Below are 144,179 nucleotides of genomic sequence, written 5' to 3' on the forward strand. Positions count from 1 at the left end.
GGAGAGTGGAAGTAACCTTCCTGTAAAATAGTTTAAACCTTTCCAGGTTTTCCAAGATGCTACATTGTAAAGGAGCATGGTATCATTTAGTGGTTAGCAAGATCCTTCAATACAGAATGATATATACACAGAGAAACATCTCATTTCTTTCACAATATTGATGATAATAAAGATTTATGTATTTTATTTTGTTACTATCTTTTTAGATATTAATTGGTTATGGAGGTCATAAATTTATATAAATTATAAAACATACCACAGATAACACCAGTCCCTGAAATATATCACAGTTCAAAACAAAAATAATTTATTTTCAAATGTTAATTCTTTACTTTTACTATTCTGTGGCTTCACCAACAGACAATAGGGTATGCAAGGAAAAGTGCATTATTTGTTTGGAACAGCCAAAAATCATATCTAACTCAATCACTAAGTGAATTCATCAATTACAAAGCTTTCCCATGAAGTACAATATAGTCAGAACATTTTAAAGATTCTTCAACAAAGAAACTATATATTCGAGTATTTTGTTCTTAATGATAAAAAAATCAAATGACATTTCTCATCATTGAGAATTACCTTTAGGTATGTTTCCCTGAGCATCAGCATCACATATATACTCTTCTGTTACAGGTTCTGCATTATCAAGGCAATCATATATAGAATCTTCAGTTCCTAAACACATTATGCTAAAACAATAGTTTATATCTAATAGAAAAGAATTTGATATAACTTGGTATCTGATGGTTTTTAAATCCTATTCATGATGTAAGTTTATCCTGAAAGATCCAATAAACAGCTTGACTGGTCATTCCCTAATTTTCAGGTAGTTCCTAGTTTTCTAAAAAGGAACTTTTCTATCAGCTAACATTGATCTTGGTAATACCTCTAAACATCAATTTGTGGAATAATGTAAAAGAAAATTTGATGATCAATTTTGTTCAGGTTTTTTGTGACCCCTTGGAGAAAAACTGACCTGGACTTATTTTAAGTAATAAATAAATTTGAGATAAATATATGATTTACATGCATGTATGACACAAGCACATGTTACAATAGTGTTGTTGCTTGTAAAATAACCTACCGGTACAGCCAAGATACTGATATATTGGATAAAAAGTTGACCCATAGGCCCCATCTGTAGGATTTATTTTACCTAATGAAAATAAAAATCAACATTTATCAAAAAACATTATTTGAAAAAAATAAAAATAACAAATAAATATTATTTCAGTATAGCTGTAAATGTTATTTCTGATAGATGATAACCATACTATACCATCAGTATATCCAAGGGTTTTACAGGCCACCTTAGCATCATTGCTTAAATTTAATAAAATTAGTTTTATAATATATGTAAATGTTTTTTTTAAGATTATAGAATTATGTAGTAGAATGACAACATTGATTAGCATCAAAGCTCATGAAGTGTTTAAAAAAAAATACTATGGATGAAAGTGTACTTGCAAGACAGACAGATAGTCTAAAGTGAATTATGGATCATGGAGTATTACAGACAGATCAATAGATAAAAGGAGTTTGAGACAGGATTTCACTGCTAAAGAAAATCTAAACAAAAAATTCAGTTGTCTATCTTAAATAGAGGCATGTAAACCTCAGAGCATTACTGACTAATCCTTATACTAAAGTAACAGGATGTTTGTTTGTGTGTCTGTGTACCAAAGGATCTCGCTAACCGCTGAACCGATCGGGTTCTCCTTAACAGGGTAGCTTCTCATAGGTCCCGGGAAGGTTTATAACTATTTTCTTGGGAGGTGGGACACCCCTAACCCCCCACCCAAAAAAAAATGAAAAATACCCCCACCTAAAAAAAAAAATTTTTACTTCTTTTAAAATCTAAAATAAGAAAAAGGGTTATCATATTCGACTACCCCCTCCTCAAGTGCCCCTAGAGGCCTCTAGGGGCGTAGCCGCTAGTAGACAGATATAGTGATTGGGTTATAGAGTAGATTATCTAAATAATTCATATTAAAGTGATGACATTTGTAAAATAAAAATAATCTTATTTTAATCGATTAATTTGACCTTAGAAAAAAATTATTACTTGGTCATTGTACAGATTCCCTTAAATTGAAAATCATAATCAGTGTCTCTTATCATTACTAAGCCCTCATTATCTAATGTTCCTCTAAACAGTTTGATATCTAAAAATAAATTTTTTTCAAATTTCATTAGAAAGAATATTAAAATTGGCTATGTAATAAAATGTGTGTCTGATCAGAGAGAGAGAGAGGGGACAATGGACTGTTTATTACACTGGTCCCCAAAGTTTTGTAATGATGCTTAACAATTTTGGGAACTTTAATCAATTTTGATTGGTTGGTTCATTTAGTTGAGTGTCCAAATGGTCCAACAACTAATTGTAATCTACATAAGTGGCAATTTGGTGTACACCCATTGGGGACGTACATAATTTTATTTGCCATTGTATTATCCCTTTCGATCCCTAGTGTCTGATTCAAAACAATCTTTTTTATCAAAGAAGATTTTTACTATTCCTTTGGTAATATTAAGAAATTTTAGGGAAATGTAGGAAGAAACAATGTGGATTTTTTTTCACTAGCGCAAAGGCCAGACAAGCAGTTCTACAAGTATATTTGGAGGGAAGAAATTCTATCTCCTTGCAAGAAATTACATATTTAAACTTCTAATATTTGGGTGCTTTCCCATAAAGTGCCAGTTGAGCACTGATACCATTTCCCCCATGTATTTTTGAAATAAATTGAAAACAATTGAGGTAGCCTACCACAGCAGGGCCTGTACTTAAGGTGTCCTAAACCTTTTGGGCTACCCAGTACCCAATATATTCTAACCTAACCTGAAAAAGAAAGTAAGCAAATAAACCCCCCCCCCCCCCCACCTATTATTTTCTATTCATTTAGATACGGAGGGAAGTGGATTATCAGTGCTCAAGAGGGTACTTAAAACATAAAATTATTACCTTCATATTTATTAATAGTGACATGATCAACTGTATATGCTCCTGAATATTAAACCACTTATCAAACAATTATAAATAAATAATTGATTTTATAGACATGCCATCATATAAAAAAAAAAATAATGTGTTTTTCATTATTTCAAAATTTTGTTCATGTTATCTATGCCATCTTATCAGTAGCATGTTCTGTATTATCCTCTCAGAATTATTTTTTCAATTTTGAAAAAAAATTTACCCTCTCCCCCCTAGCCGCAGTGCTTTGCCCCTTAGCTCGACAAGCTGCAGTGCTTGGTTCTTTAGCCACGGCTGCTTGGCTTCCTAGCCTACAACCTAACCTAATTGTAAAAATATATAAAAATTTTCAAAATATTTCTAAGAGGATAATACCGCACATTCAAGAAGGCAGGAATATGGTATAGCCAACAAGCAAAATAATTTTAAAATAATATTTGGGGGGTGTCATCAATGACAGCCAAAATCATGTATAGGTTCTGTGATATTTTTTCAAATTAATTTTGTTGTTGGTATAAGCTGATAAGAAGGGTGTAGAAGTCTGTCAATATACCAAATGACCTATTTAATGAGTGAAACAATTGTATTTAATGATTAAAACTTAAACATTAAGTGATATTTCTATCTAAAAATTACAATAAATAAATGACGTTATACAATACAAATTACCAATGGCAGGCTAGAATACCTACAATTTTTAATTATGTGACCAAAGGTAGGCCAGTATGGCGTCATTTTTTATAGGTACTATGAAAAGCTTCGAGATTTTTACGTTCTTCTAAAATAATTTTCTATTCTCTAACTGTTAAATAACCTTTACAAAAGAGAAACAGGGCAATCAAACATCTGGCTTTCATGACCAATATTATATTCCTAAATATTAAAATTTATTAAAATCTCAACTATTTTACTTAAATTGCAATAAAAGTAACAGGATGTCTGTGTGTCAGTCTGTCTGTACCTAAGGATCTCGCTAACCGCACAACAAACATCATTCTCCTTTACAATTCTCAAAGGTGTCGGTAAGATTTATAAAATAATTCAAGAGAGGGTACTAACACCCTTTAAGGAGAAATAGCCCCATGATTTTTTTTTACTTTTTCTCTTATCTAGGGGCTCTGTATTCAAAGTGGTGGAAAAAACAGCCCCAAATCAACCTAATCATTTCAGTAGTTATTAAAATATTTACTCCTAGACAACAAAAACCTTTGTATAATTGAATTTAATTAAAGGGTTGTTTAATACACTAGTCCCAGAAGTTTTATATACCGTTTTCTTATTCATTTGCATAACAACTTTTGGGATTTTGGGACATTAATTGAATTTGGAGTGGTTGGTTCTTTAAGTTGAGTGTCCCAACGTTTCAAACACTAATTGTAATCTACAGAAGGGGTAATTTTGTGTATTATAATTTGAGATACACATCAATTTATCGGCCATTGTCTATCCTTTTAGAACCCTGATTTAACTATTTCTTAGAATTATTACCTGTATACTATTGTGTATGATTAGAAAAGTTTGAAAAACTAAGTAAAATAAAATTATTTAGAGCACTTTATAAACCTTACAACGTGCCACTACATAATATTGCATCATAATTAAACGTCTCTATAAAATATGGAAATTTACCTATTTTTTTCTTATAAATTTATTCTCATTTAAAATAATTTAAAAGTAAGATATACCCAAGGGCTTAAGAAATAATACAATGGACGATAATTTGATATATACCCTTATGATGATGAACAAAATTAGACCTTTTGTAGATTAAATTTGGAAACTGCTTGTTTGGAACCAACCAATCAAAATTCAACAAAGGAACCATAAGACTTGGAAACCTATTAATATCCGCTGGATTAGCACTTGTTCTCAGCCAAAATGCAAATCATGTATAGCATCGTATTACAAAATTTTCCACAAATATTAAAATAAAATCATTAAATTAATACCAGTTTTGTTAGCCTTGAGGATAGCAAAACTGTTTATCTTATATTTTTTTTATATCCGCGGAAAGCTGTCTATGATGCGATGCGATAAATAACTTATAAAGACTGTGTAGTAAGCCCGTCCAGAAAGATCCCTTCAACTGCTGGTTTATTATCTGTGATTCTTATATAAATGTAACAGGCTCTTTGTATGTCTCTGTGTGTGTATTGAAGGATCTTGATAACAGTTTAACAAATACTAGCGGCTTCGCCTTTAGCCTCTAGGGGCTTTGCCCCAAGAGGTATAATCACATCATCTATTACCTACTCAGAGGAAAAAAATGCGAATGAATTGCAAATTCTTGCGAATAAATAGCGAAAGTCGTAAAAAAATTTTTTTTTAAGTTTGGGGGAGGATTTTTTGTTTTTAGGGTGGTTTGGGGTGTCCCACCCCCCAAGTAAATAGCCTTAAACCACCTCAGGACCAGTAGGTATATTCCCTGAAAAGTAGAATTCGATCGGTTCAGTGGTTACCGAGATCCTAAAGGACGGACAGACATCAAGCTTCTTTGTATTATAGATGGTTATCCTTTGAAGGGTCCTAGGACAGACGCGGGAGTGACAAACGTCGGAATGGATACATAACCTAGCTAACCTATTTAAAACCATCTTACAGATTTTTTAAATGCCTAACCCATGCGGGGGGCTTATTTGTATATATTCATATTATTCCTAACCTGTATAGAATTACTTATTTAACTTAATATTTTGGACACTCCTGCGTTTGTCCATATCGACGTTGATCACTCCTGCGTTTGTCCTGGAACCCTTTAAAGTGAAATTTCTCATAAGTCTTGAGAAGGTTTATAACTATTTTTTGGGAGGGTACCCCTACTCTCCTATTAGAAATAACCCCTAGGAAAAAATCATCCCCCACTCTGCTAATATGTTTTATTGCTTGGACACTTTTTTTTCTAGACAATAAATAATACCCAACAATAGCCAAGAAAAACAAGGATGACAACATCCTTAAAGGCGTAATATAAATGGATATAAGTCTAAACAAAATTGTACATAAAGGCACCTTAGGCAGAATACGGTAAAGGTGTAAGTTTTCAGACTTTAAAATAAGAGTAGAACTCTAAATTTTGGTAGGGCAGTTGCTCTAATATGATACAATATAGAACTGTGAAGAAACGGCGGCAAAAACCGCCGTTGCCGCCGATAACCGGTATGTCCGGGCAAATTATTTTTGCTTTTTCTCGCTAAATTACACAAATTTAAATCATTTAAGATAAACTTATCATTTTCTAAAGTTAACCTTTTAATTTCTCGGGACACTTTTTTAGATTTTTTGGGATTTTAATCATAAAAACATGTCCTAACTCTAAAAAAAATCACAAGTGGCAGGAGAAAATAAAGGGGATATCTTTTAGAAAGAAAATTTGTCTTAAATGATTCAAAATTGTCTAATTTAGCGAGAAAACGCGAAAAAAAATCGGCGGGAAAGGCGGTTCGGCCGCCGTTTTTTTTTCACAAATCCACGTTATACCCCATTAAAGCAATTACCATCTAAATTTTAGAGTTCTACTCCTATTTTAAAGTCTTAAAACTCACACCCTTGCGGAATTCTGCGAAAGCTACGTCCCCCTTTGTTGCAAAATTGCGTAAATAAATGATACTGTAAAAGGACATGCTTTCATCTTTTGGGTTTGTACACATTTTCATCTAATGAAGTGTCAGGAATGTACCTTTACTGTACTTCCTTTTTCAAAATAAAAATCTGCCGTCTATCTTGCACAGCATCAGAGAAATACCCCTATGCCGTTTATATATGACAGAAGGACTGACTTTTTGAATCATAGAATAGCTTTGCTACTTATAAAAACAATATTCAGGGACAACAATATTAATTTTTGCGAACATACATAAGGGGGGGGGGGGCGTAATGACATAAGCTCTTAAACCGTGAGCAAAATGGTCTAAATATTGAGCTAGACACTTCAAACTTGGTATATAAGCCTAGTCCTATAGGTATTACATCTAAATGGCAAAAAAATCCAAAAATTTTTATTTTTAGGTTAGGTTAGGTAAGAAAAACCCTGCGGAAATGGGGTTTTTAGGCTTTTTTTGGTCTATTTTGATGTGGAAACTTGCCTTAAATTGTTTTTTTTCTTAGGGTTTTAACTTAAATACACTGTATCTATTCATATGGACATTATTTAAGATGATTCAGCAAGTCGGGGACCGACCCCAGGGGGCTAGGTGGGTGGCCCGCAGGGGTTAAGTTCATTTTTCCCAATATATTTGTTGTGATACATCAAATTATAGGTTTTTTAGGTCAAGGAACTCAAATTCAGAGCTAAAATAAGCATTAGACTAATCTGAAGCTAGCCCCAGCGGGCTAGGTTGGTGGCCCGCAGGGGTTAAGTGCATTTTTTCTAATATATATCTTGTTATATATCAAAATATAGGTTTTTTTGGTCAAGAAACTCAAATTCTGAGCGAAAATTAGCATTAGACTGACCTGAAGCTAACCCCCCCGGGCTAGGTTGGTTTTCTGCAGGGCTTAGGAGCATTTACCTAACCTAACCTAGAAACTTACTTATATTTTCACAGGTTTTTTTCTTGAATAAACTGTGTCTATTAATGAGGACTTTATTTAAGATGATCCAGCAAGTCGGGGACCGACCCCAGCGGGCTAGGTGGGTGGCCCGCAGGGGTTAAGTGCATTTTTTCCAATATATATGTTGCGATACATCAAATTATAAGTTTTTTAGGTCAGTTAATTCAAATTCAGAGCTAGAATTAGCATAAGACTAATCTGAAACTAGCCCCAGCGGGCTAGGTTGGTGGCCCACAGGGGTTAAATGCATTATTTCCAATATAGATCTTGTTATATATCAAAATAAAGGTTTTTAAGGTCAAGAAACTCAAATTCAGAGCTAAAATTGGCATATGACTTACCTAAAGCTAACCCCTGCGGGCTAGGTAGATTTTCCACAGGGCTTATGTGCATTTTACCTAACCTAACCTAGAAACTTACTTATTCTTTTTTGTTTTTTTCCTTGAATAAACTGTGTCTATTAATGAGGACATTATTTTAGATAATCCAGCAAGTTGGGGACCGACCCCAGCAGGCTAGGTGGGTGGCCCACAGGGGTGTAGTGCATTTTTTCTAAAGTGTCTGTTGTCATACATCAAATTATAGGTTTTTTATGTCAAGAAACTCAAATTCAGAGCTATTTTAAGACTGACCTAAGGCTAACCCCCGCGTATTAGGTGGGTGGCCTGCAGGGGTAAATTTTCCAAATTATGTGTTGTTATACATCAAACTATAGGTTTTTTAGGTCAATTAGGAGCTAAAAAAACACAATAGCAACCTGATGCTAGTTTTTTCGTGGTATGTGGTATACATTAAATTAAAAAATTGTATCCTATTAGCATATTAAATTCTTCCACCGCTAACATTGTACTATCAAAATTTAAATTCTTTCAAATATATGCCATATAAATGTAGTTTAACCAATCAACCAGGAAAAAATATGCAGTTCACTAAATTAAGTTCAAATGCATTTTGTGAAACTACCCCTTTGAATTTCTGGATCTAAAAAACCTATAATTTTATGTATGACAACTAAAAATGCACTTAACCCCTGCGGGCAACACACCTAGCCTGCTGGGGTCTTAAATCTTAAATAATGTTCTAATAAATAGACACAGTTTATTCCAGAAAAACCATAAAAAAAACAAGCAAGGTTCTAGGTTAGGTTAGGTAAAATGCACTTAAGACTTGCAGGCAACCCACCTAGCCCGCTGGGGCTAGCTTCAGATTAGTCTGATGCTTTTATTAGCTGTAAATTTGAGCTTCTTGACCTTAAAAACCTATAGTTGGATGTATGACAACACATACTTTTAAAAAAATGCATTTAACCCTTGAGGGACATCTGAAATAAGGTCCTCATGAATGGACAGTTTATTTGAAAAAAAATATTAAACGTAAGTTTCTATGTTAGGTTAGGTAAAATGCACTTAAGCCCTGTGGGCTACCTATCTAGCCCACTGGGGTTAGCTCCAGATTAGTCTAATGCTTATTTCAGCTCTGAATTTGAGTTCTTTGACCTAAAAAACCTATAATTGGATTTATCACAACATATATATTGGGGAAAATGCACTTAACCCCTGCGGGCCACCCACCTAGCCCGCTGGGGTCGGTCCCCGACTTGCTGGATCATCTTAAATAAAGTCTTCATTAATAGACACAGTTTATTCATAAGGTCCTCATGAATGGACAGTTTATTCTAGAAAAAAAACCTAAATAAATAATAAATGTAAGTTTCTAGCTTAGCTTAGGTAAAATGCACTTAAGCCCTGTGGGCAACCCAGCTAGCCCGCTGGGGTTAGCTTCAGATTATTCTAATGCTTATTTTAGCTCTGAATTTGAGTTCTTTGACCTTAAAAACATATCATTTGATGTATCATATCATATATATTGGGGAAAATGCACTTAACCCCTGCGGGCCACCCACCTAGCCCGCTGGGGTCGGTCCCCGACTTGCTGGATCATCTTAAATAAAGTCTTCATTAATAGACACAGTTTATTCAAGAAAGAAACCTGTAAAAATATAAGTAAGTTTCTAGGTTAGGTTAGGTAAATGCTCTTAAGCCCTGCAGAAAACCAACCTAGCCCGGGGGGTTAGCTTCAGGTCAGTCTAATGCTAATTTTCGCTCAGAATTTGAGTTTCTTGACCTAAAAAACCTATAGTTTGATATATAACAAGATATATATTAGAAAAAATGCACTTAACCCCTGCGGGCCACCAACCTAGCCCGCTGGGGCTAGCTTAAGATTAAACTAATGCTTATTTTAGCTCTGAATTTGAGTTCCTTGACCTAAAAAACCTATAATTTGATGTATCACAACAAATATATTGGGAAAAATTAACTTAACCCCTGCAGGCCACCCACCTAGCCCCCTGGGGTCGGTCCCCGACTTGCTGAATCATCTTAAATAATGTCCATATGAATAGATACAGTGTATTTAAGTTAAAACCCTAAGAAAAAACAATTTAAGGCAAGTTTCCACATCAAAATAGACCAAAAAAAGCCTAAAAACCCCATTTCCGCAGGGTTTTTCTTACCTAACCTAACCTAAAAATAAAATTTTTTGGATCTTTTTGCCATTTAGATGTAATACATATAGGACTAGGCTTATATACCAAGTTTGAAGGGTCTAGCTCAATATTTAGACCATTTTGCTCACGGTTTAAGAGCTTATGTCATTACGCCCCCCCCCCCCCCCCTTATGTTTGATCATGTATTTGGCCATAACTCTGCCAAAAATTCATTCAAAACAAACCTTTTTCGACCTAAGATACTAAAAGAGTTGCTTTATAAGCCCATATAATTAGTTTTGTAATATCTTTCTATTTCATGGAAAACTAAAAATCAATAGAAAAATCTCTATTTTTATTATTCTAAAAAGAGAGGTTTCCAAGAATTGACGGGGGTAATCTAAAATACTTTCCATGACAACATCCATAAGTAGGAAGCACAAAAAAATCGTGGATGGTAATATGTAGATTTCACAGGTATTTGTTAAATCAAGAATACAAAATAGTGAAAAATTAGCCAAAAACCTGCTAATCGGCAGTATGATTGCCATAGATGTTTACTTAAAACAACGGGAAATTTAATTCTAATATCCCAAACCACAAAAATTTTGAAAATCGGACCAATAACACCAAAAATATGGAAAAATACCCAAGTTAAAAATAACCTGGCCAAAACTTGCTAAATGACTGCTGTGGTTATTTTCTTTAAACGATGGAAAATCTAATTTAATTTGATATCTATATAATTTTTTTTGAAAATCGGACCATAAACACCGAAGATATGATCTGGTTTAAATAAAATTAATTTTAAAATAGCTTCGCTACTGTAAAGTTGTTTTCATGCATAATGTATTTTTTTTAAAGCAAAGCTTTTCTATAATTAGGGTCTGTCCGTCCGTCTTCCATCTGTCCGTCACAAACAGATAGCTTTTTTAGTTAATTTAGGCATGTTAGAATTGTCCTATCGATTTCAAACTTTGCAAGGTGATTCCTTTGACAGACTATCAACAGGTTAACAATTTAGGATGGTTTTTAGGCATTAAAAAATATTTTGTGAGTTCTATAATATTTCAGTCAATTTTGTCTTATCTATTATATCCTTTACCTTCCCTTAACCTTACTTCCCATTTATTAAACCCCGCATAAATTAATTTTATAACAGATACTTATAAAATCTTTTAAAATGTTGCTTTCCCTTAGAGTACCTGTCGAACACTGAACCCTATCTCCCAAATAAATTAAGACAGATTAAACTTTTTTCTCTTTATACTGAATCACTGCAGGTTACCCATTACCCTGAGTTGCATATAATTGCAATGCCCCAACCCTGCAGGAAAACCTTTACCAAATATAACCTAATTCTTCATTCGAAGTAGTTCTTGAATATGGATACCTATTGTAATCTTTTTATTGGCGAAGCTACTCTATAATTTGAAATGTCCGTCTGTCCGTATGTCTTAGTTTGGGGGAAACGTGATTTTCTCGGCTCCTATAAAAGATAAAAGGCTGAATTTTTTTGACAACATTCCCATTATTAAGGAGCACAATTAACTATAAAACATCAATGGCGGTAGGACCGCTTTTTGAGCAGGTTTTAGGCTATTTTTACATTTTTCACATTTTTCTCCATATCTTTGGTGTTTATGGTCAGATTTCCAATTTTTTTTCAGTTATAGTATCAAATTTAAATTTCCTGTCGTTTAAAGAAAACAACGGTCAGACTGCATTTAGGCAGGTTTTAGGCTATTTTTGTATTTTTCACATTTTTCTCAATATCTTTGGTGTTTATGGTCCGATTTCTAAAGGGGGGGATGGGCGTAATGACATTTATTCGTAATCCATGAGCAAAATGGTCTAAATATTTAACTAGACCCTTCAAACTTGGTATATAAGCTTAGTCCTATAGGTATTACATATAAATGGCAAAAAAATCCAAAAAATTTTATTTTAAGGTTAGGTTAGGTAAGAAAAACCCTGCGGAAATGGGGTTTTTAGGCTTTTTTTTGGTCTATTTTCATGTGGAAACTTACCTTAAATTGTTTTTTCTTAGGGTTTTAACTTAAATACACTGTATCTATTCATATGGACATTATTTAAGATGATTCAGCAAGTCGGGGACCGACCCCAAGGGGATAGGTGGGTGGCCCACAGGGTAAAGTGCATTTTTCCCAATACATGTGTTGTGATACATCTAATTATAGGTTTTTTAGGTCAAGGAACTCAAATTCAGAGCAAATATAAGCATTAGACTAATCTGAAGCTAGCCCCATCGGGCTAGGTTGGTGGCCCGCAGGGGTTAAGTTCATTTTTTCCAATATATATCTTGTTATATATCAAAATATAGGTTTTTTAGGTCAAGAAACTCAAATTCTGAGCGAAAATTAACATTAGACTAACCTGAAGCTAACTCCCCCGGGCTAGGTTGGTTTTCTGCAGGGCTTAAGAGCATTTACCTAACCTAACCTAGAAACTTACTTCTATTTTTACATGTTTTTTCTTAAATAAACTTTGTCTATTAATGAGGACTTTATTTAAGATAATCCAGCAAGTCGGGAACCGACCCCAGCGGGCTAGGTTGGTGGCCCGCAGGAGTTAAGTGCATTTTTCCCAATATACATGCTGTGATACATCTAATTATAAGTTTTTTAGGTCAGTTAACTCAAATTCAGAGCTAGAATTAGCATAAGACTAATCTGAAGCTAGCCCCAGCGGGCTAGGGCGGTGGCCCGTAGGGGTTAAATGCATTATTTTCCAATATACATCTTGTTATATATCAAAATATAGGTTTTTAAGGTCAGTTAACTCAAATTCAGAGCTAGAATTAGCATAAGACTAATCTGAAGCTAGCCCCAGCGGGCTAAGGCGGTGGCCCGTAGGGGTTAAATGCATTATTTTCCAATATACATCTTGTTATATATCAAAATATAGGTTTTTAAGGTCAAGAAACTCAAATTCAGAGCTAAAATTAGCATAAGACTTACCTGAAGCTAACCCCTGTGGGCAAGGTAGATCTTCTGCAGGGCTTAAGTGCATTTTACCTAACCTAACCTAGAAACTTACTTATTTTTGGTTTTTTCCTTGAATGAACTGTGTCTATGAATGAGGACATTATTTTAGATGATCCAGCAAGTTGGGGACCTCCTTGGGTCAGCCTCCTGTATGAAGAATCTTTTAAATGATGGCTTTAGGACTGAACACTGTGTATCTATGTAAAACCTAGCCCGCCTGGGTTAGTCCCCGACTTGCTGGATCCTCTTAAATAATGTTCTCATGAACAGTTTATTTAATTAAAAAACTTTCAAAAAAGTAAGATTCTAGGTTAGGTTTGGTAAATTGCATTTAAGCAGGCAACCCACCTAGCCCACAGGGGCTAGCTTCAGATTAGTCTGATTATATTATTAGCTCTAAATTTGAATTTCTGGACCTAAAAAACCTATAATTTTATGTATGACAGCACATACTTTTTGAAAATGCACTTGACCCTGGCGGGCCACCCACCTAGCCTGCTGGGGTCGGTCGCTGACTTGCTTGATCATCTTAAATAATAAATAGACACAGTTCATTCCAGAAAAAAAACCTAAAAAACGAGTAAGGTTCCAGGTTAGGTTAGGTAAAATGCACTTAAGACCTGCAGGCAACCCACCTAGCCCGCTGGGGCTAGCTTCAGATTAGTCTGATACTTTTATTAGCTGTAAATTTGAGTTTCTTGACCTAAAAAACCTATAATTTGATGTATGAGTGGTAAATTTTTAACTTGGGCCCCTCCAACCATAAAATTGAAAATACTTATCCCTAAATCCATCATGTGTTTACATCCTTCATTTGTGAATTTTTTTATGTAGATTTCAAATCCCCCAAACCCAAGAAAATAGCTTAAAACCACCACAGGACCAGTAGATATATTCCCTGAAGACTAAAGAGTAGAATCTGTTCAGTGGTTACCGAGATCTTAAGCTTCAGACGGACGGACAGACATCAAGCTACTTTGTATTATAGATATCCATAGTAGATTGCTCTTACCTTTCTGATTTGAGCTACTTGGAGACAAAACCTTTTTCATACTAGCTGGTAGTTTCTTCTTTACTGGCACAGAGGGCAGGTCACTTCCTATGAAATATCATATGGACATTTTCCAGTAGGTATTGCTTCGAAACCGATTGATATCCTCTGGATTGAAGGTTCAATATCAAGTGTTGCGTCGTATTACCAACAATTTTCAATGAATATTAAATAAAAATCATTAGATTAAAACTAGATTTTTAGTCCGAGCCTTCGGCCCCAGGGAGCTAACAAAATATGTTTAAATCCAGGGAGTAAGGGAGGGGACAATGGGCAATTAATTCAATTTAAGAGTATTTGCTGAAACGCAGTGTTGCGGATCCGCATTGATTGTATGCGGATCCGGATCCTACCGGTTCCGAATCCTTGACAATAAAAATAAAATCACCAATTTTTAAAAAAAATATCTATTCTTTAATCTCGAAGTCAAAAATACTTTTGATTTTCAAGTCTGAACCTTAAGAGTGTGGGAGTGAATCAGCTGATCTTAACAAGGTTACCAGATACTTCAAAATTAAAAAGTGACTATTTTATATAAATTTAGGTAGATTTTTCCATAAATTTATACCCCTGGATCCGGATCCGCATTTTTTGCGGATCCGGATCCTTGGACTCAAAATAATGCGGATCCGGATCCGCAACACTGGCTGAAAGACCTTGAAATCTAGATTAATCCAGAAAATATGGAGAAAATTTTAAAGGGAGTTAATATAGTACAGAGAACAATAAAATAAGAAGAAAGTTCCAAGAAAAAAAAACATTCATTTAAAAATTATATTACCAGCACATCATACTGACGTAACCATTATGTAATTAATAACTAGAAAAATCTCCCTGGAACCCATTAAACCCATAGCCCCATAACCCAAAATTTAATTAGATTCTTAAATTTTTTATTAAACAAATATCACAATAAAGTTTTTATCTATAAAATGATATTTTCTGGAGAGAAAAAAATTGTTAAACCAGCCACTTCATAACAAATTAGGTTTCTTGATACTTGTCTGCAATGTTCTAAACTAACAAATGAGTTAGCGGCATTCTGTGCGCTAGTACCCAAAGTCAGTCGGAAACTGCTAAATTCTTGCACATTCCCTTTAAGCCAGTTCCCAAAGTCTGAGACTCCTAAAAAAATGAATATTCGATCTATTGTCCCCTCTCTTACTTCCTGGTTTAAATCTTATAATTTTTTTCTTTAAATAACCGCGGCAAGTTGTCTATAATATGATGCGATAAAAAAAATTTAAAATTCTAGGTTCTACTCTTTCTTTGTAGGCCTACAGAGACAAAAGTTTAGACCACATAATTATTTCATAGAAATATTCCCCAATGCATTACAAATGGACGCACTGAAAACGTGAGTTGTAAGATAGATATTCATTGGCTCTAAGAATCTTCATAATAAAAATCAAATGAGAACCATTAAAAACGGGAAGAGAGAAAATAAAAGGAAGAATAAATCTGCTGAAAAGTTATACCTTGGTGTTTCACTTGTTATTGTAATCTATGGTTTCTGACCTCCTGAACCTTTGTCCACATCCTCTGGTGTGTCAATCATGGCCTCCAGGTTGCACAGCTTCCGTCTGGATGCCAAGCTTCCTTTCACACTTTTTAGCGGCAGAATATTTTTGTCGTCTTCCGTTTTCTTGTTCTGTTTCCTCGAACATATTTAGCTTTTCTAACTCCTGAAAATCAAACATTTTTTAATCATAAGCCCCCCTACAGGATCCCCTTCCGCTCTCATTTTAGTTTTAAAAAGAAAAAATGGGGGGGGGGGGGAGCATTTTTTAAGGGAGATTTCTGATTTAGATACTAAGCCCCTGGGCCTATATGCCGCTATTATCTTTAGAATGCATTAAAGGGGAATATGAACAAATGATAGAACATTAGGTCTTCTTAGGTTTTTAAAAATATCGATTAATATTACATGTAAGTTTTGGGTTTATATTAACATATTTTTAGGAGGGGTATTTTTTTCTATGGGCAATTTAATTCGAGAGGGTGGTATTACACTTTTCCAAAATGGTTATAATCCTTCCCAGGCCCCGTGTGAAGCTACAACATTGTAATTGAGAACCATATTGGTTCAGTGGTTAAAAAGATATTTTGGTACATTCACACAGACATTCTGTTATTTATATTAAAAAAAAAGGGGAATTAATTGCAGTTATTTACCTATGCAATAGTTAGACTAAAATATTTATATAATTGCTAGTAGTTATTTAATAATGATACTTAAGATATAATTGTAATGAACATTTAAATACACCTTAAACTCAACAAAACATTCGATATCATTTAGACAAAAATAGCCCAGCAATCATATTATTTCCAGTGTCGCTTTGAAACCAATTCATTAGTAACAGTTCTCAGCCATACTGGAAAATTATGTCTGGCATCGCATTATTTCCAATTTTTGCAAATGAAAAAATGTACATTCATAAGATTAATAACATTTTTTAAGCCCATGCCTTCAGCATATCGGGGCTTATAATTATGTCTCTAATATATTCGCGAAAAGCTCTTTATGATAAGTAATGTAAAGAAATAAAACAAGGCCGATAAATTAATGTACATCCTCAATGATGATTACAAAATTACCTCTTCTTTCAGTTAGTCGTTGAAACTTTGAACACTCAATTTGATGAATCAACCAATCAAAATTCCCTGGAGTCCCCAAAGTTAATAAGCCAAAGGATTAGGAAATGTAAGGTAGAACTTTGGGGACTGGTGTAATAAACAGCACATTGTCCCCTCTCTCTCTCTTTGGTTTAAAATACTACTAGGCTCGAATTATTCGACAGAGAGGACAGAAAAATATCTTATAACCATCTCGAGACTTAAATCTAAAAAATAGATTAAAACCATCCCAGGACCTATGTGAAGCTTACCCCAAATGGAGAACCAAATCGGTTAAGTAATTATGGAGTTCTTAAGCTTCAGACAATCGATATAATATAATATCTATACTCCTCAGACAAAAAAAATCATACTACTTTGTATAACAGAATGTGTTAAATAACTAATATCGAACAGCAAACATTATTTTTTAAAGTAAAACAAAGAAGTTATAGAAATCTTAAGTTATAGATTAAAAAAAAGCTTACTACTTTAAGTGAAGGGATGGGAAGTACATACTCAAGTAGCGGTATAAAAAAATTGTGTTTGAAGGAATTGAAAATTCGGACAGTGATGGATAATAATACTTATCAGCCTTGATTTAATGAAGGTAAAAAGTCCTACAACAATAATTTCGTTAGGGTATATATTTTCTACAAGAGGTCTCTGGCTAAAAAAAGGGGAGTTGGAGATAAAACATGCGAAAGCGAAAAAATTAAGAGTGCTGAAAACATCCCCCACCCCCCAAAAAAAAATCTTATGCAGAATATAATCATACAACCTCGCAATCTTGGGAACATATATTAATACAACCTGTCTCTAACACGGTTATAAAGTCGAAAAAGCTTCACTTTCACAAAAACATACAGCATGACCCTCAAAAAAGTATTTTTAAGCATCTGCAGCCCTTATTTCTCAATGAATTAAAAAAAAATGCATATGTCCTTGTTCTCCATAGTATTCCTCATAAGTAGATATAAAAATATTTTTTTTACCTCCATTAACACCGGAGATTTTTAGAGCTAAAGTTTTGAAAAAGTGACTGAGAAAAAGAATTTTTTTTTGTTTCTCTTATTTTTTGGATGGTTATATTATGTTTTTCTGGCAACTGAATAATGAGACACAAAGAAAAACAAGTTAACTAATTATTTCTTTATTATTCCACCAAAAAATATAAATTTTTAATGGCAAAAAATACTACTGAATGAATTGATAATTTGCAAATTTTAGGTTATTTATTAACCCTTATTTGAGAAAAGGATTAATTATGACAGTTGCTCCGCCTACTTTTCTGACATCTCAATAATTTAATAGGGGGTTAATTAAGCTTTTTAGACAAAAAAATCATTATGTTTTAATTTTATTTTCTTCATAACTTTTTTGTTATTAACGTTAGGATTGTGAAACAAAAACAATTTTCCTGCTATATTCATAAAGATTTATTTGGTTTTTTAATCTTAAAAAATTTTGCCTAATAAGTAAGTTTTTCAAAATATCATTAAACTAAAAAGACTAAAAAAATATGTGTAAAAAATGCTTTTTACTCAAAAACTAAATTTTTTATTTCATTTTTGTATAAAGTTTCTGCTAGTAACAAAAATAAAAGGATTTCTACCTTAATTTTGCTAAAAAAGTCGTTTCATGTTAAAAGTTACTTTTTCCTCAGTCACTTTTTCAAAACTTTAGCTCTAAAAATCTCCGGTGTTAATGGAGGTAAAAAAAATATTTTTATATCTACTTATGTGGAATACTATGGAGAACAAGGACATATGCATTTTTTTTTAATTCATTGAGAAATAAGGGCTGCAGATGCTTAAAAATACTTTTTTGAGGGTCATGCTGTATACTAAACATTAATATTTATAACGTGTAATAATGAACTTTTTTATTATAAAACATATAAAAAATCTTATATTTATATTTATTACATCAAAATATATAATATTCTGAAAATAAAACATTTTAGTTTAAGCGTATAGGTTGCATATAAAAGGGTAGTATAAAATGGCATAAAAATAATCACAATTTTAAGAAAATAAAATGCTTATGATATTTCATGATATTAAGCGTAATTTTATCACATGATTTTCTTTCAAATATATCATTAATGGATTACAATTGAATATTCTTTTAATCAATTAAAAAAATTACTAAATACTATTTGGTAACAATTCCATCTTCGATTTTTTCTGTTGATTTTCGACGATTTTTGCAGATTTTCGTAGATTTTTGTTAAATGTTGATATGACGATTAAACCTTCTGTTGGATAAGTTTTCTTGTAGCATCATAGGTGAAATTGTGGGCCTAAATAAAAAATTGTATTATAATGGATATAGTACTGTATTAGGTACTTCAATCTTACACTAGATTTTCATGTTCTTTAATAAAATGAATCTTGTAGCGGGCTAAAATAACATACTCCTTTCAATTCCACCCCCTCAGCACAGGGGTGTATATTCTGCACGGGATCCCCGGCTAACGAGGGGGAGGTGCCGTGGGGGAATAAGGATGTTGAGAAAAAGAACCAATCGCTTGTATTTTTTCAATATATTATAAAACATACAGATTTGACCAAAAACTAATAAATATGCTATGCTATACTGAAATAAATCTGAATCACGAAACCCATACGTGATTTTCAACACATATTAGAATTGACGACCTTTTTATCTGCCCCCCAAATATTATTTTACATTTTTTTGCTTGTTGGCTATACAATATTACCGTGAAAACACTATCTCTATAATCACCTTGAAAATACTGGAGTTGTAGAAAGGTTGTAGGTTGACCACATTGATCTCCTTGGCTTTGTCCAACAGATCCTTCTCAGTAATCTCCACCTGTCTAACCTCAGAACTGCCATATCTAAATAATGGATTTATTAGTACTTGGATATTACACCAGATTTCAGGCTCTCTTATTAAGTGCAACACGGAGCGGGATAAAATAACGATTCCCTCCTTCCACACTCTTTACTCTATCCCCCTCCCCTCCTACTGTTCATTTTATTACCTAACAAACCAGAGAGAGAGGGGACAATAGGCTGTTTATTACACTAGTCCCCATAGTTGTATAATAATAACGTTTTCCTATTGGTTGACTTGACAACTTTGGGGACTTCCATCGAATTATGATTTATTTATTTATGAAGTTGAGTGTCCAAACGTTTCAACCACTAACTTAAATCTACAGACGGTGTAATTTAGTAATTCATCATTATTGGGGATGTAAATCAATTTATCGGCCATTGTCTTATCCCTTTAGATCCCTGCTGTGTTGACAATGTTTCTAACCTGTTCCTCATGTAAAGAGCAGTCTCCATGGCGAGGTTCTTAAGCAGATACAGGAGCAGCTCGTTGTTGTCCTTCTTGTAGGACATGTACTTGCTGAATGTTCTCGCCATCTGTTTCTGTACACCCAGCTTCTGGGTGGAGATGAAGGCCTCCAACACAACTCTGATGGCCATATTGATATCGTCCTAAAAGAAATATGTAAAAAAAATTGTAGTAAAAAGTTAGCTTTTTTAAAATAAAAATATGTGGTTGGGGGGAAAAGATATAAAAATTAAGAGATTTTTTTCTCCCCTCCTTTTTGAAAAAAAACTAACAATATATGGGAGGGGGATAATTAGAATAAAGTAAAGAATATACACCCCTGATTACCTGTGAAACAAACTCTCTGAGATGCATCTTAGCGTTGGCCTCGGCCATCCTGAGGATGGACTCAATGTGTCTGACAGTGATGGGGACACTACCAGTGGTCATACTCTCTCTACGCAGCTCAGAGTACACTTTGGCAACCTAAATATTTATGTATTGATAAAAGATATATGGCAAAAATGATTGATTCGAATTTTAGGCGACTATTTAGAATAGTAGCGGATTCGCAAAGTGCACTTGAGGTAGGGCTGTGGTGTAGAACTACCCCCCCCCCACCCCACATTTTAAATTAGTTTAAAAGACGATTTTTTTTTTTTTTGGGGGGGGGGGGGGTTAATCTTATTACAAAATAGATATAAACCTTCGGGCGGATAATGAGGAGAAATTTTGTAAAGTTCAGAGGTTAGCGAGATCATTTAAAACAAACACTCAAGACATTGATCAGATAGACTTACAAATATGGATATTTTATGGATCAAGATCTGCGTGAAACGGCTTTTTAAATTGGACAGAATACTGTGTCTGATTAACCATCTATGGTAAAAAATCTATTGGCCTACCTTATCTTGATCCATCTGATTGATCATTTGGGGTAAATACTATTGTACTACCTTATCTTAATCTATCTGATTTGCCATCTAGTGCAGTAACTCTATTGGCCTACCTTATATTGATCTATCTGATTGGGCATCAAGGGTAATAAATCTATTGGCCTACCTTATCTTGATCCATTTGATTGAGCTTGGGGTGAACCTTCTCCCTGGCATAGATGAGATACTTCCTCAGAATGTCCTGGGGAATCTTCTCAACATAACTCAGACTCGATGTGTTAACCAAGTCAGCCTCAACCTAAAGGGATAGTTCTATGAAATTAATTTTACGTGTTAAGCAATAAAAGATATTTTTTAGTATATTTGAAAGAAAACGGAACATTTGCCACTCAGAGTTACGTAAAAAAAATGGCTAATTTGATAGTTATGGAAGGTATCAATTTTTACCCGCTGCGAGTTTCACTGTATTAGATAATAAAAATATCTGAATTAAAATCCAAGCAATAATATAAAATATCCTTATAATAAAGTAAAAGGTTCTCTGGGTGTATGTCTGTCTGTACCAAAGGATCACGCTAACCGGTAATCCGATATGGTTCTCCTTAACAGAGTAGCTTCTTATAGGTCCTGGGAAAGTTTAAAACTATTTGGGGTAAGGGTACAACCACCGTCCCAAGAGAAATTGAAATAAAAAAATAAGGTTGTCGAAATCTATCACCCCTCCCCCACAAGGTCACAGGGTCCTCTAGGAGGGTAGCCGCTATCGCATTAATAAAGACGTAGGATTGTTACCTTCTTAAAATGATCACAGTCAGCCTGATCAGCCAGAGGATGAGACTGAGAATGGTTGGCCACCACAAACTTGGCGAGAGCTTCGTCAGCTACTGGGTCAGCTGTGTCCTTCACCACACACAGAATATCGAACCTGATAACAAATTAAAAACTTGTTTAAAAGGATAACCTCTAATCCTGGTGCATCAAATAATGCTTCCTCCAACCCTTCAATTGAACGACCTAAGTACTATACGCCCAAAAGCAAGTATGATAATTTTAGGCATATTACGTTTAATCATTTAATAAAAAACAGTCTCATCCGCCTTCCCCCTTTAATGTATTTTGAACATCATCCTACCTGGACAAGATGGGTTCTGTCAGGTCCACATTCTCGCTAAAGGTGTAGCTGGTATCATACCTGCCACCAATAGGATTGGCAGCTGCCATAACCGCGCAGCGGGCCTGTAGAGTGGTGACAATACCAGCCTTGCTGATACTTATACTCTGCTGTTCCATGGCCTCGTGAATACTCACTCTGTCTCTGTCATTCATCTTGTCAAACTCGTCAATCAGACAAACACCTTTATCAGCAAGGACAAGTGCACCAGCCTCCAGGGTCCATTCTCCATTCATGGATCTGTTGACGTAGGCAGTCAAACCTACAGCGCTGGCTCCCTGACCTGCAAACATAATGGATTTATTATTACTTGGATCTTACACCAGATTTTCATGTAATCTACTAAAGTGAAACCTGTAACCAGCTAAAAAACGATGAACAAAATCCACCCTCTTTTCCCATTCCTTCCTATTAGATGAACGTACTGACCGATAAGTGATATCAATGTTATCAACATAAATTGAGGACAATTTTTCCCCCGTCATAATATCCACTTTTATTCTATATCCGTAGTATACATTCAACTTTTAATGGAAATTAAGATTTCAAAAATAAATGAAGGTAGGAAGAAATATAATGGGCTTTGACCCTTCGGAATCTCGGTGCTAAAAAAAATTGTTTTAATATTATAATTGTACATTTCCATAACCATGGAAAGCTATCTATAAAGCGATGCGATAAATAGATATTATACCTGTGGAGAAAATGGCTCTGGGAGCAATATTCTGGATATATTTCAAGAACTGGGACTTGGCGGTACCAGGATCTCCGCACAATAACACGTTGATGTCTCCTCTAACCTAAAAAAAAAGAATGGGGGTCATATGTTTCGCGTATTTTCCGTAAAGTTGTGTGTTTAGTTAAATGCGCTGATTAATTCAAACTGTCCATAATTAAGACCATTTCATATAAACATTTGTTCATAATTAATAACAGCTTGACCTAATAAAAAATTACCCTCTTGTTATTAGTAGCGAAGCTAGTCTTTCAGTCTGTCCGTCCGTTAATTTTTAGTACAATTATATAAAGTAATACGATTTTTGTAAAAGTAAAATCTTATTAGCTGTACTACTAATAAAAATATTGTCTTAATCTAAATTGATTGTTATTTTTGTTATATTATAGTAATGTTCATAGGAAGGTTTCAGGCTATTTAGAAAAATAAACCCCTTCCCCCCTCCCCTGAAAAAATAAATCCCAATTTTTCTTCTTGAAAACCCCACACACACAATTCCCTCTAATGCACTGGGGGGCGTAAGCGCAAGTTAAAGTAAAAAAAAGAAACCTTGTGTTTATCACCAGGATTCTTGGTAACACCACCAAACAGAGACAGTGCCAAGGCACGCTTGATGTTCTCGTGACCGTACACTAAACATAATAACATTAGTTTTCATGATCTAGTCTTTTTGACTTAAATTATACACCAATACAGAAAATTTAGGAGGACACTGTTTTAGAGGTCCCAAAGAACATACAAAGGATAAAGTGTTAAATAAAGATTTTTGCATTATGGAAAGAAAACGAAGCAGCGGGTTTTGTCGTATTTTTTTTACAATAGCCTGAGATACCAAGGTTATTTTAGGTTAGATAAATGTTATAATTGCCTCGCAGGGGCTAGAAATAGTAGAAAAGCTACTGTGAAAATATGAAGAAACCTGCTACTTCGTTTTTTTTCTACGATCAAAATTTTTAATTTGTGTAACTATAAAATATGACTTCACCAAAAATCAAATTTTTGAGATATCTCATTATTATAAAACGTAAGTTTAATATTTGCAAGGACGCAATTAAAGATTGGCTGCGCTTCTACTAACTTAATTATACCTGAAGGGGCAATACTGGCAATGATCCTCTCTCCAATAGTCTCGTCCTTGGCCAGCTGATGGATCAGCTTACGGTCCTCGTCTGTCATGCGGTCAGCCTCGGATCTTTCATCGTTCCTGCACAAAAATTAGTGTTAGGTCGGCTATAATAAATCCTCCATAATTCTTTATATAAAAGAATCATGATGTCTATGTCTATGCCGAAAGATCTCAGTAACATAAAGGGTTTATCACAGTAAAGCAGGCTATTCACAAAATAAATCCTTCTGTAGATAAAAATTCGTAGTTGAAGCGCGTGGGCACTCAATTAAATGATCCAACCAACCAAAATTTCCGACTAAAGTTCCAAAAGTCGACGATAGGAAAATGATATAAAACTTTGGGGACTAATCAGCCCAATGTCCCCTCCTCCCTCCCTGCGTAGCTACTCTTCAATGCATACCTGTACACATGGTTGGCAATGATAACTGTTGAAAAAACAGGGAAACCATTTGCCTTGTTCAGTGAACTATCATACTGGTTACTGTAGATACCTATGCATAGATATAAAGACATCAATAAGAGATAGCAAGAATCAAACGTACTGTTAATTCATAAATAGAAAGAAAACAACTGCCTTATCAATTAAAATCCCCGGTTTAAGATCATATTCGTACACCAATTTACGAAAGCTAGCTTTACTTCAAAATATTCAGTGCTTAATCTCAAAATACTCAAAGACTCGCGATTATTTAAAAAAAATTGAACTATGGGTGGGAGAACATTATTCCCAATGACTCACCTAACCCTGAGGTGGTACCCAGTACCAAATACAACCTAACTGAAAGTAACATATGAATAAAGTATTATCATACCCCCCTTTTTCATTTTATGAAAAAAGGGAAGGGAAGCATTGCTCAACATGGCTCTTAGAGGTAAACTGAAAAATATTGTGAAATCATTGTTAAGACAAAACTACCTGTAATTTCCACTTCATCTCCAGGCTTGCATGTGTCGCACAGGTCAGCCGTCAGAATAATATCCTTGGATCTGGGCAGGCGGCCAGCAGACACGCTACCTGGAGCTTCCTGTACATTGAGAGGACGTTAGTTTTTAATCCTAACTATCGGCTACTGCTATGTATTCGCAGGGGTAGATAGAATACATAAAATAGTCTAAAGCAATACCAAGTATTCAATTTAAAATTAAAATAGCCAAAACCCATTCTGTGGTTGGTTCAGTAAACTAAGTTTAAGAAAATAAACGATGGATTAGGTATCATCCTTTACTATCCCTCGGAACAAAACCGCTTGTAAATTATCCATCGAAAATCTTCATTCAGTGAAAATGGGGCCTGTTGCAATACCTGAAGTGTAATTCTTTGATAGTTCTTGTACAGAGTGAGTTCTTGGTTGATACTGAATCCAGAAGTTGCCTGACATTCGGGACAAGTTCCAGGATCAATTTCCTACAAAATCATGTCAATTGAGTCCCTATTTGTGTTTAGGTATCCAATCCATAGTTCATTTATGTTTGGATCTAATACTCATAGAGTAGTTCACAACCAGGGATCTAAAGGGATAAGACAAAGGGCGATAAATTGATGTACATCCCAAATGACAAAATTACCTCTAATGTAGATTACAATTAGAGGTTAAAAACATTTGAACACTCAACTAAACGAATTAACCAATCAAAATTCATTAAAGTCCCCAAAGTTGTTGAGCCAACAAATAAATAAACTATATTTTAAAACTTTGGGGACTAGTGTATTAAACAACCCAATAACCCCTCTCTCCTTGGGACAAGGCACATTTTTAAAGCTACTAGGGAGAGCTTAAGCTTCACGTTGAAGAATGTTAGCTACTTTCACTCACATTAGTCGAGAATGGCAGGTGTCCCATAATAAAACTATTACCTATAACCTACGACGCCCTTAAAGCCATTCGTAAAAGCATATTACAGTAGAATAATAAATTGCAATTAGAAGCACTTACCTCATATCTTTCATTAGAAGGGAATTAGCAAATAAAAAACAAACATATTTTAAGTCTTTAATTTTAGGGAAACCATATTAATGTTTCTAGATATACTTATAACTCCATTATATAATATTATTAAAAGCTTCCTAAAAACAGATAAAATACCAAAAACATTTTGTTTAAATGAAAGTTTCTTACCTTACTATTTTGTTGGAAGAATGGTCCCAGGGTGTAGCCACACTTGGAGCAGTCAAACTTGACCATGAACAGCTGGGGCATAATTCCTGAGGACGCAGCCACTACTCCACCAGTTTTTATCAACTACAAAATTATTCGTTTGAATGTTTGCACACTATTGAAAGTTTAGAACAAACCATTAAAAATTTAATATAAGTATCCAAAGTTTTTAAGTCTACAAATGAAATAACGTTACATTAAACTTTGGGTACAGTTCAATATCCACTCCACCCCCCCCCCCCCACTATCATGAAGGATCGAACCCATGCCATAATTAACGAACAGCAGATACGCTACAAGTTACGCTTAAATAGCAAGTAGTTACCTGGTTGAGATGGATTTGTCTGAGGGCCCTCAGCTCATCATGAACAGGCATGTTCTTGAGACGCACATGAATATCCTTTGTCACTCTCTCGTAGTGAGCGTACAGGCTCAAAACAACTTCCTTGGCGGCTTCATCAAGAATGGGGAGCATTTCAGCGGGGGCTTCCATCAGGAAACTTGTTACAATTTTCAATTCAGCAACCAACATACAGTAGTCAATCTTTAAGAAAATAAAATGAGTTTATTAAAGAGTAATCCTTGCATAAAAGTAGGACGTCTGTCTTTTCTTTAATTTAGACATGTTACAATTGTCCTTTCGCTTTGAAACTTTGAATACTGATTTCTACAACAGTTAAATTCAATTTATAAAGCGTAAAAACTATGTAATCATTACCAGAAACTATGTACGTCCATTAACAAGTAACAACATGCTGATTTATTTACTTTCTTGACAACAATTTGTCATGTGACATAATTATCCTATCATGGAATCCCAGCACAACATATTACAGGGTTATAAACGGAGCTTCTATATAATAAAGTCCTAAAAATGTAAGTATGTCCCTAAACAGTATTCTGTATTCAAGCATTTTGCAACAGAATAACTTAGTTTGTTGAACAAACAGTTTGAAACAGCTCGTAACGACAATAATTCTTAAAAGACTATGAAGCCAAGTTTGTCTCATTATAATTTGCAAAGCTCCTATACAACTTACCTCAAAACTTTGTCTGTTATGTGAGCACATGTCCTGAATCTTTCTGAAGAAAACATTCTCTCCTTTGCTGTCCACAAAAGTTCTGAGGAAATGTTTGAATCTATTCTTGATCTCGCGACGTGGAGCTGCCTTGGTGACCCATTCACAAGTGGGCAGGCCTCGAGTGTTCTCCAAGTTCTCCACACTTTCCTCTCCCTCTTCCATCATATCATCCTTACATATTAATAAGCAAAATTACCCTTTCTGTAGATTGAAATTATTGGTCGAAACGTTTAGTTACTTTAGTTCTAACTAACCAATAAAGATTTAATATGTCGTGTAGTCTTTTGTCAACGAATATTGTAGTGAATATATTTTCATTTACTCTGGTAAAGTGATGCTCGCAGCTTACAAAAATAACTTTACCCATAATCCACCCTCTTTACTCAATCCCCTCCCCCCTCCTACTGGACCTAATTGACGACGAATCCTTCCCTGCCATAAAATCCATATATATTTTACATTCATTCTCTTAAATGATGAATCTATATACTATCCATCTATTGCTTAGATTAATAAATAACCCAATGACCCCAATTATTACCTCCATGGCTGCCATCTCAGCTTGTCTCCTTCTCTTGGTCCTGCTGGGACCTGTGGTGCTCTCATCATCGTCACTGTCATACAAAAGACCTACAAAAATTAAATTTTAGAAGAATGCATGGCCTTGGATAGCCTATCGAGGACAAGATACACCCAGAGTGAGAGAGACAATTGGCTGTTTATTACACTGGTCCTCAAAGTTTCGAATCATGATAACGTTTTCTTATTTGTTGGCTTAACAATTTTGGGGACATTTGATTGATTGGTTTGTAAAGTTGAGTGTCCAACATTTTCAACCAGTAATTTTAATCTACAGAAGTGCTAATTTTGTCTATTATCATTGGGAATGTACATTAGGGTGCAGGGTGGGGAAAAACCCAGGGTTTTTTCAAAAAGCCCAGCCCAACCCAACCCAAAAACCCTTAAAAACTCGACCCAAAAACCCTTAAAAACCCAGGGTTTTAAGGGTTTTTATGGGGGTTTTATTGAAAACCCTGGGTGGGGTTTTTTTGGGTGGGTTTTTTGTATGCCCACCCTGTTAGGGTGGGTCGATTTTGGAATTTCACATTAGTAGACAATTGACATTGGCAAGGGTTACTGGGCCAATATAAAACCCTGAGAAACTTGAAAGAGGTTATTAATCCAAAAACAACGGGCGCGCGGGGGGTATAAATGTGCCCCCCGCCCACTTATAAAACCAAAAATTGAAATTCCTGCAAACACAGGCATGAAAATGTTGATTACAGATCTGAAAACAGTTTTGAAAATATTGATTCAGTCTGAAATGATTTTCAAATAACCTACCAAAATACACATTTTTTACTAAATTAGCTGTTTTTAGGTACTTAATGGGATCTTATTCGAACTAGGAGCAATATTTTTCAAAACGGTTTTCAGATTTGTAATCAGCTTTTTAATGCGGACATTTTGATATGCAACATGCCTGTGTTTGAAGGAATTTAAATTTTTAGTTTATAAGGGGGTGGGCACTTTTTATACCCCCCGCGCGCCGGCAGCCATAAGAGCCACGTCACTTTTGAAACTTTAATGGGGCTTATCATGACTTCCGCAACTTATGATAACAGTAAAATCTAAAAAAAAGGGGGAAATGGACCCACCCTAATGTACATCAATCTATTGGCCATTGTCTTATCCCTTGATATCCCTGGTACACGCCCCAAGAGATCTTTTCAAAATTAAACGGGATTAAACGCATTATTGGAAACGCATGGCAGTTGATGAGGTATAATATAGCAGGCTTTAGGCTATTAAATAAAATCGCTACCTCTAAGGCGAACCTCATTCCTGCCCTCCATCTTGTCTCTACTTTATCATTGCAGGTTTTAGGCTAAATTAATGAATCCTACCTCTCCTAAGGCGTCCCTCATCCCTGCCCTCCATCCTGTCTCTCTGCCTCATCATGGCCTCCGCCTCTTGACGCTCTCCTTCTGTCAGGGCTTCATACTCATCATCATCCAACAGCTCTGGATCAAATCTAAAATTCATTTATAATTAAACTTTATTTTTTTCTAATGGCTGCTTGCTTCCCCGTTATGTGCCTAGTTGAAAACAGAACCCTCTCCACTTTTATCAAAAAATTATCCCTCGTTTGATAAAATTATTGGTTGAAAAAAGTTTGAAACAACCAACCATTATTCAGAAAACTACCAAAACTTTAAAGTTAACGAATTTTTGGTTGGTTCATTTAAAAAAATGTTTAAACGTTTTAACCGCCAATTCTAATCTACAGAAGGGGTAATTTCGTGCGTCATCATTAGGGATGTACCTCAATTTATAAACCATTGTCTTATCCCCTAAGATCCCTGGTATACACCTACCTGTCTAAATGTGGCATCTCTCTGTAATCATTCAACATATCATCTCCAAACAAGTTCTCGCCCTCCTCCTCCTCATCATCGCCTCCAGGAAGCCCAGAAAGTCCGCCGCCGCCGCGACCCTCGTCCTCGAAGGCGGGCAGGTCGTCGCCGTCGACCTCTGGCGGCGAAGTGGCCATGTCAATGTCGCGTCGCCCATCCTGCGGTCCCTGAAAAATAAATATAGCCGGTTATCCTAGGATATTAAAGAAAATCAATTCTTAACATTAGCTTTTAACAATTTGCATCAGATATGAATATAAGATGGGCGATAAATAGACATACAACCTTATTTAATTAAACAAAATTATCCCTTTTAAAATTACGAGCTTTCTCTTATAGACAAATATTTCTTTTTTAAAAGTTAAAAAAAAATAATAAAGAATCGTGAGAATGTACCTACTAAAAACAAATAACGGACTGATTGAATTATAGAGTAGCTTCACTAACATTGAAAATTAAGTTCTTACCCCAACTCTGCTGCTGGGTGTTTCTGGTTCAGTGTCGGTCAAACGGGCAGAGGGAGAGGTCGGATGCTCAGACATTTTTCTTGTTTTATGGCCTGAAAACACAAAAAAAGGTTTTAAGGTCATCAAATTGAAATTACAAATGGGTTTTTAAATGCCCAGATTTTAGTTATAAACAAAAAAGATCATAATTTAAAGTTGCCGTTTATTGTCTTAAACGATTCCAATATAATACAGGGGTGTATATTAGGTAATTTCAAAAAAAAAAAATTTTGGGTCGCGGTTCAAATACCTGTTCTATACATAAAAATAACCAATACTATGAATTTTTTTGGTTCTATCTTGATTCTAAGTGGTAGAAGGTAAAATCAAGATTTTTCGAAAATACGCGAAGAATGAATCTTTAAACCTGAACATTAAGGTTATCGGTTACCGGTCTTTAGGCTGTCCTAAGGGCACCGGTTTGTCATTTTAGACTATAAGTTCAAACGGTAACTGCCTTTCATTTGCCTTGCCATTTCTAAAAAGATATAGAACACCTTTTTGGCCCATCTGTGGTCTGAGATCTGAAAAATTTGTCAAACGACAGATCCCTTTGTACTCTAAAGTCATGTATCGAGAACTGAAAAACATCAAAGTTTCAAACTATTTTTTAAGACAATTACTCTAGAATTGGCCACAGATGAGCTAGAAAAATGTTCTTTAGCATTTTAAAAATGGCATTGGATTCTACTAGGAGGTACCATTTGAACATGTATTCTGAAACGCCATGAAAGGTGGCATTAAAGTCGAGAACTGAAAATATTTTAAGATTCTTGGATTTTGGTAATTATTGGGTTAGTATATTGGCCATAGAATCAGTTATAGGTGTCCAAATCACTTCCAAATGAGTTTTTGTTGTCAGGGTAATATGATATGGTATGACCTCCCTGTAAGAGATAGAGTATGTCAGTTAGTATTTACTAAGACATTTATCCATAAGTATCTGTATTCCTTTTTTAAAGATATTTCAATTTTGAAGCGTTTTACAGCAATTCTTACAAAAAAACGAAATTGGCAAATTATTGCAAATTTTCATCAAACAAGGATGACAACAACCATAAAAGCGAAGCTCCAAACTGGTAGGACAAACGAACATAAACACTTATTGAGTGTCAGAATTGAATAAGCAGAATACAAATGTATAAGTTGAAAAAAATAGTACATTGTTGCAAAACTGCTTAAATACAGGATACTGTTTTAAGGACATACTTAAATTTTTAGAACTTGATTAGAGACATGTTTTACTTATATAATTGTACCTTGTTGTAATAGGAATCAGTATTCCAAAAATCAGATGAAAAGGATATTTACATCATATAAAAAGGATATACGGACATTTTGGTAACATTTATAGAGTTGCTAACTTGCTACGCTTCCAAAATCATACTTTACTGTTATATGAATCATTATGTCTAAATTAAATGTCTTGGAAAGATGGACAGTCGGACCGAGCCTAATTTTTGCAAGACTTTTGCCCTTCTGGTGTAAGTTGGGTGAGAAAAAGACTTTCAGCCCTTAAAGTTTTCTCTTTGTTATGATAATAGCTCTCTATAGACACATTAACAACAAAGATTGGTCTACTGTCTTTAGCTCTCCAGGCAGACCTGGCAAAGTCAAAACTTGGATTTTGAAGGCGAAGGTGAAACATTGAAATTTTTTTGGTTACCCGTCTTCAGGGTACGAATTTTATACTAGGCATCCTTAAATGTTATCTCCTACTCACAATATGACCATTCTTAAACACCTTAAACACCATTCTAGCCCAACTCTAGCGGGATAAGAGCACCTGTGCCAGCAGGCAGGTTGAAAGATGGACTTTTCGAGCTCCATGGTTTCAATCCTTCAATGGAGCCTTGGTAACACTTTTTTCAGATCTCAGCTCACAGAAGGGTCAGAAAGACGCTCTTTAGCTTTTTAGAAATGGCAAGAAGAATGAAAGGCAGTTGCTATTTGAACTTATAGTCTAAAATTACTTTAAGTTGCCTTTAGGGCAGCCCAAAGACGGGTAACCAAGAACCTCGATGATTTAGAAAATTCGCGTATTGGCAAAAAAATGCAAAATCACCTTCTACCACTAAGAATGCTTCTAGAAAGCTAAAATTGCATATATAAGCTTATATTTATGCATAGAACAGGTATTTGTACCGCGACCTTTGATTTTCTTCATTTGGTTACATTATGAAATTACCTAGTGTATATTCTGCATGGGATCCCCGGCTAAAGGTGGGAAAAAAAAATAAAAAATAAGTGGTTGGAGGGAAAAAAAATGTAAAAATTAAGAAAACTGAAAACATTTTTTCCATTTCCCCCCCTCCTTGGAGAAAAAAACTAAAAAAATGTGTGGTAGGAGGGATAAAATAAATAAAATATGGAGTTCTTTAAATATTTTTTCATTTTCCCCCCTACTTGGAGAGAAAAAACTAGGGGGGAAAAAAAAATAAAAAAAATTTGTAGCCGGGGAAAAAAAATAAATCTTGTGCAGAATATACACCCCTGATATAATATTTTACAAAACATAGCATATAGGTATAAGAAAACTGGATTTTCTTGAAAAATATAAAAATATATTATTATTAAGATGTAAATTAAAAATTTTCAGGTTACTTGAAAATTGAACACAGAAGCTTGATTTTCTACAAAAAGATTTATCTATACAATCAACGTCAACTTTTATGTTCAAGACATGAAGAATAGATTGATATAAGCTTGTTGAACGTATATATTTCAATTGTATAATAGTGCCGAAGCAATAACTGAGGTTTTGTTGTATATAATCTTCGCAGTTCCATTAATTACTACGACTGCGGCTACGATCTTTGGACCCTGATCGTCCGCGGTCTCTGGATCCAGTTCTTGACCGGTCACGGCGGTCATCGCGGTCACGGGATCTTGAACGGTCACGCCTTCGGTCACGGCTCCTACGATACGAATTTTCATAAAATCTATAAGAATAGGTCAAACACATATTTATTAAATTGTTCAAAAATAAGGAAATATTTATTTCTGATAACAACAAATAATGAATGACTGTTTGAAAATAGTCTTAGCTCACCTGCTTCTAGAGCGCCTATCCCGACTTCTTGACCTTGAGTAGCTGCGTCTTCTGCGGTCACGGGATCGAGAACGGTCACGGCCACGACCTCCACGATAGTCTTCACCTCTAGAAAAAATATAACAATAAAATATCTTACTAGTTCTACAAATAATCCTTCTCTTTTCTTAAATCCTAAAATGGCCAACAATCGTATTCGATGTTTCCATTAGATTTGAATTTTAATACCAAAGCTGCTCTATAATTTATTTCGTTCGTCAGTCCGTACGCTGATAATAATGCTATTTTTGTTATGAAGATACCTCTTTCCAAAGAGCATTAGTATACACTATACAACTAACTTTGTCGGACAAACGAAAATATTTTTTAATGAGGTTTTACTTTCTTTCCTTTATCTTCCAGTCTTTTTTATGCCCCCCTAATATTTGCTAAAAAAATATTTGATTTTGTCTGTTTTTGGTGCTTCGCAATTTATTGATGGATGATGTTAACATTTTTATTCCATTAAATATGGTCACTTGTCATTTTACGGTTTACATGGACATAGCAATCCTTGTGAATTCTTACCTGGTTGGTCTACCAGCATCCACAGTGATCCTAAGGTCTCTTCCATCATAGGTTCGGCCGTTTAGGGCGTCCATCGCGTCTTCAGCATCACGGCGGTCAAAATACCTAATAATAGGATAATTAATTTTGGTTCAATCATGCCAATATGTTTAAATAATATTTATAAATTACAGCATGTAGATGGAAAGGAAAAGCTCCATCAAGTACATTTAACTAGTTAATATTACAAAAAATAGGTTTAAAAACAGATTCAAATTATAATCAACAGAGTTTTTGAATAATACTGTTTAAATTGTTACGGCTAAAGTTATAGTTTTCGAAGAAAAAACAATTTATTTTAAATCTAAAAGATTAATATCTAATATTAGTTTACAATGATACAACAATCAATACATAAGATTATGCGGATTTCAAATGAATATCGTGTAATTAATTCTTAAAATTTCTTTTATATTATTGAAATAGCCTTATTTTTAGGTATCTTAGACATTTTTTGGTGTGTAATGCTTGTGTAATGTGTAATGTTTTAATCTTCTCTTTTAAAGTTTTAAACCCATTAAGCCCTCTAAAATAATAATTTTGTTTTTACCAAAGAAATGAGTCTGAGATATCCCATCTGTGTGATCAGCTGATTATCAGTACACCCGCATGCAAGTCAGCTGTTTCATATTTGGTAGATTTTATTCAAAATATTTCGGAAGATTTTTATTTGTTCAGCTCATAATATTAATCAGTACACCCACATGCATGTCAGCTATTTCATATTTGGTAGATTTTTTCCATCATATTTTTTTTAAAAAGATTTTTATGGGAATAACTTGACAAAAACCAATCGATTCTCAATCTCTCAAATAATATAGTGATTTTATTGAACGCACAGCTTAAGCAGATCTGAGTGATGAGCAAACTGATGTCTGACTGACAGTAGCGCAGCAGCTAGCAGCTGTCTGTCTCCGCCGCTCGCCTTCCGCAAATAAGATTTATTATTATCAGGAACACAAGATATTAGTGTCCTTGACTTACGGCACTTCATAAATAACATCAAACACACATAACTTAAAAAAAGATGCTTTACGTAAAACATTTAGTGTATATGTACTACATAAAATTTCCCTAAACAGTATTGAGTTCCCTACCACCCCTCTAAGATTTGTTACTTTCCTTATATCTTTATAAATCCTTGTTCTATACGAAAAAGTAATTCAATCTAATCTTAAATAACTCTGAATAAAATATATCCCAATGAAAAATATTAATGTTCAGAAAAAAATAATTTTTTACCTGACAAAACAAAATCCCCTGGACCTTCCAGAGCCTCTCTCCAGAGGAAAGTAAATATCTCCGATGTCTCCGTATTTCTCAAACAACGGAGCCATATCGTCTGCGTTGGCACTGAAAAAAATGTATTCAATAAGGTCATTAATATATGCAAAATAAAATTAGGTTTTTTAATAGCAGTCGTCGGGGAGTTCGAATCGCAGCCCAAACCCCGTAAAATTAATATCCGATGCTTTACTGCATGTGGGAATAAACTATAGTAGTCCAGTGCAGTTAGGGAGATCTTAATCTACAGACACAGCCACACACACACATTATTATTACTTTTTTTTAAGTCTCGAAAGACTGATAAACTTACTTGAATGGCAGGTTTCCCACTCTGAGAGAGGTCATTCTTTCAACATCACGCGGTGGCCTTCGGTAGGACATTCTAGCGGGTTAATCTTTTTTGTGTCGACAATTTTTCAAAATCTGTAAACAAACAATAATGTTAAATAGTTTGAAAGAATTAAAAAGTTTATAATAATGCAATTATTGATATTAAAGTTGATTAGCTCTTATTATTAAAGGCTGTTGATATCTGAATTTATGGTGAAATACAAGGCTTTCAATTCTGTATGAAGTGTACAATACAGATTTTATGTAGGTAGGTACTTAAAGAAATGACAAATAATGGAGTGAAAAAAATAAGTGTGATTTACATTATATGACATAATAATGCTTAATGTTAAGTACATTAAATGTACTAGGTATTAGTTTACAAATTTTGAAAATACAAAAAAAAAAGATATTTTAATTGTCAATTTTAAAAAAATAGGTAGGGTGTGTTTTTTTAACATTTAACGTTGAACATATTTAACAACTATTCATGATAAGCATGATACGTTTAACTCAAAAGATTTTCACGAATTTCGGTTCAAAGTTTTTTCTTCAGATTTTCTCCGCTTTATGACCGGCTACGGCTGCGGCTACGAGAGCCAGACCTTCCGCGGCCGCCAGAGCTACGTCTGCGGTCATCTCCGCTGTCGGATCTGCGTCTGCGATCACGGGACCTAAAAAAATATAAGAGTTGATATCAATTCGATTAGAGACGGTTATCCTCAGATAGTATGGTGAAAAATTATTTAGTTATATAAGTCCTTTGAATAAGATGATACTTCCAAATTTAATAAATCTCTGATTTCTTTTAACGGTAATCGGCTAACATGGGACAAGGATGAGAACATCAACAAGTGGCGAAGATTAAAGTTCTGCATAACTGATAGATCGAGTAAGTTGTGTGAAAAATATGTATCTTAACCAAAAAATCCAGTCTATTATAAATTTCGTTACGGACTGACAAAATGTATCATACACAGTAGCTACGCTACAAAAAAAATTAAACTGTCATACCTGGATCTGGAAGGAGACCTGCGCCTGCGGTCTCCCCTGGATCTAGATCTTGAGCGAGATGGGGAGCGACGACGGCTGCGTCCGCCTGAGCGGGAGCGAGAACGATCACGTCCACCGCGACCACCACGATCACCCCTAAAATAAACAGATGAAATAATTTAAGAAAGTTAAATGTATTTAACAAGATTGTTAGCATATGTTAAAGAAATATTTGTCCAATGGAATAAATAAATTTGATTTTCAACATTTTAAAAAACGTGGAAGAATTATCCATTAATGTATTGATTTACCAAAATATTTTTCTTTCTTTGCTAATCTCTGCCCTAGGGTGAGGTAAATTTTTAAAATAAATATATGTTCAATAACTATAAAGGGGGGGGGGGGCGAAAGTGACACTTTTTGAAACCAAAACTAAAAGTCCCCAAAGGAACTCAACTAAAAAAAGAGTTACAGGTCTGAGATTTTGCATGGCAGTTGCTTTATAGGGGTACAATATGGAACTGTGAAGAAACGGCGGTGCAACCGCCGAAAACCGCCGTTTATATCGTTTAAAAATGTCGGCGGGAAACGGCGGTTTTCGGCGGTTGCGCCGCCGTTTCTTCACAGTTCCATATTGTAACCCTATAAAGCAACTGCCATGCAAAATCTCAGACCTGTAACTCTTTTTTTAGTTGAGTTCCTTTGACTTTAAGTTTTGGTTTCAAAAAGTGTCACTTTCGCCCCCCCCCCCCTTTGGACGTTAATAACTACTTGAGCTCTTTGGAGCTAGGTGACGCTTCCACGCTACCTTAATAATTGAACTATTACGCGCTCGATCGCCCCTGCATATCAAGTAAGGTGGCACCGAACGGACAAACAACTCTTCGATGGTCCGACATTTGTCTAAGAGGTCCTTACTGTGCAATGTAATGAGTTGCGCCTGTTTTGGGCCAAGGGATTCCCCTTACTCTAGTATTTATGTCGCGCACCTGACATAGCAGCAATAGGAAAGTAGATGCACCACATTTTACTCCACAGTCGCTGGAGGTAACTGCTTAGTACTGACCTGGGATTGCTTGGACGGCCAGGATCAATGGAGATCTTGAGGTCACGTCCATCATAGGTGCGTCCGTTCAGTGCGTCGCACGCGTCCTCTGCATCTCGTTTGTCATAGAACCTGATATAGAAGCAGAATGTTATTTCAGTGCCAGATTAACTTGAAAGTTTTCAAGTTATTGATTGGTTTCACTCAAAGTGCCTCGTTGAAAACACAGTATCCCCCCCCCCCCTCATTGTAAAACTAATAAGCTGGGGGAGGGTTATATGTTCGTGTGTTTTACAGGTTAATTCTAATTTTTGGAACGATTTATAAATATTCCCACTATTTGGAATGTGTAAAAACACTGCCTTAGATGGGCACTTAACATGTTTTCTAAACATTTAAGAGGGGGGGAATTTTTGACACATTTGTGTAAACAGTGAGTATAGGCATTATCTTTGGACTGAGAGGATAGGTTATAAAAGAAGATTCATTCATATTTGATGAGTTTTCCCAAATTTTTTTTTTTTGGATATGCCTCCAGGTGCAAGAGCTGCAGGCCTCCAGTTGGTTTCTGGATAGGTAAAAATAAATTTTTTTTTAAAGAGATAAAGGTCAACTTATTAACAAAATATGCATCTTTTTTCTTCAAATATGTAAATAATATTTTAAAATATGCATATTTTGTTATATAAAATGACCTCTAACAACAAAAAATTTATTTTGATTTTTGCCTGTCCAGAGACCACCTGGAGGCCTGCTGCTCCTGAACCTGGAGGCCTATCCAAAAAATATTAAAACTTGGGAAAATTTATCATATAAGAATGATTTTATCCCTAATAACCCATCCTCTCAGTCCAAAGATAAAGCCTATACTCACTGTTTACGCAAATGTGTCAAAAATCCCCCCCGTTTAGTTAAGTTTGCAAAAAAAAAAACATATTTTGACAGGCAGTCTTAGTCCAAAATAAACGTAAAATAGTTGAACTAAAAACTTAGAAAAATGCAGAAAGAAAGGGAAAATTTATTTTTACATTTGATTTATTTGAAAAGAAAACGAAAACTTGCTTAGTTATCAAAAGAATGACAAATTTGCATTCAACCATCAAAGTTTATTTTATTTGCTTTTCCCTTTCTCCCTGTACGAGAAGAAAAAGTTTGTATTAAAATAATTACCAACAAATCAACCGACAGAAACTGACCGACTCTACCATTGGTTCAGCCTCTCAGTAGAGTTTTATATTATCTGACTGATCTTAATCCCTCTGTCCCTGCGCTGTCTCAGACTGACTGCTCTTATTCTGTCCCCACCATAAATGCTGCTCTGTAGTAGTAGCCGCTCTTAACTGCTTTTACACACAACTCTGAGATAATCCCTTATTTGGTCTGACTGACGCAGTGAGAAAAGCTGCTAGTTGTCCGGCACACAAACTGGCTGCTCTATTAAACTGCTGGTAAAATTGGCAGCTTTATTTATTGCTGATACTACTGTGTTTGGCCTCAAGCTGCTTTTTTTTCGACTGCTCTTAGTTGTCTCAAGCTGCTTTTTCTTTTTTTGTCATCCCAACTGCAATTAAGCTGCTGGCGGCCGGCGATAACAACTGGACAGACCATACTACTGTTATCTGTCAGTCACACAGAGATATTTACTGACATGACACACACTCATATCTCAAGCTCTCAGCTCAGAATTAGAGATATTCAAATCTATAAACAGAGATAAGATATCTTATTTCTTTGACTGGTAACATTGAAACTAAGAGTTAAACTTTATTTTTTTTATAAATGAAAATTTTGAGATTGGGTAAATAACTTACAACCCAATGTTTAAAGAACTTGATTTTAAAAAAAGAATAAACAAACATGTATTTTTAAAATATAAATAAAGTAAAGTGTTATACCTGACAAAAGCAAAGCCACGGCTTCTGCCTGTGCCCCTCTCCAGGGGAAAGTAAATATCTCCAACGTCTCCGTATTTCTCAAACAATGGCAGCAGGTCTTCAGCGACGGCACTAGAACAAAGTTATGGTTTTAAATACGTCTTTTCTAAGTAAGTAAAGAAGATACCAACTTAAAACTTATTTGAAAAACCATTTGGATTCATGCAGCGGTTGACGAACAACACTTGGGACATAATATTACTATCTTGAAAGGGAATTACGAAGTAAAAGTTGAAACATACAATAGATTTCTTAATTCTAAAAGAACTTGCACCAGATTAGTGTGTACTCGATCTAATGAAGTGAACCTGTAGCTAGCTAAAACACGACCCCCCCCCCCCCCCCCTCCTACTAGATAAACGAACTGACAAAAATATCAGAGTTCCATGTCAACAACCTGAATTTACGACAATTTCCCCCTGTCATAATATCCACGTATATTCTAATCCAATATAAACATACTTGAAAGGAAGATTTCCAACTCTGAGTGAATGCATGATATTCATATCTCTTGGGGGGCGACGAAACTCGCCACGCCCATCTCTATCACGTCTGTCAGACATTGTGTAGAATGTTTTATATGCTTGTTCTGAAATAAATATAAATTTTAATAATATTTTAATAGTACTACAAATCAATAAGAACAATTTTACGACGAAGTTAATATTACTAGCTGCTCGTGTCCGTATATACAAAGCTCAGAAAAATCAGATTTACTCACCTGCTTTTAACATAAATTTCTGTACGTTTATATGCTAAAAATACTCCTTGCTGATAATAAAAACTTTCGGCATAGTCTGTCAGTCTATCACGCACCAAAGACATAGATATTTATACACATATTCATTCGTAAAAAAGTGTATTTATTCAAGCAAGAACCCCTTTTTTATATGACCACTGAACATCTGCTCTGTGATTCAATTTCTCTGTTAATTCATCCACGATAATTTATTTCGCTACTTTCAGATGTTCTCATTCTAATTATACAAAATTAACAAAGAACGGGCTAAAACACAACAATCTCGCGCGAATTACATCTACGGTTAGATAATATAAATTAAGCAAAAAAAGAAACTGACATTCACCAAAATAACGAATTTACCTAAAATAGTTACAATACAATGAAAAAATAACCTACAAATTAAAATAAAGAACATCAAAACAAAAGAAATAAATTGACATGCCGCGCCTCTGCTGGACGTAAAACCACAACACACCACCTCGCACAAGAACAAGATGGCGACTGAACCAGAAAAGCGCGCGAAATCTTTATTTAGTTTCTATGCAAAAACTTCCTTTTCTAAAACGTTCATATTGAATTTTTTATGCCATAAAGGAAATCTAAAAGAGAAATTGCCTTTTCCTCCCAATTTTTTTGGCAAATTATCACATATTCGCTGAAAAACGATTATTTTTGCACAATTCCATGCCGCTTCAAATACGACATTTTCATTTCAAAGGGCTAAAACATTCTACTAAAAAATATAAAAAATTAAATTTCTATGGACTTTTATCTGGTGATGAAATTTTTTTTAGATATATTTGTTATTATTTTTAAAGGCAAGTATATTTAGCCCATGTTTGAAATATACTGCAACTTTTAGTTAAATTTTAAAATCATTTCTTTAGGTATATTATTTCTTTTAAGATTTGATTTTCAACATAAGTAGGCATCTCAAAAATGTTAAAAATAAAAGTTTTATTATAGATTTTTCTCTAAATTAAAAAAAATACTAAAAGTTGCAGTATGTCTAAGCTAGAGACATCTTGCGGATTTTCTCAACATCATAACAACAAACTAATTTAGGTTGCCAACTTTGAGAAACTTTGTTATACCAAGTCAAAATTATTTCATTTTTTTAAAATTGTGAATAGTTTTGAGTGTTCATTGTAAACGCATTGAAAAATTCAACTTTCGTGTTTTTTAATGATATATTGATTTGTTATTATCAGACCAAAATATAAAAAAATGGCATCAAAAAATTGCTTTGGTGGTAAAAATTTAAACTAGCGCAACAGCGCGGCCAAAACTGGAACTACAGAGCCAGTTTGAAATCAGCCATCAGCTAAACACAAGGCAAAGTAAGAGAGGGAGAGAGAGAAGGAAGGAGAGAGTTTTTAACGTTACAAGTTGTCTGTCTGTCTGTGTGCTTTAAACATACAACAAGTGAAAATAGATAAAATATTCAACTTCTAAAGTGAGTTTCTTTGATATATGATCTTTTTTTTGTATTTGGGTCCATTTAAAACATTGCCAAAAATCTTTCTTACAAAATGATCTTTTTTTCTAGGCTAAGATATATTACTCATTTTAAAATTCACTAGGTATATCAGTAAAAATTGATGGAAATATTCAAATCTAAATCCTTAAATTCATTCACATTCTCTTTCCAGTATGGCTTCGAAACCGATTAATATCCTTTGGATTAAAATTGTTTCACGATCAGACATACTGAAAAATCATGTAATTCATCGTATTATAGAGAATTTTTCACAAATAATAGAATTAATACCAGTTTTGTTAGCCTGTTAATATCTGCGGAAAGCTGTCCCTAAAACTATGCGATAATAATTATGATCTAACATATATCAAAGAAACGTACTTTGCAGAAAAAATACAAGTGTGAAAAAAATCCTTACTAAGTTAAGGTTGTTAAAAAGCAGAAAACATAATTTTTATTGTTGTGAAGTGAATAGATTGTTAATATAAATTCGATGGATAACAAATTTGTCGGCCCCGGGGGCGCTAAAGTTGGCGGAGGCGCGGACACGGACAAGCTCAATATTGATAGTATTATTGCCAGATTACTGGAAGGTAAATATGTTTTTTTTTAGTTTTAGTCTTAATTTCAGATGTAACCCTTGTATATAAGTATCAGGATCTGTTTTCTTTACAATGTAGCTTTGTACCCAGGTCCTTTGAAGGTTTATAACTATTTTTTGGGAGAAATCACCCCTAGAAAAATTACCCCTACCAAAGACTTTCCTACCCCCCCCCCCCCCCCCAATAAAAAAAACAAGAAACAAAGCTTTTATGATATATATTCTATAATCCTAGAACTCTACTGGTTTTTAAAACACAAGTATTTTTTATGGATATCTTTAATTATATTGGAACAGTTTTATATATTGTTTGTTGTAATTAACTGAAGTTTCAGTTTTTAAAAGCTAATTAGGTTTTCTAAAGGTCCAAAATGATTACTTAGGTCCAAACACTAAGAAACTATGGCTACACACACACACAGGTTTTCCATAGGTACCATATCATGTACACTTCTACAAAGTTATTCTGAGCCACTAAAAAATTAAATTTTTCATTAGGTATATGAATCCTTATTTTGATGGCCCCTTTAATATATATATATATGTATTAAAAGAATCGAAAAATATATATCTGTGATTTCTTTTAACAAACATATCTTTTGTTTCAGTTCGTGGTTCGAGGCCCGGCAAAAATGTTCAGCTTTCCGAGTATGAGATCCGCGGCCTGTGCCTCAAATCCAGAGAATTATTTTTGTCCCAGCCAATTTTGCTAGAATTGGAGGCACCTCTCAAAATATGTGGTAAGTTATATTTTAGTTGCCAGTGGCTTCGTCTCTAGCTTTTAGGGTATCTATATGTAAAGAAATATTAAGAGACCAAAAATGCCATAAAACTAAAATAATGTTGAGTTTCCTGATATGGTCAGTTATTTAGGGTTTTCGATTTAGGTATTTTACTTTTTTTTTTGGTGTGGGGGAGGGGGTTGTAATTTCTGCCTAATAGTCTAAAACATTAATTGTACCAATATTAGACTTTTCTGAAACTTGTGGAACGTCCACTCCGTTTACGTGATCTTATTGAGTAGACATTCAACTTACCACTTAATACATAGCAAAGGATTGAAAAGTAATATTTTTTATGCATAAAATTGAATACAAAAACAGTTTAAAAGGATATATTCAATTACAAGTTTTTATCATTAGATCAGCTAGGCCATAAAAAAATGTTATTTGATAACAGTTATTTACAGCTAGTTTTCCTACAAATAAAACAAAAATATTTAATTAATGCATTTTAGAAAACGCTTGAATGAAAATAAAATATGCAGTATTTTTTTTACTAAAGTGACAAAAATATTGGACATACAAATTCTTTTTGTATCAGTTAAGTGAAAGAATTGAGGGGGCACGAGCTATATAATATGTAACTCGGTTCACGGGTTGGGGACTCTGTGCCGATTTCCAGTTGGGTCTTTGAATATCAGTCAATAGCGTCAAAAAAATTAACACAGCCAAGTTGATACAACAGAGCAGAAAGCAATTTGTTAGCAGACGAAAAAAATTCTTTACTACTTGAACCAGTCAGTTATCTGGGTTTTATATTTATACTTAAGAAACACGACCTTTAATAGCACGACTTTAATCAGTTAGTTGGTTATATGTAGATCCTTTTTCAATTTGTTTTCAGACCTCATTGAAAGTTTTTGTTGTTGATAACAAAATGCATTGTCTAATTGGGTGAGGGAGGGGACATTGGGCAGTTTATTTCACTAGTACCCAAAGTTTTATAATAACGTTTTCTTATTCGTTGGCGTAACAACTTTGGGGACTTTTATTAATTTTAATTGGTTGGTTCATTCAGTTGAGTGTCCAAACATTTAAATTAATGATTCTAATCTACAAAGTGGGTAATGTAGTGTTTCAAATAAGTGACGTATATCAATTTATTGGTGCTTATGAACAATTTTTTACACACAATTGTTATCAGCTAGGTACCAAAATAGAAATTTCACAATGAAGATTAGTTTATCGTCCATTGTCATATCCCTATGGGCCTATATATCCCTGATTATGCACCAAATTAAAGAGAAATAAAGTAGCTCCCTGTTTAGTGCCATTGAAAAGTATGCACAACAGTGTAGGGATCTTAAGGGATAAGACAATAGACGATAAATTGATGTACATCACCAATGATGTTAATAACTACTTCTCTATAGCAAATTTACTGGTTGAAAAATTTGGACACTTCTAGTTTTTAAGACATGAATCAAATGAGATATGTTGTTTATTAATCTTTGGGTAACAGCATAATTTAAAACTAATGTTCCCTTTCTCCCTGGCATAACAGGGTCCATTCTGAGGTTCCATCAATGCCAGGTTTTGCCAGGTATCAAGGGTAAAACAAATGCGCGAAATTTTTAATTTTCGTAGATTTATTGAAATAATTTTCTATAATTATCAGAAAGTAATACAAACTACTAAATAAAAAAGTATTTTGCTTTTGTATAGGTAGTTCTTATTTTTATCAAGGAATTAAAAATATGTTTTTCTTTTATTGGTGGAATAGTAGGTTGGGAAAAGTAGTGACACGAAAAATAATGATTATTTTTGGTTTAATAACGTATGAATAAATTCGTGTGTTGAAAAAAAACTTTTCTAAACCACCTTCATTACATTAAACAATATTAAGAACAAGGGAAAATATGACCTTAAAAAGCTTGAGTTGGGAGAAACCGTGTTCAAGACTTTGCACTTGGTTGACAAATGCTGTCGCAATTTGTCAGATTATGATCACGCAACCTTCCCTAAGATGCCCTAGGGTTGTAAGGGGGGAGATTTGTAGGAAGTTAGGATTCTACAAATCAAGCAGCTCTAGTAATATATGTAAATGCTTTATATTTATAATTGTAGTTGAATAGACAGCGTATTATTGATTAATTAATGTGAAAGAGCTTTAAAAACATTTACATTTTACATATCAAATTCATACAATAAACAAGAATTACAAACATCCATAAAAGCGATGCTCTAAAATCAGAAGGAAGATATCATACAAGAATTTGTCCAAAAAGTAAAATATTAGAATGTTTAAAATGGACATACGGACTTTCTGGTAACTATTATAGAGTTGCTACGCTTTCTAAACAACTACAGGAATCATCATGCCAAGTCTAAAAAGGATGGGACAATTCTAACGTGCCTAAATTAACGAATAAAACTAACCGTTATAGACAACGGACTGACCATAATCATAGAAAAGCTTTGATCTTTAAAAAAGGTACATTCGACTATTAACTTAAATATTCATTAATAAAATATTAATGTTTTTTACTGTATATGATAGTTTTTTAATACGTTTTATTTGTGTATTTGCTAATAAAAAAGTTAAGTACGTAGGTACCTAGTTATGTGAATTATTTTAAGTAATTTACGCTTGATTAAAGCAGGTTCTGAGCCATACTAAAAAATCCTGTATCGTAAACTGAAAACTGTCTTGAATACAATGCAACAAATAACTAGGTATTTCTATTAGAAAACAAATATATTCTACCGCGTAGTTTAAAATTGTAATATTGTTTGTTTAGGTGATGTCCATGGTCAGTATTACGATCTGCTGCGTCTATTCGAATACGGAGGATTTCCACCAGAGGTATGTTAGATAGCAGCGTTGCGGAGCCGTTTGATTTTTATGCGGCTCCGGTCCCGGCTCCGCGGAGCCGTCTGAGTTGATGGTGGCTCCAGCTCCGGCTCCGACCTAAAATCAAGAAAAACTCGACATATTTTTTTTCCTACGTCTATTTTTGACTTTTGAAGGTTTTAAAAGTTAAATTTTTGATAAAAATGGACTTGAGAAACTTAAAAGGGGCGGTTGCACATGACAAAACAGAGTTACCAAATTATAATTTATAAAAATCTCTTTATTTATTAGTCCGGAGCCGTAGCCGTTTTTTAACGAAAATTACAGCTCCGGCTCCAGCAAAATATGGCGGCTCCCGGCTCCGCAACACTGTTAGATAGATGATTACAAATAGATAGATAGATAGATAGATAGATAGATAGATAAATAGACAGACAGACAGACAGACAGACAGACAGACAGACAGACAGACAGACAGACACACACACACACACACACACACACACACACACACACGCGCGCGCGCTCACACAGATAGACATTTCTTTATGGAAGACTAATAAGCTGCTTTGTAATTCTTTTTATTGGAATGGAAGATAGGTTAAAAGGCATACCTATAGTTTTAGTTTTTCCACCAATTAAGCTGTATTTAATGCTTTCTCGTTTCTTGTATGGATCCAAGGACTTCCAAAACACGAGTCTCAAAAAAGTCTGTTGTATATCTAAAACTTTTTATAAAACCATACATCAAAAGTATTACGGTGTATGTTTGTCAATCTACTGTCTGTATCTTAGCTATTTTCATCAGATTGTTTTGCTTAAAAAAGGTACTTTTAATATGTTTTTGAATTTAGACGAAAGAACACCAACCAATATATATATATTTTTAGAGCAATTATCTGTTTCTTGGAGACTATGTGGACAGAGGAAAGCAAAGTTTGGAGACCGTTTGTTTACTCCTTGCCTATAAGGTGAATATTTCATACTTCTATTAGCTACTTAGGATATTTCGAATGTTTGGAAAACCGTGTGGTTACTCCTTGCCTATAAGGTGAATATTTCATACTTCTATTAGCTACTAAGTGTATTTCTAAAGTTTGGAGACTGTTTGTTTACTCCTTGCCTATAAGGTGAATATTTCATACTTCTATTGGCTACTTTGGGTATTTTCAAGTTTGGAAAACAGTGTGTTTACTCCTGTAATAAGGTGATTATTTCATACTTCTATTGGCTACATAGGGTATTATCTAAGGTAAGGTTATAGTGTGTTTACTTCTTGCCTATAAGGTGAATATTTCATACGTCTATTGGCTACATAGGGTATTATCAAAGGCTACAGTGTGTTTACTTCTTGCCTATAAGGTAAATATTTCATACTTATGTTAGCTACTTTGGATATTTCCAAATTTTGGAAAACAGTGTGTTTACTCCTTCAATAAGGTGATTATTTCATACTTCTATTGGCTACATAGGGTATTTCCAAAGTTTTGAAAACAGTGTGTTTACTCCTATAATAAGGTGAATATTTCATACTTCTATTAGCTACTAAGTGTATTTCTAAAGTTTGGAGACTGTTTGTTTACTCCTTGCCTATAAGGTGAATATTTCATACTTCTATTGGCTACTTTGGGTATTTTCAAGTTTGGAAAACAGTGTGTTTACTCCTGTAATAAGGTGATTATTTCATACTTCTATTGGCTACATAGGGTATTATCTAAGGTAAGGTTATAGTGTGTTTACTTCTTGCCTATAAGGTGAATATTTCATACGTCTATTGGCTACATAGGGTATTATCAAAGGCTACAGTGTGTTTACTTCTTGCCTATAAGGTAAATATTTCATACTTATGTTAGCTACTTTGGATATTTCCAAATTTTGGAAAACAGTGTGTTTACTCCTTCAATAAGGTGATTATTTCATACTTCTATTGGCTACATAGGGTATTTCCAAAGTTTTGAAAACAGTGTGTTTACTCCTATAATAAGGTGATTATTTCATACTTCTATTGGCTACTTAGGATATTTCCAAAGTTTGGAAATAGTGTGTTTACTCCTTGTCTATAAGGTGATTATTTCATACTTCTATTGGCTACTTAGGATATTTCCAAAGTTTGGAAATAGTGTGTTTACTCCTTGTCTATAAGGTGAATATTTCATACTTCTATTGGCTACTTAGGATATTTCCAAAGTTTGGAAATAGTGTGTTTACTCCTTGTCTATAAGGTGAATATTTCATACTTCTATTGGCTACTTAGGATATTTCCAAAGTTTGGAAATAGTGTGTTTACTCCTTGTCTATAAGGTGAATATTTCATACTTCTATTGGCTACTTAAGGTATTTCCAAAGTTTAGAAATAGTGTGTTTACTCCTTGCCTTTAAGGTGAATATTTTATACTTATATTGGCTTCTTACAGGGTGGGCATACAAAAAACCCACCCAAAAAAACCCACCCAGGGTTTTTTAAAAAGCCCATTGAAAAAAAACCCAAGGTTTTTTGGGTTTTTGAAAAAACATTGAAATTTCACGTTAAAATTTACAAATTAAACCTCTATTTACTCAAAGACTAGGATCTAATAAAATTTTAAAGCAAATTTTACCTAAAAAACGTAAAAAATATGAAGTTATATAAATGATGCTCTACTTATTGTTCAAATGTTTATGAAATTACTTTTTCTCAAAACTTAATTTCAGAAAACGCTTTGCTACTAAATTGATGATATATAAATTGTGTAAATTACATAATCATAATTGATTTTTTAAACTAAAACATAACAATTTATGAAATGAAATAGTTAGAGTGTCGTGAAGAGGGTTTTATTAAGGGGATGTAAAAAGGGGAAGACCTTAATTTCTGGGAGGGGGGGGGGGGGTGTTGACAGCTTAGGAATAGAGGAGTAGGTTCCATGTTTTGAAGCTTTTAACCTCCCCTCTCCTTTAATAGAATATTTTGTGCACCATTGCTAATAAGGGTTTATAATTGATCGGAATGCCAGCTTTCTTCATTATCTATCTTGTTTATTGTGAAATCTTGCTTACCTTTTACCTACAACAACATAAACATTAATATTTCATCAATATATCAAATGTATTTGACTCCTAAATGAAAAAACCCAATAAAACCCTAAAAAACCCATAAAAACCCAGGGTTTTAAGGGTTTTTACGGGTTGGGTTGGGCTTTTTTAAAAAACCCTGGGTTTTTCCCCACCCTGGCTTCTTAGGATATTAGGAACTACTATAAGCTACATTGTAAAGGAGAACCATATCGGTTCAGCGGATAGCAAGATCCTTTGCTACAGACAGACACACAAAGACATCCAGTCATTTTTTTTATTCTTGACATATTTACCTATGAATAAAATATTTCTTTTTATTGATAAATATTAAGTGCGATAAATGGGTGAATAAATAGTAATTACTTTGATATAAAAAATAGGCTTTCTTTTATTTATAAATTAACCAACGTACTAATGTTTCTATGATAAAGCTAAGAAAAAAGACATTTACATTATATACTTTCATGTTTCTATCTATGGATAACTGTTTTTGTAATATTTAATGTCCTAACATATTTAACGCAATGTATTATAGACAGATTTCTGTGGATAGTTAAATTAAAATGTATATGATAAATTCCAGTTCTTTTTGCCCGGAAGGACCAATAAACTTGGTTATCATTATATGCTAATATTTTTTTCTTACCAAATTCTTTTAAACCCATGCGATACATGTTATTTCAGATTCGCTCAAAACCGGTTTTAATCCAGCAGAAATAAATCGGATTCGAGCCATAAATGAAAAAAAATAACTTGAGAATTATTTGATGAACATAAAAAATACCCGCGAAAAAATACATACGTCTAAGCCATTTGAATTGTCATAAATAATAAATCAATTTTGTCTATTTTCGAGGTAGGTTAGCTATTTTTATTTCAATATAAACTTTTTTTTCTAGAATTTTTGGTTCTTTAAAGGTTAATATATTTTACTTATCCAGTTTAATCCAATAAAAAGTTATTTTTTAATAATAGATAATAATGATTTTATGGATAATATAGTTTTATTAAACTGATATGACTACTAGGTACTTATTCTGCGTTACCACCTCCTTAGGTACTTTTTTTCTGTAACAAAAATATGTTTTAAATTTTTTAGGAAGGGGGTCATTTTTTTAGGAGCGATTTCTCTAAAGAGGGTTTTGGCAACATTCTCAAAAATAGTATAAATCTTCTCAGAACCTACATTGCAAAGGAGAAACATATCAGTTCAGTCGTTAGTGGGATTCTTCGGTAGAGACAGACAAACAGACACGTGACAAACATTATGTTACTTTTATATGAGGATATCCTTCTACATTTTCGATATAATTGTTCTTGTTCTCGGAATATTGTTTAAATAATGATAAGTGGAAAAATGACGTCAATTGAAAAAAGTAAATAAAATCCACATAATTATTGGGGATTAAATTAATGTTTACACGCTTTTTATCAGCCTTTTACAGGTATGGGTTATTGGACTATTTATTACACTAGTACCCAAAGTTTTATATTCACGTCCTCTTATTTGTTGGCTTGTAAAATTTTGGCAATTTATTAAATTTTGATCGGTTGGTCTAACCTAGCAAATTCAAAACTACAAAAGGGTACATTGTTTTTAAAGGGATTCATTTTTATTTATATTCCATTGTCTTATCCCTTAAGAACCTTATTTTTTCGTTTTTTGCGGATTTTTGTCTTATCAAAGAAACATACGTTCTATGAGAGAGGTTGTAAAACAAACTTTTCCTTTGAAGTAAGAAATATTGTTTTGGAATAAAGAATGCATAATGTTTTTGCTAGGTACCTAATAAATTATTCTTTTGCTTAATATTCCTTTCTTTCTCACGTTTTACAAGGGAGGGAGCGGACATTGGACTGTAAATTACATTTTTCATTATCTTGTACATTAACTCAAAGATTGTAAGTATTTAACATTTTCAACCTATCTTTTTTTTACCTACTAAAGGGGCAAATTAGTTCAATTGATTTATGATCCATTGTCTAAACCCGTAAGATTCCTTATTTACGATATGCCATAAAGAAATGGAGGGGACAATGGCATACAAATTAATATACAATCTTTGTTGATTTCCTAATTTTACCTTGCGGTTACAGAAATCATCCTTCGAAGTTTGAAATTTATAGGACAATTTTATCCTGCCTATATTAACTATAGAGGTATATGATACGAACGTAAGTTGATATTATAAGTACATTACTAAGCAATCAGGGAACTAAAGGGATAAGACGATGGTCGATAAAGTGATGTACATCCCCAATGATGATAAACAAAATTACTCTATGTAAATTACAATTGGTGGTTAAAACGTAAGGAAAAGTCTCTCAAGGTTGTTAAGCCAATGAATAAGAAATCGTCATCATAAGACTTTGGGAACTAGTTTAATTAACAGTTCAATGTTCCCTCCCTCCTTTCAAAGCAACGAACAAAAATTGGGTTAATTCTTTAAAAAAATTGTTGAATATTGACAGTTTTATTTATTTATTCTACTAATCATTATTTGTTTATTTTGTGGTGTTAAACTTGGGTAGTGACGTCAATAATGCACTGGAATGCGCAGGGATCTTTAGGGATAATACAATGGACGATAAATTGACAATACATTCCCAATGAAGATAAACAAAATCAAAGATAGCGTGATTACAAAAATTTTGGGTATTAGTGCAATTTGCCGTCAATTTCCCCCTCCCTCCTCGGGAGATCAAACTGCGATTTAAATTAGTTCAAATTATACCAGTATCCAAAGTTTTTTTAACCTCTCTCATTTGTGAGCTTTAATACTTTAGGTACTTGTACTATATCTTGATGGGTTGCAAACTAGCAATATCTTCAGATTTTGTTTATTACTAGTGGCTACGCCCCTAGCCTTTTTGGGCTTTATTCCTAGAGGCAGAGAGGGGTTAGGAAAATAGCTGAAAACCATTTCAAGACGTAATTTGGAAAATAGAATAATATTCACAGGAGCTATGTGAAGTTTACCTAAAAAAAGAGAACTTAATCGTTGAAGTCTTTATTAATATTTTAAGCTTGAGACAAAAAAACCTTACTTAGGATAACTTTAAATTTTTAAATTTAATAATGCAACAAATGTTTTAACAACGCAGATATATAAATAAGGCAAGTCCAATAAATATTTAATAAATATAAAAACGAACTGTCAGGGATTAACATTGACAGCCAAAATTTAACTTACATATGTTTATAGCAAAGCTAGGGTCAAGCGGGGCATTAACCGGTAAGGGGCATTACCGGTAATTTTTTACCCACCTTCAAAAAATGGCATTTTTCTCCATGTTCTAATCGACTGACAGAAAAAAAACATAAAAGCAAATTTGTTCCTTATTAAATTGCCTACAAAAAAGTATGAAATGAATTTTTTGTGAGATGAGTTTTAAGGGTAATTTTTGGGTCTCAAAGTCAGACGAAAATTTTTTTTTTTCAAAAATTTTTTCACCTAGGTGTATAAAGATCGACCTACACAAAAATTGGTAAGACCTAGAACTGATCCGTAAAAACATTTTGAACTAAGAATCGCCCGCTCTTTCCAAATCAGTTGAGAGCTTAAATGTAGAGTTAATATTTTTTTCAAAAATGACCAAAGTTCGCGCGGGGTATTTTTCGGTAACGTCAAAAAAAAAATTCAAATTCGATTTTTAAGATCAATTTTCAGGTTTTCTTTGTTAAATCTAAAATTCAATAGAGGCTTTTTAAAAATTAGGCCAAAAAGTGAATAGAACAGTTTTTTTTTGTATAAAAAAATTAAAATTTTATTTTTCAAGAAAATTTTTGTGAAAAAAAATCGAAATTTCTCGTCTTTAAAAAAAAATGATTTTTGACATAGAAAGAATAGTCCGATCTTTATGAAAAATTTTGTGGATAATCCCTATAATCTATACTAAATATGTTTATTTATGTTTGACTGGCCGTTTGGCCGTTTTTCATCGATTTTTTTTAGGTTGAAAAGACGTTACCAACAATGCCCCACCATGGGGCATTTATCGGTAATTTCTTTGAGTCTAATTATGACAAACTTCTAAAAGTCCTAGGATAACGTCCTATTAGGACCTGATAGTCCTTTCCGTAAGCTTTCTAATGGTCTTGGTCCCATTTAAAAATATTAATATTTACCCCATTTTATTTTCAAAAAACCAAAAAAATTACCGGTAATGCCCCTCCTCACCCTATGGACTTTTTTGATCTTGTTTTGTTTGCTATATTTTTTTTCTTGAAGATAAAATAGTAATAAAAACTTTGCTTTGATATTGGCGATATTTGCCAATACTATTTTATTATCAACTTTTTACAGTACTAGTTGCTTCGACCATAACTTCGAGTAATGTGCCAGAAAATAGACTAAAACCACCATAAGAGATTTATTACGCACCCTCTAAAAAAACACATCAAAAGTAGAAAAGCCTTTTTTTGAGATCTGTAGTTAAATAAAAATGAGAGTCGTTTTTCCCATTTAAAGTTATCACTGGACTTATAGGGTGCTTTATGTAAAGAAGAACCATAACGATTCAGCGGTTAGCGAGTTCCTTCGCTACAAAGAGATAGACAGACTTCGTATTACTTAAAATAAAATGATCTTTGTTTTCGAAAATGTCTAAAGAAAAAAAAACTTTTATTGTATAACGAAATACTTTTCAAAAAGTTTTTATGCCTTTATTATTGTCTATAAATAGAAAAGTTTCTATGAAAATAGATTAATTAAGTAGACTGCACCATTTGTAGCAGTGAAGATACTCCATAATTAACTGTCCGCCAGTGCAGTTTGAATGTAACGCTATGGGGGAAATATAAATTACTCGGCTGATATTTAAGATGTACTCCTTATTTTTGTATAGATAAAAAGAGCATACAGTATCAGAGATCTAAAGGGATAAGACAACAGTCTATAAATTTATGTGCATCCTCAATGATAATGATCAAATTACCCATTCAGTAGATTAGAATTGGTTGTTGAAACGTGTTAGGACACTCAACTTAATGTACAAACCAATCAAAATTCAATTTAAGTCCCCAAGGTTATTGGGCAAACGAATAAGAATTCTTATTATGAGATTTAAGACTAGTGTTATAACAGCCTATCTCCCCTACCTCCTTTGTCTGTATCATTGTTGTTTTACATCAGACTTTTCAGTGCTGATTCCCATAGGTTCTAATGGTTTTTCGTCTGTATATGAAGGGACAGTTGGTTCTTTTCGTTTATTTGGACAGTTTATAATTGTCCTATAATTTTAAAACTTTGCATGATGATTCCTAAAACATTTAGGTACGATTTTTTTTTTATTTTGACAACAATTTTTCATGTGATGTATTATCTTATTCATCTGATTTTTAGTAGCGAAGCTACTCTAAAATTCACTTTGTCCGTCCGTCATTCAGTCAGTCCGTAACGCTATGGGGGAAATGGGATTTACTCAGCTCCTATAAAAGATAGAATGCTGAAATTTTTTGACAACATTCCTATTAATAAGAAGCACAATTAACTATAAAACATCAATGGCGGTCGGACCGCTTTTTAGCAGGTTTTATGCTATTTTTGTATTTTTCACATTTTTCTCCATATCTTTGGTGTTTATGGTCCGATTTCCAAAATTTTTTCAGTTATAGAAATCAAAATTAAATTTCTTTTTTTAAAGAAAATAACTATGACGGTCAGACTACCATTAGACAGGCTTTAGGCTATTTTCGTATTTTCACATTTTTCTCCATATCTTTGGTGTTTATGGTCCGATTTCCAAAAAATTTTCAGTTATAGATATCAAAATTAAATTTCCTGTCGTTTAAAGAAAACAACCATGACAGTCAGACTGCCTTTTTGCAGGTTTTTGGCTATTTTTAATTTTTTCCTTATTTTTCCATTTCTCTTATGTACCTATATGTCCAATTTTCCAAATTTTTTAAGTTAAGGATATAAAAATTAAATTTCCTGTCGTTTTAAGAAAACAACCGTATTCACATCCATGAATTTTTGGGCTTCGCTACTTATGGATGTTGTCTTCCTTGTTTTGAATACTGATTCCTAGTATAGCAAAGTACAATGTTAAACGCAAAGCATCTCTAAAGAGATAATGTTCGTTTGTCCTTCATCTTCGCTTTTATGGACGTTGTTATCCTTGTTCATATAAAAAATGCACAAGTTTTTTTATGAAAACTAATCATGTCTTTTTTTTCAGATAAAGTACCCAGAAAACTTTTTCCTGCTACGCGGAAACCACGAGTGCGCCAGTATCAACAGAATTTACGGATTCTACGACGAATGTAAGTGTACAGTTTGGTTAACTCATTTTGCCTGTCTGTCGGTCTTTTAGTCCGTAGTAACGTTATGGAGATTTGGGTTTCTATTGAGAAAATATTATATATTGCTATATGAAATAATAGCAGCTGCACCCCTGGCATTTAGGTGCTCTGTAATTAAAGGGGGGTAACAAGAAGTAGCCTTAAACCATCCTTTAACACATTTGAAGCTTTCCCAAAAAAGGGCAACTTTTTCGCATTTGTTGGCTTAACATGTTTTGGGACTTATAAATGAATTTTGATTGGTTGATTCAATAGGTTGAGTGTCCAACCGTTTCAGAAGAGGGTGATGAATTTTATGTATCATCATTTGAGATAAACATAGATTTATCTCTAATTGTCTTATCCCTTTAGATCCCTGACCATAATTGTAGAGTAACTGTTTTACTAAAATAAAGATTTATTTAAAGCTTAAATCCTGTATGAAATTTAAACTTATCTGGTGTAAAAAGAAAAGAAATGTTTATAATTATTTAGGTCATACATATTCTTATTCCGTGTTGTTCACTCAATTTAACAGAAAATTATATTTTTATTGCAAAAAGTAACAGGATGGTGTCTGTATCTTTTTCTTTGGTCCTAAGATTTCGCTAACCGCTAGATCGATATAATTCTCCTTATCTTTATAGTAAAGCTTCTTATTGGTGGTCCAGGAAACTATTTGGGGTAGAAATCGCCCTGGAAAAAATACCCCCCCCCCCCCCCCCCCCAGGGGCAAACAAGCTTTTTTATTTGGGGGGGATAATCACCCCTCCCCCCCCCCTCGGACGTCCTTGCACCCCCCTTCGGTCCTCCCCATTTTTTACATAAACCAATGCAAACATTCGTAATTTATGCTGTTTCTTGGATCGTAATGAACAAATTTAAACTTTGGCTAATGTAAAATGTATATTTTTTTAATTTTAGTGTGTGAATTTGAATTTTTAAACACTTAGAAATGTGAGCGCGGTGTATGAACAATTTTTACTTCAAAAGTTACACACACACCCACACATACATACACAAATGAATATATGTAAATCTCTTTTCGTCTTTACCATTTTAAATGAAAAAAAAAATCTAACCAATAATACAGTCGGCTTGTTCCTTCATTGTTTGTCAATTGGTCCATTTAAGAGAATTGAAGATCTAGACTTCTATATTTATGAGTACCTCTAGCATGTAAAGGCTCTATATTTGAAGGGGTAAGAGGAGGGTAGAAAAATAGTCTGAAACCATCCCGGGACCTAAAGATAGTATGATTAATTCAACGGCCTGGTGGTTCTTAAATTATATATACAGATATTCAATTGATTATAGAGTAGCTGTACTATTAAAAATAATAGAGACACGCAAAAACACAATAAAAAGAATTTTCTGCTTCAATAACCTACGTTCAAATATATCCGGTATTTATATTTGCACTGCTATCTCAATCTGTTGTACTAGAACGCGTTTTTTAAATATTTGGGTTCCAGTATAACGTACATTCCAATATCCACTCCCCAACCCTATTCTTACTAAATAAATCTTTTTGATGCTCTACTTTTAATCGTATTTGTTGTATGATGAAGGGGTAATTTTATTCATTATCAATGGGGATTATCATCAATTTATCGTCTTATCCCCTAAGATCCATGCTGTTTTTAAAAACACATTTATGCAACTGCTTCGAGATGATTTAATCAAATGATAACTTGTTTTTTTTCTCTTGCAACATATTAAATTACCAGTACTGTTCAACAAGACCGAAAAAATCCATAAAAGCAAGGCTAGATAAATCACCTCCCTGCCTTGATGTACCAGTAATCATCATTCTTAGATTCTTAAATTAAATGGTTGATTAGCTTTCTTTATTGTATTTAAAAGTTAAAGGATTCATCATGAAAGGTTATAAAATGAATGGACAATTCTAATATGAATAACAAACGAACCATCCTTATTTGAAAATACCAGAATGTTTGTCTGTGTGTCTGTCCGTACTAATAAAATGATCTCGCTAACCACTGAACCGATATGGTTCTCCTTTACAATGTAGGTGGTAAGGTTTCTAACCATTTTGGTGGATGTTACCAACACCCTTTCAAGATAAATTGTACTTAGAAAAAATTACCCACCTATCTTTTTTTTACTTTTTCTTTATAAAACTAAAATTAAAAAATGCGGGGGGGGGGGTCTACTTCACCACCTTCCCTCTTAAGTGCCTCTAGAGGCTTACATATGAGCAGTCGCTTTAATGTACAGATTTTTAAAAGAAATTAAATATTCTGACGTAAAGATACTAGATGTATCTTGTACTTCAGAATTTCTAGATAGAAGATTAGATTAGATAAAAAAAACTTCCTTAAAGAGTTCAATTCAAAGAAACTGATAGATTTTTATAGACAAAAATTAGTTACTAAATTTGCGAAGCTACTCTATAATTCTGAATGTCCGTCCGTCTTAAACGGAAAGGGAATAGCGTGATTTCCTCGGTTGATTATTTGTTTGAGGATAGGTTTTTTCAAAGAGCGTCCAGTCTTCAACTGTCCGTCTGTCTCCGAATATTTATATATCTCTCCTTGGTAAATAGTTATTTAAAATAATGACAACATCCAAAAAATTAAAAATGCCATTTATGATAATATCAAATTAATAAAGATCCTAAGGGAAAAGACAATGAATGATGAATTAATTTAGTATAACGGCCCACATAATGAAAAACCAAATTAAACATTATTAAGATCAAAATTATTGGTTGACACGTTTGTACACTAACAAATCAAGGGTTAATAAACCTATGTAATATACAAAGTCCCTTACTTACCAACAGACCAAATATATAAGGCTTATATATAGTTTATCTTCGCTAACTAAAAATTAGCTTTTATACTAATATTAATAGAAAAAAAACTAAAGAATTTAAATTTGACGAAAAAGAAATTAAAATTGAAGAATGTTTTGTTCATATTAAAGCATCCATGAACAAAATAATTCAAAATTTATCAGGGAGGAAGGGAACATTAAATAGTTTAAAACTTTGGGTACTTTTATATTGGGCCAAACTAGCAGCGGCCAAACACCACTGATTTTTATCTACAAATGGATAATTTTGTTATAATCAGTGGGGATGTGCAGTGCACAAATTGTCTTAACCCTCAAGAGCCCTGAAATTAATACAGATTTTGCACAACCAAATTTTGGAAAGGAAAAAATATTGAAAAAATGATAATTTGCCAATTTTGTTTTTATGCTTGAATTTTCAGCCTATGCAGGGTTAAAGGAAGATGGGAAAAAAAACTATTTTTATATACATTCTATAATTACTTTTTAACCTTTTATTAAAACATTTATGTCTAGTCTAGTGTAGTCTAGGTATTGATGGGTTGATGGTCATAAAAAAAACATCTATCATCCTAAGGCCTTTCTCTTTCTCTTTTAAAACCTTAAGTAATTAAAAGTTCTTCCTGTTCTTTAGGATAGCTAGTTGAATCGAGTATATAATTTTTTTAGCAATCTATAATTATTGTCTAAAAATCTTTTTATTTTAATTTGCCTTTCAATTTTCTCCATTTTTTCAAGTTTCAATACAGTGAAGTATTTTTTAGTAGAGTAAAATTCATTGGAAGATTTTTTTACTTGAAGCTAGTTATTTTCTTTATAATAACCAAGTAATAGGTAATACTTTGGGTACCAGTATAATCTAATGTCCCCTTCCCACCCTGGGAATTAGGAACTTGACCTTGTGATTTCATTTAAGAATGAAGGAAGGGTGGGGGAATAATTAGAAGGAAAAATATTTTGGTATGCTTACTATTCATGCAAAATTATCTAGTATTGTAATTTAGAATAGTCAAAAGGCAGGGTTATATCACTGAAAGAGAAACTATTTTATGTCCAAACTATACCTATACCTTTATTTTTTTACTAGTGGTTACGCCTCCATGAGGCCTCTAACTTCAGGAAAGGGTGGGGTGTGTTGATTTCTCTAGAAAGGGTGGTAGTACCCTTCTCAAAATGTTTATATTTCTTTCATGGACATGCGAGAAGCTTTACTATAAAGGATAACCATATAGATCCAGCGGTTAGAGTGATCTTTAGATACATACAGAACAGACAGCTAGCCATCCTGTTACTTTTATATAAGGACAATTAAAACTAAAGCTTTATAATGCCCTAAAGGTATTTTCAGGCTTCAAAAATATCAACTTAATATTTAAACTTTGCTGTTAGAAATATGATTTAATTGTTGTTTTCTACTGTTTTGTTTTTGTATTCACTGGATAATAATATTATTTTCGCCAAGGTTTGATATTTTGTTCTATTGGGTGGTTTCCCTCAAATTGCCAAGTCTAGCATCAGCATAAAACCCCTCTTCCCTCCATTGCATTGTTTTGCAATAAATCCTTATACTAAAGTAACAGGATGTGTGTCTGTGTGTTTGTACCAAAGGTTCTCGCTAACCGCTGAACCGATCGGGTTCTCCTTAACAGGGTAGCTTCTCATAGGTTCTGGGAAGGTTTATAACTATTTTCTTGGGGAGTGGGACACCCCAAACCCCACCCCCCCCCCAAAAAAAATTCTTTTTAAAACTAAAAAATAAAATTGTGGGGTCGACTAACCCCCCCCAAAAAAAAAAATTTTTTTTTCTTTTTTATTTTAAATCTAAAATACGAAAATTGGTTTGATCAAACCTCTTGGGGCAAAGCCCCTAGAGGCTAGGGGCGAAGCCGCTAGTAGAAAATAAAGTGGTTGTAGTTTTTCTTGTTTTATTAGGTCAGGTTAAATTTTAAGTTAGGCTATTTTGGGTACATGGTAGCCCTGCAGGGTTGGTTTACCGCAGGTATATACCCCCCCCCCCCCGGCCCCCCATCGCCCCCACCCCCAAACTTATTATTATATTCAATTTATATTAAAATTTAGCGAGGGGTTAAGGGGAAGGCACTATTTATTGTCAAAAATGTATTTTCTGTCATAGAATAAAACCTATTATTTATATCAAATGCGCAATTAATAAACATATTTATGACAAATGTACATAAAAAAATACAAATTATTATTATTATTAATCAAAAATGTGGCATTTTTTTTGCGTGCAAGTGGTTATGCAGTCAATTTTATCCATGGATTCAAGGGATTAGGCTACAGAAGAAAAAAGTACACCCTTTTGCTTTTACCCCATCTACTAATGAAAATGTCTAAAAATATCATTTTTAGGTGCTTACACCCTGGGGGTGGGGAGTTACCCTGCGAAAATTATTACTATTACTTATACACCGACAAACAACCTACTAATTAATTATACTTTATATTCCGGACATTATTCATAAATGCTTGTGTTTATGTTCAAATAATAATAATAATATTTTTTTTAAAATAGCAATTTTTTGGTCGGACATTTGGAATATCTGTCTTATGTATATTTTTTTTTATATTTTACTGTTTTATTGTCAGGTATCTAAAAGGTCGATAAATTAATGTCCAACTCTAAGGATAATAAACAAAATTGACCCTTCTGTAGATTACAATAAGTGGTTAAAAACGTTTAAACACTAAACTATATGGACAAACTATTTTTAGTAGCGAAGCTACTCTATAATTCACAATGTCCGTCCGTCCGTCCGTCCGTCTGTCCGTCCGTAATTAATGAATTGGGGGAAACGTGATTTTCTCGGCTCCTATAAAAGATAGAGAGCTGAAATTTTTGACAACATTCCCATCATTAAGGAGCAAAATTAACTATAAAACATCAACGGCGATCGGACTGCTTTTTAGCAGGTTTTAGGCTATTTTTTTATATTTTCCAAATTTTCCCCATATCTTTGGTGTTTATAGTCCGATTTTCAAAAAAATTTCAGTTGAAGATATCAAAATTAAATTTCCCGTCATTTGAAGAAAACAACAATGACGGTCAGACTGCCTTTTTGCAGGTTTTTGGCCATTTTAATATTTTTCACATTTTCCCCATATCTTTGGTGTTTATGGTCCGATTTTCAAAATTTTTTCAGTTAAAGATATCAAAATTAAGTTTCCTGTCGTTTGAAGAAAACAACAATGACAGTCAGACCGCCTTTTTGCAGGTTTTGGGCTATTTTTCATATTTTTCACATTTTTACCCATATCTTTGGTGTTTAGGTATGGTCCAATTTTAAAAAAATTTCAGTTAAAGATACATATCTATTCTTGATTTTAATAAATACACTTTAAATCTACTTCTACGTATTCCCATCCACAATTTTTGTGCTTCGCTACTTATGGATGTTGTCATCCTTGTTTTTTAAAACAAATATTTCGCTGTTTTATCTTTGATTGATTGATTGATTGATTAGCCATAGTTTCTCAGGGTTTGGGCCTAAGTAGTCATGGAGTAGGCTGAGACACTTTTGTATAGCCACTAGGGCTATCAAGCTCCACGTTCAAGCACATTATGACTTGACCCGCTGTCTCATGAGAGCTACTCATTATTACCTCACCCTCGCCGAGTATGGCAGGTGTCCCAAATTAAGTCACCGTAATGAATGACGCTCTCCTCAGAGGAGCTTGGGATAAGGGTAGTACTGATATTATGTACGTGACTATTGAGTATCCAAACTTACCCAATAATCCCCTTCTAACACAACCAGGGGAAGTTGCGTGATTATTATTGCGAATGAGAAATTCGAGTCAACACACGGAGAATTGAACTCGAACTCTCACCACCGTAGTTCAGTGTGTTACCACTGAGCCACGGCGCCCCTCGCTGTTTTATCTTATGTCCTTTGCTGGTTATGAAAGCATTCAGCTATGTCAAACAAACATAGATTGTTAAAAATTTTTTTTTTGTAGTAGCGCAGCTACTTTGAAATTAAAGAGTGCTATGCTTTCTATAATAAATATAGAAAGACTAGATGTACAATGTTTTAATTGGACTAATAGGAACAATCCGACCAAATTATTGTTTAGAAAGTGTACTCATTTTGGTACTAAAGTGCAGTTTTTTTCTTCATATCATCCACATAATAAGTCAGTCACAAACAAATGAATTTGTATGAAGCTTTATTTAGGAGAAGATATATCGTCCTAAAATTTTGTCACTCTAGTAATTTTATTGAATTGAATCATATGTGAAGTTGAACTAAAACAGTTCTCTGCTAGAATTTCCTTCTCAAGGTAGTGGATTTTTTTGTTAGGATAATAAATCTATTCTTTCTTTGAAAATGAACGTTCTTGTTTTTGTTAAAAGTTCCGCATTATAGATTAAAACAAAATAACAAATTATTTGGTGGATTTTTAATATTTAAGAAAATATGTTTTTATTTTCTCGTGTCATAATAATTAAATATTTATGTCAGTCCGTCCGTAACGCTATTAGGGATTTTTTTGCACGATTGATTTATAAGACAGACTTCAAATTTTCTATTTTTTACTTTAATCTATGACAAATTTTGTAGTTTTTCCATCAGTGAGTTTTTTGTGCTTCGCTACTCATAGATGTTGTCATGATTGTTTATTTCATAGAAAACATTTACCTAACGTACGAAGTTTAAAGTAAAGTATCAAGACTTTAGTCTAATCAGACACATAAAAAAAAAAAAAAATGTACATAACACTATGGTCTATTTAAGGGGTTTAGTGGAAATTTGGTATAGCTTTAATCAAATTTAAATATTTACACTTCTACCAGTCCGAATTCATTAAAATAAAAAGTTATGAGTAATATATTACATTAGGCAACTTTTTAAAGTTGGTCATGTATAGGTGCGTGCACAGGAATGTGATTGGGGGGTAGCCAAAAAGGGGTGATTTTTAAAATATACTTTTCGTTACTACTACGTTATTTTTAAAGATAATTGAACCAAGTTTCTTCCCTGATTCAATTACTACCCTAGGTAAACGATTATTAATAAATAATAGGGATTTCCCGCCGAAACCGCCGTCTACCGCCGAATTCCGCCGTGTTATTTGCTACCTCATTTGGCTGTTTGGAGTCAATAGAAAAGTGTGATCTATCTGAATAAAAGTATTATAATACACCTTTTTCTATCCACTTACAACTGCTTTTTAATATTTATAATGTATTTAAGAGGGGTTAGGTCTTTTTAAACTTAAAGAAAATGAATATTGAGACTGAATAATTGAGCTTCCTATTAAAGATATTGATTATTTTTTTTTTGTAAAGTATTTTTCTACCTGTATAGTCTACTATTATAAGTACCTATTTAAATTTAGTACTGTCCTTCAATGGCCAACAGGGGCCAACACCGCCACCCACCGCCACCAGAAGTTAAAATTTTAATTTTGTTTTTAAAAGTATCAGACTGAGTTTTAAAGGAAAAAAGAATTCTCATAACTGAACTAAATATTTTTTTGTATCTATGCCCCCTCCCCCCCCCCCCCTATCTAACCAAAAATAAGATAACCATCATAGAATTGATATCAAACAAACTTTAATTCATTTTAGAACAGTAAAGAAAAACCGGTAGACCAAGTAATAGACTAAAACAGTATTTGCCAGCTAAATCATAACATAAAAATGCTTTGTATCTTTCAAAAAAAAGACAGAAGAAACAAACACATTTACTCTTTGAAATCTTAATGTTCTTAGAGTTTTACAGACAGAGGGGACCAAGTGAACTAAAGAGTAGATGCTTGTTGGTGAGTTAATCACCACAAAAAAATCAGCTTTCTTACAAAATAAAACTGCGTAGTAGATCAAATTTTCCCTATAGATATCTAATGTCTGTAAGAGAATTAACAACAGACCGACGGACCAAATAAATTTTACACTAGATGGTTGTTGACAGATAATGTTCATAAAAAGATTTTCTTTCAGCCGTCTTGAGTAGTAGCAAAGAAATTCACGATGTTTACATATCAGTTCATACAGACTGACGGACTTAGCGAATTTGAAAGTTGCTACGCTACTACAAAAAATTTTTTTTGCACACTCCTTCTAAGGACAAGAGTTGCAAAAACCTTCCCTAAACACTAAAATTAAAAAATTAGTTTTTTAAAATTTGCGGGCAGCGGCTTTTTTTGCGGGAACTGCGGGTAAGTCGCGGTTTTCTTTTAAAATTATTGTTCCTCAAGTAATTACTGATAAATTTTAAAAAGTTTTACTCAATTATCTTTAATAGTAATGGAATAACAGAGAAATTAAGATTGCTGTTATGATTTGTAATTCCCCCCCCCCCCTTCAAATTTAGGTTTTACAGGCAATTTTCAGATTAAAAATTTTTAAAGTTGCGCTACCGACCCCACTCTGGAAACTTGACTAAAAGTTGTATTATATTCTCAAAATTTAGAATCATATATGGTTTGGTATGGGGTCGGTAGCGCAACTAGGAGTAAAATGACGAAAACTAATTTTTTTTGCTAAATTTTTCACTAAAAAAATGACGAAAATTATTTCATAAATTTACTTTCAAAGCATAAAATTAACACTTATAAGGTAAAATATATAATAAAAATGTTTTTATTTATTGATTTGGTGTATGTATTTGTAAAGAATATGAACGAAATTAGTTTTTAATAGATATTTATGCAAAAAAAAATTATTTTTCATATCTAGGTAGAAAATAAAAAGTAGATTTTTGACTTTCAAAAAATATTGATTTGACCCAAATTTGAAGTAAAAATAAACTTAGTTCCAAACGTTATTTTTTCTTTTCCTTGTCCATTATGCATGCGCTGGGGCATTTAAATCAATAATATAAAGTTAAAATAAGAAAATTTGATCATGACTTTTTTGCCAAATTTCCACCCTTAGACCGTTGTGCATAAACATTTAAAGTTCTAGACACAATTGAAGAGGATTAAATTCAAGGCATTGTATGTTTTAACATTTTAACTTTATACAATGATCATTCAATAAAATTAATGGTTGATAAGTTTGAACATTATGAAACCAACCAATCAAAATTCAATAAAAGTACCTACCAAAGTTGTTTTCAGTTGCAAAATGAGATTTAACCCAAAGAAGTTTATATGCTTATGCTCCATTTAAAATGAAGAATTTTATTTATATTATTAACCTACATTTAAATGCACCCTCAAGTTGAACATAAGGCTGGGTCAATATGCATTTTGTCCAAATAGACTGGTTCAAATTTTCTTAAAGATTTTAAGGGATAAGGAAAAATTTATGTACACCCAGAGTTGGCATTAAAAAAACCACTTGGTTTAAACTAAAAAAAAACAAGGTGGGGATGGTTTTTAAGAAATATTTATACAAAGGCCTATCTTTCCAGTTATATCTTTTTATAATGTAAATAATACAGTAAATAAGTGTCAAAAACCTAAAATACTTTATCAGTCAGGGTTTTGGGCTGCCTTTTATCGGGTCCTTTTGGGCAGATTTGGGTACCCCCCGTTTTGGTGGGTGAAAAAGGGGGAGGGAGTGAAAAAAGAGGGGGGGGGGTAGGCCTGTAATTTGGATATTATTAAAAAAAACAAAAAAAACCTGGTTTTATTTTAAAAACCGGTTTAAACCAAAAAAACAGGTTTGTTCTTTTTTGTAAAAAAAAACAGGTTTTTTTACCATCTCTCTGTGTACACCTTCAGTTAAAATAATCAAAATTGCCTCTTATGTAAATAAAAAATAATTGTTTGAATAGTCTGTACAAATAAATCTATGGGAACCAGTCCAGTGTCCTCCTCACTGGATTTATTTAGTACCATCGGGGCCAACAAATCAGTAATTAATTTATTGTAGCAGTGGTTTCAATGTTAAAAAGAGCTTAAATCCACTCAGGACAATGTGTAGTTTCCTTCGATTGGAGAATTCAATCTGTTTAGTAGTCATCAAAAACCTTTCTACTTTATATTTTAAAATAAAGCATGCTATAAAAATTTCCAAATATTTTTTATGGATAATTGGATCCTTGTTAGTTTTACAACTATTTATTTACTAGTTGATGCATCACTCCCCCCCCCCCCCCCAGGGATTAGGGATTATGTCTTAAATTTTCTGCCATCCAAAAATAATAAATCTTATTTTTAAATTAAGACATTTCTTTTTCTTCTTAACTTCACATATTTTTTCATGTCCCTATTTTTTGCTAGCTTTTATTTTCTAGGACACTGAACTTAATGCAAATTTTTAAGTTTGATAGATAGAGTTATTATAGACTATTCTTGTGCCGACTTTTATTTTAACTTGATTGGTTGGTTCCAATTAGAATAGTCGATAGTTTTAAACAAATAATTATATTCTACAGAAGGGTTTTTTTTGTTTATTATTATTAAGCTATTATTGTCTTATCACTGGTAAAACAGGCAAGCCACTATGATCTAAAGAGTAGCTTCGCTTTAATCCTATATTAAAATATATGTAATCCTTCAGTGAAAAACTAAACAATTCAAAGATTACAAGCAAAAGCTACTAACAGCTTAACTGAGAGAGCAAAGTTTATTGAAATTCATTTCGTTCTGCTAGCTAAAGGGTTCTTTCATATTGGGGGAGGTATTATTTCTTTTATGGTTGATCTCCAATATTTTGTCTATTGTTAAATTGTTATGCATTTAGAATTGTTTAATTCGAGGAGCAAATAAACTTCAAATACACTTCAAATACAAATGCATGCACTCTTTTTGTAAAGACTTGGATATCAGGGATATAAAGGGATAAGACAATGGCCTATAAATTGATGTACATCCCCAATGATAGCATACAAAATTACTCCTTCTGTAGAAAGGGGGGGGTTTTTAATGCAACCATCTCGTAATCAGTGAGCAAATGCCACTTAGAATTCGAATTTCCATCTGATATTTTGCATGAATAATCCTTGGTAGGTCTATTTTCCCTAAATCAAACAAAAAGTTGGAAAAGTAACGGCTAACGGCTGGCGGCTCAGCAGTTTTGCCATTTTTTGGATATCTATAATACAAATTAGTCACGAAACCTCTCTCCACATAATACTCGTTGCCACTACAAAACACTATAAAACGGTTCTAGACTGTAGCTGTTGGTACTAGAAGTTTCAAAAATGGTTATTGCTATCATTTAACATGAATTAAACCAAAAATATGTTTTATAAAGTTGATTCCTACGTAATTGATGAAGGATTTACCCTAAAAATAGGCAAAAAACGGCTAAACGACTGAGCCGCCAGCCGTTACTTTTCCAACTTTTTGTTCGATTTAGGGAAAATAGACCTACCAAGGATTACTCATGCAAAAGATTAGATCGAAATTCGAATTCTAAGTGCCATTTGCTCACTGATTACGAGATGGTTGCATTAAAAAAAAACCCCTTAGTGATTGAAGAAACTAATCAAAATTGGTTAGTTCCTAACTAGTAGGTAGTGTCCAAACTTTTCAACAAATAATTTCAATCTACAGAAGTGGCTATCATCATTGTTTTTTCGTCCATTGTCTTATCCTATAAGATCCTTGATATTTTTTTCTTATTGCATATACCCAACCCTGAAACTGAGTTTTTGGGCCTGCTTGAAAACTGTTCAGAAAATGTCGAAATAGTATTTGGAGAGAAAAAATTGTAGTATTACAATAATGAGTCATTTTCTACTTATCATGGGATAGAAAAAATAATAACCTATTCCAGTATGGCTCCAAATCCGATTCAATTATCCGCTGGTTTTAAACCATACTTAATCATGTGTTGTACCTTATTGTAGAATTTTCCACGAAACATAAAATAATAATGATAGATAATCCATGTTTTGTTGGTTTGGGGCTTTGGTCCCTATGGGCAAACAAAACAGTAATAAATATTAATTTTGATTTTACTCTCCGCGGAAAACTGTTTATAATACAATACGATAAATAACTAATACTCATACTAGTAAGTAACTATTTCGTCATGTATAGATTTACCAGAAAGCGATTTAAACAGTCATTTTGTTAATAAGGGATAAGACAAAATTGTTTATTATGAAATGATCATTCCAGCTGTTAATGAGAAAACACATAGTACATACTAACATACAAACACCCTCACTGTTACTTTAGATTAAACAATTCTACTAAAGAAGCCAAGAAAATAAAGAGATTATACAAAATAAACACTGTTTCTTTGACCTTTTTAAACAAAATATTATGTAACAATGTCCATTACTAACAGGATATAATACTTATATATCGCATCATATTGTAAACAGTTTTCCGTTGATATTAAAATTACTTAAGTTATTCGTGGAAAATTGTCTGTAATACGATGCTATCCTTATAATAATGTAACATTATGTGTGTTTGTCTGTCTGATTGTCTGTTTTTTTGTACCGAAGGATCTCGCTAACTGCTGAACCGATCGGTTCTCCTTAACAGGGTACCTTCTCATAGGTCCCAGGAAGGTTTATAACTATTTTCAACCCCTTAAAAAATGAAAAATACCCCCCCCCCCAAAAAAAAAAATTAACTAAAATTAAAAAATGAGGGCACCCCCTCAAAAAAATTGTCAACCCCCCAAAAAATTTATTTTACTTTTTTAAAAAATCTAAAATAAGAAATTGGGTTATCAAATTCGACTTCCCCTTCCTCAAGTGCTCCTAGAGGCCTCTAGGGGCGTAGCCGCTTGTATATGATATTTCAGTATGGCTGAAAACCGGTTCAAATCCAGCGGATATAATTGGTTTCTAAGCCACACTGGAAAATATATTATTTCACCCTAGCAAAGATCCACGTTTGTAGCAACGCCCTGAAATCTAGCTTTATGATATTTTTTAATACATTGATAACAAAAAATGCGCTGAAAGTCGCTTTGATTGGCTACAATGTTAAAACCTATTATTTGGAAAATACAAAATGAAGCCAAATATCAGAGTTATGTAAAGGGTTTGTCATAGAACAGCAAAAACAACTATCCCCTCTGTAGACTAAAATTTTTTCATTGATGTAACTAAAAATTGCTAAAATGAAAGAACTTCCCACTGCAAAGTTATGTAAAATTGTTTTGTCCTTACTAACATTACTACTAAATACATTACATTCTTTCCAGGGGACAGACATTCAATTAATTAATTCCTTTTTAAATTGCAGACAATTTAGATCTTTTTGGGTAATATTTGGCTTATTTTTTAATGCAATTAAAGTAAAGTGGAGAAAAATAAAGGAAGTTGGTTTGGGGAAATTTTCACTTGAAAATTGTCAGGTTTGATACATGTTATCAGTGTTGTGGATCCGGATCCGCAAGGATTCGCACTTTTTGAGTCCAAATTTTGAGAATCAGACATTCTCGTGACAAGAGCCAATCTTTAAGGTTTAGGTTAGACTTGAAAATTAAAAGTATTTTTGACTTCGAGATTAAAGAATAAATATTTTTTGTAAAATTTGGTGATTTTATTTGTATTGTCAAGGATCCGGATCCGCATACAATCAATGCGGATCCGCAACACTGCATGTTATTAAACTCCTTTGATAGCTCAAAATTATTTGAGGAAAAGTTCTCTTTCTCTGTATAATGGCAGGAAAATCTCCTAAAATGATTCAACCGTCTTTCTTAAATAAAGGGGAAACTGGGACTTTTATAATTATAGAGTAGCTTCACAATAAAAAAAAAATAAGACGGGGTGATTAACAGTCCTTGAAACCTGGAGCTTTCCTAATGCATTAAAAATAAGGATAACAACACCAATAAAAGCAAAGAACTGAAACTGTAGGACAAACAAACATTAACACATGTAGGGTGCCAGGACTTGATTATAGAGATGCTTCGCTTATAACATTGTACCTTGTTGTAATAAGAATCATTATTTAAAAAATTAAATGAATAGGAAAATTCATCATACAAAAATAAGTTGTCAAAAAAGTATAAATCAGCATGTTTTAAATGGACGTACTGGTAACGATTTTATAGTCTCTAAATCGCATCTAATTGTTAAAATAAACGTAAAGAGCTAAACGTTCCGATTGGACAGAATTACCCTATGGTAGAAAAGCTTCGCTTTTAAAAACGAAAGATAAAAAGTCTAATATTGTATTTTATATTTGTAAAATATCAGAATTTTTTTTATCCAATATCCCATTTAGATATTTCATAATCAGATTTTGTTGTGTAATCTGCTGGGAGGGGACATTAAATTTGTAGACCCAATTGATAGCGTTTTGGAGTGGAAAAGAGTTTTATGTGGAGATAGGTTTTGTGACTAATTTGCAATATAGATATCAAAAAAAGGCAAAACGACTAAGCCGTCAGCCATTAGCCATTACTTTTCTAACTTTTTGTTCGATTTAGGGAAAATAGACCTACCAAGGATTACTCATGCAAAATTTCAGATGGAAATTCGAATTCTAAGTGCCATTTATTCATTGATTACGAGATGGTTGCATCATCCCCCCCCCCCCTTTATTAATTTATCTCTATTGTCTTATCCTAAGATCCCTGGTAACCTTTATTTTTACTTAAACATGTTAATTACTAAATTAGACAGTAGATCGCAAAAGGTCAAAAATCATACAGGTTAATTTTAAAGTAAATACTTATAAATAATATTTTTAAAAAAAACTAGTCATAACTTGTTGTTTAAAATATATAGGTAGGGAAAAATATGGATATTAGCCCTTTATAAGGTACCAGCGGTAACGTCCCTATCACATAGAGGCTTCAAATTTGTAGTGGGAGAGAGGGGTTAAGAAATAGTTTGAAACCATTCCAAGATTTAAATCTGAAATTATAATAGCTCTAAACCCTCACAGTACACATTAGAAGTTTACCTAAAATAAAAAACCGAAACAGTCCACCAGTTATTGAGATCTTGAGCTTCAAACAAACAAAAAACTTACTATTATATGTATATAACCTAATAAAATTTTTAATTAGTGTACTTTTGACTTTAAATAAGCATTTGATTGAATGCCATCTTATTATAAATAAAAAGAGAGGGGTAGATTTCTGGTAGAATCCGTAAAGGTGTGTGTTTTAAGGCTTAAAAATAGTAGTAGAACGATAATATTCACTAAATATGTGTATTTCTTATTAAAAAGAACTATAGACAAAAAATTTTTTTAGAAAGTTAACAAAATTTTTTTTCGTTTTACTACTGTTTTTAACTTATAACACATAACCTTTACGGATTTTACCAGAAACCTACCCCTCCCTTTATTTCAGTTTTGTGATTAAAATTTTGTGGATAGTGGAAAATTCTTCAAATTACGCTAAAATATATGATTTTTAGTTATGGCTCAAAACTAGTTTTAATCCAGCGGATTTAGTTTTGTACACGGAAAACAATGCATTTCGTTTAAAAAAGTGATTATGGAGATCTATTTTAGAGGCAGGTTTAGAATATTTCTCTTTGGTGTACATCGTATTTTCTTTGTAGCTTACTAAAAGGAATATTAGAATGAAAAGCAATAGTTTTTTTTGTCAGGGCTAAAGGGTGCAGAAAATATACAGGTACCCAAAGTTTTATAAACATTGAGTCTCATTGTTTATTTTAAAACCTTAGAAGTGACTAATCAAAATTCGATAAGTAAATGAGCCAACGAATAAGATAACATGGTACTAAAACTTTGGGTACCAGTGTAATTTACAGTCCAATGTCTCCTCCCTCCCTGGGGACATTCTTCCTTTTTATTCCTGATACACTTAGAAGATCTAGGTTAACATAATCATAAAAAAGAAACTATATTCCTTTAGTGTTTTTACAAAACAACAAAAAATCTACATTCCTTCTAATTTTTATTTATGAATACAAAAAATAGTTATCATATCGTATTATAGATAGCTTTCCACGGATATTAAATTTTAAAAAAAATTTAAGATTAAGACCAGTATTGTTGGCCTAGAAGGCCCGGGCTAACAAAACTTGAATTAATTTTATGATTTCATTTTTTATTTGTGGATAATTGTCTAATGCGATAGTATACATGATTTTTCATTAAATGATATTTTATTTTAAATGTACAGTGCATTTTGTACCAATAGCAATCATTTTAGAGACGAAATATATTTTTAGAAAATTAAGTATATATTTCATGAAATTTTTCTGTTGTATTAAATGATAACCCTCCATTTCCTAAATTTTCCAAGACAGCTTTTTACTCCATTTCTCGTTTCCTGGATCTTTTACAGTCTGGTAAAACAGTTTGATCTAACTTGTAATACAATGTGATTATACCTAATCTGTAAGACCATAATAATCACTGTAGATTAGTAAAAACCTGTTGACTAAGGACAAAAAAGCCAGGACAGGGAATATGGCACCAGAAAAATATTTTGTCCTCTTTTTTCCCATTCAATACTTATGTAAAGTATCTAGAATCTTGATAACCACTGCACTGTATCGATTTGATTCTCCTTTTCAGTAAGCATTATTGGTCCCAGGATGGTTTTTAACTATTTTTTTGGTAGGATATCTCTACACTTTGAAGCGAATTCGTCCTCTGAACCCCCTTCACCCTTCCATCTATTAAGCCACTTTTAAGATTTTAAGAAGGTAGTAAATATTTTTGCCTTAAATGAGCACTTTCCCCATGAAACAAATTGGGTTAGTAGAAAAAGTGCTTTAATTATGATGTTGGTTAAAAGTGTACTTTAGAAATAAACATTTGCATTTACTTGATTGTACAAATAGAAGGCTTCCCTGAAAGTTACACCCAATCTTAAATAAACTAATATAAGCACAGAGCTCATACTAAGTTTCCCTAAAAAAATTTAGTTCAACTCAGCTGCTAAAGATTAAAAGTATTATGATGTTTTAAGATTTCGATTACTTATTACAGGAGTCTATTGAGCAATAACAATAGCCAGTCTTGAGATTTTAATGTGCAGACATTTAGTGTATAAACTTAAAAGAAGCAATACTTTTAATTACTTTATTTTAGTTCAAACCAGCTAAAGCACCAAAAGATAATAAAGCTAAGTTATGTTATACCTATCTTCGCCCTTAGCCTCCAGCTTTCGAAGGGGCAGAAAAATAGCTTAGGAATATTTCATTGAAATAGCAAGATCTTAACGTCCAAATTAAATGATTATGCAAAAAAAAATAGGTACTGATTTGCAGTTTTATTTTTATTTCATTTAAAATCTTTTTAATATTGATATTGCTGAAAAAAATCTTTTTTTTTTAATAAATTAACTTTCTAGTCTAATTTTGAATATTTGCTTTTTGTATGATGTCCAATTTCTTGCAAGTTTTCCATAGTCTGGAACAAAGGCTGGGACAATTCTTATTCAAATTATAATTTATGTATTTTTGACAAAGATTAAGCATTTGATAAGTACTGTATTGTTTTTTTCAAACGATGTATTAACTTTGTAAATATTAAAACATATTACTTTTGTAAATGAGTAAGATTTGCACCTGTTATTTCAAAGCATACCCTATGCTTCAATGTAGCATAAAGGGGGGGGGGGGGGGTATGCAATCCTCTCGTAATCAGTGCGCAAATGACATGAGTAATTTTTTTTTCACGAAATAGAAAGAAAAAAAGTTGGAAAAATAATGGCTAAAGGCTCAGCCTTTTAGCCGTTTTTGGCTATTTTTGCTTTAATTCATAGTAATGTTACCAGGAACTATTTTTTAGATGTATTATAGGCCGCTTTCTTGCTAGAACCGGCTAATAACAGCTGGGAGCGGCTAAGTGTATGATGTGTGGGATTGTTGCGGATGTGCCCTCAAAATGGCCAAAAAAATTCTTTTAAAGTCCCCGAGGTTGACGTACAAATAGGGAGTCTAACCATAACTTTTTCGATCTAATCTTTATCCAAACTTCTTAGCTTGAGATGAAAAAGAATATTAGATCTTTTCTTACAGCACAAAGATTTAGATTTTCATATATTCACAATTTCATAAGTAGGTCAAATCTACTAAAGTTATTAATTAATTTGAACGTCCAATTATTTTAATTTCAAGTTAGTTCTTTCATGAAAATTACAGACTTAACTTCCTTAATTTCTTAAGCACTATAGTTTAAACCAATCCCGGGACCTATTTGAAAGATCCCTATAATGGAGAACTCGATTGGTTCAGTTGAATTCTAACAGATAAAATGTTTTCGCTTGTTATTGCTGCGCTACACCCTGACCTAATATTCAAAAGTTAAAATGATAGTGAAATTAATCAATTTAACTGCTTGATAAATATTCAATTTTGATTTTAAAAATTTCATTGATAAGGAATAAATTGAAAAAAATCATAAGTGTGACGAAATAGTATTTCTTTAAAGCAAAAGTAGTTATTAGCGAAAGTTACCCTAGCATAAAAGGGGTAAGAAGGAGGCAGAAAAATAGCCTAAAACCTGCAACCTATAGCTAGAATCTAAAATCAATAGCCTAAAACTGTCCAGGGACTTCTACGAAGCTTCCCTTAAAAGTAAAAAAGAAGAAAAAAATACTACTTTACTAATCTAATAGGATTGATTATTTCATAAAAGTAAACAAAACTGTACGAAATAATTTCAACAACTACCTAAAGGAAAATCGTCAAAAAATATTTTAATAGTAAAGAACAGCAGACAGTTGGAAAAAATATAAATTGGTTTTATAGATTTTCGCCTCTCCTAGTATTTTGACAATAGAAAAAAAAACAATTTTTCCTCTAAACTTTTAATGTAAAAAAACGAGTTTTAGCTTTGTGAATTAAAACATAATGTTATATACCTAGTTAAATGAAAGATAATTAAATCTTTCAATCGTTGGGAAAGGTAACAGTATGTCTGTTTGTAGCGTTGGATCTCGCTGACGGCTTTCTAAAGGTTGAGGAACGGTTAGGGAGAGAAAACCACAACCCTACCAAGTGAAATTGCCCATAGAACAATACCCCCCCCCCCCCCATGAAAAAAAGTCTTTTCATTTTAGAACTTGAATTGAAAGTAGAGATTTGACTTACTTCTCAGAGCCCCTCGGGGCGTTGCCGCTAACTTATTTAGACGTTTCATTTACGTTTAAACAGAACAACATCACATAAGAATATTCGAGTAGCTTCGCTACTAAAAATATCTAATTAACTAAAAAGTGACCAAATTAAGAGTAGGTAATTACAATAAGTGTTTGTGATGGTATTTTCAATATCTTAATTAGATTTATTCCAGGGGGAGGGAGGAGGGGATAATGGACTCTAAATTATACGAACACCTAAAGTTTTGAAATAATTCAGTCATTCGTTGGATTCGTATGGAAAAGGAGGGTTTGGATTGAATCTTGATAGGGTTAATTTTGAGCATTGGGTAATAAGCTTGATATATTGTTATTGTCCTATCCCTCTGTAACAACGACTCTTATCAGAATGTCAATATTGCCTTTAATATATATTTTACAACCCAACAAATATAACTCATACTTACGAAATATAGATAATACTTAAAATTAAGTAAAAAGATATCTATTTTGCTGAGGGTACCACCAACATCTGAAAGGAAATCACCTGAAATAAAAAAATATGACTAGCGCCGCCTAGCGAACGTTTAGATATTAGGCATCTAGGGGTGTAGCCGCTTTATCATGATGAAGTATATTCCCTGACAAGTAGAACCCAATAATTCTTGCAGTTAATGATATTTTAGGCCTCCGATCAGACAGACACACATATTTCTTATATTAATTTCTTATTTTTATTTTCAGGTAAGCGCAGATACAACATCAAGCTATGGAAAACCTTCACAGATTGTTTCAACTGTCTGCCTGTAGCTGCCATTGGTAAGTTAAAAATACAGGGTTTCGGATCCGCATTGATTTTATGCGGATCCGGATCCGGATCCTCAAAATTTGGTCAGTGCGGATCCGGATCCGGATCCTACTGGATCCGGATCCGGATCTTTGACAATAAAAATAAAATCACCAAATTTTTCAAAAAAATTTATTCTTCAATTCGAAGTCAAAAATACTTTTAATTTTCAAGTCTGAACCTAAACCTTAAAGATTGGCTCTCATCAAGAGAATGTCTGAGATTTTATATAAATTTAGGTAGATTTTTCCATTTTTTCCGCATTTTTTGGAGTCTAAGGATCCGGATCCGGATCCGCATTTTTTTTGCGGATCCGGATCCTTGGACTCAAAATATGCGGATCCTTGCGGATCCGGATCCGGATCCGAAACCCTGTAAAAATAGATAGATAGATTGTTTCAACTGTCTGCCTGTAGCTGCCATTGGTAAGTTAAAAATAGATAGATAGATTGTTTCAACTGTCTGCCTGTATCTGCCATTGGTAAGTTGATAGATAGATAAATAGAATGTTTCAACTGTCCGCCTGTAGCTGCCTAAGTTAACCTGGATAACCTCGAGAGGACGGGATACACCATTGCAGTGTTTCGGAGCCGGGAGCCGTGGAGCCGCCACACTTTGCTGGAGCCGGAGCTGGAGCCGTATTTTCGTTGAAAAACGGCTCCGGACTAGATAAATAAAGAGATTTTTTTATAAATTATAATTTTGTAACTCTGTTTTTTCATGTGCAAATGCCCCTTTTAAGTTTTTCAAGTCCATTTTTATCAAAAATTGAACTTTAAAACCTTCAAAAGTCAAAAATAGACTTGGGAGAAAAAAATATGTCGAGATTTTCTTGATTTTAGGTCGGAGCCGGAGCCGCACCAAAATCAAACGGCTCCGTTAGGTGTTATTTTGGTTATCTCCGAACCAAATCTTGCTAAGTGCATGATTGCAAGTCCCCTAACTGTGCATGCGTCTATTTATGGGCCAAGGCATAACCCTTACTCTAACTATATAAGTTGCGCACCTGACAAAGCAGCAGTAGGCACCATTTTTGAAGTTTTTAGTTATAACGCGGTGTCGGGCCGAGATTCGAACCTATTACCGCCCCGACAACAAGCGTATACCAAATTTTATTTACCAAATCAAAGCTTTATCCTAAGAATAACTAGCTGACTCATGCGAATAACTGCCCTTTAGTATTAAACTCTGTACACTTACTAACCAAGAATATGGCCAGATTGTTTCTCTATTATTTTCCTATGGGCTGACGTAGACAGTATCTATCTATTTCTTCTATATCTTTTCCCTTGAGTCTTATATTTTGCCTGTCTGTTATTTGAAAGGGGAGTATGCACGAACGAGAATATACAAGGTTTGTGTTTAATATAGTTAATAGTTATATAGACTAATAGAATTAAATTGCACCATGGTTTTATGTGAATAAAATACTTTTTCAGCTAATATCATCAAATGTTTTGTTGAGTGTCAAAGACTAAATAAAATAACACGGCAAAGAAAATCAAATGCTGTTTACAATATTACAAGTTACCACCCCTATTTCTAAATACACATTTTTCATCGAAATAATATACTTTTGTGTCAAAGCTTTTGAACTCCCAAAACATTTCTTAATATTTCATCAAAACATTCTTATAATTTCAATGTTTTTTCATATAAAACCATGGTTAATTTCTAACTAAACTAGGCATAAACCAAGTATATTCACTTAAAAATTACTCAGGTTCACTGCTGGAAGGTGCTTAAAATTATTTGCTTTCGTTCGTGCATAGTTCCCTTTTTATTGTGAAAAAAAAATATTCAATAGTTTTGCAATATTATTGTCTATCTATTACTGTCTCTTTCTGACTATATCTTAAAGGTGGCCACTAAAATAGTTTATCCTGAAAATAAAGTAACAGGATGTATATCTGTCTATTTGTTTGTACCGTAAGATCTGTTAGCCGCTGAACCGATATGGTTCTTCTTTACAGGGTAGCTTCACATAGGGCCTGGGAAGATTTGTAACTATTTTGGGGAAAGGTATCAACACCCTCCCTGGATAAATCGACACTAGGAAAAAAATAACCCCCCCCCAAAAAAAAAAAATTTCTGAACTAATATTGAAAAATAGGGTGGGGGTTTACTTTTCTGTAGGACATTGTATTCAGAGCTTTAAAGATTGAGGGGGTCGAAATATATAATTTTTTTGTGTCCTATCAAAAGAAAAAATAAAACTTTTTTCAAGGAAATAAAGGTTCTTGTAATTTTTCACTATTTCGCAGAAATTAGAAGGAAAAAAAATTGTCAGGAATCTAAGGGATAAGCTATGGATGATAAAATGTTGTAAATCCCCATTGAATTGATTATGAAGAAAATTTCCCCTTATTGGTTGGAAATATAAGACACTGCTAGGTTGAAGCCCACTAATCAAAATTTTGAGCCAACGTATAAAAGGGAAAAGGCATGTTTAAGAAAACTTTGGGTATCAGTGTAATTTACAGTGCAATGTCCCTTCCCTCCCTGGAAATTGTGGATGGATTTGTTTGTTTAAGTTTTATACTGTAGGTGTGAAATGTTGTCGGTATTTCTTTGAAAAATATTATTGGGAACGCAATAAATAGCTATACAGGGATATATCACTTGAAAAAAATACATTTTGCTGCTACTTTTCCACTGTGGGGGGTTATTTTATCCTGTCTGTAGCCTAAGTTTTCGATAACTATTGAACCGATTAGGTTCTCCATTTTATGAAGGCTTCTTTTAGGTCCCTTGGTGGTTTTTAAATGTTACCTACTGCTACCAAATCCGTCGCTAGACACTAACAGAGTAAAGCTACAACTTTCAGACAATAGTCGTGCAATTAAAGGATTGGTTGTCTGTTTGTTGTCATAATACCCAGAGTGTTTCGTCATCTGTAAGATTATTAACCTTTAATTAGAAGTCCCACCTGTAATGAATTTTGACTGCATTCCTTCAGCTTCTGTTCCTTTAATTTTTATGTAAACCTTTCATATTATTATTTTAGTCGACGAGAAGATCTTTTGTTGTCACGGAGGCCTGTCCCCCGACCTGCAGAGCATGGAGCAGATCCGCCGGATCATGAGACCAACAGATGTACCAGATCAAGGACTCCTATGTGACCTCCTCTGGTCAGATCCGGATAAGGTGATTGTTATTATTATTGTATTGCTTTCCTTCAAACAGAAAACCCCCTTTTCTTATTTTTTTATGAATTGAAAATAAGAGGTGGGTGTAGTACTTCTTACAACAATTGATAAAAAAAAACTAAAATGCTTTATCGTAATTTTATGGCCCTAGAGACCTCCGAAACACTGGTCTATGTGAAAGATAATTAGATCAACAGATATACTTGATAAAAATACTATTTTTTATAGTTAAGTTTCTCGTCATTTGTATTGATTTAGAGACCTCCTAAAGAGTGGTCTCCAAAAAGTAAGGACTTAACTAGCTTATGACTCCTATTTTGATAAGATCCAAATAAGTTGATGATCTGATATCTTTTAGAAATGGCACAACAATAAAACAATAAACAATTCCAAACATAAATAGTTTTATGAAAAGGATTCCAAAACAACTAAGCATTTTTAGGCTTTTTATGTTTACTTATTAATGTGTTCTAAAACTACCTCTTTTCTTGATAATGTAAAAAAAAAACTTTAAAATGAATAGGTAAGAATAGTTTTAATAGGATATTTCTGGATTTCATGATTAAATAGGTATTGAGTTGATAAAAAATTGTAAGAAAAAGTTATGAATAAGTTATCATAACAGAAAATCTAAATCCAATTTCTTTGACTTTCTGGATATTTTGGCTCGAGGTTATCATATTTTTTGTGTGCTCTCCATTCAGCCAATTTTAATATTTTATAAGGGGGGGGGGGCGTAATGACATAAGCTCTTAAACCGTGAGCAAAATGGTCTAAATATTGAGCTAGACCCTTCAAACTTGGTATATAAGCCTAGTCCTATAGGTATTACATCTAAATGGCAAAAAAATCCAAAAATTTTTATTTTTAGGTTAGGTTAGGTAAGAAAAACCCCGCGGAAATGGGGTTTTTAGGCTTTTTTTTGGTCTATTTTGATGTGGAAACTTGCCTTAAATTGTTTTATCTTGGGGTTTTAACTTAAATACACTGTATCTATTCATATGGACACTATTTAAGTTGATTCAGCAAGTCGGGGACCGACCCCAGGGGGCTAGGTGGGTGGCCCGCAGGGGTTAAAATCATTTTTCCCAATATATTTGTTGTGATACATCAAATTATAGGTTTTTTAGGTCAAGGAACTCAAATTCAGAGCTAAAATAAGCATTAGACTAATCTGAAGCTAGCCCCAGCGGGCTAGGTTGGTGGCCCGCAGGGGTTAAGTGCATTTTTTGTAATATATATCTTGTTATATATCAAACTATAGGTTTTTTAGGGCAAGAAACTCAAATTCTGAGCGAAAATTAGCATTAGACTGATCTGAAGCTAACCCCCCTGGGCTAGGTTGGTTTTCTGCAGGGCTTAAGAGCATTTACCTAACCTAACCTAGAAACTTACTTATATTTTTACAGGTTTCTTTCTTGAATAAACTGTGTCTATTAATAAAGACTTTATTTAAGATGATCCAGCAAGTCGGGAACCGACCCCAGCGGGCTAGCTGGGTTGCCCACAGGGCTTAAGTGCATTTTACCTAAGCTAACCTAGAAACTTACATTTATTATTTTTTTTAGGATTTTTTTCTAGAACAAACTGTCCATTCATGAGGACCTTATTTCAGATGATTCAGCAAGTCGAAGACCGACCCCAGCGGGCTAGGTGGGTGGCCTGCGGGGGTTAAGTGCATTTTCCCCAATATATATGTTGTGATAAATCCAATTATAGGTTTTTTAGGTCAAAGAACTCAAATTCAGAGCTGAAATAAGCATTAGACTAATCTGAAGCTAACCCCAGCGGGCTAGATAGGTAGCCCACAGGGCTTAAGTGCATTTTACCTAACCTAACCAAGAAACTTACGTTTTATATTTTTTTTTTCAAATAAACTGTCCATTAGGCCGACTCAAGATGCAAAAATTTTTGGCGCGCTATTTTAACCCATTCTATTCATAAATATAAGACTATTGATACCTTTAAAAGTGTTCTCAGACTATTTTTTCAGCAATATGTCAAATTCGAATTTCATAAAAAAGGGGAAGGTTCCCCCCTGGGGGTGAAATTTTTTTTTCTTTCAAACCATGGCTTTATACACCTTCCTGAATTCGTCTTGAAGAGTACATTAAGAATCAAAAAACGTTTTTAAAAAATATTGATCCCAGAAAAAGTTATCCTCAAATAACCGTCAAAATCACCTGATTTTGCTAAAATGGCCAAAATTGTTAGTTTTTTGAGAATAGCTCTTGCTATGATCAAAATATTTTAAAATCGTTTTTTGATCCTTAATGTACTCTTCAAGACGAATTCAGGAAGGTGTATAAAGCCATGGTTTGAAAGAAAAAAAAATTTCACCCCCAGGGGGGAACCTTCCCCTTTTTTATGAAAATCGAATTTGACATATTGCTGAAAAAAAGCTACTAGAACACTTTTTTTGGTATCATTGGTCTTGATATCATAAAAGGAATGGGTTGAAATAGAGCGCCCATTGAATTTCAAAAAAAGTGGTAATTCTGAGTCGGTCTACTGTCCATTCATGAGGACCTTATTTCAGATGATCCAGCAAGTCGAAGACCGACCCCAGTGGGCTAGGAGGTGTCCCTCAGGGGTTAAATGCATTTTTTTGAAAAGTATGTGTTGTCATACATCTAACTATAGGTTTTTAAGGTCAAGAAACTAAAATTTACAGCTAATAAAAGCATCAGACTAATCTGAAGCTAGCCCCAGCGGGCTAGGTGGGTTGCCTGCAAGTCTTAAGTGCATTTTACCTAACCTAACCTAGAACCTTACTTGTTTTTTTATGGTTTTTTTCTGGAATAAACTGTGTCTATTTATTAGAACATTATTTAAGATTTAAGACCCCAGGTGCGTGGCCCGCAGGGGTTAAGTGCATTTTTAGTTGTCATACATAAAATTATAGGTTTTTTAGGTCCAAAAATTCAAAGGGGTAGTTTCACGAAATGCATTTGAACTTAATTTAGTGAACTGCATATTTTTTCCTGGTTAATTGGTTAAACTACATTTATATGGCATATATTTGAAAGAATTTAAATTTTGATAATGTTAGCGGTGGAAGAATTTAATATGCTAATAGGATACAATTTTTTTATTTAATGTATACCACATACCACGAAAAAACTAGCATCAGGTTGCTATTGTGTTCTTTTTAGCTCCAAATTGACTTTAAAAACCTATAGTTTGATGTATAACAACACATAGTTTGGAAAATTTACCCCTGCAGGCCACCCACCTAATCCGTGGGGGTTAGCCTTAGGTCAGTCTAATGCTTAAAATAGCTCTGAATTTGAGTTTCTTGACATAAAAAACCTATAATTTGATGTATGACAACACATACTTTAGAAAAAATGCACTTCACCCCTGTGGGCCACCCACCTAGCCCGCTGGGGTCGGTCCCCAACTTGCTGGATTATCTAAAATAATGTCCTCATTAATAGACACAGTTTATTCAAGGAAAAAAACAAAAAAGAATAAGTAAGTTTCTAGGTTAGGTAAAATGCACATAAGCCCTGTGGAAAATCTACCTAGCCCGCAGGGGTTAGCTTCAGGTAAGTCTTATGCCAATTTTAGCTCTGAATTTGAGTTTCTTGACCTTAAAAACCTTTATTTTGATATATAACAAGATCTATATTGGAAATAATACATTTAACCCCTGTGGGCCACCAACCTAGCCCGCTGGGGCTAGTTTCAGATTAGTCTTATGCTAATTCTAGCTCTGAATTTGAGTTAACTGATCTAAAAAACTCATAATTTGATGTATCACAACATATATATTGAAAAAAATGCACTTAACCCCTGCAGGCCACCCACCTAGCCCGCTGGGGTCGGTCCCCGACTTGCTGGATCATATTAAATAAAGTCCTCATTAATAGACACAGTTTATTCAAGAAAAAAACCTGTGAAAATATAAGTAAGTTTCTAGGTTAGGTTAGGTAAATGCTCTTAAGCCCTGCAGAAAACCAACCTAGCCCGGGGGGGTTAGCTTCAGGTCAGTCTAATGCTAATTTTCGCTCAGAATTTGAGTTTCTTGACCTAAAAAACCTATAGTTTGATATACAACAAGATATATATTACAAAAAATGCACTTAACCCCTGCGGGCCACCAACCTAGCCCGCTGGGGCTAGCTTCAGATTAGTCTAATGCTTATTTTAGCTCTGAATTTGAGTTCCTTGACCTAAAAAACCTATAATTTGATGTATCACAACAAATATATTGGAAAAAATGAACTTAACCCCTGTGGGCCACCCACCTAGCCCCCTGGGGTCGGTCCCCGACTTGCTGAATCATCTTAAATAATGTCCATATGAATAGATACAGTGTATTTAAGTTAAAACCCTAAGAAAAAACAATTTAAGGCAAGTCTCCACATCAAAATAGACCAAAAAAAGCCTAAAAACCCCATTTCCGCAGGGTTTTTCTTACCTAACCTAACCTAAAAATAAAAAATTTTGGATTTTTTTGACATTTAGATGTAATACCTATAGGACTAAGCTTATATACCAAGTTTGAAGGGTCTAGCTCAATATTTAGACCATTTTGCTCACGGTTTAAGAGCTTATGTCATTACGCCCCCCCCCCCCCTTAGCTAAATAAGTTTTAAAATGGTTCTTATAATATGCTCAGGGAGGGAACATTGGACTGTAAATTATACTGGTACCCAAAGTTTTACGTGCACACTTTCTTATTAGTTGATTCAAAAACCTTTTAGTAAATGCTTGATTGTAGGGTTCAAACTAGAAGTGTCAAATCGTTTCTACAAATATTTTCAATCTACAGAGGGGATACTCAAGTTTATCATTATTGGGGATGAATATAAAAATCCTCCATTGGTATATCCCTTTTTTACCTTATAAATCTTAATCCATCTAGTCGTTTCAAGCTTTTAAGCAACACGTACTGAAATATTAGATTGATACAGAAAAAATCCGTTAAATTTTTTTACTGCGGTTTTGTTTGAATATCGAGGCTGTTACACTGCTATATAGTATCTGGATCATACCAGTTCTTTATCAGGGATCTCGAGGGTTAAGACAATGGACGATAAATTGATTTAATCCCCAATTGTGAAAAACAAAATTACCCCTTCTGTAGATTATAATAATTGGTAAAGTTTGTACAACCCAATCAAAATTGAATTAATATTCCTAACGTGGTATAAGTATTACGTAATATTTATATACAAAGTGTTCTTCCGGTAGATTTAGTAAATTGAAAGGTTTCTGTTAAGAAATAAAATAATAGATATTTCTTCAAAACGTAAAGGAGACTATGTACGAACAAATGTAAGTCATATTAAGGACATTCCAGCAGGCTCTTTTTTGGTTGATTTACTTGGTTTCTGCTAATAGGGATGGCTAAATGACTGACAAAAGTTTATGTTTACCCAACAAAACATTTGATGATATTTCTTCAAAAATCTCTTAACCACGTTTTTTTTAGAGAAAACCATGGTGAAACCTATTTTTCTTAGTTGATATAACCATATTTAACAGAAACCTAGTATAATTACTAGAAAAATACTCAAATTTATTACTGAAAGGTGCTTAAAATCACTTGCTCACGTTCATGCATAGTTCCCTTTGCCTTTGATTGCTTCAATTCATTACCTTTTTGCTTGGGACATTAATGAAAGGTTTGAATCTTTCTAATTACTGGGCTCTGGTATCTTTCTATTTCCAACTTTGATTATTGCGAATAAAGAAAAAGATTTTCATTCTCGGGTGTCCATTCAAAATAACATTGAAAATTCACACACAAACACAAACAAGGAGGACAACATTATAAGTTGTGTAGCACAAACATTTTTGATGGACGAACGGTCAAAGTGATTTACACAGCAAATGTTTACCGGTCATAAAACAAATAAAGAGAAAATGATATGATAGTAAATTAACTACATAAAATATTGTCATTTAAACCGATGGACCAAATAGATTTTTATTTTGGATTCTCCATCTTAGTACCAATAACTGTCAGCTGTCAATCTTTAAACGTAAATTTCTTGACTTCTATTCAAGATAGACAGCTTAATTCTTTTTTTAAAATTCCATGTACCTATTAGCAACTAGTTTACAATTTGCTTGGTCCGTCGGTCTGTCATGCTACCAAAGCGTATATGTACATATTTTTACTCTATACCGTCTTTGTCTGTTTGTCAAACGACAAATTTTTTGTGCTTCTAGCTTATTGATGTTGTGTTCCTTTTAGGTATATGCCGTTTTTTTAAATTTTTGTATGTCCATAAATCTCAGTCAGATTGGCCGAACACTATTGGGTAATTAAGACTCGTGCAAAAAAAATATATTGGAGTATTTTTGCAAGTGATTTTTTACAATTAATTCACATGACTTGATTAGTTAATATGCAGGGATAAGATAATGGCCGATAAATTCATGTACATACCCAATGATGATGCACAAAATCCACCCTTCTGTAGATTAAAATTAGTGGTTGAAACGTTCGGACACTCAACTAAATAAATCAACCAATCAAAATTCAATTAAAGTCCCAAAGATTAAGCCAAACGAATATAAAAACATTATTATAAGACTTTGGGTACTAGTGTAATAAACATCCCACATGTGTCCTCCCTTCCTGAATTAATATGTACTTAATTTTATTTCTAAAGGTGAGCTAATACTAAAATTCTTAGTTCGTGTTGACTAAATTTTTTCATGAGATGAAATCACATGGGAATGAAGGTAATAATTTATGCAAAATCTTGCTAACCACTGAACCTATATGGTTCTATACAATGAAGCTTCTCATGGGTCCTGGGAAGGTTTTAAACTTTTAAAGGTGAGGGTACCACCAACCCCCGTAAGAGAAATCGCCCTTAGATAAAAATTACCCTACTTCTAAAAGTTAATATTGAAAGTGTGGGGTTGTCTTCCTTTAAGTGCCCCTAGAGGCTCTTCTTCTCTTTAGGCGTGGCTGCTAGTAATATATATGAAGTTATCATAAATAATTTAATATTATATTTCATATCATATTTCCCAAAATTTGTCTACTTATATCCTTATCCTCTGTAGAGTATGGCTGAGGTCCTGCTTAAATCTTATAACAAATGGATAATAAATAAGTCATTAATTTAAATTATTTAAAATCTGCCTGTAATACGTTAAAAACTAAATATTAACTCCTTATCTTTCTGAACAAGGTGTGATTTTTTTTTTGTTCAGTACCTAGTTCAAATACATGTTTAATTAAATCCGCTGGATTAGAACTGAAAAATCATGTATTTTATCATATTTTTCACTAATATTAAATTATAGAATAACTCAGGGTGTCCTGGCCCAGGCCTTCGGCTCCTTGGGGTTAACAAAACTGAAATCAATGTAAAAATTTTTATTTTAATATCTTCGGAAAGCTGGTCATAAGAGGATGTGATAAATAACTTGTTAAATATTATCTTACAAATATTTTCAAAGTACATAATAAACATAAATATTACATATTATTTATGCAGAAACTATTATCTAATCTTTATACAGAGAATATACACTTGTTTCAGCAATAGACATAATATATCTTGATGGTCCATCTAACAACAAAATTCGTCATATCAGACAAACACATTTGTTTATTTTTTGCATTCAAGAGTTATACAAGCGACCAAATTTTGAAGGCAAAGATTATCATCATTATACATACATACAATCTTTTAAAATCTGGTTCGATTCTTGGAAGTGAATTATAGAGAACACCAAGAACATTAATTTTTAGGACATATGTAGCACTTAATTTTTTGAATTTTTTTAAAAAGCCTTTTAAAATATTGCTAGAATCCGAATCCGGAATCCGCCAAAAATAAGAATCCGGAATCCGCGGAAATCCGCCATTTTTTTATCCGAATCCGGTCCAAAAATTTGACGGATTGCCATCTAATTTATCCACAAGAAAAGCTTTATCTTTAGAAATGCGACTATTTTATAGCAGACTCATTATGCGAACGAAATGAAAAAAATATGCCCTATCCTACTAAAATCTGTATACAATTTCAACCAATGACATGTCTGGAATGTACCACTGTTCTCCTATTGGCTGATTTAGAGAGTATGTCTAGAGACTATACATACATTTGTTTTTGTGCATATTTTATACTTGTAAACATTGAGTGTTCATACATTTTGTAGTTTTGCCTTTATGGAATGAAAAAAGATTACGGTTTTAGCAAGATTTATTTATTTATAATATTTTTTACAAAATATAAAAGTTTAAAATCACGAAACCTTAATCATAAAAATCCACCAGAATCAAAAACCTCTCCCCTTAGGGACTCTCTTTTCAGATGTCCCAAATGCCAAACAAAGCATGGTTAAAAATCTTTTGAATTGGTAGAAAGGTGAAACTAGATGCCTTTTTCTTAGGCTCCTCAGGGCCAACTGGTTTTAATCATAATTTTTCTTTTTAATATGCGCGAAAAGCTGTCTATAATACGATACGATAAATAAGTAACATCAAAAGGCTTACTTATTTATATCAAACGCTAAATTGTATGCATTCTGAAACAAATGTTCATTGCAACGTACATTGTATCAGGAAGAAGGGGACAATGGGCTGTTTATAACACCAGTCCCCAAAGTTTTACAATAACGTTTTCTTATTAACAACTTTGGAGATTGTCATTGAATTTTGATTGGCATGTTCTTAAAGTTGAGTGCCATAACGTTTCTACCACTAATTGTAATCTACAGAATTGGTATTTTTTGTATCCATGAGATGCACATGAATTTATCCGTCATTGTCTAATCCCTATAGACCCCTGGCATTGTATATATGTATAGAGAGGGAAAGGCAATTAGAAATAAGTACATTCTACAATGCTGTTAGCGGATTTTTTCCTTATGACATTAAATTTTCCTTGTTTGTTACGAAGCAGCTCTTTAATTTGCATTAATTTTCTTCACGTTGTTCTGACTTAGTTTCTAATCAATGGATTTATTATTTATTGGATGTTACACCAGATTTTTATGTTCTCTAATAAAGTAAAACTTGCAGCCGGCTAAAATTACTAACTCATCCCTTTCTAACGAACTATTCAATTAATGAGTTGGCAACCTAAATTGACGACATTTTTCCCCTGTCATAATTACTCTTTAAAAAATAGATAAATTAAGTCTTTATGATGGCCAATCTGGCCTCATAATCTGTCAAAACTTTTAAAGGGATTCCAAGCAGACGAATCCTTTTAATTAATTGTGAAGCTATCTCACTAAATTGGCGCTAGTATAGCCTTGTAAAAACTGCGGTGATTTTATGAACTATATAAATATAATACATTATTTAGGACACAATGGGCTGGGGCGAGAACGATCGTGGCGTGAGTTTCACATTTGGCGTCGAGGTGGTCTCAAAATTTCTGCACAAACATGACTTTGACCTCATCTGTAGAGCGCATCAGGTAAAGTGTTGATTAGTAGAGCAGCTACACTAGAATTATGGAATGTAAGTACGTCCTGTTGTAAATAAATTGCTCTCATTTTTAGTAGCGAAGCTACTCTATAATTCACTTTGTCCGTCAGTCAGTCCGTAACGCTATGGGGGAAATGGGATTTACTCAGCTCCTATAAAAGATAGAATGCTGAAATTTTTTGACAACATTCCCATCATTAAGGAGCACAATTGACTATAAAACATCATTGGCGTTCGGACCGATTTTTAGCAGGTTTTAGGCTATTTTTATATTTTTCACATTTTTCTCCATATCTTCAGTGTTTATGGTCCGATTTTCAAAATTTTTTCAGTTACAGATATCAAAATTAAATTTCCCGTCGTTTAAAGGAACAACCATGAAGGCCAGACTGCCTTTTTAGCAGGTTTTAGGCTATTTTTATATTTTTCACATTTTTCTCCATATCTTCAGTGTTTATGGTCCGATTTTCAAATTTTTTTCAGTTATAGATATCAAAATTAAGTTTCCCGTCTTTTAAAGAAAACAATCATGACGGCCAGACTGCCTTTTTAGCAGGTTTTAGGCTGTTTTTTATATATTTAACATTTTTCTCCATATCTTCAGTGTTTATAGTCCGATTTTCAAAATTTTTCAGTTATAGATATCAAAATTAAATGACGGACAGACTGCCATTTTGGCAGGTTTTAGGCTATTTTTATATATTTAACACTTTTTTCCATATCTTCAGTGTATTGTTTTACATATTTCCCCATATCTTTGTTTATTTTGATGCAATTTTCAAACTTTTATCAAAATAATTTTTCCCATTGTTATGAGCATCTTTAATATAATTTACTTTGACCATCGTCATCATGCAAAATAAAACAAGGTTTCATGTTTATTTTATCCAATAAATCTATTCTTGATTTTAGTAAAAACCTTTTAAATCTACCTGTACGTATTCCCATCGACGATTTTTTGTGCTTCGCTACTTATGGATGTTGTCATCCTTGTTTAATTATTTCTGGAATCAATGCAAAAGTTTTTGTCGTTATCCTCTTCGAAATTTTAAATTTTTAAAAAATCCTAAAAGGATTATACCGATTTTTTTCGATAATATAAGATTGTCCGGCCTCGTATAGAAAAATATTCCTGTTTTATTGGATCAAAAGGACCAAAGGTTTTGTGCAACCAGAGTGGTATAAATCAGTTTTTATTACAGCATAAATTAATAGGATATTCTTAGCCATATAGTGATATATCTAAGCCACTCTATTTTGTCAGTCTGTACGTAATGCTATGAATGAAATAATATTTTCTCAGCTGCTATTCAAGATACAATTGAAAACCTTCTCTATAAATCACTTAATGTATTTGTCCATCCATAAAAATGTTGATATACTAGATTTTTAAAATATGTAATTTTATCAGGTTGTAGAAGATGGCTACGAATTCTTCGCCAAGCGTCAGCTGGTGACCCTGTTCAGTGCGCCCAACTATTGTGGAGAGTTTGACAACGCGGGGGCCATGATGTCAGTCGATGAAACACTCATGTGCTCTTTCCAGATCCTTAAGGTAGGACGGACAGACATATGGGATGGGCATATAAAGAGACATAAAATAACAGACTAAGAGATGGTTTTGTATGTAGACTTTAGAAGCCTGTAGGGGCACTTAAGGGTGGGGGGCTGGAAGTTGGCCCACCCCAATTTTCGATGAAAGTTTTAAAAAGAAAAAGTATTTTTTTAAAGGGTGATTTCTCTTTGGAAGTTGTAGATAACCTCCTCAACCCCCCCCCCCCCAAAAAAAAAAAAAAAAAAGTTAACCTTACCTGAACCTATAGGAAGCCTCAAAGTAAAGGAGAATTTATCGGTACATCAATCGCTAAAGACGAAAAAGCTTACTGCTTTATATAACAGGATAATGACAGTTGAAATGAAAACCTTACTAGTTAAACCACAAAAATAAACTCTTAATAAAGTTACCTAAGAAATAGTATAGAAATATGATCAGACAGTAAAAATGCAGTTAATAGACCGCTAAAATAATCTTTATTTTTCCAGCCGGCCGACAAGAAGAAGTTTCCGTACGGCGGCCTGAACTCTAGCCGACCTGTGACCCCACCAAGGGCGGCAACACAGCAGAAATCTAAGAAGAAATAAATAGGTAATTTTGTACCCAAAGTTGTACTACAAACATATTTAGTGGCATTAAAACTTTGGGTACTTACATTAAATCTTGGTTTTTTGGTACAAACTTTTAGTTTCCAAACTTTTTCACCAATAATTTTAATCCACAGCAGGGGTAATTACCGTTTTACCTGCATCAATGGGTTATGTTCGATTGATCATACTTTATTTATAAGGGGGTTATTTTTCTTTCTTAAAATCAATACACTATCTAAAGGGACAAGACAATGGCCGATAAATTGATAAACAATACATCCCTCCCTCATGTAATAATGATGATACACTAAATTACCCATTCTGTTGATAACAATTAGTGGTTGAAACGTTGTGACAATCAACTTAATGAACTAATAAAAAATGCAATAAAGTCCCCAAAGTTCAATCCAACGAATAAGAAAACGTTATTATAAAACTTATATTTGTACTTGACTCGCCAATATTTCATTTGTACTTTAAATACACAAAAATAATGGCAATAAAATAACAAGGATGATAACATCCATAAGTAGCGAAGCACAAAAAAATCATTGAATGAACCAACAGACAATGAAATTGAGTTATAGAGCAGATTTCAGTTTTTATAACAATAAAAAAAAATCACGAAACCTTAAAAAATATCTTTTACATCTGTTGAAGCATGACCGACAGACAGACGGACAAAACAAAATATAGATTAGATGCGCACATGCATAGGAATCTTCACTAAAAATTTCAGCTATCTATCTTGAATAGCAGCCGAGAAAATAACATTGCACGGAGTGACGGACGGACAAATTGAATTATAGAGTAGCTTCGCTACTAATAAAAACTAGGTCGTAAAAAGAGTACAATTTTATTTATTGATTTGCAAAGTTTATATAAGCTAAAAATTGCTTTTATGAAATATTTTTACACGTTTTCTTTATCGTACTCTCAGTATTATGAAATAACGTTAGGTACGGTCTTATTACTAACAGGGATCGTAAGGGATAAGTCAATAGACAAGAAAATAGATAAATTAATTTTGATAAACAAAAATATCCCTTAATATTAGATTTATTGGGGGGGGGGGAAGTTTGGACACTGCTAGTTTTTAACAGCCTATCAAGATAAAGATAAAATAAATTTTCTTAAGTTTCTAAGCCAACGAATAATTAAGTGTGTTTATAAACCTTTGTGTAACAGCATACCCTCCCTATGATACGCACAACAAATACAATCTAAAGACTTATAATTCAATTTGTCTGTCCGTCAGTCAGTCAGTTCATAAACGTTATGGGGGAAATGTGATTTTTCTCTGGAGCTTTTAAAGATTGAGAAAATTTTTGTGAAGATTTAACGCGCATCTATTCCATGCATTGTTTTGCTCGTCTGTATGTGTCGGTCATTTCCAAAGAGATAAACCTAATCTTTTAAAGGTTTCGCGATTTTCTCTTTCTTTTTGCTTTGTTAATGACAACTGAATAGTTGCTCTATTACTCACTTTATCCGTTTGTCAATTCCATGATTTTTATGTGTGCTTCGCTACTTATGAATTCTATTTATTTTTTTAGGTTAACCCAACCAATTCAACAGAAACCCGAAGAGATCAGATAAAACAAATACACAAAATGGGCCCAGCAATTCAATACAAACAAACTTGAGCCCCGCAACATCACTCATCGTCAATTAAAAGAAAAAAAATTACCAAGAATAAACTTTTTACCTAATTACAAATTGAATTAAATACTTAAAAATTTTCAATCTTTTTTAAAAATTAAAAATTAACCAACGTTTAAAAGTTCACCTATACGTAACATAAATATTCTAACATTTCAAGAATATTGTAAATTTCATATGATAAAATATTAGTTTTTTTTAGTTCCTTTGCAATTTTCACTAGATCTTATATCCATAATATGTATTGCCATAGTCGTCTTTTTATCCTTTCCTTTTCCTGCTTATAGAGATAGTTTTTTATATCTGATGCAGTTCACGGTAAAATTTTCCAGGGAACGATCATCTTCAAAAAATCTTTAAAGGCTGTTACCGGCCAAACGGTTAAACCAACATGTTAAGCCTGCACATTGTTATAGGCGGCATATAAAAAATCTCTAATAGCCAAGATCGAATAATGTGCACGAAGTGTGTACCTAAAGAAAATGCGCGAAAAATATGTCTTTATCGTGCATTTACGTGTGCTGCGAGATTATTGTTTGAGGATTGATTATTTCAGAATATTTTTAGGCCTTTTCCAACGGTTTCAATAATGTCCAAACATAATATATACGGTTACCAGGTTGGCCGTTTTTTAATGTTCGTATTTTTCAATACTCGATACCAGCAACTTTATAGCGTGAACTACACCAGATCCAGGGATTCTAATACTTATATAGATGCTATGCATAGTAAGAGATATAAGTTTTCCGGAATTTTAATGTAGGGAGTAGATTTGAAATCTGCATCAAATTTTAAGGATTTTTTATAAAATTCGTTTTTTGTATAATTCTTTATCTAAAAGCGGAAATACAAATTAAGTTAATTAATTTTGGCATCCGTGATTGGTGGATTTAAAAAATCTGCGCTCTGATTGGATGTCGTACATCATTCAACCAATTAGAGCGCAGGTAGTTTAAAATCCACCTATCCTATTGGTCAAAATTAATTAACTTAAAATGTATTTCCGCTTTTAGATAAAGAATTTTACAAAAAACGAATTTTATAAAAAATCCTTAAAATTTGATGCAGATTTCAAATCTACTCCCTACATTAAAATTCCGGAAAACTTATATCTCTTAATGCATAGCTTTAATAATGCGTGGCATCTCTATAAGTAAACACATCCCGCACTCAATTTTTATATGTAGAATTGCCTATCATAGTTTACATAGTAGATTAAAATTGCTTTCAATATTATTAAATGCCATATTTCTTCAGTTTCTTTTCTAAAGTTTTTTTTGTCCAGTATTACAGACAATTTTTCTCGACTATTTGAATAAAAATGATAAAATTAATACCAGTTTTGTTAGCCTGGGACTTATGTCCCTCGTTAATAGTTAACAAAACTGTTTTCAGTCTTTAATTTTTATTTCAATATTTGCGGAAAACTGTTTATAATACGAAGCGATGAATAACTTTTTTTTTTGTAAAATTAATAGCGATAAAATCATTCCGTTTCAAATAACTTGATTTTTCTTAAATGTCCTTTTTTTATTCTTTTAATCAGCTTTTAGCAATCAAATCTTTAATTAACAAAAAACGGCACTATTTCTTTTTAAAAGCGAAGCTTTTCTATAATTAGGGTCGGTCCGTCCGTCCGTACGTCCGTCCGTACGTCCGTAACGGATAGCTTTTTCCGTTAATTTAGGCATGTTAGAATTGTCCTATCGATTTCAAATTGTGCATGGTGATTCCTTTAGTAATTAGGTACGATTTAGAAAGCGTAGCAACTCTATAATCATTACCAAAATGTCCGTACGTCCATTTTAAACATGTTGATTTTTTTAATTTTTTAACAACAAATTTTTGTGTGATCTAATCATCGGATTGATCTGATTTTTGGTATATTGATTCCTGGGACAACAAATTATAATATATTAAGCGAAGCAACTCTATAATCAAGTCCTAAAAATGTAAGTATGTCCATAAAAATTTTCCTGTATCAAGCAGTTTTTCAACAAATTTACTTACAATTTTGATTTGACTCTTATAAATATATATTATGATAATTAAGTTCTAACACTATACAAGTGTTAATGTCCGTTTGTCCTACCGTTTCAGTGCTTCGCTTTTATGGATGTTGTCATCCTTGTTTAACAATGCTGTTAGTGTAAATTAAAGATACTAAAATCATTTTAGGAGTCCAATTTTTGTTTAGTTTTTAAGTTATTGTTAAAAATTAATAAATATTTTAAATGATTTAAGGAATCATTTTGTAGATTCCTGCTATAAAATGTATTTATATATCGTAATGATAATATATTAATATTCCAATTATTAAAAGTATTTCTATATTTTAAGGTTTCTTAATTTCTTAAAAGCCTTTTTTCATATTAAGCGAATATTATTTTCAAATAGAAGTGTTTTTTTACGAAGATCTTGTAAAGTTTCATAATTAGTGTAGATTTTTGCATTTCAATTGAAACTTTATATAAATCTTAGATATCCCAAATTGCACCATTTTAGAGAAACGTTAATGAAGCAGTTTATAGTGCCTGTAATATACAATATAATCATACAATATAAATGACCAATGATAGGCCAGTAAACATGTTTATTAATCAATGGTAAAATAAATACTGGCCTATCATTGGTTATTTGTTTTGTATGACGTCACTATAAGCTGCTTAAACATTATTATTGGGCTTTAATGCCTTTTCTATTAATATTTTATTGTAAATATAAGTTCTTAAAACCAATTAAATCGTCCTAAAATATGAATAAAACGAAAATTAATGTTTTAAAGTCTAACTAAAATTACTCGATGTAAAATAGCTTCATCTAACCCAAGAAAATTATTTAAAATGTTAATAATTTATATTTTAATTTAAAAATAATGTTTTCAATGTTTTGGATTTAGCTATTTTCATCATTTTTATAAGGTTTAAATTAATTTTTTTTTCAACTATATAAATCTTTAAAATATATTTTAATGAAATATCAATATTTGTTACTGTTAAAACCGAAGGTATTCTACATATGTGGTCGGATTATCCGTACGTCTAACAGTTAGCTCTTAATATATTAAGGAAATTGAAATCAGTAGGAAACTCGAATTGATCTTTAAATGCATTTTTTTATTCTTTATGTGTAATTAGTAGAACAATATCAAGATAAGTTATAACCAACAAGCGAAATAAATGTAAAATAGTTTTTGGTAATTAGATAAATAGGTCGTCTTTACTACGAAGCGTTGCCTCCCAAAATCATGAAAAAAATCTGCTGATTCCTTGAGTACTGAATCTTTAAATGCAGTTTATTTTTTATGTCTAAGGGGGGGTGGTTGTGGTCGATATTCTCACGTTTGCAGTTGAAAATGACTACATGGGATCCAAGAATGGATTTAGAATTTTCTTGGATATTAGACAGTTGGAAAATTGTCGTCAATTTAACTTGTTAACATGGATATTTATTGGTCAGTTCGTTCTTCTATTAGGAGGGGAGACGATGTAATCGTTATTTTAGCTCGCTGAGAGTATCACTACTAGAAAACCTGAAAGTCTGGTGAAATATCCAAGTAATAATATAACCATTAATACTAGTTTATGTTAACTAGCGGCTACGCCCCCTAGAAGCCTCTAGGCGCACTTAAGGTAGGAGGGGGAAAAGTCGTCCTCATCCCTTTTTAAATTTAAGTTTCAAAAGAGTAAAAAAATATTTATTTTTTTTTGTGGGGGGGGGGGGGTTGAATACACCCTCCCCAAAAATAGTTTAAAACATTTCCAGGACCTATAAGAAGTTTCACTGTAAAGGAGAACAATATCGGTTCAGCGGTTAGCGAGATCCTTTGGGACAAACAAAAAACGCTTACTACTTTATATGATAGGACTAGCGGCTACGCCCCTAGAGGCCTCTAGTGGCACTTTAAATGTTTTTGTTTGTTAAAGTTAATTTTTTATGTACGATACCACCTTATTTGACGTTGAAGTCTCTATGATTTTAAAGGGACTGTGAACGTAAATTTTTCTCATCTTAATATCAAATCTTAACATTATATCATTCATAATATCTCACAGAAAGAGCAAAACGCGCTTTTGTTTGCTTAAAAAACGGCTTTTTCCGAAGATTTTTATAAGGTAAAGGGAAAGGAAGAAATTTTCCGTATTATATAAAATGTGCATTCAATTGCTTTTTTCTTCCAGTATAGCTAAAATTAAACTTTTTCACATAGATTTTGACTTTTCCTAACTGTTAAGCTGACTTTTAACATAATCCTTGCTTTAAAGCAATGTATAGTTACTTAGAAATTGATAAAATAAGCAATATTTTTTATTGAAAACCAAATACAATAACAAAGCTAGGAACAGGTTTTTTATTAGTATCCAATTAACTTTAGATGGCCCATCTCTCGCCCACCTTTAATTACAAATTTGTAAATAATAAAGACGCAATATTTCTTTATAAACATTCTGATAAAAGTGTAAGCTAATTCTCCAAAGTGGGTTATTTATTGTCCAACACAATAAAGAAGGATATTATCATTTTAAATAACCTATGAGATTCAACCCTTTGTAGAAAGTGAAGTATTTTTTTGTCAATAATACGAATTTAGAATAGGTCTTTATTTACCTAATTACTACGTTATACAAAAACTAATTGGCAATTTTATATCATAAAATAAATCCTTAACAGTAAGTAAATTGTTTCAACTATACATGACAAGTTAAATATCCCTACAAACATTAAAAGAAACAAAAACGTTTAGATTTTCCATGTTTTTTCCTTTTTCCCTCCCAAAATACCATAAAATTAAGGCATTATTCTTGGATATTTTTGTTAATAGGACGTTTTTGGTTGATCAGTGTAGTGAAATGTGCTTAGAAAATGTTAAGATTTGATAATCAGATGAGAAATATTTACGTTCACACTCCCTTTAAGAAAATTTTCAATTTTTTTTGTCATTTCTTTTGGGAGGGTGGTAGTACCCTCCCAAAATAGTTAAAAAACTTCCCAGGACATATGAGAATCTACCCTGTTAAGGAGAACCCGATCGGTTCAGCGGTTAGCGAGATCCTTCGGTACACACAGACAGACAAACATCCTGTTACTGATAGGATTAGATTAGACATTAAACAAACTTGATGACTGGAAATCACCAAACCTACAAAATAATATGTAATATGTTGACAGTAATAAGATACGATACATAATTTTTTATTATGGCTAAGAACCGCCGGTTGTAATCCAGCGGAAATTAAACAGAAACTATACTGTGTTCCTAATAAAGCTAACCATTCGGGAATAGTCCCTTTCGTAACATCGCCCCATAAGGGGCGATTCGTCGTATTTTTAAAATGGCTGTTTATAGGTTATATTGGGTTAGGTGATGCAGGGTTAGAGCCCCCGCAGGGGCTAGAAATAGGAGAAAAGCTACTGTGAAAAATTCGAAGAATCGCCCCATAAGGTGCGATGTTACGAAAGGGACTATACCCAACCATTCTTAACAACCTCTTTTAAAATCTCCCTATTTTTTACTAAAATAATTGACGAGTTTTAAAGTCGTACTTTTTAGAATCAATATGTCAAAAATAATTTTTCTAGATTAATGAGGTTTTGTGAGTTATTGGTGTAGAACTATAAAATTTAACTAATTGTCACATCTTTATATATCACTGCTATTGAGCAAGGAGGGTGAGGGCAATGGGCTGGTTACTGGTCACCATTTTTTATAATAACGCTGGTTGGCTTAACATCTTTGCAGACTTTTATTAAATTTTGATTGGTGGGTTCTTAATTTAGTGTCAAAACGTTTCAACCTCTAACTATAAGCTACAGAAAGGGTAATTTTCCGCATCATAATTGGTGAATTAGATCTGTTATTGGGGATGTACATTTATTTGTCGGTCATTGTCTTATCCCTTAGATTCCTGACAGAGAATGACAAACCTACTTTGACCGGACACAACGACCGACAAAGACCAGATATCCTTATAAAATTAACTCTTACCGACGTATAATTACTAAACTTAAAAAGTCATGAAGTCACAGCTTTCTATCTTACCTACAACAAAAAGACATCGAAAAAACTAGAGGGGGTTCTCTTAAAGCTCCCCTCCCCCCGATTTGTAAGGGTTAAGAAAAACATTTGACTTTAAAAATGTTTTCACGATTTCAAGCTTAATGTGACTACCATTACAAGCTGTATCGTGAACAAGGATGACAACATCCATAAAAGCGAAGCTCTGAAACAATAGGACAAACTAGTTATATAGAGTTATAACAATAGAGTCATCACTGGAACTCTTTAATAGATTTTGTCCTTAGCCGTGGTCCTAAGCTTAGCACATACTATTATTGATATCTTATTCTACACCTACAAATTCTTATAAATTGTATGTGAGGTAACCAGTGGTGATTTAAATAAATATTATGTAATACAAACTATTGTTTATCATTGATCTTTTTTATGTCATTCAACTGAATATGGTTATGGGAGGTTGTTAATGAGAACTTCACATCAGGGATCTAAAGGGATAAGACGATGGCCGATAATTGGATGTACTCTCCCAATGATGACAAAATTACTCCTTCTAAAGATTACAATTATATGTCGAACGTTTCGACACTCAACCTCTTAAGTCAACAAATCAAAACTCAATTAAAGTCCCCAAATTTGATAAACCAAATAATAAGAAAACTTCATTATGTAACTTTGGAAACTAGTGTAATGGATAACCCCTCCTGCCCTTAATAACTATAATTTCAGGCATTTTCAACTTTAAAACTAACATTTATAAATCAAAGTATCAATTTTAATTATTTAGAAATTGTTAGACTCTAACGCTTTTCAATTAAAAAATCAAAGGTTGATAAATAAAAGGGCGAGGGAAGCAAAATATGATTTTATATGAACGAACAACAAACAACCCAACCGAATAAGGTGCCGATCCTATTTTAAAGGGTTGAAGAGTAGCTATCCAAAAAAAACAGTGTTTAATAATATTACTAAAGATTTATTTGAAAGAAGAAAATTACATAGATAAATTTTAAATTATTTGGAATTTTTTGCATAGAATCAAAATTACATTATATATATTGTTGGATCATATTATCTACAGATGTCCACAAAGAAAAAAAAATGTTTGGAATAAAAAAGATAATGTTTATTTGTTTTGGCAGTTGTCTATAATACGACCAAATTCTTATCCAGAAGAATTAAATCAATTAAGAATAGCATCGTATTATAGACAGCTTTCCGCAGACATTAAAATGAGAAATTGTAAGATAAAAACTAGTTTTGTTAACCCCGAGGGGCTGAAGGCCCGGGATAACAAAATTAGTTTTAATCTTATGCTTTTTATGTTAACATTCATGGAAAATTGTATGCTATACGATACTATACATGATGTTTTAATCTGACTGAGAACCGGTTCGAATCCAGCGGATATCAATCAATTTGGAAGCCATAGTGGAAAGAAACCTTAAATTCCCTTTCCACAGTACCTAAGGACACACTCTGGAGTCTCCTGCAACTGATAAACATAAAAGTCTCCACAGTTCTTAACATTGGCTGTCGTCTTCCATGTACACTTATCATAGTGATCGTTAGAATCTTCATAACTGAAGCACACCTGAAAAGCAAAAATTTTTATGAATTGAAAATACTAAAAAATACAGGCTTTCTTTATATAGAATACTAGCGGCCTCTGGGGGCAATCGAGGAGTAGGTAATTGATTAAATAACCCGATTTCTTAATTTAGATTTTAAAAGAAAAAGTAGGTAAAAATTTTTTTTTTGGGGGGGGGGTTGCTCCCCCATTTTTGATTCTGGTTAAAAAAACAAAATTGAAAAAAAAAAGCTACCCTGTTAAGGAGAACCTGATCGGTTCAGCGGTTAGCGAGATTCTTCGTTTCAAACAAACAGACAGACAGAAATTTGTATTACTAGCGGCTTCGCCCCTAGCCTCTAGGGGCTTTGCCCCAAGAGGTTTAATCAAACCAATTTTTCGTATTTTAGATTAAAAGACAAAATTTTTAAAAAAATTGGGGGGGGGGAAATGTTAAATTTTTTTTTTGGGGGGGGGGGTGGTAGTCGAACCCACTATTTTAATTTTAGTTTCAAAAAGAAATTTTTTTTGGGGGGGGGATGGGGTGTATATTTATATACCTTCCCGGGACCTATGAGAATCTACCTTGTAAAGGAGAACCCGATCGGTTCAGTGGTTAGCGAGATCCTTCGCTACAATCAAACAGACAGACATCGTTCTACTTTGTATTATAGATAGACTAGCGGCTTCGACCCTAGCCTCTAGGGGCTTTGCCCTAAGAGGTTTAATCAAACCAATTTTTCGTATTTTAGTTTGAAAGAGAAAGAAAAAAATTTTTTTTTGGGGGGGGTATTTTTCATTTTTGGGGGGGTTGAGGGTGTCACACCCCCTAAGAAAATAGTTATAAACCTTTCCGGGACCTATGAGAAGCTACCCTGTAAAGGGAAACCCGATCGGTTCAGCGGTTAGCGAGATCCTTCGCTACAAACAAACAGACAGACATCGTTCTACTTTGTATTATAGATATGAAACATGAAAATGTAAGCGTTGTTGGTACTAAATAAAAATAGTGTTAGTATTTTACCTGTCTCTCAACTATTCCATCAGGAACAGAGGGATGATCTCCATTGAGCCAGCCTGTTCCACCAGTTCCACAACACCAGTTGCAGGGGGCAGAGTCAGCCATTTGTTTTCCTTAAGAAGTTTCATAATTAATTTAATAAAAATATATCGAAAAATAACCTACATATTTAAATGAAAAAACTTGTAAGATTTATATGAAAACAGGTCTTTTGTAATATTTTATCAAAAGTAAACAAGTTATTTCAGATACACATAAATGCTAAAATATTCAATGCCTATCTTTGACTTTAACTTACCCGCTTTCCCAGTAAAACGATACCAGCCTTCACCATGCCAATCCTTACTGGTATGCTTATCAGAGCTGTCACAGAACCATCCTTCTTCACTTGAGTACTCATTTCTATCATCTTGGTCAAATGAGTGGTAGTTCTCACATTCAGAGGGAACTAAAAATAGATTTGATGAACAATATTAATATGAAAGGTAAAACTATACAATAAAATAGATGGATAAATAAAATAAATTTTCTTACCCTGAGTAACAGTTGTTGTAGGTTTTGGAGTGGTAGTTGTTGTAGGTTTTGGAGTGGTGGTTGTCTTAGGTTTTGCAATTTCTTTTAGTTCAGCTAACAATTTTTCATGAAAATCCTGAACAAGAGAAAGTTTTTCCATCAATAATTTATATTCCTCTGTAGCATAGGCTTTTCCCTTTTTCTCTAAATCTGTGCAGTACGGTGTATTACTATTGCCACAGCCATTGGTACAATCATGTTTTTCTTCTCCCACTTTTAAATTCCTGTATTTGTCTACAACGTTGCAGTTATTATCTCCTTCACAATAATAAAAAGGAATGTAATAAGGCTTATCTTGGCTTCTTACAATTTCCCCTGGCCAAAAATGAAATTCACTGTCGACAGCCATTATTTTGGAATGGAAAAGAAACCATCACCCTTTAACATAGAGTCTATCCGAGATTCTAATCTGATTGCCTGATCTGCAGCTAACTCTGAAGCTTTCTGATCATTGAACTCCTCAAGAACAATCTTGACAAAGATTATCCTAGCCAGACTTTCTGTAACAAGACCATCAACAACCATGTCAAAAAAAAATTTCATGCCTATAATCTGCTGAATCAGAAGTAAACTTCATCATAAGCTCATCAACAAAGTATTCCATGTCAGCAAGGTCTCTGTCAGCCATATCAATGGAAGCCTCAGTTAATGGTTTATTGATAAAAGTATCATCAAAACGTGCTAATTTTATACTTTGAAGTTTCAGTAGTTCTTTTGCCTCCTCTAGCTCCTGTGCTTCTATTCTTTGATTCATTTTCAATATACATTCATCCAGGTCTCTCATGTAAACATCTGGATTGCTAATATCTAACCATGGAATATTCTCAAATATAGATATAACAATATTTGCTCCTGGAACAGAACCTGCCATCTCTCCTACGACAGCAGATGCTATTCCAAACCAGACACTCAAAACATCATTGCCAATATGGTTATGATGTTCACAGCCAATACTCCTACCAAGGTTGCGCTTTGCATGCATGCCAACAAATCCTTAAAATAAAGTAACAGGATGTGTGTTTGTCTGTTAAAGAAGAATAGTATAGAATTAAAAACCTCAAATATATCTTGGAAAATTTAAGAAAAGTCACGCTTGCGCAATTAAAAAAACTTATAACCAACTTGAATTGAACAATTGTCCAGTTTGGACAACTGAAATAATACTTTTTAAAAAGAAATATATCGAATGTGCCAATATCATTTTTTTGTCCAAATATTTCTCCGTCATTTTTTACTAAATTAACGTTTAAATTCAATTTTGTACATGGTTTTGCACATTATATAAGTTTTAATTCATTGATTTTACTAAAAGCCATAATGACTTTTAGGACGTTCAAAAGTTCCAATTTTATTTCAGGCTAGCCAGGCAGAATTGTCTACCTGAGCTGGATCTTTAAATCATTTCAATGGTGCGCTAAATCATCCCGCGCAGAATTTCAGCCAATCACAGCGGCGCATATTAATATATATAATAATAGCTATTAAAAAAATTTTTAAGCATAACTTTTATCTTATTAGGATAACAATTAAATAAGAAAAATATGTTTACCATATGCAATTCGTGATCAAACACCAAAATGAAAAAAAAATGCAAGACATAGCTTTTATTTTAAGAAAGACTAGGGGCAACGCCTCTAGGCGTTCTTAAGGTGGGAGGGGGATAAGTCAACCGCCCTTCTACTTTTTTATTTGAGTATTAATAAGGAATATTTTTAAAAAAATTTGAGGGGGGATTTTTAATTGGGAGGGTGGAGATACGCTCTCCCAAAATAGTTAAAAACCTTCCCTGTACATAAAAAAGCTTAATTACACTAGAAAACCAAACAGATGTAATTTCTTTTTTTAAATTATTTAAAAAATTGGTGCATTTGTATAAACACCCATAAACTTACAATATTACGCAAATTAAGGGGGAATGAAAAAGAGAGGGGGGAGAACAAGTTTTAAGAATTCCAAAATATATAATAACCAAATCTTTTGTCATCGCAGAAAATTAGCTTTTGCAATAGTTGGGTTATATGTCGTACAACTTCAGAAATTAGGGAACTAATGGGTAATCTATTGTATGTTTATCGTTCAGAGTACAAACTAACTGGATTAAAATTAACAGAAGATTTTAAAAAATTAATAATTTTGTTATAGTTTTTTTTCAATCTTTAATGTTAAGGTTTCTTCCAAGCCCCTTTTTAGCAAGTCCCCGAAATGCGTGGATCAAGGATGACAACATCCATAAGTAGCGAAGCACAAAATCTATTATGAAAAAGTCAAATAAATAAAGTGAGTTATAAAGCAGATTATATGTTATCATAACAAAGAAAAGGAAGAGAGGGAATATGCAAAAAATACTTAAAATCACGAAACTTTATGTCTTTGAAAGTCTGTTTCTCAGAGCAAAAGAGGAGAGGTAGAGGCATTTGTCACCTTCCCAGCCCCAAATAAGCTCAAAATTAGATACTAGCAGCTACGCTCCTAGGGGCACTTGAGGTAGGGGAATTAGAATTCGATAACTCAATTTTTTCCATACCGGTTGAGCAGTTAGCGAGGGTAAAAAAACAAACAAAATTAATTAGAAAAAAATTACGAAACTTATACGTGATTTTCAGCTGTCGTTGGTGGGCAACACTTAGTAGAATTTTTATCTACTCCCCAATATTATTATTTTATATTTATTTCGCTTGTTGGCTATACCTTATTGCTGGTTAGCTTTATATGGTTTTAATTGTTAACTAAAGGTGGGTATTGGGCAGGGATCGGAAGCCTCACGTAAGCCGCGTGTAAGCCTCAGTGAAATCGTGATTTTATCACTATAAAATTCAGCTGGATGTATAAAACGGCTCTTTAGCAGACAATCCTTCTTTCTTATTTTTTTTTCCTGCTCACAAGCAGGTTTAAAACTGAGGCTTATGCGCGGCTTACGTGAGGCTTCCGATCCCTGGTATTGGGTAATATTCAAGGCTACAGGCATTCCTTGGTAATTTTTATCTATTTTATTGTGTGCTTAATTGTTAGTAATAGTATAGATATGAATAAAATTAATTAGTCGTTTTGTTTTTGAGACTATGATTTTCTGATTTTCAGATTTAAAGTCAATTTTTCTAAAATCTTAAGCTTAAGATTATAAATAACAAAATGAGGTATAAAACTCCCTAAGCTCTTATTATGAATAATTTTTGTCAAGGATCAAATAAGCGGTACTTTTGTTCCAGTAATCTATAATACAAGATAGCTTGTCTATAATACAAAGTAGAATGATGTCTCTCCGTCTGTCCGTCCGTCCGTCCGTCTGAAGCTTAAGATCTCGGTATACACTGAACCGATTGAATTCTACTCTTCAGGGTATATACCTATTGGTCCTGTGGTGGTTTTAAGCTATTTTCTTGGGGAGGGGACACCCACAACCCCCCCAAAAATAAGAATTTCCCCCCCCAAAAAATTTCATATTTTTTCAAATTTTAATATTTTTTATGTTTTTATAAATTTCTATATATTTTCATAAATTTTTATATATTTGTATACTTTTTTATATTTTCAATTATTTTTCTTCTTTTTAAATTTCTTTTCTTCTTTTAAACTTTGTTTAATCAAATTCAAAAAGATTGTGAAAACTTCCTTTTCCTGTAGGGGCGAAGCCCCATAAAGGCTAATGACAAAGAAATTTTAAAAAACAATAAAAAAAAGAAAAAAATCAAAGGTTTTAAATAATATAAATCAATATATTTAAATAAATATAAAAAGTTATAAAGAGTTATAAAATATTATAAAGAGTTATAATAGTTATTTCTCGCATCGTATTATAAACGGCTTTCCGCGGATATAGAATGTACAATTATGAGATTAAAACTAGTTTTTTTAGCCCCGAGGTGACGAAGTCACCGGCTAAAAAAACTAGTTTTAATCTTATGATTGTACATTTCTATATTCGTAGAAAGCTGGATATAATACGATGCTAGACATAGTTTTTTCGTATGGATGAGTACCGGTTCCTATCCACCGGATTCGAATGAATACGAGAAAATGATATAAAGAGTTATAAAATCTAGAAAATATTCTTTTAAAAATTTTCTCGTATTCATTCGAATCCGGCGGATAGGAACCGGTTCTCATCCATACGAAAAAACTATGTCTAGCATCGTATTATATCCAGCTTTCTACGAATATAGAAATGTACAATCATAAGATTAAAACTAGTTTTTTTAGCCGGTGACTTCGTCACCTCGGGGCTAAAAAAACTAGTTTTAATCTCATAATTGTACATTCTATATCCGCGGAAAGCCGTTTATAATACGATGCGAGAAATAACTATTCTCGTATTCATTCCAATCCGGTGGATAGGAACCGGTTCTCATCCATACGAAAAAACTATGTCTTGCATCGTATTATATCCAGTTTTCTACGAATATAGAAATGTACAATCATAAGATTAAACCCAGTTTTTTTAGCCCGTGCCTTCGGCATCTCGGGGCTAAAAACCGGTTTTAATCTTATAATTGTACATTCTATATCCGCGGAAAGCCGTTTATAATACGATGAAAGAAATAACTATTAAAATTCTCCCCTGAACCTTCAGAAAAAAAGCCCCTAGAGGCTAGGTAAGGTATAACCAACAAGCGAAATAAATCTAAAATAATATTTGGGGGGAAGATGTAGACTCGTAGAGGTCACCAATTCTACTATTTGTTGACCCCCAACGAAAAATAAAATTATGTTTCGTGAATTTTGTAATTAATTTCATTGTTGGTTTAAGCTGCTTTTCTTCTATTACAGATCCTTAAATAGTTCTTTGCTTTCCAACTTTAGATGCATTCGATTTATTCATCCGTCTTTCTGTTAGAGATGTTTAAGGGGAAACGTGATTTTCTCAACTATTTTTTCAAATTAGCGTGATTTTTTCACATTTATAATAATGAATATCTGCACTTTGTGTCGCGCTTCTTCTTTATATTTTATGCTTTGCCTCTTATAGATAATGTAAGGTTTTTTAAAAATTTGTTGGAATTGACATAATGACGAGTGTTATCATTATTATTTGCTTACCTGAGTAAACAAAAAAATATAAATCATAATAAATGATAGCCATGCATCTCTATAATGTTTCTATTGTATGATAACACCTGAGAACTTAATTCATGTAAACTGCTTAAAAACATTCAGATAATTTAGTGTATAATAATCTGTTAAAGCTTAAAGCAATTTGCTGATATACAATATCAATAGGTTTTGTTAACTACATGGTGCACAACGTAAATTGTTTTTGTTTTTAAACACTTTTTACTCCATTAATATTTGAGATATCTTTGTAAAAAAAAAGTATTTGCAACTTTCTACTGGCCATTTTTTGGGATTATGATGAAAAACCCGAAAAGCTAACAGATCTACATGACAAAAAATAATAAGTAGATCTGGTATTATTGAAAATTTGGGTACCCCCCCCCCCCCTTGACAGCGAACTATGAACTCTGGCCGCAGCGCTCGGCTCCCTAGCCGCTGCGCTCGGCCCCCTTGCCTGCCTAGCCGCAGCACTCGGCCCCCTTTCCTGCCTAGCCGCAGCGCTCGGCTCCCTAGCCTAAAACCTAACCTAACCTAAAATAGTTGTTCGTCGGTAGTCGGGGGGGAGGGGGTTACAAAATTGAAAAAAAAATTTCTAAGAGGATAACGCCGTAGATCTTATTAAATTTTGCTTTGGTGAACTTTCAGAGTAGCTGGTTTTGTGATTTTCTTGGCTCCTTTTCAAGATAGACACCTGAAATTTTCAGTTTTTAAAAAAGTTCACATTCTTCATATTTTCATATTATAAAGTTTTCTTAAGATTTGTAAATTAATTGGGGTTTGCTAGATAGATTTCTAAAAGTTTCATGATTTTTTCAACTCCTATTCCAGATAGACTGCTAAAATATTCAGGGATTGAAGAAGTTCAAATTTTGCTCACTTCTATCCAGTTTCATTAAAGGGCAAATATAGGTTGAATATGATATGGGCTCAAAATTTAGGTGCAATTCTATACTTTTAGAGTATATATGCCAAATTTAAAAATTCAAAAAAATCCTTAAGTAGATATTGCAATTTTAGTGTTCAACTCAACATATAATTGGTCCAATTGACAACAAAATTGGCTTTTTTATCCTTTTATAAGACTTTTTTTTGACTATTTTTAAAGTTTAATTGATTATTACATTTTAAATGTTTTTTAGAAGCAAAGCTACTTTATAATTCGAAATGTCCGGCCGTACCATATATTTTTCATGCTTACATGAAATAAAATTTCTCCTGTCAAGGTTTTAAAAAAAAATTCATATACCTTTTTTTATTGCTGGGGAATATGAAAAAAAAGATCCATTGGTAACTGGTTTCCACTTTACTACGGCGATCAATGAAAGAAAGCTTTTTAGATACAAAAACCTGCCTAAAAGTCTTGTGTGATGCTTGGGTGTTTGGAGTTCTTAGGGAACCACACTTTTTACATAAAATTATGTTCAGTTATACAGGTTTAAAGCTATAAACAGACTTATACAATTGAATATGTCAATATCTTTAAGTTATTTATAATCTACGGAATGGCACCTTTTCTTTGAGCTAATATCATATTCAACCTATATTCGCCCTTTAAGATTTGCTTATTGGTTGGGATGCTTCTAGACTTTTTAGTTTTCATAATTTTCTTGATTACCATGCAAGATAGACATCTGAAATTTTCAGAGATTTAATAATTTTACATTCTACATATTCACACAAAGTTTCATTAAGATTTGCTTATTGATTGGAGTGTTAGATTTTCACATTTATATTGAAAGGTTTTGTGATTTATTTTAGTTTAATGTTTTTTTTTGACACTTCTCTATGGTTCATTTTTTCTGGATGTCCATCAATAATTTTTGAGCTTTGCTACTTACGGATGTTGTCATCCTAGTTTTCAGGTCACGTTGCAACAAAGCATGAATTACAGACTCCAGGGATATTATGAAAAGTAACTAAGCTATAAATATCCTTTATTTAAGATTACTTAATAAGTTTCCAAAAGAGAATAGTAAATTGGCGTTGACCCAGTAAGACCCACACAAGGTTGACAACATTCATAAGTAGTAAAGCTAAAATATTATGAATAGATATTGGAAAAAAATTACTATAGAGCAGTGTCATACAATAAACATTAAACATGATAAAATAGGTAAAACATGAAACATTTTGAATATAGCAACCTTTAAAATCACAAAATCTTACAAATCTAGGAATCGATCTAGCACCTCAATTAAAAGGAAATCTTAATGAAACTTGATGGAAATATGTATAATATGAGCATATTAATTTAAGCCCTCTATCTTGAAAAGGAATAGAGAAAAACACGAAAACTTGAAAATCTAGAAATCAATCTAGCACCCTAAATAACAAACAGATGGACAAAACAATGTATAGACTAGATGGGCATATGTCATAGGAATCTTCACTAACCCAAAATTTCAGCTGTCTATCTTGTATAATGGCCGAGAAAATCATGTTTCTCCTATAGCGTCACGGACGGACGGACGGACTGATGGACAAAGTGAATTATAGAGTAGCTTCACTACTAAAACAAGAGCAATATGTAGAGTGTCAACTTATTCAATCCCTGAAAATTTCAGCCATCTATCTTAAACAAGGTTCGAAAAAAATCATGAAAACTTAAAAATCTATGAATCAATCTAACACCCCAATTGATAAACAAATCTTATTAAAAAAAAAAAATGTAGAATGTGAATTTATTTAATCCCTGAAAGTTTCAGTTGTCTGTCTTGAAAAGATTTTGAGAAAATTATGAAAATGTAAAAATCTAGAAATCGATTTAGCACCCCAATTAACAGACAGATGGACAAAACAATATGTAGATTAGATGAGCATATGTCATAAGAATCTTCCTTAAAAATTTCATCTTTCTATCTTTTATAGGAGCAGAGAAAATCATGTTTCCCCCATAGCGTTACAGACTGACAGACTGATGGACTTACGGACGGACAGACAACGTGAATTATAGAGTAGCTTTGTTACTAAAAAGGAGGCGGAGTAACTATCATAATTAATTCTTAATTAACAAGGGTGAGTAAAGAAGTTAATAACAACCTGAAATTTGCAAATATTCAAACCATTCAGTAGTAATTTTTGCCCAAAAATTTTGGATTTTTTGGCGGAATAAGAATAAATAACAAGAAAACTTATTTTGTACAACCTTCTTCAGTTAGCAGAAAGACATTATATATCAATCCAAAAATTTCAAAAACAAAAAAATATCTTTCTCAAACATGTTTTAGAAACCTTGGCCTTAAAAATCTCCATTGATACATACTTGAAATTAATTTCTGGTGTAAAATTTTATATTGAACATGAACATATGGTACAGTTGATGATACTGTGGTAGTGTGACAGACAAAGGGGGTATGCAAAGCATAGCTTCGCTCCTGAGTTGGAAAGGAATGTTTGGCCTTTGTTTGCAGTCTCAAAAATAGATATGCACCTGAGAGATTTGACTGGCTTATCAGATGTCTGCTAATCCGCCGCTGCAAGGAGGAGTTCCCTACTCCCCTTTTCATCAGCCTGACCTTCCCTCCTACCTTCGCCCCCCTGGCCACAGCCCTAGTGAGGTGACCCAAGTGAACCCCCCTTTTTCCAAGATTAACCCATCAGGACTCGCGATAAGATTTCACCTCCCTCCTACCTAACTATTGTAATATTTCTGTACATAAACCCATAATTTGTTCAGTTACTTTAGTACAATAAATGTTGTCTATGTATGGTGTTTAGTGCTCCTAATGGTCAATGACCCCAGCATGGACCCATTCCCTACCAGAGCTTTGGCGGCGGCTGCAGTTGCCAGACCTCTCCGCGCCATGCAATTAGCTGTCTCTGCCCAACCAGCCACAGGCAGGGAGTTTCCTAGATTTACTCAGATGACTCATTGATCAGTACCCAACTGTATGTAACCATTCCAGAACTCCACTCCATGCAGGTGAAGCTCCCCATGATGAGGACTGGGGAGATTAGGCAAGTAACAGCAAATATTGATCCAGACAACCTTGTACCAGGATCTACAGTAACGTCAGCAGATTCCATGGACACCCCAATGCCTAATCAACCATTCCTATCTGCCTGAGGAGCTGCGGACACCGCCAGCCAAGTACCCTGTGGCTGCTTTTAGAATTCCAGTTACAACAATTGCCCCACACGTTGTTCATCAACTACTTGGCCACCTGGCCCAACTGACCACCAACCTGTACAAGACAGGAGCCAACTGGACACCCATGCCAGAACTGAAAGAAGGAGAGAGCTCAGTAGACAAGGCCCTGGCAGGAAGCTTTAACAGGAGTGTTAAACCGGAGGATTGACAGCTGGTCCAGAAAGCGGATTTTTCACCCAGGAGCCAGTAGTATACCTAGGAGCAGAGGAGCCCCCAACCTCCTTAGAGCTTTGGAGCCCCCTGACGTGAGCCACTGTGGACCAGCCTAGAGATTGAAGGAAGCCACACTCTGCAGCAGGATGCCATGTACCAGGAAGGGAAGAGCAGAGTTGACCTACAGCTACAAGGCTACCTCCTCCAACGCCACACCTGGCCACAATGGAGTAGCTGAGCTTCAACCCAGGACCCTGCCTAGCCACCAAATGTCTAAGGAGCTGAAGCCTCACCAAGAGATAGAGACAGAGTCTCAGCTAGGGAATCTGAGAAGATGGCCAGGGGCAGCAGCAGCAGCAGCCATCTGAGCCAGGGGAGCAGAAGGCTTCAGCCCATGCCCAAGGAAGCTAGGATGGAGCCTGGAAGAACTGGAACCCCTGTTACATAGTCAGCCGCCGCCTGTCTACATACCACCAATTTGCTACTTCAGAGAGGGTGGGCCTGTCTCTCACCACTATTGACAGCCGCCACGTGTCTACATACTACAAATTTGCCACTTGGGTTGGCCTGTCTCTCATCACTACACACCCTAGAAGTTTCGGAAATGTTCAGCTGGATTAAACATGCACTATTCCTAGTTGTCAGATGCAAATCTGTTGGCATATGGCTATGATGTATGGTAAGCAAAGCACTGTATCCTATTCCACTCCAGATGATTGAGGTACCAGACATCTTCCACCAGACAGATGGCGGCCCAGAAACTAGTCCAAGATGCCCCCAGTAAGGCACCCCCTGGGCCTGACTGGCCTACCTAGATGTATCTGTTCAAGGACTGGCCAGGGATACAAACCCATGGCCGAATCTTGAACTCGAACCCGTGCCAAGGAAGTTCCCGCTTGTGGGCGGGGATCCGACCTCCAGGCTGTCCCAGTGGCCATTAGAGGTTGCCCCAGTTGGCAACCAGACCAGACCTAGTTAGCTGCCAGCACCTTCATTGCTTCAGCTTGCCCTGGCAGTTGTTACAAGGAGAACTGAAACCTGTCCTTGGGAGCACCATCCAGAGAACCAACACAGGATGCTGCGAGGAAATGAGTCAAAAGAAAGCTACTACCTGCAGGCAGCACTGGGATCCAAGTCTGCAGACGCCACTGGGATGAGAAGCACTCCCATGGGTGTGGTTCAGCCTGGAAGAGGGTGTTGGAGAGACTGCAGACCAACCAGAGCCAGCCCTCGGCTAGCAGCTGGCACCAGCAACAGCCTCTGCTGCCAACCATCTGAAGTGAGTGGAGGCAGGATCCCCCTTGTGGAGAAGTGTTTGTGGCAGATAATCTTTAAGCGCTAAGCCACCCAGGACAGGAGAATGTCTGTTGTGTTGGCAGGACCTGTAGGTTTGGAGAGCATGATGGATGAAACCAAGGAGTTACCACCAGACACCAATCCTCTTTCTGTCACCTCACCTCAAGTCACCTAACCTGCTCCAAGGCCAATCAGGGTAATCACCCCTCTGGCTCTAGTGCTGGAGACCCTAATGCTGCAGGTCACGCCCTCTCCAAAATATGGCACCTTCCTGGGAAGAACCCTGACTGGAAGGGGAGAGTGCCCCTGTCAGTTAGCAGATAATTGACACTGCCCAGCTGGAAGCACAACTCAGTAACCGCAAGTGCCCAAAAAACACTGGCCAGCAGCCAAGCCGTAAGTTGTAACCCAGATTGCCAGCCTGCTGCAGAACTAGGTCAGGGCTGCCAGAGATCCCCCAGAAGCAGAGTCAACATCAAGATAGGAGCAGTTGCTAACACAGCCGCCAGACCAGGCCTGGATCCAGCCTCCAGACATGTCATCAGAGCTGCCAGCAAGGAATCGGGAGTTGCCCCTTGGAGGTGTTTGAGACATTCGACAGGGGTGACACCCTCCCTGGTCTTACTCAGAAAGAGGCTACACTGCCGACGGACATGGTGCTGCCACAGCCCAGCCAGGGGAGTGATTCAGAGGTTATTAATGTATGTAAGAAGTGGTTAGAAGGAACACATCCAAGCACAAGAAAAAGGACAAGCTTGCAGTTGGAGCCCCTGTCTAGCATCTGGCGCCCCACCTGGTTGATGAGAAGCCTGGCAAGCTTAACCAGCAGTGGGCTGGATCCCAACTGGTGGTTTCCAGCATGACAGAGGTACACCAATTCATTCAGCAAGCTATGCCAACTGCCAGCCTGAAGAGAGTCACAGCCCATGTATGAGAATGGTGTTAGTATACTGCAGAGCTGACCACTAGCTGGGTAAAAATACAGATGTGACGGAGCCACAGCTCCAGCCCAAATCAGGGATGGCAAAATAAAAACCACCTGGTTTTAATCAAGTGGTTTAAACCAAAAAAAAAAAGCTAAAAAAAACAAAAAAAAACAAGGTGGGATGGTTTAAATGGTTTTTTTAATACAAAGGCCTATCTTTCCAGTTATATCCTTATAATAAAGTAACAGGATGTTTGTATGTGTGTTTGTATGTTTGTACCAAAGGATCTCGCTAACCGCTGAACCGATTGGGTTCTCCTTAGCAAGGTAGCTTCTCATAGGTCCCGGGAAGGTTTATAACTATTTTCTTTGGGGGTGAGACACCCCCAACCCCCCCTTCCGAAATTTAAAAAAAAAAACTTTTTAACTAAATTTAAAAATGAGGGGGGGGGGCAACCCCCCCCCCCCCAAAAAAAAAAAAAAAATGTTCGCCCCCCCCAAAAAATTTTTTTTTTACTTTTTCTTACAAAATATAAAATAAAAAATTCAATTATTAAATTCGACTCTCTCCTCCTCAAGTGCCCCTAGAGGCCTCTAGGGGCCTAGTCGCTAGTCTTTTTATAATGTAAAAAATACAGTCAAAAACATAAATACCTAATTCAAAATTCTTTTAACAGTTTTAATCTTTATACTAAAGGGGTAGTTTCACGAAATGCATTTGAACTTAATTTAGTGTACCGCATATTTTTACTTAGTTAATGGGGTAAACTACATTTAAATAGCATATATTTGAAATAAATTCAATTTTCTACCACGTAGTTTTTAAAATATCAAGACCTGAAAATTGTCTTTTTGTGATATATGCAATTTAAAAAGACGATTTTCAAGTCTTGATATTTCAAAAACTATGTGGTAGAAAATTGAAATTTTTTCAAATATATGCCATATAAATGTAGTTTAACCATTTAACCAGGATAAAATCTGCGGTTCACTAAATCAAGTTCAAATGCATTTCATGAAACTACCCCTTTATACTAAATTAGAATACTTTAATTTGGATATTGTAAAAAAAAACAAAAAAATTATTTTAAAAAACCAAAAAAACCTGGTTTTTATGAATAAAAACCAATAAAAACCGGTTTAAACCAAATAAACCACACTGGTTTGATCTTTTTTAAAAAAACATGGTTTTTTCCCATCTCTGGCCCAACTACCCCTTAATTGCAAAAAAATATCAAAATTGCAACCTTTTTGTGCACGACTGGTTAAATCAAGTTTTTAAACCTTTTTTTATAATATAAATTTTGCAAAAAATATCAATAATTACTTAAAATTATACCTTAAAGAAACAAATCTTATTACATAGGTTAATTTTCTTGTTCTAGGTCTTTTTTTGAGGAAAGTATATTTTTTCCTTTTTTGGCATTAATATGTTTTCTTTTAACAATTGAAAATTAAAAATATTAAAGTTTAAATGGTTTTTGAAGGAAATCATTGTGCTAGACATTTTGTTTTATGGGGGATTTTCTTAATAATATTTCACTCAACTGAGCACAGTAAGTTTCTAGACTAAGAAACTTTGACTTTCCACAATCAATAAACAAAAACTTGAGTCCTATGTAATTTTGGGTGTATAATCATAATCTGTTAAAACTAAAATCTAAACTACACCTTTTTTGCAATAGAATAGCAAAATTGCAACCTTTTTTTGCACTACTGGTTAAGTCGAGTTTTCAAACATTTTTTTAAAAATAAAATTTTGCAAAATATATCAATAATTACTTAAAATTAATTCTTAAAGAAAAAAATCTTATTACATAGGTTAATTTTTTTGTTCTAGGTCTTTTTTTGAGGAAAGTATATTTTTTCCTTTTTTGGCATTAATATGTTTTTTTAACAATTCAAAATTAAAAATATTAAAATTAAACAATTTTTCTTGAATAATAAGTTGAAAATTTCATCCACCATGCTAAATTGATGAAAATTTTAAAAAATCATATTTAAATGTTTAAAATACCAATTTTCTACATTTAAACCAAAATGTTAATAAAAATGCATTTGAAATGACTTAAAACTTAAACAAGAACTTCTTTTTACACTTTATTCTGTATAATACATTTTGTTGGAATAAGCCCTGATAGGCTCTATGACAAAACATCACTTGATCCATAAAGTTATTACTTTATTGTTGAAAGCATGAAACTTTAAAATAGTCAGCTACAAAAAATAAAATAATCAAAAAACATATTATACATTCAATAAGAAATTTACATGAGAAAAAAAGTTATGAAATTTTAACTTTATAGAGAGGCAACGCTCTTTTCCATGTAATAAAATAAGCGTATTTATGCTATATTGTATATGTCTACTCAACACAAAAATAAACTTAAATTATCACTATGATCAAAATATTTATTTCACAAATGTATATAAATAAAACAAGTAAGATAATATCTAAAAAAGACTACGTTTTTTATACATTTAAACACCAATACTTTCAGTTAATAAAAAGAATAAAGGAAAATCAAATTTTTCTGCTTAAAGGGAGTGTGCACGTAAAAATTTCTCATCTGATTATCAAATCAAAAATCAAAAACTATGTGAAAAAGTTTAATTTTAGCTATAATGGGAGAAAAAAGCAATTTAATGCACATTTTATATAATACGGAAAATTTCTTCCTTTCCCTTTACCTTATAAAATTCGTCGGAAAAAGCCGTTTTTTAAGCAAACAAAAGCGCGTTTTGCTCTATCTCTGAGATATTATGAATGAGATAATGTTAAGATTTTATATTAAGATGAGAAAAAATTCACGTTCACAGTCCCTTTAAAGTATTAAAATCTCTATGTAATGAAAAAGAAATTATACCTTGTTTTGGTTCTGTCACTAGAATATTAACAATAGATGTATGTAGCCTCAAGATCAAAATACAAGTGACTCTTTCGAATTTACAGTTTAGAACAATTAGACAAAGAAATGAAAATTAAAGGCCCGCCATACTCAAAGACAGATGCTTAAAATTTCGCGGCTTTACTTTGGGGAAATTCAACTGCGGGGGAAGAAAAGGGAAGGAACAAAATCCACATAAGAGGCGGATAAACATATGTGAAATGATGCTATTTTGTGATTGGGTGAAAAGTTGACCAGCGTCATACGTGTGAATGACCTACATGGCTTGGGTTATTAGATAGCATCATGCATAAACAAAATATATGCGATTTGATATTGTTTTTTTCTATTATGAGCAATGAAAATCTTTCAAAAGTTTCATTGTACATAAAATGTCATTTTGAAATGCCTAGAACTTTTTTTGTTATTGAAGCTGAAGGCTTCAAATTTGTTGTATTGGGTCTACTTGTTTCAGTCTTTAAGCAGTTAAAGCTTGGTATTTATTGCGGGCTTCCTTTAAAGCCCTTTTGGTTGTCAAAACACAGTTAATCATCATTTGATGAAAATGAAACTTTTGAAAAACTCATTGAATCTTTTTGTGGCTATATTTAAACTGTTTAATTTTTACACTGAGGTGTTTTTTAATTAAAATCTTTGTTAATTTCTCTTCTGCGACAAAAAATAAAGGGAATTTTTTACTATTTCTAGGTTCTTTTCTGTAATTTAAACTATATAACATGAAATAAGTTTTGATTGTCTTTCTTTTGAGTCATCAAACACAGTACAAAGTAACATATTATTGATGAGTAATAAGTAACATATTAAAAAAATAACAATTGTTTTAATGAATATTAAAATTTCCTTATATGACATGACATCAGAGCTAGTCTGTAAATCATGTGTTCACTAAAGGTAGCCATTACTTTTTTTCCTTTCTTTTTATAAAGTTACAGGATCTCTGTGTGTATGTCTGTCTTTAAAAAAAATCTTGCTAACCACTGAACTAATCTGGTTCTCCTTTACTATGTAACTACTAATTGTTCCTAGGAAGGTTTATGACTATTTTAGAGGAGAGTACCACCACATTCCTAGGATAAAATGACCCCTAAAAAAAATAAAACTCACACTCAAAATTTTTTTTCCCAACTTTTCGAAATTAAAATTTAAAATAGGGGGGTGGGGTGTCAACCACCCCACCCCCCGAAAAAAATTGGGTTATCAAGTTCAACCTCCCCCTCCTCAAGTGCCCCTAGAGGCCTCAAGGGCCATAGTTGCTAGTTGTAAGTATGTTATGTAGACATGTTAGAAATGCTCATAAAATTAAAGGAGCCCAAACCATGCAGGGCTACTCAATATGACCTATACTAAACTTACCTAACCTGACCTCTGTGGGGGTGCCCTAACCCTGCAGGGCTGATCAATATTACTTAAACTAACATAACTTCACTTAACCTAATCTAACCCCTGCAGAAGGCTACAATCCTGCGGGGCTACTCAATATTACCTAAGCAAACTTAGATTAACCTAACCCCTGTAAGGGGCTATAACCCTGCAGGGCTACTAAATATTATTTAAACTAACCTAATTTAATTCATCCTAACCACCCCCGCATTGATAACCCTGTGGTACAACTCAATATTATCTAACTATACCTTTAACCTAACCTAACTTAACCTAACATAACTTAACACCTGCAGGGGGAACTAACCCAGAACCCTGTGGGACTACTTAATATTACCTAACTTAACCTAACCTATGTGGAATTAAAATTAAATCATTGTGCTGAATTTTTATTTAAACCTTCAAAATACTTTATTCCATTTAATTGACATTTTAAACGTAAATAAAAAATATTTGTTTAATTTAAAAAATAAATAGTTCTATGTACATTGTACATTTCAATTTTTCTTTTAAGGTTAATCCTCCCACCCTCTCATCATGTGAAAAAAATTTTAATATTTGAGCAGAATCCAAGCAAACCCAATGAGGACTCAATGCCAGAAAATAATTTACTTAAAAGTGTTTTAAACTGTATATAAGACATTTGCGAATACATTGGTACCATTAATTTGCCTCTGAGATGAAAAGAAGTATACTTTTTAAATTTTTTTCTCTTGCTACAAATCAAATTTCAAAATTGAGTCACCAAAAATGCAAAACTAATTTTTGCTCTAGAAGCATCATTTTTTGGAGCTAGATAGTGCTTAATATCTCATTTTATTTGCCTGTCATTGCTTTATAATATACATATTAGAACTTGGTTGTCTTTAGAACAGCTGACTGAAAAATGGAGGTTTAGTGATAAACACACTTTTATTGTAGCTCCAAAACTACCATTTTTTTCCCCAAAATTTTTGGCTGTAAAGAAGTGTTATATAATCATATAACATCCACTAAAGTTTGAATTTTCAGAAATCATTCATAAGGTCACCAGAAGGAATTGAATATTTGGAAAAAAAATTAAATTTATTTTTTGCACTGCTATGCATTGTTATCCTTTTATATAACTAAAAAGAGAATTATTTAATGTTTCTATAGATATGTTTATCATTTTACTAGGCTAAATATAACTATAATTACAGTATTTTTAAACATCAAAAGTGATTTTTTTGATAGGTATTTTGGGTATTACACTAGATATCCAAAATACACTTTTTGTTGGACACCCTGTAAAATTAGAGTTTTATGCATTATGTACGCTTTTTACATGAATACATATTTTGGTGTATAAAATCTATAGGTTGGATGTAAGATTGATGAAAAAATTTATTTTTAAAATAATGAACTTTTTTTTGCCATCCAGCATCCTTGAATCACCCAATGGACCAAAATATAGAGTATTAACAAAATCGGAGAGGTAGTGCAGAAAAGTGGTACACTTGGCAAATAATGCACCATACCAGGGGCGTCCAAGCTTTTTATTTTGGGGGGGTTTAAATGGCGCGCTAATTTTTTTAACCCCCCCCCCAAAATTTTTACCCTGGGGGTAAAATTTGCTTGGGGGGGGGGGTAATTACCCCACCCTGAAATCTGTTGGCAGGGGTAAAATTTGTTTACCCCCCCCAAAATTTACCCCCGGGTAAAATTTTTGGGGGGGGTAATTTAAATTTTATCAAAAATTTAGTATTAAAAATGCGCGCGAAGTGCGCAAAAATTTTTTTTGTTAGAGATTTTCTATTTTTGGGGGGGGGGTATATACCCCCCCAAAATTGTTTGGGGGGGGGGGGTAAATACCCCCTCCTAAATGGTTGGGGGTGCCTACGGCACCTCCAGGGTAGGTGTAAATTTTAAATGGGGGGAGTAATCGCCCCATTACCCCCCCCTTGGACGTCTATGCACCATACATATTAATTTACTTCGAAATTGTCTTCTTAGATCTTGTCTCTACAAAACAAATTTTTATGTTTTCTTGTAAATGAACTAGGGATCAAAAATAACAGATAGGGAAATTGTAAATTAAATAGTAAAATATTTTGATTTGTTATTTGCAAACAAATAAACAATTGATAAGCAAATTGTATAAAAACCTTGATAGAACAATTATTTTCAGTTGTACACCATGAACAACTTAACATTGTTCACCCTGTTATCCATCTTGGCTCTGGTAGCTAATTCTCAAGCAGGTAAGAATATTTCAATAAGAATAATTGAAAATGTCAGTCCGTCCCTTACCAACGGAATGGGGGGAAACATGATTATTCAGCTCCTATTTTCTTAATTAAAACTTATAGATCAATTAGTTTCAATAGATTAAAAATTTGGTCAAGATTGAAATTTGAGACACTTATAAAATAACTTATTAAAAAAGAATAAGAAAACACTATCTTCCATCCACTTATTGATTGTGCAATTCTGATTTCGAAATCAAATGTAATGATATAATTTTTTCTTTATTAAATTTAGTGACTTAGATCTAAGCATTTTGTGTATTTGCTAAAAAGGTAGATCAAGTAACCCCATCAGTAATGATTAAAAACAATTTTTTTTAAAATTTTATCGGTGCTTGCTTACATGTGGTAGACTGGAGCACCAAAAACCCCGCTTAATTTAAAAAAAAATTAAAATAAGGGGGGTACAAAACGCCAGAATGTTTAGTGAGGTAAATCAAGTAAATCCAGTATACCAGAGGGGAAAGGAATGAGAGAGAGAGAGATGTATCTTTGCACAAGTAATCTTAAGGGGAATACATAAGAAGTGTTTTCATGGGGAAGGGGGGGTTTGAGAGTTGGTGAGAGTGGGGTAATGAGATAATGTTAAGATTTGATATTAAGATGAGAAAAATTTACGTTCACAGTCCCTTTAAGGGGAAATTTGTCCAAATTTAGTGATTGATGTATTTTTGGACAAGTAATCTCTAGGGAAACACATCAGAAGTCTTTTTATATGGAAGTGGGATAGGGGAAAGGGGAAAAAATGAAGGAAGGGGACAATTTCACCACAGACTTCACATTTATGGCCTAAATTTAGTGATTGATGTATCTATTGGCAGGTAATTTGAATACCTGAGAAGTGTTTTCATAGGGGAGAGGAGTTTGAAATCCTTAGGGAAAAGTGGTTGTTATTTAATCTTCAGGGGAAGACATCAAAGGTATTTACATGGTGGAAAAATGTAAATAAAAGTTGTCAGGCTTATTGAGACTAACTCAGGAATAGTTCAAAATTTTTTGTAGGTCCATTGTAACCATTTTTGTAGCTGTTATTATTAGTAGCCAATCTACTCTATAATTTGAAATGTCCGTCCGTCTGTCTGTCTGTCCATCAGTCATGAAGTAGGGGAAACGTGATTCTCTCAGCTCCTTTAAAAGATAAAAGGCTGAAACTTTTTGACAACATTTCCATAATTAAGGAGCACAATTAACTAAAAAACATCAATGGCAGTTGGACTGCTTTTTAGCAAGTTTTAAGCTATTTTTGTATTTTTCACATTTTTCTCCATATCTTTGGTGTTTATGGTCCGATTTCCAAATTTTTTTCAGTTATAGATATCAAAATTAAATTTCCTGTTGTTTAAAGAAAACAACTATGACTGTCAGACTGCCTTTAAGCAGGATTTAGGCTATTTTTGTATTTTTCACATTTTTCTCTATATATCTTTGGTGTTTATGGTCCAATTTCCAAAATTTTTGCCAAAAAACAACCATGACGGTCACACTGCCTTTTTGCAGGTTTTTGGCTATTTTTATATTTTTCTTTTACTTTTTCATATCTCTGATGTATATAGTCCGATTTTCTAAATTTTTAAGTTAAGGATATAAAACTTTAATTTCCTGTCATTTTAAGAAAACAACCAAGGCGGTCAGACTGCCTTTTAGAATGTTTTTGCTATTTTTATATGTTTTACATATTTCCCCATACCTTTGGTGTTTTTGGTCCAAATTGGGATATCAGTATCAAAATAATTTTTTTCGATTGTTATCAGCATCTTTTATGTTATTTACTTTGACCGTCATTATTATACAAAATATGTGTTTATTTTCTCCAATAAATCTATTCTTGATTTTAATAAATACACTTAAAATCTACTTGTACATACTCCCATCCATGATTTTTTGTGCTTTGCTACTTATGAATGTTGTCATCCTTGTAATGTTTATAGATGTTTAGGATTTCTTACATAAATGTATTTTTTTATTTATATGCTAATTGTAGCCATTTTTGTAGCCGTTATTATAATGTTTATAGATGTATAAGATTTCTTGCATAATTGTACTTTTTTTTCAAACAGTAGATGTGTCAAACGATAGACAGACAAACAATAGATATGACAAACCCTAAACTACAACAAACAGTAGAATTTTCAGTTTTGCAACAAACAGTAGAATTTTGAAAGTGTGACAAACACTAGAAGCGACATATGATAGAATTTAAACTTATAAAGTATTCAACGATGGTTATAAATACTAATTAATATTATTATCAATGCAAGGATCTAAAGTGATAAGAAAATAACCAAAAAATCTATGTATATCCCCTATTGCCTAAAATTTGTGGCTGAAACAAATGAACATTCTACTCATAAAAACCAACAAATCAAAATTCATTAAAGTAGGTTCTTATAAAACTTTGGGGACTAGTGTAACAAACATCCCATCGTCCCCTCTCATAGTCATAAAACACTTCATTGACCAACATTAAGATTAACTGTAAAGAAGAACCATATTGGTTCAGCAGTTGGTGAGATCCTTTGCTACACACAAAAAAGCTTATTTCATTTTCATTTTTAAGTTTTAAAAAGAAAAATATTTTTTGAGGGGTGGGGGGTTATTTTTACTGGGAGGGTGATCACCCTTCAAAAGTTAAAAATCATCCCTGGACATATATGAAGCTTCACTGTAAAGAAGAGCCTTATCATTCAGTGGTTAGTGAGATTCTTTACTACAGACAAAAAAGCTTATTACTTTATACTAGCGGCTGCGCCCCTATCATCTAGGGGCCCTATATTCGATGGGATATAGAAAAGCAGAAAAATTGCTTAAAACCATACCAAGACTTACTTATTTATGAAATAAAACAGCCTTAAACCATCTCAGGGCCTATACAAAGCTTCCCTCTACAGGAGAACCAAATCGGTTCATTGGTTAGCGAGATCCCTCGCTACAAACAAAAAATCTTAGCACTTTATATAATAGGATAATAGGATTTTTTCTTTCACTTGCCATATCTATTGTTTGTCACCTTTAGAAAAATCTAGTGTATGTCATATTTTATCGTTTGTCATATCCTTTGTATGTTGTGTCTAGGGTTTGTCTGTCTACTGTTTGTCTAGGGTTTGACATAATACCCCAAAAATATATTGATCACTAAATTTGGACAATAAATAACAAGTCTATGGTGAAAAGTAAAGAAATTGTCCCCTATCCCCCTTCCCTAAAAAAAGACTTCATATATATTCCCCTAAAGATTACCTGTCCAAAAATACATCAATCACTAAATTTGGACAATAAATAAGAAGTCTATGGTGAAAAGTAAAGGAATTGTCCCCTTCCTTCCCTTTTTTTTCCCTTTCCCCCTGAGTCCCCATGAAAACACTTCTGATATATTCCCCTTAAGACTACTGATTAGAGATACATCAATCACTAAAATCAGTCAATAAACAAGTAAATTATGCCCCAAAACAAGTAATAAGGTTAGGTTAGGTTAAGATAACTGATCATACTTCTGATGTATCCCCCTAAAGATTACCTGTCCAAAGATACACCAATCACAAAATTCAGACAATAAATAAGAAAACTAAAGAAAGTGTCCCCTTCCCCCCCCCTTCCTAACCCCCCTTTCCCATGTAATCATTTCTGATGTATCCCCCTAAAGATTACCTGTCCATAGATACATCAATCCATAAATTTGGACCCTACTTAGAAGGCTATGTTAAAAAGTAAAGAAATTGTCCCCTTCCCCCCTTTTTACCCTACTATTACTAACTCTCAAACCCCCCTTCCCCATGAAAACAAATTCTGATGTATTCCCCTTAAGATTACCTGTGCAGAGATACACCTCTCTCTTTCTTATGCATTTCTCCTCTGGTATACTGGATTTACTTGAATTTCCTCACTCAACTTTCTGGCGTTTTGTACAGTGTAAAATCTATCCCCCCCTTATTTTTGATTTTCTTCAAAATTAAGGGAGGGGGGGTTAAAAACTACACCTCCCTTATTTTTGCTCCGGTCTTCACATGTAAGCAAGCGCCATTTTATCTTTTCTTTGAGGGAGGAAGGGAGGGGACAATGGGCAATTAATTCAATTTAAGAGTTTTTGCTGAAAGGCAAAGAAAACCAGATTTATCCAAAAAATTTGAAGAAAATTGTTTATCTATTTTTGTATAATCATTATTAGAACATCTTCATCCCATCTACTATATTATTAAATTCCACCAAAATTCAAGTTTATATGAAAGGTTCTTAGATTGTTTATTACACAAATATCACAGTAGAGTTTCTAGACATGAAATGACATTTTCTTTGAAAAAATTCAAGTTTCATTAAGATTTGCTTATTAATTCCTAGATTTTAAGATTCATGATTTTTGTGACTTCTATTTAAAGGACGCCTGCAAGAAAAAACACGCTTTAACTGCTGAAAGACTGCCACAAGAAGACTCAATCCCTCAAATTTAAAGCCTTCAGCTTCAATAACAAAAAAGTTCTAGGCATTTCAAAATATCATTTTATGTACAATGGAATTTTTGAAAGATTTCCAATGCTCATAAAAGAAAAAACAATATTTAATTACGTCGCCTAGACACAAAATTATAACCTTATCTTTGTCAGAAACTTAGATTACCTGTAACTGATTACATTTTTACAATAAAAACACCACATTTTATAGTCAAAATCTATGAAAAAAATTCGATTTAAATTGCATTTTCAAACTAAAATCATAGCGGAAACAAAGGGGTAAACTAATACAAGCTTAGCTGTGATTGGTTGTTAAGCTGATTCAGCCTTCTGATTGGCTACAGTACATTCGGTACAACGCAAGTAAAACTTAATTTTCTTTAATGATTTTGACTATAAAAATGGGTATTTTTATTGTAAAAATATAATTAGTTACTGGAAACCTAAATTTATGACAAAAATAAGCTTATAATTTTGTTTCTAGGCCACGTAGTTTAATTTCAAAGTTTTCAACATGAGCATTGCAATTCTTTCAAAATTTTCATTGTACATAAAATGTCATTTTAAAATGGCTAGAACTTTTTTGTTATAGAAGCCAAAGGCTTCAAATTTGGAATATTTGGTCTACTTGTGGCAGTCTTTCAGCAGTTAAAGCGTGGTATTTCTTGCAGGCTTCCTTTAAGATTAGACGGGTGAAATTTTCAGAGTTTAAATAAGTTCATATTTTACATATTCCCACAAAGTTTCATTAAACTGTTTTTAACCTATTTTTAAAAGATATATCAAAAATATATTATGACACCAGTAGAATCATAATGCAGAGCTAAAAATACATATAGGTTCTTAAATAACCCTTTTCAGTTATGGAATCTCGATCATAAAGTTATTTTTATTCAATCTTCATAAGAGAGGTATTTTTGTTAAAAGGAATATATATACAGTGTGTTTTTTTTATAGGAACTATTTTGAAAGCAATTTTACCCCACTTATAGTTATCAGAATTTAATGATTAATGGCTTATTTTCTTCGTTTTTTTAAGGCAATTAATAGAACACCAAAAAAATATTTCAGTTTTTATCTAAAAAGTACAGTAAAATTTAAAATTCAAAACTTAGGTGTCAACGTCTAAAATTGGTTTTAGCGCATTTTTTTTATGCTCAAATATTCAACCTTTTGCAAGAATGGCTGCTAAACACTTGAAATATGGAGCTAAAAATGTATACAGATACTATTAGGGACATGTACTAGAACATATCAAAGTTTGAAGGTCATATCTCAACCAGGGATGGAGTACTGGCGCCCCAAAGTCGACTACAGAAAATCCATTTTTTTTTCTTGCAAAGGGTAGAAGATTTAGGCATAAGAAAAATGCGCTAAAACCATTTTTAGATGTTGACACCTAAGTTTTGAATTTTAGAATTTACTGTACTTTTTAGATAAAAACTGAAATATTTTTTTGGTGTTCTATTAATTGCCTTTAAAAACGAAGAAAATAAGCCATTAATCATTAAATTCTGATAACTATAAGTGGGGTAAAATTGCTTTCAAAAAAGTTCTCATAAAAAAAACACACTGTAGAAAGCATCTTTATAAATTAGAAAATCCGCAGAATTCGCAGTTATTTTTTAAAAAGTCAACAAAATAATTGGCATAAAATCTCTCATCATAAATGTAAAATCAGATATAGAATCCTTTTTAAAGCAAATATAGTGCAAAAAGTAACCAAGACATTTTTGAAGTATGAAAATCTAAAGAATAGAGTTCTTTTTGATTTTGATATAAATATCAGATAAATATAAATAAAATTAGTGATTAAAAACTATAAAACAAGTTATAAGTTTTTTTTAACCCCATCATTGATTGAAATAAACTTTTAGGTTTGCTTATTATCAAAGTAGCATGTACTACTTTGGTAATGCTTAAACCTAAAACTGCAATTTAATCAATGACAGGGTTGAAAAAACTTTTAAATAGTTTTATAGTTTTTGATCACTATTTATATAAATTTATCTGATATTTATATCAAAAGCAATCTTTAGATTTTAATACTTTGCACTATATTTGCTCTAAAAAAAATTCTATATCTGATTTTCACATTTATGATGATAGATTTTATGCCAATTATTGTGTTGAGTTAAAAGATCATCTATTTTGTTTCTCTGCCTTTTTTATCATAAAATGTGAGAGACAGCTTTTTTCCTATATAAGGCGAAAAAAGTAACACTTAAGATATTTTTTGTCTTGAGCATGTTCTAAACTTATAGATGAACAACTTTCATAAAATATTTTTTAAAAACTGTCATTTAAGGCGGCAAATAAGTTTTGCAAATTTTTACAAATATGATTTAGGCGGATTTTCAAATTTATATAGACGTTTTCTATATATATTCCTCTTTCCAAAAAAAGATTGGATAAAAATAAATTTATGATTGAGATTCTATAACCGTGCCTTTACAGCAAAATGGGTAATAGATCATAAACATGTTTATGTTAATTCATTGATATATTGTAAAGAATTAACTTTTTAATGAACTTTAACTTAATTTTTCTCTATACTAGAATACAATAGAGCTAATCACAAACGGTTTATTAGGGACCCCTTAAAAATAAGGGTATCTTTAGCCTTACTTTAGTTTAGGGGAGATAGTCTACCCTTAAATTTAGTAATGTCAAGCTTAGGTAAAGATTTTGATAGGAATACTTTAGCCTTACATAAACCTATCATATCACTATAAGGTACTCTAAGTTGTCTTCCTTTGCCAGCCCCCCCCCCCTCCACATCTACCCTTTTCAAACGATTCCCCCCCAATGAATAGCCGCCATAACACTCACCATTCCCCTCCTCCCCCCGTTTCTTAGTGTTCTTTCAATTGGGGTTATATAAGAAAATTTTCAATAGCAAAGTTTCATTAGACTTAGAGGCGTTAAAAATTATCATGAATGAGGCTGTATATTCTATTTTAAGTTTTCTACATTTTTTCCCTTAATCTTAATCTTGTTTTTACTAATTAAGAGATTTTTTAGCTGATTAATAAAAACTCTTCCTATCTTTTAAGTAAAAGATTTAGGAATCCCTATCATAAACCCCTCTCCCTTTATGATGCCCCAGCCTTATAAATCCTCCCTTTTCATATAATTCTCCACCTTGGGTTACCTAAGGGTGTCGTTAATTAATTAAAAAAAAATAATGAATAAAATTGTTTCTTAGCTTAATAATTTGATATATTTTTTTTAACAAAAAATTTTGTGGATTAAAATAAACTTTAATACAATAGAAAAAAATCTTATAGAATCATATAGAACTAAAAGCATACTCTTTGTAATAAGTTTTAAATATAACTCTTTGTAGAATCTAATTTTCACATCGCCATAAATGTTCATTCAATTTAACAAAAAAGGATCAAAGATTCAGCACTTTTTCCATTTCAAATATTTGATTATGAGTCATGTGATTTATCTATATTTCATGTAGTGCCTGTATACCAAGCAAAGAAATCACTCAGTACAAAAAAAATTTAAATCTTTCTTTATAAATCTTACACCTTTAAAGTTTAGAGAAGTAGCCGCAATTATGTATAACAAATATAGGATGTATTTCTGTGTGTGCATGGGAATTAAATAGAAACTTCATTTGAAACTAATTAAGGCCATAATATTTTTTTTTTAATTCAAGCTAAAAGAACGATTTGCTGTTTTAAAAAATAACCAAAAAAATAATAAGGAAGTACAGCAGTACTACAGTATAATTAACCAATAGATATAATAGAACTAGATGGTCAATCGGGATCCATAATTTGTGAGACTTAACCCTTAACAGTTGGGCCCCTTGCCACACCTTTATCAGTAGTTCAATGCCCCCCCCCCCCCCCCCATTATCTCAGCTCCTATTAAAGCTAGAGGGCTAAAAAAAATTGAGCATGTCCCCTGTTTGATAATGAATTTTCGCTTCCTCCACACTTTTATTCAACAACCTTTGTTTTTACATCCTTTTTTACTTAGGGGGGGGGGGGGGGGATCACCAAAAAAACATAAAAAAGAACTTGGGACAAAATACAACTTTTTGGGAGATATATTTTTCATCCCCTCCATTTTATTTTATTTGGGGGAGGGTTTCCTGAACCCCATAAAACATCCCCCCAAACCTGTAGTAGTACATCCTCATCCTTATACTAAAGTAACAGGAAGTTTGTGTGTCTGTCTGTGTGTCTGTACCAAAGGATCTCGCTAACCGCTGAACCGATTGGGTTCTCCTTAACAAGGTTGCTTCTCATAAGTCCCGGGAAGGTTTATAACTATTTTCTTGGGGGTGGGATACCCCCAACGCCCCAAATATACCCCCCCCCAATTTTTTTTTAAATTTTTTAACTAAAATTATAAATGATGATTGGGGGGCACGCCCCCCCCCCCAAAAAAAAAAAATTTTCTACCCAACAAAATTTTTTTTTTACTTTTTCTTATAAAATCTAAAATAAGATATTGGGTAAAAAAATTTGACTCCCCCTCCTCAAGTGCCCCTAGAGGCCTCTGGGGGCATAGCCGCTAGTAAGAAATATAGGTATACAAGTCAATTTCAGGTTCCATGTATAATTCTGAAGGTCCTGATCCTCCAGGCATAGATGTCCAAGGGGGGGTGAAGTGGGGATTAACCTCCTCAAACAATTTGAGGAGGGATAAATACCCCCCCCCCAAAAAAATAAAAAATCTCTAACAAAAAAATTTTTGGGCGCGCTTCCAGTGCATTTTTAGTACTAAATATTTAATAAAATTTAAATTACCCCCCAAAAAATTTTACCCCAGGAGTAAATTTGGGGGGGGGGGTTAAACAAAATTTACCCCTGCAAACAGATTTCAGTGGGGGTAATTACCCCCCCAAGCAAATTTTACCCCCAGGGTAAAAATTTTAAGGAGGTTAAAAAAAGTTTGCGGCACGCTTCACATGCCATTTTTTCCCCCTTAAAAAAATTTCCCCCCCCCCACAAAAAAAGCTTGGCCGCCCCGCTCCAGGTATCCAGAAATTTTTTTAAAACTCCTTTTTTGAAATGAAAGAAACAGAATTTTAAAAAAAATTTGTAGAGTGTTGTGCGAGGTAACCCCAACCCCCAAAAAATTGAAAATTGAAGAAAAAAACATTTTTTAAGAGGGTCACCCCATCCCCAGAAAAATTAAAAGTGGAAGAAAAAAATATTTGTACCGGGGGTTTGGGAAGTCACCCCATTTCATGGAAGAAAAATTTTAAAATGGAAGCTAAAAAAATTTTAGATAAAATTTTTTTACGGGGGTGTGAGAGGTCACCTCACCCCCCAAAAAATTCAAAAATAAAAGAAAAAAAATTAAAAAATTGAAAATTGAAGATAATTTTTTTTTAATTTAAGGGGGTTTGGGAGGGTACTCAACCCCTCAAAAATATAAAATAAAAGAAAAGTATTTAAAAAAAAAATTAAGGTGGTGTTGGAGATTACCCACCCATGAAATAAAAAAGTTGAAAAATTAACAAAGGGGTTTGTCTTATAGGAACCCCTTTATATGTATAACAGAATTTGATGCCAGATAGACCATCTAGATCTTAAATATCTATTCATTGGTTGTCAAAGGTGTTTTAAAACAAGTTAGAGAAGAAAGAAAAATTACCTGCTTTCTCATACATTTAAGAATACCTTAATTTATTTAGGTGTCCCTAACTTTTAATGTAAGCCTACCTTAAAGTTTTACTAAAAACCTTACATAAGTTTCCTAAGTAACCCTTATCAACCCCCCCCCCCTTCCCCTCTCTTCTCTCCTCTACCTGCTTTCTTTCCAATTAAGTACCCTTTAGCTATACCTAACTCTTTATGTAAAGCTAGTCTAATCCCCTCCCCCTTTTCAATGCCCCTAACTCATATATCAACCCTTTTGATCCACTTCTCCAAGCATTACTTATAAAAAATAAAGGTTACCTTAATTAATTTTAAAAATAATAAGAATTAAAATTCTTTCATATGCAGACAATTTGATGTCGACTTTGTGTGGATTATTTTTAATTTTACTACAATAGAAAAAAATTATAAGGCAAGATCTTATAGAAATAAAAGCTACTCTTTGTAATAAACATATCAAATTTGATAATATGTGACTCTTTGTAGATTTTAATTTTAACATCTATATAGATGTTCATTCATTTTAACAAAAAAGTACATAGATTCAACACTTGCTTATTTCTAATATTCGATTATGTGTCATGTGTTTTACCTATATTTTACATGGTGCCTATTCCAAGGTAAGAAATCACTATATAACAAGGATGACAACATCCATAAAAGCGAAGCTCTGAAATGGAAGGACAAACAAACTTTAACACTTGTAGATTGTCAGAACTTAATTAGCAGAATATTAATGCATCAGTACAAAGAATATTGTAAGTAAATTTGTTGCAAAACTGCCTAAATGGATGATACTGTTTAAGGACATACTAACATTTTTGGGACTTGTTTATAGAGATGCTTTACTTATAACATTTTACCTTGTTGCATAAGAAATCAGTTTTCAAAAAAATCTGAAGAATCGGATAATTTTAATATACAAAAATTTGTTGTCAAAAAAGTTAAAAATCGACATGTTTCAAATGGACGTAAGGACATTCTGGTATTGATTATAGAGTTTCTAAATTGTACTTAACTACTACAGGAATCATTATGCAAAGTTTGGAATCGATAGGACAATTCTAACCTGTTTAAATTAACGAAAAGAGCTAACTCTCTGTGACGAACGTAATGACCGACGTACGGACGGACCAACCCTAATTATAGAAAAGCTTCGCTTTTAAAAAACGTTTTTTAACCTAACTTAAAAATCTAACATCTTTAAATATTAGAGGGGTTGTAGCTATCATGTATAACAAAAACAGGATGTGTGTCTGTGTGTGTGGGACTTCTTAAAAACTAATGAAGGCTATAATACTTTTTTTTAATTTTTAAGCTAAAAGAACAATTAGCTGTTTTAAATAATAACCTTTAAAAAAATATTCTACAAAGAAAGTACAAAAGTATAGTATAATGAACCAATAGATATAGTAGATCTAGATGGTAAATCGGGCCCAACTTAATAAGGAATTTCCAAAGAGTTATCTTTATCCCAAAAAAAGTTAACTATTTAAAGATGATTTCTTATATATGTTATGTTGTATGCTTTACATCATGCGAGGGAAGAAATTTTTTAACCATATGATTAACCTAAGCAAAGGCTTATCCTATGAAAGACTATTTATAGCTGATTCATTTTGCGAATGATATGAAAGGATGATTGCTCTTTCTAACACAATTCTGTTTACTTTCTAACCAATATATGGCAGATTGATCCTCCCCTGTATTCCTATTGGCTGAATTTGGGAGTATGTATCTATATTATACATTTTGATAATTCTTACTTGATATTTTCTTTATTGGTGTTCCTTTATTTCTTCAAAACTTGAATGACAGCTTTAAATGACTTATTTTTGATTAAATTTTTTTACGACAATTCTTCGCCTATCTTTTATGAGATGAACTGAATTTAGTTTCCGAAAGTGTGCGTAGCGTCCGCGTCCTATCTCAATATTTGCTACTAGCTAAAAAAGCTTCAAACTTCAAAAAAATCAAAATTTGAAAAATTAAAATTTTTGAATGTATAATGTATAAATCGTTTATACATTAAATCGATTTTCCATTTGACCGGAGTCGCTGAAAATAGGGTCTGCAATAATTGGGTTATCTGCTGTACACTTTAGGAAACTAGGGCTCGAATAGGAAATTTATTTTAGCTGATCTTTTATGAAGTGTTGATTTAGGGATGAAGAGAACACTGAAAACATTTTTTACTGTGCTAAGAAAATTGCTAATAAAACATCACATGTTTTATTTTAATAAAGCTTTATTACATTTGTCCCTAACATTTCAAAATAATGGTTTCTTATTTTTTGGAATAACAACATTTTGGACTAGTAAAATTAGTTGTTTCATTAAGTTGAGTGTTCAACGTTTTAATTTACAGTTGGCGTATTTTTGTGTATCATCATTAGGGCTATACATTAATTTATTGGCCTTTGTCTTATCCCTTCTAACCTTATACCTGATTTATTACATTTATCCCCAACATTTCAAAATAATGTTTTCTTATTCGTTGGCTTAATAACTTTTGGGACTAGTAAAATTTGATTGATTGTTTCATTAAGTTGATTTTTCAAACGTTTCAACTAGGGTTGGGCCGGATATCCGGCCAACGCCGGATATCCGGCAAACTACCAGTTATCCGGCCGGATAAACGGCCAAATTACTGGCGCCTTATTATATAAAACTGGCGGCTACGCCCTTAGAGGCCTCTAGGGGCACTTGAGAGGGGGGGGAAATGAATTTGATAACCATTTTTTAAATTTAGGGGGGACTCAATCTGTAATATTAACCCCTGTTGGAGGATGGGCGAAAAGGTGGCATTGAACGCATGCCTCTCCCCCCCCCCTGTGCATTTTCTCCTGGCCGCTCCTTATCCGCTTTTTAGCGGCCAGCCGCTAAATATTAAAACAGCTGTAGAGCAGCCAATTTTGCAGCTAGGATGACCAAATTTTAGGACGAACTTTTATTTTTCATAACAAAAAAATTACTTTTTCTGATCATCGCCAAAAAACGGCAAATAACGGAAACCGCCATTTTCGGCGGTTACGGCGGTAAAAAAATAGTAAAAAAAAACTTTAAAATCCCCCAAATAAATTAGTTATTTGGGGGCCTATTCGTATTTTTAGCTCTGCAGTATGATTATACTGTTGTCATAGTATATTTTTGATATACCTTTTAAAAATATGTTAAAAACAGTTTAAGATTTGTTGGGTTGCTAGATCAATTCCTAGATTTTCACATTATAAAGGGGGGGGGGGGGGGGGTTAATGCAACCATCTCGTAATCAGTGAGCAAATGACACTTAGAATTCGAATTTCGATCTGAACTTTTGCATGAGTAATCCTTGGTAGGTCTATTTTCCCTAAATCGAACAAAAAGTTGGAAAGTAACGGCTAGCGGCTCAGCCGTTCAGCCGTTTTTAGCCTATTTCAGGGTAAATCCAACATCAATTACGTAGGAATCAACTTTTTAAAACATATTTTTGGTTTAATTCATGTTAAATGATAGCAATAACCATTTTTAAAACTTCTAGCACCAACAGCTACCGTGTAGAACCGTTTGATAGCGTTTTGGAGTAGAAAAGAGTATTATGTTGAGAGAGGTTTCGTGAATAATTTGCAATATAGATATCAAAAAAATGACAAAACAGCTGAGCCGCCAGCCGTTAGCCGTTACTTTTCCAACTTTTTGTTCAATTTAGGGAAAATAGACCTACCAAGGATTACTCATGCAAAATTTCAGATGGAAATTCGAATTCTAAGTGCCATTTGCTCACTGATTACGAGATGGTTGCATTAAACCCCCCCCCCCCCCCTTTTTAAAATATTTGTGATTTATTTTAGTTTAATGTTTTTTTTTGTATTCCATAGTTCATTTTTTCCAGATGTCTATCCATAATTTTTTTAGCTTCGCTACTTATGGATGTTGTTATCCTTGTTAATGTATATTTCAATTTAAAAAATATGTTTTGAGGAAGTAAATTACATTTTTGATTTTTTAGATACACCTTTCCTGTTTGGCAATGGATCCAATCAAGATCCAGGTATTAGTATTACAATAATTTAGCCAATAATGTAAAAGCATGAAAAAGTAATTCTTGCTTAGAGGAAAAGATGAATGCTCACTATTATTTTTTTTCTGAAAATATTTCCCATTGAACAATAATCTACTAACTACATTTCAAACTTTGTTTTAATATATATTTTAGCATAAAGCTTTAGTCATTATGCATTAATAATCTTATAACCTAAAGTAGTAAGTTGTGTGTATGCAATAGACCTGTTACTCAAAATAAACCTTTTCGAATTTAATTCTTCTGCGGACCTAAAAAGTTACTTATGGCCTAGAAATAAATGTATAAAATTTCATCTCTCTATCTCTACTGGCTACCTAGCGCCAGGCCTCTGAAAAATCAACAGATAACGATAGCATGGCGGTTTTAACAATTTCTCAGCAATGTGCAGGTTTGTAGCTCTTCTGCATATTTCAACTTAAACATATAAGGCCAAAGATATGATATCCAAAAAATCTTTTGTCAAAGTCTGCTCTACAAATAGCGCAAATCAGTTTTCTAAAAAAATGCTGAGAAATGTTAAAAAACAGACATCGCCAGCGCAAGGTACGACTCAAAGATAGCACAGAATACTTTTGACACAACAATCTTTTTAATAGTTAATTAAAAAATATGCAGAACACCTAAATTAATCTCCAAGCCATACTCGTATGCATTTGAAATTGTTGTATAAATAAACGGGATCTCAAATATGGCCTTTTTTAGAGGCCTGGCGCTAGGTAGCCAGTAGAGATAGATGGATAAGATTTTGTACATGTATTTCTAGGCCCCTAAAGTAACTTTTTAGGTCAGCAGAAGAATTCAATTCGAAAAAGTGTATTTTGAGTAACAAGTCTAGTATGCATATAAAGCTATTAAATGTTATAACGTTTGTAAGGAAGTTTTGATACAGCTTATACCAACAATGAAATTAATTCGAAAAAAATCACGAAACCTATACAGGGGGGGGGGGGCAAACTTAGTAGAATTGACGTAGGAATAAGGTATAACCAACAAGAGAAATGAATCTAAAATAATATTTGGGGGGCAAATGGAGAGGTCGTTAATTTTACGATGTGTTGCACCCCACGTATAGGTTTTGTGATTTGACTGGAATTGACGACCTCTCCATTTGCCTCACTAATAACTTGTTGGTTATAGCTTATACCTGGTTTTGATTTAAAAAAAAACAACTTTAAATAACGGAAGAATAAAATGCTGCCAACGTTTATATTGGTTATATTGAATACAACTGACTGTTTTAAAAGTCATGAAGGTATTCAAAAATCCAATAATATGGTATTCTTAACAAAAAAGAGCCTAGATTAGATTAGATTAGATTAGATTTATTATTCTTGGGTGTACATACATAGAAAAAAAAAACAACAAAATAATAAATGAATTAAATGAATATTATATACATTTATATATACAGTCAAATTTTATTGATATGGTTAATTTATAAAAAAAATTTCTTCCCAAATGGCAGTTTCCTAAAAACTAGGAAGTATGCAGTAATGTGTATTCACACATTGTTTTCATACAGGCCATATAGATAAGACAAATAAATAGAAAAAAGATAATAAGCAATAAATAAAATCATATTGGAGAGGAAAGAATGATATTAGGAAGGATTGATTAGGGCATACAAGTCTCACACCATTATTGCAATAATAGAAATTTTAAAAAAACATTTCAACAAATAGATTTTGATTGATTTATCAGATTTCAAACAATATTGAAAAGAAATACAATTTTATCTACATTCTTGACATAATGGGTTGTTACACACTAAAGTTAAGCTTGATAACAAAGATTCTTTTAGATTTTTTATAAATTTTTTTCTTGATTGATTGTGGGTTAATAAATCATTATTACAATGGTTATTCCATAATTCTTGAAAATGATACTTAGGAAATCTTTCAATAGATTTAAACTTCGGTTTTTTAACATCAAACATATTAGAGTTTCTAAGATTTCTGGTATGTAATTGATTACGGCGAAGCCATGTACCTTGAAAGGAACTTGGTAGCTTACTGTTTATAAAATCATACATAAATAATAATTTCAAATAATTAGCTGATTCATGTAAAGGAAGGACATTCATTTTTTTAAATAAAGGCATTGTGTGTGAGATGTGTTTCTTACTAAAAACAATTCTTATTGCCTTTTTTTGCATTTTAATTAATGGTTCCATAGTAGATTTAAGACCACAACTCCAGGCAGGTAAACAGTAAAGTAAATGACTATTTATAAGTGAGTGAAAAAGCATTTTTTTGCTATCTAAATTCAGTATATGTTTAGCTCTATTTATAAGAAATAAGGAACTAGAAATCTTTTTACGTAAATGTTCTACATGATATTTAAAATTTAAAGAAGGATCTATAAATACACCTAGGAATTTAATTGCAGGAATATTGCTACTTGAATTGACATAATTTAAAATTTTTATTTTCTCAGGATCAAACTCATTTTCATTGTTAAAGTTTAGCTTAATATTAAGAGCATTCCAATCAATAGTATTTTCATTTTTATTAAATATCATGATTTTAGTTTTATCAGGATTTAAGCTCATTTGATTACTCCTAAACCAATCGGATATCTTTTTAAGTTCATTGTTTAATTTCAGTTTAATCTCTGTAAAGTTTTTACCAGAAATTAAAAAATTACTGTCATCAGCAAATAATAGGGTAAATAAATCAGTACAGTTTTTAAGATCATTTATGTAGATTAAAAATAGAATTGGTCCTAAAATAGAGCCCTGTGGGACACCTCTATCTATGTTCAGCTTTCTTGAGTCAGTATTGTTTACATGTACAAATTGCTGTCTATTACTTAAATAATTTTTAAACCATTCAAGTTCAACGCCATTAATGCCAATTTTTGACAACTTTTTAATTAAAATAGAGTGTGGAATTGTATCAAAACATTTTGCAAGATCACAGAAGACTCCAATTACAGTTTTATTATCGTTTTTTGCTTCAGCTATATAATTTAAGAGGTGTATCACAGGGTGTATTGTAGACTTTTTTGATTGAAATCCATACTGATGTTCAAAAATGATATTATTTCTAATCAAATAGCACGACAGTTGTTGATAAATGACTTTTTCTAAAACTTTTGAGAAAATAGCTAATAAACTTATTGGCCTATAATTTGATGGATCAGCTTTTTCATTAGAATTATTCCCTTTTAACTTAAAAATAGGTATAACTTTTGCAATTTTTAATTCAGAAGGTATTTTTCCAGTTAAAATAGTTTGGTTAATGACATGAGAGAGAGGAAGGGCAATGACAGAAATTATTTTCTTTAAAAAAGAATTTGACAGGCCAAAAATGTCCATGCTTTGTTTATTTCCCATTTTTTTAACAATATCTGTGACTATATTTGGGTTTATTGTATGCATTTTAAAACTGGAATTATAATTAGGTATATAGCTACACGGATCAATGTTAGAAGGATTTATTTTAGATGATATCTTGCTTGCTACAGAAGTGAAGTGTTCATTCAATTTCTCAGAAATTTCTGCATTATCTAAATATATAGCATCATTAAACTTCAGTTCATTGATACATGTTGCTTTATCTTTTGTTTTTCGGATTGCATCTCTAATAATATCCCAAGTTTTCCTCAAGTCAGATTTACATTTTTTTAGCTCATTACAATAATACAATTTTTTAGCTGTTTTTATTGCACGATTATAGACATTTCTATATCTATTATACATCCTAATATTATCAGCAGTTGGTTCATTAATACTTAACGTTGACAATTCAAATTTTTTATCTCTACATCTCATTAAACCATCAGTCATAAATTTTTCAATTTTATGTATGTTCTTATTAATTCTAATCTTTTGTAAAGGAAAAGAAAGTTCATAAAATTCATTAAAAAGCTCATAAAATTTATTAAAGCAATGTTGAGGTTCTAAACTGTTAGTTACATTTTCCCAATTAACATTTCTTAATAGATTGATAAACCCAGTAATTTTTTCTTCATTAATATTTCTTGTAAAAATACAAGATTCTTTACTTGCTTTATATGAATAAGGTGTTATTGTGAAAATTGGGAAATGATCAGATATATCATTTAATAAAATTCCTGAATGAAAACTATTATCTTTTGCGTTAGTAAAAATTTGGTCAATACATGTTGCTGATGTCCTAGAAATTCTTGTTGGTCTCGTTATCAAAGATAAAAAACCATTTGCAATGCAATTTTCAAGGAAATCATTTGTTTTTTCATGACAATGATATTTTAAAATGTCAAAATTAGAATCTGTGAAAATGTAAGAGGCACATTTAAAAGACATTAATTTACTTTGTAGGTTAGAAAAATTATCAATAAAAAAATCCATTTGTTGAGATTCAGTAAATCCCATTATAGAAGTATTAGGCCGGTAGACATTACTCAAAATAAATTTTTCTTTGTTATATTCAAGTTGAATTGTGAGTGACTCAAATAAGCCTTCTTCAAATGTTGACAATTCATTTAATATTTTGAATTTTAGATTTTTATGAATATAATAAGCTATCCCGCCGCCCCCTTTATTCTTTCTACACTTATAGATAAAGATATAATCTTCTATTTTAAATATATCTTGGTCATAAATAGTCCAGACTTCTTGCAAAGATATTACATCTATTGTAACTTTATTTTCTTTTAAATGATCTATATATTCTTTAAGCTGAATAAATTTACTATTAAGACTCTGAATGTTCCAAGAAAGAAATTTTAATGTTTGAAATTGCTTACATTTTTCAATAAATTGTTTGTTATTAAAATATGAACATGACAGATCAATTTCATAATACGGATTTTCATAATTATTACCATTTAATGTAGAATCTTTATATCTAGATAAGAAATCATATTCAATGTTATTTAAAATCTGACAGATGCTACCCACTCTATCGAAAATTAAAATTACAACACAGTGTGTGACTCATATTAAGAAGGTATAATGAAGGGGAAAATAGGTTATATATAATGAATGAAACAAACGGAAATTGGGTATTATTAGTTAACATTTAATCCAAATAAGAAACATGCAGCTATTATTTAATTTAAACTTTAATTCTTTCCTACTGGGATCCTCTGTACTCACTTAACTTATTCATTTAATTCCTTAATTTAAGATGGGTATCCAATAAGTGCAATCAATTTTCACTAAAACCATTAAAATGTTTGGAATATAAGCGCAGTTGTAACCTTTTATAATATAAATAAGTATTTTGATTGCCTTTTATCTGAAAAGTGTATTTTTCCAAAGGAAACGTCTAAAAACATCGGGTTTTTGAAACTAATAATTTTTGTAATAAGTTGTACTAAAACAGTAGCTTTTAGTCTTATTAGAATACAAATGACGAAAAACTGCAACAAATCTACGTTTAAAGACGGACAAACCCTAATTATAGAAAAGCTTCGCTTTTAAAAAGTGTCTTAATTTCCTCTCATATTCAACAACTTTCATAAAAATGATACTAAATACAAAAAAAATAATATTGCAAATATCGTATTAAATATTGAATATTGTTAAAAGCGAAGCTTTTCTATAATTATTAAAAGCAAAGCTTTTCTGTATTTGGGGTCGGTCCGTCCGTCCGTCCGCACGTCCGTCCGAGATAGATAGCTTTTATTCGTTAATTTAGGCATGTTAGAATTGTCCTATCGATTTCAAACTTTGCATGATGATTCCTGTAGTAGTTGGGTACGATTTAGAAAGCGTAGCAACTCTTTTATCATTACCAGAATGTCCGTACGTCCATTTTAAACATGTTGATTTTTCTACTTTTTTAACAAATAATTTTTTGTGATCTAATTATCCGTTTGATCTGATTTTTGATATATTGATTTCTGGGATAACAAAGAACAATAGTAGAAGCGAAGCAAGTCTATAATCAAGTCCTAAAAATGTAAGTATGTCCATAAACATTATCCTGTATCAAGCAGTTTTTCAACAAATTTACTTACAATTTTGCTCCAACTCTTTCGATACATTTATATTCTGATTATTCAGTTCAGACACTATACAAGTGTTAATCTCCGTTTGTCCTACCGTTTCAGTGCTTCGCTTTTATGGATGTTGTCATCCTTGTTTCTGGATGAACCAGGAATAAAGACTGAGTAAATCTAAATTTTTTTTTAATTTAGTGATTTTGTAGTATGAATTAGCTTTCCTCAAATATTGTAATCTTAAAGAAATATATTTTAATCCTTTTTTCTTCATACTTTTATTCTTGTTATTTTATATTTTATTCTATTGTTTACCAAAAATAGAAGACAAAAAGGAAAATACTTTCCTTTTTAAGTTGAATTATTCTTTCTTATTTGGAGAAGAAAAGGTGAAAAGGAAAGTGCGATTCCTATCAATTTAATATGATAAAATGATTTTTTAGTTATTAATTATTATTTAGCTATCTTTTATAAAGTAACTACAATATCATTAAAAGGAAAAAGATATTGACTGCACTTAGTATCCGATTCATATGATGGCAATGGGTGGGGTAATTTAAGAGATGGTGTAGGGGGGGTCAGTCTCACTCCTGACCTGAGATGGTGCCGAAACCTTCAATATAAAATGCATAAATACTTTGTAAATAACAAAATAAGAAATATAATAACATTGCCAATAAAAACAATCAAACAGTTATTCATTTAAAATTTAACAACTAAATCTCAAAATATTTACAGGATCTCTGCCAATGTGTCCTCCAAAAAGTTTTCGTAGAGTAGCTGCTGACACTAATTTGAGAGATTGGCCAGTTGGATGTGAGCCACCATCTTCAGGTCATACCAATTGGTGGGGAGTTGCTTCTAAAATCATGTCAGGAATTAAAATTCCCGATGATCCTGGTGTGTTCCCAGCTTTATCAGTTCTATTTGGTGTATTTTCAAAGATTCCTTGGTTTTCTGGTGGTGACCCTATGAACGACTACATGAATAAGCTTGATGACTGTATCCTTCAAATGATTAATGAAAGAATTGAGGCCAATGAGCTTTCAGATGCAAAGGAATTATTGGAAGAACATTCTGGATACATGGAAGTTTTTTGGTTAGCTTTCTTGAATACGCCAATAACTCAAGCATCAATTAGTATTGCTAGTACTAATCTGATAAAAATGGAAATCTTTGTCGATCTCATAAAAACAAAGTTTACGTCAGATGTGTACGGCTATAAGCATGAAAAGTTTTTTGACTTACTTTTGGATGGTATTATAACTGAAACATTTGCTAAAGTCATATTTGTCAAAACAGTATTTGAACTTTATGATGCCGAAGAAGCAATGGCTTATGCAATAGATTCTAGACTGAAAATTGAAAAACGCAAAGAAACATTATTAGAAAACAATAAAGGATCTTTTTCTCTTCCAAGAATAATGGATGAAAGTGCCTTTCACGATTGGCCTTCAAAAATATCTTCAGACCACAATGGCTGTAGTGATAATAGCCATTTTGGTGATTGTTTCTGTTCTGGAAATCTAGACTGTTATGTTGATGACCACTATCAAAATTGCCGGGTAGCAGATCTTAAACGTCAATGTGGTTATTGTTCACGTCAGCAGTGTTCATCCCCTGACATTTGTGCTGGAGCATATCAAAATTCAAAGAAATATGCAGAATACCAATACCAAGCAATCTTGGACAAAATAGCAGATGCAAATAAGTTTTTCACTTATTCAATCAATCAACTATTAGAAATAGAAAAACCTAAGACAACCACCACCACCACCACCACAACCACCCCAAAACCTACAACAACTGGTAAGAGCATTTATTTTATCTATAATACAAAATAGAATGATGTCCGTCCGTCCGTCTGTCCGTCTATTTGTCCATTAAGATCTCGGTAAACACAGAACCAATCGGATTCTACTCTTCAGTGTATAGTATGTATTCTGTGGTGTTTTTTTTTAGCTATTTTCTTGGGAGTGGGACACACCCAACCCCCCCAAAAATGAAAATCCCCCCCCCCCCAAAAAAAAAAATTGTTTTAAGGCAGTTATTTAAAAATAAGTGGCAGCACCAGAAATACTTAATTTTTTTCAATTACCTCTTGGGGCAGAGTGTAAGTGGTAATGATCAATCAATCTATTTCTAGTCCCCTCAGAATGTGAGAACTACCACGTTTTTGACCAAGATGATAGAAATGAGTACTCAAGTGAAGAAGGATGGTTCTGTGATAGCTCTGATAAGCATACCAGTAAGGATTGGCATGGTGAAGGCTGGTATCGTTTTACTGGGAAAGCTGGTAAGTTAAAGTCAAAGATAGGCATTGAATATTTCAGCATTTATGTGTATCTGAGACTATAACACATAACTTGTTTACTTTTGATAAAATATTACAAAAGACCTGTTTTCATATAAATCTTACAAGTTTTTTTTTCATTTAAATAAGTAATTTTTCCAATATATTTTTATTAAATGAAAAATAAAACTTCTTAAGGAAAACAAATGGCTGACTCTGCCCCCTGCAACTGGTGTTGTGGAACTGGTGGAACAGGCTGGCTCAATGGAGATCATCCCTCTGTTCATGATGGAATAGTTGAGAGACAGGTACAATACTAACACTATTCTTTATTTAGTACCAACGCTTACATTTTCATGTTTCATATCTATAATACAAATTAGAACGATTTCTGTCTGTCTGTTTGTTTGTAACGAAGGATCTCGCTAACCACTAAACTGATCGGGTTCTCCTTAACAGGGTAGCTTCATTAGGTAGGGTAGGTTTATAACTATTTTGGGGGAGGGTACCACCTACCTCCCAAGAGAAATCGCCCCTAGAAAAAGATTATTCCCCTCCCCCCCCAATTTTTTTTTATATTTTATTTTTTAACTAGAATCAAATATGGGGGGGGGGGCAATCCCCCGCCCCCCCCAAAAAAAAAAATGAAATAAATAAATAAATTTCTCCCAAAAAATCTTTGTTACCTACTTTTTCTTTTAAAATCTAAATTAAGAAATTGGGTTATTTAATCAATTCCCCACTCCTCGATTGCCGCTAGTATCCTTATACTAAAGTAACAGGATGTCTGTGTGTTTGTGTGTTTGTACCGAAGGATCTCGCTAACCGCTGAACCGATCGGGTTCTCCTTAACAGGGTAGCTTCTCATAAGTCCCGGGAAGGTTTATAACTATTTTGGGGGAGGGTACCACCACCCTCCCAAGAGAAATGACAAAAAATCGAAATTTTTTAAAATTTATGGGAGACTTCAACGTCAAATAAAGAGGTATCGTACATAAAAAAATAACTTTAACAAACAAAAATATTTAAAGTGCCACTAGAGGCCTCTAGGGGCGTAGCCGCTAGTTCTAAATAAAGAAAGCCTGTATATTTTAGTATTTTCAATTCGTAAAAAATTTGGCTTTTCAGGTGTGCTTCAGTTATGAAGATTCTAACGATCACTATGATAAGTGTACATGGAAGACGACAGCCAATGTCAGGAACTGTGGAGACTTCTATGTTTATCAGTTGCAGGAGACTCCAGAGTGTGTCCTTAGATATTGTGGAAAGGGAATTTAAGGGTTTTTCTACAGTATGGCTTACACACCAGTTTATATCTGTTGGATTAGAACCGGTTCTCAGCCATGTTGAAAAATCATTCTTAATCCAATTGATTTCTGTTGGATTAAAACTGGTTTTCAGTTAAACTTAAAATGGGTCGTATTATTGACACCTGTTCACAAAAAAAAACATTTCCAACAATTTTTAATTTGTCTATTCACGGACACTTGTAAATAACATGATCCAAAAAAATATATCATGCAAGTTTAATATTATCTAACTTAATTATGAAATTTTCTTCTTTCAAATAAACTTTTATATATTAACTTTAAACATTGTTTTTTTTGTGTGTGTGGAATAGCTACTCTATAAGCGTTAGTGTCTAACAATTCCTGAAAATAATACTTGGATTTATTCAAAGATAATTATAACACAGGCACGCCTTTTCAACAGTTTAACGTTTGTATGTATATATTTTTTTATTTAGGATAATTTCTAGGCCTTTTCTTATGGTGCATGATTTTTGTGTAAAATTATCCATTATCGACTTCTTTGTTAAATTTCAAGCTGACCTGTAGTTCTTAAGAAAGCTACTCAATAATTACATCACAATGAGTTTTGGCAGGTGTACAATATAATGCCACACTAATATAAATAAGGAGCATGGGCGAAGGAAAGCAGATATAAGTTGCTTGTAGAATATAGAATCCTAAGTTTCTATAAAAAAAACCTTACAACCTAAGGACACCTCAGGGAAGGTTGCGTTATAGGTTATAGTCTGACAAATTGCAACAGTATTTTTCAACCAAGTTCATAGTCTAAAGAGTTTTATCCAAATAAAAGTGTAGTGCGCTGACCACTACACTTAGGGACACCCCTATCTATCTGTAATGAAATGGAGGTATGATTTTATTACTAACCATTAAACTCACAATAAAATTGCTAAAAAAAATTACCTAGGAATGCCTGTATCCCTGAATCTTACCAATTCTTCTTAGTTTACAATTAACACCATATTAAGCTACCCAGGAACAAGGTATAGCCAACATGAGCGAAATAAATCTAAAAAAATAATATTTGGGGGGCTAGATAAAAAGGTCGTCAATTCTACTAAGTGTTGCCCACCAACGACAGCTGAAAATCACGTATAGGTTTTTTACCACCCGAATTTGGTATAAGCCACCACCCACTTCTATTTTCATGATTAAAT

General features: G+C 33.1%; 6 protein-coding genes and 1 long non-coding RNA gene across 7 annotated transcripts in view; 2 read left to right on the plus strand and 5 right to left on the minus strand.

Annotated features, from left to right (window-relative positions):
* Positions 1-4,546, minus strand: part of LOC145306184 (uncharacterized) — a 5,594-nt gene extending 1,048 nt beyond the window's left edge. The window contains exons 1-8 of the mRNA XM_080148190.1: positions 4,463-4,546; positions 3,789-3,847; positions 2,963-3,004; positions 2,066-2,165; positions 1,280-1,323; positions 1,085-1,156; positions 580-675; positions 257-274 (exon numbers count right to left, since the gene is read on the minus strand). Of these exons, the coding sequence (XP_080004316.1) occupies positions 257-274; positions 580-675; positions 1,085-1,156; positions 1,280-1,323; positions 2,066-2,165; positions 2,963-3,004; positions 3,789-3,831 (415 nt within the window). The 5' untranslated portion in view covers positions 3,832-3,847; positions 4,463-4,546. The remainder of the gene's footprint in view (positions 1-256; positions 275-579; positions 676-1,084; positions 1,157-1,279; positions 1,324-2,065; positions 2,166-2,962; positions 3,005-3,788; positions 3,848-4,462) is intronic.
* A 14,049-nt stretch (positions 4,547-18,595) lies between these two features.
* On the minus strand, positions 18,596-30,220 carry Mcm2 (DNA replication licensing factor Mcm2). Its single transcript, XM_080148191.1, has 20 exons — positions 30,061-30,220; positions 29,555-29,760; positions 29,084-29,211; positions 27,718-27,806; positions 27,135-27,347; positions 26,420-26,638; positions 26,056-26,178; positions 25,242-25,343; positions 24,855-24,963; positions 24,339-24,429; positions 23,898-24,013; positions 23,359-23,441; positions 22,768-22,873; positions 22,035-22,356; positions 21,695-21,827; positions 21,069-21,200; positions 20,355-20,492; positions 19,986-20,170; positions 19,443-19,557; positions 18,596-18,996 (listed from the first exon to the last, which is right to left on the minus strand). Exons 1-20 carry the CDS (start codon positions 30,181-30,183, stop codon positions 18,943-18,945), a joined length of 2,787 nt encoding a protein of 928 aa, XP_080004317.1. The 5' UTR covers positions 30,184-30,220; the 3' UTR covers positions 18,596-18,942.
* Positions 30,221-32,814: 2,594 nt separating this feature from the next.
* On the minus strand, positions 32,815-35,498 carry LOC145306188 (serine/arginine-rich splicing factor 2-like). Its single transcript, XM_080148195.1, has 5 exons — positions 35,355-35,498; positions 35,000-35,110; positions 33,719-33,823; positions 33,152-33,259; positions 32,815-33,017 (listed from the first exon to the last, which is right to left on the minus strand). Exons 1-5 carry the CDS (start codon positions 35,423-35,425, stop codon positions 32,888-32,890), a joined length of 525 nt encoding a protein of 174 aa, XP_080004321.1. The 5' UTR covers positions 35,426-35,498; the 3' UTR covers positions 32,815-32,887.
* On the minus strand, positions 35,467-39,960 carry LOC145306187 (putative splicing factor, arginine/serine-rich 4). The gene is made up of 5 exons (XM_080148194.1): positions 39,809-39,960; positions 39,308-39,418; positions 37,434-37,544; positions 36,389-36,523; positions 35,467-36,048 (listed from the first exon to the last, which is right to left on the minus strand). Exons 1-5 carry the CDS (start codon positions 39,907-39,909, stop codon positions 35,943-35,945), a joined length of 564 nt encoding a protein of 187 aa, XP_080004320.1. The 5' UTR covers positions 39,910-39,960; the 3' UTR covers positions 35,467-35,942.
* Positions 39,961-41,373: 1,413 nt separating this feature from the next.
* Positions 41,374-92,142, plus strand: LOC145306186 (serine/threonine-protein phosphatase PP1-gamma catalytic subunit B). The gene is made up of 12 exons (XM_080148192.1): positions 41,374-41,544; positions 41,957-42,161; positions 42,778-42,909; positions 45,693-45,757; positions 46,636-46,716; positions 54,983-55,067; positions 75,562-75,636; positions 78,672-78,811; positions 88,107-88,220; positions 89,643-89,786; positions 90,275-90,377; positions 91,933-92,142. The coding sequence occupies exons 2-11, from the start codon at positions 42,062-42,064 to the stop codon at positions 90,371-90,373; spliced, it is 1,035 nt and encodes a 344-aa protein (XP_080004318.1). The 5' UTR covers positions 41,374-41,544; positions 41,957-42,061; the 3' UTR covers positions 90,374-90,377; positions 91,933-92,142.
* A 2,297-nt stretch (positions 92,143-94,439) lies between these two features.
* LOC145306189 (uncharacterized) lies at positions 94,440-95,021 on the plus strand. The gene is made up of 2 exons (XR_013874919.1): positions 94,440-94,574; positions 94,764-95,021. It is a non-coding gene; the product is annotated as an uncharacterized LOC145306189 (long non-coding RNA).
* A 3,988-nt stretch (positions 95,022-99,009) lies between these two features.
* Positions 99,010-102,199, minus strand: LOC145305956 (uncharacterized). Its single transcript, XM_080147862.1, has 4 exons — positions 101,180-102,199; positions 100,944-101,093; positions 100,649-100,758; positions 99,010-99,648 (listed from the first exon to the last, which is right to left on the minus strand). The coding sequence occupies exons 1-4, from the start codon at positions 101,565-101,567 to the stop codon at positions 99,499-99,501; spliced, it is 798 nt and encodes a 265-aa protein (XP_080003988.1). The 5' UTR covers positions 101,568-102,199; the 3' UTR covers positions 99,010-99,498.
* Between the last annotated feature and the right edge of the window lie 41,980 nt (positions 102,200-144,179).

The sequence above is a fragment of the Acartia tonsa genome, chromosome 14 (genome assembly GCF_053477335.1).
Source record: "Acartia tonsa isolate MP-2025a chromosome 14, ASM5347733v1, whole genome shotgun sequence".
NCBI lineage: Eukaryota > Metazoa > Arthropoda > Copepoda > Calanoida > Acartiidae > Acartia > Acartia tonsa.

What these genes read in the sequence shown, in the direction of transcription:
- Mcm2 (XM_080148191.1), bottom strand. Translation starts at nt 30,183, where the DNA reads ATGACCTTAAAACCTTTTTTTGTGTTTTCAGGCCATAAAACAAGAAAA. An exon ending in ATAACAGACAAAGTTTTGAG is followed by an intron (nt 26,639 to 27,134) that starts GTAAGTTGTATA and finishes ATTTTCTTAAAG; the next exon opens with ATTGACTACTGTATGTTGGT. An exon ending in CAGAGCCATTTTCTCCACAG is followed by an intron (nt 22,357 to 22,767) that starts GTATAATATCTA and finishes TTATGTTTGCAG; the next exon opens with GTCAGGGAGCCAGCGCTGTA.
- LOC145306188 (XM_080148195.1), bottom strand. Translation starts at nt 35,425, where the DNA reads ATGTCCTACCGAAGGCCACCGCGTGATGTTGAAAGAATGACCTCTCTC. An exon ending in GATGCTGGTAGACCAACCAG is followed by an intron (nt 33,260 to 33,718) that starts GTAAGAATTCAC and finishes TATTTTTTCTAG; the next exon opens with AGGTGAAGACTATCGTGGAG. An exon ending in GATAGGCGCTCTAGAAGCAG is followed by an intron (nt 33,018 to 33,151) that starts GTGAGCTAAGAC and finishes TTCGTATCGTAG; the next exon opens with GAGCCGTGACCGAAGGCGTG.
- LOC145306187 (XM_080148194.1), bottom strand. Translation starts at nt 39,909, where the DNA reads ATGTCTGACAGACGTGATAGAGATGGGCGTGGCGAGTTTCGTCGCCCC. An exon ending in CGTGGCTTTGCTTTTGTCAG is followed by an intron (nt 37,545 to 39,307) that starts GTATAACACTTT and finishes CTTCTATATCAG; the next exon opens with GTTCTATGACAAACGAGATG. An exon ending in GGCCGTCCAAGCAATCCCAG is followed by an intron (nt 36,524 to 37,433) that starts GTCAGTACTAAG and finishes TGTTTATTTTAG; the next exon opens with GGGTGATCGTGGTGGTCGCG.
- LOC145306186 (XM_080148192.1), top strand. Translation starts at nt 42,062, where the DNA reads ATGGATAACAAATTTGTCGGCCCCGGGGGCGCTAAAGTTGGCGGAGGC. An exon ending in ACGGAGGATTTCCACCAGAG is followed by an intron (nt 45,758 to 46,635) that starts GTATGTTAGATA and finishes ATATATTTTTAG; the next exon opens with AGCAATTATCTGTTTCTTGG. An exon ending in GTTTACTCCTTGCCTATAAG is followed by an intron (nt 46,717 to 54,982) that starts GTGAATATTTCA and finishes CTTTTTTTTCAG; the next exon opens with ATAAAGTACCCAGAAAACTT.
- LOC145305956 (XM_080147862.1), bottom strand. Translation starts at nt 101,567, where the DNA reads ATGGCTGTCGACAGTGAATTTCATTTTTGGCCAGGGGAAATTGTAAGA. An exon ending in TACAACAACTGTTACTCAGG is followed by an intron (nt 101,094 to 101,179) that starts GTAAGAAAATTT and finishes ATCTATTTTTAG; the next exon opens with TTCCCTCTGAATGTGAGAAC. An exon ending in TCGTTTTACTGGGAAAGCGG is followed by an intron (nt 100,759 to 100,943) that starts GTAAGTTAAAGT and finishes AAACTTCTTAAG; the next exon opens with GAAAACAAATGGCTGACTCT.